Below are 144,179 nucleotides of genomic sequence, written 5' to 3'. Positions count from 1 at the left end.
GGATCACAGGTTTATGGCCAGCCTCAGCTACTTAGGCCTTCTGCAACCTGGTGAAATCCTGTTTCAAAATAAAAACTTAAACAAAAACTAAACTAAAAAATAGAGCTGGGGATGTAGGTTAGAGGTAGAATGCCCCTGGGTTCCACTCCCAGTAACACACACACACACACACACACACACACACACACACACACACACTGTTGTGAGGAATGCCATTCACCCATTAGCAGGAGTTGTCTGTGGGTGTTGTGTTGAGATGGTAAGTCATAGTCTTGCTTGTGGGTTTTTTTTATATCTATTTTCTGTATGGTACACAAGTGTTTTTTCTAGTAGAAAAGTAGTAAACTTCATTAAAAGATAGTAAATAGCACAGGAAAATAAAACATGGACCTATGTGTACAGGGAGAAGGCACTGGCTGCCCCAGGAACCCTGGGTCCAGTGAAGCTGTGAATTTGCAGAGAGGGTGTGGGCAAAGTCATTTTTACTCTTGGTTAATTTGATAAATAAAAGTAGCAACTTGGTGTTATTCAATTTGTGTGGGCATGTTGGGGGGGTGCTAGGATTTGAACTGAGGGTAATTCTACCTCTGAGCTATACTCCCAACCCTATTTTGTAATTTATTTTGAAACAAGTTCCTACTAAGTTATCAGGCTGTGGGCCTGATAAATTGCTGAGGCTAGCTGTGAACCTGTGATCCTCTTGTCTCAGCCTCCCAAGTACTGAGATTATAGGTGGGCACCACCACCAATGAACAGGTAAATAAGGTTCGCGGAGCTGGGCGTGGTGGCACACGCTTGTAATCCTAGCATTCGGGAGGCTGAGACTGGAGGATCGCGGTTTGCGGACAGCCTCAGCTACTTAGTGAGGCTCTCTGCAACTTAGTGAGACCCTGTTTAAAAATAAAGAATAAAAAATAGGGCAGGGGATGTAGCTTGGAGGTCAAATGCCCCTGGGTTCCATCCCCAGACCCACAAATAATAATAATAATAATAATAATAATAATAATAATAATAATAATAAGGTTCACGGATTTCTGTGTTCCACTAGAGAACCATCAGCCTGAGGTAGGAGCCCTAAACTCAGAGCAGTCCTACAGGCAGTAGGAGGAAGGAAGATCGTCAATTGGCCACAGTTGCCACATACCCCAGGTGCCTTCCCATCGGCCTTTCTGTTCCGTCACCCAACCAGGGCAGGCCATCTACCATCTGGCAGGGACCTGAGGGACAGGAGTGTCCGGTTTTCAGGAGCAGAATGAGCCAATGATGAGGAGTCAGGGCTGGATCAGAACGACAGGGGAGAGGTAATGAATCAAACCTCTAAGGTTTTTCTAACGCTCCATTCTACCATGCAGACCATTGACAGTCTTCCCGGGAGGTGGAGGGAAGAATCCTTTGGCCCTTCAAGATGACACTGATGCACTGGTATGAGCATCCCCCAGGAAGTCCTGCCCGTGTTTTGAGCCCCGACTTGCTGACTTTCATGCTAATGAGAGGATTACTGTTAATATCGGCTTAGGCTCATGCCAGGCAGATGAGCCATTGAGAAAATGCCCCAGAGTTTCAGAATGTTGTTATCATAATCGGCATCACCATCATCGTTGTCCTCATTACTAACTTCAAGCAAATTGACTGCAATCTCCATAGCACTTTATAGCTATCCTTTGCTGAACCAATTTTCTGCACAAAATCTTGCTAGGCTGTCTATAGGATCGGAAGAGATTTTAGCATGCGGGACAGTGAGGAAGGGCTGGCCTGGGGGGTGGGTTTGGCAGAGTGGGGGAAGTGGAAACTAGACCTACATGAGACAGCTAGGCAACCAATGATAACTATTCTTTACATGAGAATGATGGCAATATTGAGATCGATGGCAAATTTTTATCAATTTTAAAATTACCATACAGTAAAATCAATCTTTTTGTGCAGAGTACTATGAATTTTAAGATATGTGCGGATTCATGCAATAAGCACCTCAATCAGACAGAATAATTTCATCTCCCCAGAAAGCTGCTTCACGTGCTCATCTGTCGTCACACCCTCGCCTCATTTTTATCCCCAGCCGTAGATCAGTTCTTTATCACTGCAGCTTTACCTTTACAAGGATATTATGTCAATGGATCCTACGGTACATATCCTTTTTGAGGCTGACTTCTTTCATTTAGGATGCCTTGGAGATTCATCCAAATTTTTGCATGCGATGATAGTTTGCTCCATTTATTGCTGAGTAGTATTCCACTGTATGCATGTGGCACGCTTCGTACATTCACTTGAGGAATATTTGGGTTGTTTCAAGGTTTGGGCAGTTGACCGTAGAGCAGCTATAAATATTTGTGTACAGATTCTTTTATATGCACATTTCTCTTGGGTAAATACCCAAGAGTGGGGTTGCTAGGTCATACGGCAACTCTATGCTTGACTTTATATGAAAGAGCCACAACGGCTATGCTTTGTGCTCCCCTCGGCTGTGCATGAGCATGACAGCTGCTTTGCATCCTTACCAGCCATCAGTATTATCAGTAATTTTCATTTTTACCATTCTACTTGGTGTATAGTAGATTCTCATTCTGATTTTAATCTGTGTTTCCCTAATGACTAGTGAAGTTGAACGTTTTTCATGGACTTATTTTGCCATTCGTATGTTTTCTTCTGTAAAGTATCTGTTCAAATCTTTTGCCCATTTTTAATTGGTTTGTATTTTTTTAATCATTGACTTTGAGAATTCTTTTATATTCTGGATATAAGTCATTTATGGAATATTTAATTTGTCATTATTTTCTCCCAGTCTATAGCTCATCTTTTCATTCTCTTAACAGAATCTTTCATAGGCAAAAAGTGTTGGTGAAGTCTAATTTATAATTGCCATGTGTGTTGGGGGGTGCTGGAGATTGATCCTATAGGTATTCTACCTCCAAGCTACTCTTCCAGTCCTGTTTTATTATTTATTTGGAAACAAGATCTCACTAAATTGCTGAGGCTAACTTTGAACCTGTGATCCTCTCGTCTCAGCCTCCCAAGGGCTGACATGACAGGTGTGCACCACCATGCCCAGCTTGACTGCCATCTTTTATGAATCATACTTGTGCGTCATGTCTAAGAACACAATATTTTCTTTTGTTTCCTTTTAAAAGCCTTGTAGGTTTCGACTTTACATATAGATCTATGATTTATATTAGTTTTGTATAAAGTTAGGTCAGGTCAAGTGCTGAAATGCTTGGTAGCCAGCAGCAGACATTACAAAGAGATCTTAACTGTGCAGTGATGTAGCACTTAATTACAAATGCTAACCAGGAATAGTGATTAGAAAGATTCTGAGTGTGGTTTTAAGAGATTTTAATACAACAGAAGATAGTTGGCCCTGGTTAACCAGACAGGAAGGCTTCACTGGGTACTATAAAATACAAAGTTTGACCAGTTTTCTTTTTCAGTCTCCCTCCCCCTCCCTCTTTTCCTCCCTCCCTCCTTCTCCCTCTACCTCTCTTTCTCTCACTTTGTCTCTCTCTCTCTCTGTATGTCCAATAGTTTCAACATTACCTGTTGTAAAGACCATGCTTTCTCCATTAAATTGCTTTCATAGCTTTTTCAAAAATCAATTGGATATATCTGAATAGCCCTATTTCTGGACTCTACTCTGTTCCATTGATCTATTTGTCTGTATCTCTTCTCCAATACCCACATCAACTTAATTACTGCACTTTTACAATAAGTCTTAAAATCAAGTCGTATGGGTTCTCCAACTCTACTCTTTGTTCTGAAATTTTCAATAATGAGTCTTCAATGAGCTTTTGCTATGAATCCACTTACGCGAATGATCTCATTTAATCTTCCTACTAGATCTTTGAGGAGGTGTATCCGTCCAAATTCACCAGGAAGCAGATCTCCAGGTGGATCAGAAGTGCAGTGGATTTACTAGAGAAGCAGCTGTAGAGGTAAGGGGAGTGGGAGTAAGAGTTCGCGCGGGGAAAGCCTTCTCATTGGGAGGCTGGTCTGACCCCGGTGAAAGGAAGGGGGAGGAAGAAGGCCAGAGGAGCCTCAGGCTGTAGTACAGTTCTGAAAATGTCTTGGCAATGGTTATGCGGGAACTCCAGAGTAAAGGTCTCCCAGAGAGGATAGACCCCATATTAAGCAGGAATCACCAGGCTTTTGTCCCAGCCTGTGCCATCGCTAGATAGGACCAGTCTACAGAAAGAATGGTCTCCATGTGAATGCTGGGGAGGAATTGAAAGGCAGAGCTATGTGATTCTGACTCTTATTTCTACAAATGCATATCTCATCTCATTATTAATTTAATTATAAGAATATGAACATGTCAGATAATTGGAACCCTCCCATGCTCAAAACATAAACAAGCCAAGGTTGACAGAGTCACAAGTTTTATAGCAGTTTTCTGCTCTGGTGAGAACCACATGTTAGTATAGCTGAATACAGGGTGTTTGTGATTGTATGTAGATCCATGTCCCTGGACAGAGACAGGGAAACGCACTTGGAATCAAGCTCTTGCCCAGGCTCCTTGATCGTCTGTATTTCTTTCCTTGTTATTGTTCCTCCTTTCATGTCTTCCTTTCTTATCCCTCTTTCTAAATTTCATTGAAGAATAGAATGTCTATCCACTGTTGCCCTCCTGTCTAGTTAACAGAGGCCAGTGATCTTCTGCTTTGTTGAAGTACAACATTCAGAATCTCTTTCATTGATGTTCCTATTTAGCTTTTATAATAAAGTGTTCCAACATTGCACTGGTGAGGCCTCCCTGCAGTATCTGTTGCCGTCTGACGGGCATTTCACTGCCCCCTGGTACTGTCGGTGGATCCCCACGGAACATTCAGGACATCTCAGTCTGTGCAAGATGTTTGCAGTGTGTTCTAAATGTGTGTATATTGAAAAACAGCTGGCAAATCAAGAACTTCTTTGATTTTTTTTTCATTGATCTATTCTTTAAGAAACAGTGACAAATTTAAAAGGTATTCTTTTTAGTAGCAAAATCAAATTAAATATACATCAGCTTCAATGTATATAGTTCTCTTTACTTTGGAATGTGCTTCCTTCTTTTGATCCTGAAATGGGATGGGGAGGAAGTCCAGTGTCATCACCTCCGTTTTTATAGAGAGAAGCCTGGCCCCAAAAGTTACAGGGACATCCGAGTCAGTGCTGTGATGAAAGTCTGAGTTTAATGACTCAGATTGTGTGCTCTCTTCTCTGCTCATGAGAGGCTGTATATAGCATCACAATATGTAAACACAGAAGATATACAAACCTTTAAAGAGGAAGAGTTGACATTAGGTTTTGAGTGTTTGTGAACATGGAACATGCTAGGCATACGTATGTTTATGTAAGGGCCCAACCACCCACTCTGATGAGAAAGCGATACAGAGACCATTCACTCTGTTGAATGAATGAATGAATCAGTCAGTCGATGAGGATCTGCCCCAGACCCAGGCAAAGCAGCCACAGCCATTTTAGGGGCTCAGAGTTGACCCACAGGGGCTGTTCCAGAACACTTCTTCCTGTGTCATGAGGGGACATTTCCCTGCCTAAACCCCCTGCCAGAGTCTCTGCTAATAGACAGTGAAGATGCAGAGTTTTCCCCAGCCATGGGCAAAAATGCACTCTCCTACTCTAGAAGGAAATGGAAATGGCAGATTAACCTTCCAGTGAGCACATTTATTCCTATTCAATTTACCCAGAAGACTTACTGATTTCCTTCTATCTCCTCCCTGCACAGCACCTCTATCTATTGACTTACTGCACTGTCTCCATCATTTGCTGAGCAACACGATTACAGGAACACTCACTCATCTTTATAGTCTAAAGTGCCTACCACAGTCCCCAGAGTGGTTGGTGCTCATTAAGCAATTGCCCACATGAAGCAAAGGGAACTGAGCACTAGGCACTGGGGCTAAATTTTCTAGCATTCGGATGAAGAGGAAGAAGTTGGTGGTGATGATGATGTTGATGATATCATCAGGTAACACTGATCTGCAATTTACATGCCAGGCACACTGCTACATTTTCTTTTACATACTCAAAGCATATTTAATTCTCAAATCAATCCTTATGAGGTAGAATTTTCACTAGGCACATACTCATATTAGAAAATTCGAGTTTGTTGGAGTTAGCCAATCTGTTTAATTTAGTATCAGGCAGGGAGGGTGTGGTGGAATGATGGACCCCATCTGTTGGACCCCAGGGAGCATAGTCTTTACTTCTGTTTTATTCTGCAGCCCTACACTGTCCAATTCAAAAAGTCCATGCATTGTATAGACCACAGTCTTTCAAGGAGGACCAAAAAGATTCCCTGGGGAAATCTTGGAACCTAGTCACCTTGACTACAGGGGGTGGGAGGTGGAATTGAAGTAGAAGGCAGAGTTCTATGTTCCAGGAGCTCACAGCTATATTAATAAGGAGACCAGCACACACATTAATGAAAGAGGGAACATGAACTTCCTTGTCGTCTAGATATCCACTTGCTAATCTAGATAGCCATGCATCTACTACTTGTTGAATGTACTCTATGTGTCCAAACTACATGTGGTGCCTTGCTTAACCTTGGGAGGCAGCCAGGGGAGGCTTCAGGGAGCCCCAAAATGAGTGTTCTGACCACAGACCCCAATGAGTCCTCTCTGCCATGTTGCAACCCCAAGGACATGCCCCGATTGTAAGCCCAGCTGTGTTGCAATAAAAATAACAGAGTCTTTGAAGGCTCCTTCGGGACCCAGGAGATAACTAAAATACCTTGAGTTATCTTGTGAACTTGTTACCAGACTGATATCATCCTCACGTACCCTACCCATCCCTCATGAAAGGCTCCTCCAAAGAGGAGCTGTGAAGCCCAATGTGTCTGTCACACTCTGGAGATGACCTTTGTTCTTCCTTGGATGTTTATTTCTTGCTTTCCTAAATACACCTGTCTGCGACCAATCAGAGGGTATGGGATAGGGGAGGATGGAGCCTCTTTAAAACGCAGGAGGTACATAAACAAATGTATCAAAGTTAATCACCAAATAAGCATGGGATCGAGGGGGGGGAGGAAATGGGATGGGGGCTGGATGAGGGCTAATTGGATGATGTGTGCTTATATATCCTCTCAAGTCTTGTACTCCAATGTGATATATGATTACAATGCACCAATTAAAAAATTAAAAAAAATAAATACACGTGTCTGTAGCTCTAATTCTTTTCCAACCTGTGGTTCCTACCATGACACTCTGCTAAGTGATTTACAACTATTATCTTAATACTCTTTCCAATGACCTCTAAATAGCACATTCCATGCTCTTCTCAATTTGCAAATGAAGACATTGAAATTGAGGGGAAAAAACCCAACAATGAGTAATTTGCCTAAGATCACAAACCTAAGAACAAATGGCAGATTTGGGCTCCCAAGCCAGACCATGTGATTGTAGAACCTAGATCTCATACCCAGCCTTCCTGTGCCCAAAACCAGATGGCCTGGCAGAGGTCTGGCAATGATGACCTAAGAAGAGGCTGTCTCCAAAACATCCTGATCAGTGGTGACAGCTCTATGAAAACCAAGGAGCCTCTGCAAAGGTTGACAGACCTGGTTAGACTCGCATTTTCCGATTAGCCAGGAATTCAGTGAAAATCTTATGGGGATAGGACAGAGGACAGATACATATTTTATCTTCTGCCCAAAGATGGTAAGTCTGTACAAGGGCCACAGGAAGCATCCTGAGAAGATGGAGTGATGTGGCATGAAGGAGTGGGGAAACTAGCATAGAACCCCAGAAATCCAAAGAGAAACAGGTCTGTAAGGGGGTAAGAAAATAATGAAGACCAATTCCACAATTTCACCAGCCTGGCCCTGCTTAAAGGGCTGGAAGAGTTGTCTTCGATACTGATTCTTGGAGTTATTCTGCTTATTTTATTATTTTATGAGATTATCTAATAAAGTAGCAAACATTTTGAAGCGCTTAATAAATGTGCCTGGATGTATTCTAAAGTAAACTTTGCATGAATTATATATCATTAAATCCTCACTGCTATCTTGTTGTTAGTGCTCTCCCAACAAATATGGGTTAAATAAATGAATACTGTATGGATTAGTCTGTGGCTTCATTTTTATTTAACAGAACAGTATGATTGGAATTATTTTCCGGGGAGGGTATAGGGATGTGCTACATCCTTTTAAATGGTACTGTAATATTGATGTGCTATGATTTATACAACCTCTGACATATTATTCAGTAGTATTGTTGTATGTTATGTATGCTATGCTTTATATAACTATTCTCCTACTGGTGGATGTTTACAGCATTTTATTTACCTAATACAAACAAAAATCCAATGTATATCTTTGTTTGTATAACCTGTGTACAATTGCCAATATTTCTATAGGCTAGATACCAAAAACCAAGTGATATAGCTGTGTTTTTTATAAAAAAAATCTAAGCTTTCTTAATTATTGAGCTGATGAAATAACTCTAACTTCTTGCCTAAATTGGCTTTTGAAACACCATTTTTCTGTTCTATTATAAAGCTGAAAACCATCTTTTTTAAAGATAGGAGGTATAAATTATAGGGCTCTCTTTGAGATAATAGAGCAAAACGCTATGTGTAATCATAACACAGCTATAAAATTCTATTCTGTTCTTCAGCATGAGGCAAATAAAAATTTTCAAACTAATGAATATAATTTTGGGTTTTTGATGTCAACTTCAGGCTTTATGTCTTGCAGTAATGTCCTTCATTAGTCATATTTTCAATTGATTTCTTATAGATTTAGTTTTTTTAATGGTGTACCAAAATGGGGGAAATGTACCAGTGAATCCTCAGGTACTTTTTTATTATCTTACTTTGCATCTGTTCATGCATAGATTCAACTGTCCTCTAAGTACCTGGATGTGTCATTTTCAAGTTGGAATGCAACTAATGGGGAGATTCTATAAGAGCTGGAAAAAGAAAGGGCTGAATACCTTTTGACCTGCCTCTTATAGAGAAGGCTCCTAGACTCTGAAAGATGTACAGATAAACAGACCTATGGATGTATGGATAAGCAAAATGTGGCACATATATACAATGGAATAGTGTTCTTCCTTACAAAGGAAGGACATTCTGATACATGTCACAGCAGGATGCACCTTGAGAACATTATGCTGAGTGAAATTAGCCAAACATAAAGAGATAAATGCTGAGCTGGGCATGGTGACACACAACCGTGATCTCAGTACTTGGGAGGCATTGCAGGTTTAAGAATAGCTTGGAAGTAGAATGCCCCTGGGTTTACTCCCTAGTGATACACACACACACACACACACACACACACACACACACACACACACACCTTTGTGATTTAATTGATCTGAAGTTCCTATGAATAGTGTGTATGAATAGTTAAATTCATGAGGACAGAGAGTAAAAGGGTAGTTGTCAGGGTGTAAAGAGAGGAGGAAGTGGGAAGTTTGTGTCTTAATGGGTACAGAATTTCAGTTTTGCAAGATGAAAAGGTCCTAGAGATTGGTTGTATATCAGCATGTAAATACTTATTATTCCTTAACTGTGCACTTAAAAATGGTTAAATGGACAATTTTGCTATGTATATTTTACCACGATTTTTAAAAATTATAGAGAATCTAACCCAAAGAGGAGAAAGGAGATAGCTTGTCTTTGAGGAACCCACTTCTGTGTGCTCACATTTGAAACTGCATTCTCGAATTTAGTTTTACTATTAGTAGGAACAGCCTACGTTCCTGTTGCAAGTTGACCCCAAAATATAACATGGCTCAAAGACAATAGAAGATAACTTCTTTCTCATGTGACTATCCATGGTACATGATGAATAAATGTTTGTTAAAGGAATGAATGAAATGAAATAAATATGGCTCATAAAAGATAAGTATACAGGTCACAGTATCAGATATGAATTCCAGGTTACCAACTCAGATGTGAAAGAAATGTAACTTTGTTCTTCTACAATTGAACTTAACATATATTTTAAATCTGCCTTCTGTTGAGTCAGGTGGCTCAAACTGAATCTGAGACTATTCCTTGCCACATTATGGTAGGCACAATAATGGCTCCTTAGAGGAGATTTCTTTAGTTAAGTAAAGAACTGAGCACAGCGCCTGCTCTGTAGTAAACACTATACTCCACAAGTGTTTTTTTTTTTTATTTTTATGCTTTGTTCTTAGTGTTTTCTTATCCTTTACCTTGATTCGTCCATGCTGACAAAATCTACTCCTCAGTTTAATCCACACATCCATCCATGGACACGTTTCTGCTGAGTGGACCCTCTCCCCAGAACATGGGTGTCTCAGGTATGCTTGTAGTTCAGTTCATTCTGCTCTAGAATATTCCCTTCCATTCTGGAAACTTGGCACCAGTTCCCATACCGATCTGAGGCAGGAGATATTGGGACTCCACCCTGCCACCTTGGCTGGTGTGATTTCCCCGCCACCTGCGGTAGATGCTGTGGCTGGAGGCTAAGCAGAGGACTGCCTCTGGGTAGTGGAGGTCTCCTTGCCCAGAGCCCAAATGCCCTCATCCAGGGTCAGGAGCCTCTGACAGAGGCTAGAAACATTTGCTTCCTGTGTGAAAGCAGGACAGATTCTGCTGTACAATTTATGCTCCAGAACTGGAGGGATCCCGTGGAAGCCACATCCTTTCCCTCTCCTCTCCTGCTGCCTTGACTAACTCCAGTGCCTCCCAAGGGCTTCCTTTATAATCACATGCACACAAAGTTCAGTTTCTAGGAAACATGACCTCAAATGTGGCTGGAGGTCTTGGGACACTTAGTGGGGGCTGTTTAGGGTCCATGAGCAGTGGTGGCTCAGGAGTCAGGATGCTGCAGTGGATTGCAGAGGAAGGAGAGACGAGGCTGACAGAGCATGCAAGGCCTCACAGAATGGGCTGAAGCAACATCCAGCCTGTGTGCACCTAACTAAAAGCACACATTAGACCAGGGTCTGCATCCAGCCACCTTCACTTGTCCATGGGTTCTATGCACGCAGAATGTATAAAGCTATTTTCAACCCAACCTTAGTTGTCACAAAGCCCATTAAAAAAATAAAAAAGAAGAAGAAGAAAGGAAAAGCAGTAACACTTCTATCCCTTAAGGCTTCTTTATGTCCTGGATCTTAAAAGTTAAAACTTAAAAGCTCAAGTTTTTGGTGTACATAGACATTGTATAAAAACTTTCTAAGAAAAGTAAGATTATATTTGTGCTTTTTCCTGAAGAGATTAAAAAGAAAGAAAGAAAGACTAACTAAATAAAGCATTAGGTTTTGAGGCATCTCAGAAATTTATACTATTCTACTTTTGTTTCATTTTCCATTTAGGAGATAATACTGCTTATTATGTAAGCATTCACTGGCCACAGCATCTCAGTACTTGATGATTTGACTTGGTTACATTTTCTGTATTGTATGCTTAGGTTCCCTCTTGATCTCCCCACCCCGCCCCTGTCCAATACACTTCCTGCTCTCATTTATACTTTTTTCTCTCTCACATCATCTACACAAATGCTACCCTGTCCCACTCCCATATACCTTTGGGAAAAAAAACAAAAGAACTAAAGAACTGTGGACATTGAAAGCAACTCGGGAGCTGTAAGAACATTGCTTCTTAGATTCACTGAAAAATTGGACAGATTCGCTGAAAGAGACACTGACTATATGTTCCATGGGCTCCAAATAATAAATCTGAAGGACAGCGTCCTCCCTGGACATAAAAGTGTTCAGTGAAAGGAGCAGCCAACAATGAACAATCACTTGCCACTGAAGAGGACATGAAAAATGGTCGTTAGTGACTCTCCACCACCCATTTGGTTCTTTATCTCCTTTCTTTTTACCCGCCGCCTTCCTGAGTTTTCTAAACAGTTGCCAGGAACCCAACACAAACCAAACTGAATGGTGGGAACTGCCCCTGAGCTGACTCTGGGGGGAACAGGCTCCTCCAGCCCTGCTGGGGGACCAGAGACCACAGCTCTGAGGGACCGACTGCTGCAGCCGCAGCAGCTGAAAGGCCGCGGATCCTCCTTGGGGACCAGAGATGCTCACGCATCAAAGGTGGGCCAGAGCAGCTCCGGAGCTCTCAGGGGGTGCGCTCTTGCCTCTGCTGGGTTCCCAGGCCAGCACTGAGGGAGGGGATACGGAGAAGGGAGGAATGAGGAGGTCCTCCTTACCTGTCCTCTGTCGCTTTCCCACTTAGAACACACTGCCATTATGTTGACACTTTCACACTGGTGATCACGGTGTAATTCTTCAATTTTTGCCTTTTTGAGATATGAAGTTTAAACTTGGGAAGAAAAGATACTTTTGCTCTTTCTCTTCATTTCTCTTTTAGAAATGTACAATAATTTATGCATTGGGACTTTTCAGTTGCTGAGTTTTGTCTGTCATGCTTTGCTTTACCCTTTATAGGTCTAAACCAAGAATGGTAATAGACCAGAAACCAGATGCCTTGCAAATTACTTCAAGGGGAAATGCAGAATCTTGCTAGCAGACACAGCACACAGTATTTAATCATATGGAACTGTTTTTATTTCCAACAAAGCCTTATAAAATGTGTTGGTAATCTCCATTTAATTTATTAACAAAAACAGGCAAAAAATAGAATGATTTGTTCAAAACTCATCACATTCATGGTATAGGCAAAGCAAGAGACCAAGAACTCTTTGATCTGAACCCCCAAAGAGCTTGTCCAGCTTCCAATTTCATTGAGGAAAGAAGTCATGACTATCCATCTTTGAACATAAAACAAAACCAGAAATACATCTTCTAGCCCATGGATTCAGAGAATGCAGCCTCTCATTTATAGTTTAAGCATCTACTTCAACTTTTGGATGCCTCGGTTAAGGCCTTAGATTGCTATTAGCCACATTACTATACACCATATTTTCTAACAAAGCAGAAATTAAATCTTGCTATCTTCTCCCTATCCCCATCTCTAAACGTGTATTACTGTTTCCTGCTGTACAAAAAAGCAATAAAGCCTGTCAACAATGCTCACCTGCTCTGCTAGGCGCTTTTGGGACTCACCTTTTGTATATCTTCCTTGACACTACTAAAGAGATATAGAATAACTCCAACTCCAACTCTACCCTTTAAAAGAAAAATAAGCTGATGACACGGAATCATCGGTGAGACTATTAAACCAAGCACACTGAGAGATACTGAGAAGGACATTTTACCAAGGAAGATTATTTGAATACAGTAGGGAAAGATAAAATACATGGCCTTTCTTTTTCTTTCTTTTTTTTTTTTTTTTGTGGTGCTGGGGATTGAACCCAGGGGCATTCTATCTCCAAGCTACACCCCTAGCCCAATTTCTTTTATTCTTTATTTTGAAACAGGGTCTCACTAAGTTGCAGAGGGCCTCGCTAAGTAGCTGAGGCTGGCCCTGAACCCAGATCCTCCTGTTTCAGCCTCCCAAGTACTGGGGTTACAAGAGACTATGTGGCCTTTCTTAAAATGTTCAGATTTGGGTAGGATGCCTGGCTTATTTTTTATCTTAATACTTGATAAATAACACTTTTATTACCAGATAAAATATCTAGCCAATAAGAAGAGATTGCTTCTTTCCTTTCTTTCTCCTTTTATATGGTACAGGGGATTGAACCCACAGGAATTTTACATCCAAGCAATACTATCACCCCCCCCCTTTTTTTTTTGGTGGTACTGGGGTTCCTGGAAGCCCTTCTACCTCCGGGCTACACTCCCAGACCTATTTTATTTTTGGAAAAAGGGTCTCTTATGCCAGCACGGCTGGCTTTGAACCTGCGCAATCCTCCTGCCTCCGCCTTCCACGCCCAGCACTATCACCCTTTTTATAATCTTTTGTTTTGAAACAGGGTAGTGCTTAGGTAGCCGAGAGTCTTGCTAAACTGCTGAGGCTCGTCTTGAGTCTGTGATCCTCCTGCCTCAGTCTCCAAAATACTGTAATTATAGGCCTGTGCCACCAAGCTCAGCTAAGAAGGACTTTCTTCCTGTTCTGTTTTCATTCTGTGATTGGCTAAAATGGAGTTATGGCCTATTTGATTATTTTTGTATCCTGTTCTCTAAATATCTTAGAATAAGATTTAAATTCATAGTTTGTAATTCAGTTGTTGATTATCCTTTACTGTTGTTATCATTTAAAAGCAACCCACATGCCGGGCGTGGTGGTGCACGCTTGTAATCCCTGCATTTGGGAGGCGGATACAGGAGTATTGCGCAGGTTCGAAGCCAGCCGCGCGCACTGACTTAGGTGACCCTGTTTCCAAATAAAAATGTAAAAATAGGTCTGGGAGTGTAGCCCGGAGGTAGAAGGGCTTCTAGGAACCCCAGTACCACCACCAAAAAAAAAAAAAAGGGTCTGGGAGTGTAGCCCAGAGGTAGAATGGTTTTCAGGAACCCCAGTACCACCAAATAAATAAATAAATAAATAAATAAATAAATAAATAAATGCAACCCACAATACTCCACTGGTATATTTGTATATTTATTCCTTCCTATAGGTTCATTAGGGCTAAAAAATAAGTTCGACTAGGCTTAAATAAAATTAAACTTAATGCAATGGTTTTTTATTTTTTATTGGTGCACTGTATTCATACATCATAGTGGGATACAAAGAAAACTTTTGTAGACATACATGCACACATTGCCAGTCAACCCCCACCCGATCCCCATCCCATTCCCTCCCCATCCCTCCTTCCCATGCTTGGCTTAGTGGTTGACATCTAGTATTATAGCAATTTATCCAAAATTAAAAATGATAATCTCACATAACAGTTTCATTTGATACCAAGCTTTTGATAACATAAAGATACCATTTCAATATTTCTTTTTGCTTTCTTTCTTACCAGAGAATATTTTTTTCTTTTTTTTTTAGGTGAAACTATCATATATTTATATATTTATTTTTCAGAAAAAAATCTATCCTAATATGGAATATGGATTCTGGATACCCAAAACGATCTCGAAAAAGAACAAAGTTAGAAGATGTATATTTTCTGATTTCAAACCATATAAAGCTACAATAATTGAAACAGTGTAGTACTGTTCTAAAGGCAGATATATAGACTATTGGAGCTAAATAAAAGCCTAGAGCTAAATTCTTCCATATATTGTCAAGTTATATTTGACAAGGTTTCCAAGAACATTTGGTGGAGGAAATAATAATCTTTTAACTAAATATTGTTGAAAAATTAAAATTACATGAACAAGAATAAAATTGGACCCTTACCTAATCTCATATACAAATATTAACTTAAAATAGATAAAAGACCTAAATATAAATCTTAAGACTATAAACTTTTAGAAGAAAATCTGGGTCATAAACCTCACAACATTGAAATTGGGAGTGATTTCTTGGATATGATTTCAATGGCACAGGCAACAGAAGGGTAAACAAACTCCCTAAAAAATAAAAATATATTGTATATCCAAAGACAATGTGAACAGAGTTAAAAGTTACTGATAGAATGGGATAAAATATTTCCAAATGCTATATCCGAAGGTATATTAATATTCCAACTAGAAATCCTAAAAATTAACAACAATAAAAGCAAACAATACAATTTATTTTTTATTTATTTATTTTTTTGGTGGTACTGGGGTTCCTGGAAGCCCTTCTACCTCGGGGCTACACTCCCAGACCTATTTTTACATTTTTTAAATTTTTTGGAAACAGGGTCTCCTAAGCCAGCACGCGGCTGGCTTCGAACCTGTGCGATCCTCCTGTCTCCGCTTCCCAAGCGCGGGGATTACAAGTGTAATCCGGCCAAACAATACAATTTAGATAGGTAAAAGACTAACATAAATAATGAATCTCCACAGATAACTAATCTTAGTTGTCTTTTGGATGGAAAATCTTGTTTCTCTCCCTCCCCGTCCCTCCCTCCCTTGCTTGGCTTAGTGATTGACTTTGATATGTTTAAGTACTTTATGTGTTTTAGAGATTTTCCTCTTCCCCCCTCCTTTCTCCTCCTTTAGGTTGTCTTGTTTGCTCCTCTATAGGATTTCCTCTTTCAAGAGTTCCTCCTATGACCCATTTCTCCCTAACTCTCACATATTAGGGAAAGCATCTGATTTCTTATTTTTTGTGACTGACTAATCTCACTTAGCATAATGTCCTCCAGTTCCATCCATTTCCCTGAAAATGATGTAATTGAGTTTTTTTTTGATGGCTGAGTAAAATTCCATTGTGTACATATCCCACAGTTTTGTAATCCATTCATCTGTTGATGGACATCTTGGCTGGTTCCATAGTTTGGCTATGGTGAATTGTGCAGCTATGAACATAGATACACATGCATTAGTTTGGTAGTTTGGTTTCTTTTCTTTTGGGTAGATACCCAACAGTGGTATTGCTGGATCAAATGGTAGGTGTGTTCCCATTCTTCTGAGGATTCTCCATACTGTTTTCCAAAGTGGTTGCACTAATTTGCAATCCCACCAACAATGTCTTAGAGTTCCCACCTCTCCACATCCTCGCCAGGATCTGTTGTTGTTTGTGTTTTGAATGATTTCCATTCTAGTTGGAGTTAGGTGAAATCTCAGGGTAGTTTTGATTTGCATCTCTCTGATTGCCAGTGATGTTGAACATTTTTCATGCATTTATTGGCCATTTGAATTTCTTCTTTTGTGAAGTGTCTATTTAGTTCATTTGCCCATTTTGTTATTGGATGCTTTGTTTTCTTAGTGTTGAGTTTCTTGAGTTCTCTGTATATTCTAGATATTAGTCCTTTATCGGTGGTGTAGGTGGCAAAAATCTTCTCCCATTCTGTTGGCTCTCGATTGAGGTTCTTGATAGTTTCCTTTGCTGAACAGAAGCTCTTCAATTTCATGCAATCCCATGTATTGATTCTCCTTTTAATTTGTTGTGCCTTTGGGGTCTTGTTGAGGAAATGTTTGTCTGAGCCTATGTGTTGTAGTGTTGGACCTATGCCCTCTTCAAGGAGCTTCAAGGTCTCTGGTTTAATTTCCAAGTCTTTGATCCATCGTGAGTTGACTTTTGTACAGGGTGAAAAAGTGGGATTAATATCCAATTTTCTGCATATGGTTAACCAAATGCAATGTTTTACAACTTAAAAAAATCACCTGTTCTCTATCCTATTAATGACCCCTACTGTCTGCACATCAATGCTATGTGTATGACAAGGTCCAAAATAGAGACAATTGTTTTATGGGCCAGTAAAAGTTTTTATGGAGTCAGGTTTGAAACCTTTATCTGTGATACTAATTTAGACTAATCTGAGTTTATGATCTTTGGGGAGATTTGTGATACACGTGCAAATTATTATTACAGCACAGCATACTCTTTTCTTATCTGGGCCAAGGTAAAGGCAGTATACACAACTCTATGACTAGGCAGAAGAGAAACCATCTAACAAAAACAATTAAGGGTTCAAATGAAAAATATTTTCCCAGAGATATCTTAAAATGAGTAAGAGCCAGGCAAGGTGGCACACGCTTGTAATACCAGCATTGGGAGGCAGAGACAGGAGGTTCCCCTTTCGCGGACCTTTGCAACTCAGTGAGACCTTCAAAAATAAAGAATAAAAAATAGGGTTTGAATGTAGCTCAGAGGTAGACTGCCCCTAGATCCTATCCCTATTGCCACACAAAAAAATAAATAAATAAAAAATAAAAAACTCATTTGTCCTGGATGATTTAGTTTAAATTTCCTGGAGACTGAGCCATGAATTCTATGACTTTAAGAGTCTTCCTACTCCTACAATCTGGTGACAAATTTCTGGGCAATACTTTAAATTTGTGTTCTCAAAAATAGGTGATGTGGCTTTACTTCTCTCTCCTTTGACTCCAATGAGAAAAATACAGATCAGGCAGTCTTTGTTCCTACCTGAAGGGGATTAAAATACATAATTATTTTAAAACAACAAATAAAATCAGATTCCCCACTTCTTACAACACTTGAAAATCATTCTAATTGGATTAAAATTTTGTATGTCAAATGCAAAACTTTAAGACTTGTAGAACTCTATAGGTGACTATTATTCTGATCATGGACCTTTTAAACAGTACATTAAAATGTAGCCAGCCAGGTACGATGGTGCAGGCTTATAATCCCAGTACTTGGAAGGCTGAGACAGGGGGATCACAGGTTTGCAGCCAGGCTCAGCTACTTAGTGAGGTCTTCCACAACTTAGTGAGACCCTGTTTCAAAATAAAGAATAAAAAAAATAGAGATTGGAGTGTAGCTCAGAGGTAGAATGCCTCTGGGTTCAATCACCGGTACCTCAAAAAAAAAATGTGCTGGCCATAAAAGCTTAATAAATTCAACTATATTAAAGAATTGGTGCTAAACAGAAGAGACTTTTCAAAAGTGAAAAGATAAGCCATATACTGAGAGAAAATATTTGCAACACATATAATAGACAATTACATTATTAGAATATATACAGAACTCCTTCAAATTAATAAGAAAACAATGAGTAACCTAACAGAAAAAAATAGGCAAAAGAAACAAATAGGCATTTCACAGAAGAGGTAACATATATGGCCCCAAACAACAAACAAACAAAAACACTTACAGAGATGCTCAAGCATATTAAAAGGGAAATACAGCTGGGTGTGGAGGCATCTGCTTATAATCCTAATACTTGGGAGGCAGAGACTGGAGGATCAATTGCAGGTTCAAGGACGGCCTCAGCAATTCAATGAGGCTCTCAGCAATCTAGTGAGACCTTATTTCTAAATAAATCTCACAGTCTGGGGATATATCTTGGAGGTAGAATACCTCTGGGTTCAAGGTTCAATTCCTAGTAAAACACACACACACACACACACACACACACACACACACACACACACACACGGAAATGCAAAACAAGACCATAATGAGATACCATTTTATATTCTTTCAATTGGCAAAATAAGAAATTTGACAAAATCAAAAATTGGAAAGAATATGAATCAACAGGATCACTTGTACATTAAGAAAGAGTGTGAATCACCCCATCCATTTTGGAAAACAATGTGGCATTATCTTGTAAAGATGAACACCCCATCTCTCATAGCCCAGCAATTCTACCTCTGGGCATATCCTTGTGTAGCACCTAACCATTCACTCTGCTGGATACTCACACCAGCAGAACAGATAAATTAGTCTGTGGCAGAAATCATCCAAGAAAATGTGTGAACTAAAGCTGCCCATTACAACATGGGTTAATTTGAGTAACTTAATAGAGAGTGAAATAGCAAGTCTGAGATGCAACCTAAGCAAATCTGAACAACATACCATTTAAGCACAAAGAAAAGATGATCAACAAAAAACTCAGGATGGTGGTGGTTACATAGTTGGGGAAGATATTATGCAGGTAGGTTTAAATTTTGGGATACTTGTCACTCCAGAATATATGGCAGGCTCGTGGGTTTTTGTTTTGTAACTAAAAAAAAAAAAAATAAAAAAAAAAATAAATAAATAAATAAATAAATAAATGTCAAGAAAAGATAGTTTTATCTGGATCAAAGATAATAGTGCTTGTAAACGATGGATTGCTTATAGGTAACCCAAATTTGTGTATGTGATATCCTCTATGCCCCCAAAGAAAATAAAAATAAAAATGCTGAATTCACAATTGGTTTCTTTATGCTTTTATATTTCAGAGATTATAAAGAATTTTGTAAGTTTTAATTCATAGAGTCTATGCTACTTAATGTCTTCTCCTGATACACAATTTATCTGCCCTTCTTTCTTTTTGTCTTATAGTTGGAGAAAGGTAAAAAAAAATGCTTAAATGTTTTCCTCAAAAATCAGAGGTGAGTCTAGAAAACTGACTTCCTCGGCTTCTATCTCTCACAAGTGCATACTTAAACCTGCTAGCAGCAAATGACATACATAGTTTTTTGAGTTTTTCAATTTTGCCTATGGGGCTATTTGGATTTTAGCTTGTTTCCTCTAAATTCTAAGATTTGCAATACCACTGCATATCAAATAGGTCTTTGAATGCCCTTGGTAACCAAAGAGCTATTGGGACTGGAACAGGTCATTACCAAGACATAGAGAGATCAAACAAGGCAAAATGTTACCTTCTGAACCCTGGAAGTTGATCCACCCCCTCCCAGGCCTCCACCCATTGGGCAGCTGGATTGAGACTCAGTGTGGCACCAGACCAGACTCCAAATGCAGATGGTATGAAGTAGAGGATTAAGAGGTGAGTAGGAGCCAAATGTTTAGACTGTTCTACGCAGTAAAAATCAACAACAGAATTCAATCACCAACAGAAATTTATTTCTCATAATTATCAATTCTTTTGCTTCTCTCATCCATGAAGGCTTGCCAACATAGCACAGACCTTCATTATCAGCTAGGTATGCATCTTCTTCAAACATTTTGGAGCCAAAGCTATTGTATAATGAAAAGGGGAGGGGAGATTCTAGGATGGAAGCATGTTAGGGAGCAAAGACAGAAAATGTCATATGGGTTCAGGTCAGTGTTTGATCCAAATATGGTATTGTCAAAAGCCACTTTGTGACATATGCCTTCATTTTTCTTAGGAAAATAGACTCTCAGCATCCAAGAAAACAGTTAAAGGTAATTTACAATAAGCACTTATCCAACATTATTATAACATTTTCCATAGCAATGTGGAAGAGTTCCAGTGTTTTCACAGCCTCCTTAATACTTGTTATTGTCTGCCTTTTTGATTATAGCCATTCTGATGAGTATGAAGGAATATCTCATTGTGGTTTTGACTTGTATTTCTCTAATGTTTAATGAAGTTGAATCTTGTTGCCATATTCCTGGCTATTTGAGTTTGTTTGGGCTTCAATAACAAAATACCATAACGTGGGTGGCTTGTAAGTAACAGAAATTTATTTCTCACAGGTTTGGAAGCTAGGAGATCCAAGATGCAGGTGCTGTCCGATTTGGGGTCTGGTGGAGGTTCACTTCCTGGCTCACAGAACCGTCACTGTGTTCTCACATAGCAGAAGGAGCAGATGCCTTATAAAAGGGCACTAATCCCAGTTGTGAGAGCTCTGCCTTCATGACTGATTCATCTCCCAAAGACTCTACCACAAAAATACCAGCACACTGGGGAATAGGTTTCAACATACGAATTTTTCAGTAAGACTTAAACATTCACTCCCACAGATTGGGGTAAGCTTTTTGCAAAAGAAATACCTGAAAAAAGATTATTATCCAACATGTTGAAAGAACTCTGAAAACTCAACAATAAGAAAACATACAACTTGATTAAAAAATGAGCCAAGCCAGGAGTGGTGGCGCACGCTGGTAATCCCAGAATTTGGGAGGCTGAGACAGGAGGATTGTGCAGGTTTGAAGCCAGCCTCAGCTACTTAATGAGACTCTCAGTAAATAAGTGAAACCCGTTTCCAAATAAAAATATAAAATAGGTCTGAGAGTATAGCCCAGAGGTAGAAGGCCCGTGGGTTTCATTACCAGTAACACACACACACACACACACACGCATGCATGCACACACACACACACACACACACACACACGAGCAAAAGGCTTTAATTGACATCTCATCAAAGAAGAAAAAGAAATGGCAAAAAAGTATGAATGAATGATGTTTCATATTGATGTCATCAGGGAGTTGCAAATGCAAACAACAGTGAAATGTCACTACATTCCTACTAGAATGGCCAAAATCCTAGAACACTGACAATACTAAATGCTGGGGAGAATATGAAGTAACAGGAACTCTCATTTGCTGATGGTGGAAATGCAAAATGGTACAACCCCTGTGGACCTTTTCTTATCAACCTAAGTATGCTCTCAGCATATGATCTAAGAATCATGCTTGTTGGTATTACCCAAGGAGTAGAAAACCTATGTCTCTAAAAAGACCTGCACATAGACATGTGTAGCAGCTTCATTCATAATTGCCAAAACTTGAAAGCAACTAAGATGTCCTTCAGTAGATAAATGGATAAACTATAGTACATTGAGACAGTGGAATATTATTCTAACCAGCCAATAATAATACCTATCTAATGGCACTCAGAAGCCAGAAGAAAAATTAGAATACATACCCAAGAGACAGATGAAAATGTATGTTTTAAAAAAGTATAAGCACTTAAAGAGCCTAAGTGTACCTGCAAAAAGTAATGATAAATTAATATTTAAAAACAATAATGCAAATATATTTCCCAATAAAAAAAATTGAAAGGGAAATTAAAAGAGAGAACAGTGAGGCGTGTGGTGCACACTTGTAATCCCAGCATTTGGGAGGCTGAGACTGGAGGATAGCGGTTCGCAGACAGCCTCAGCTACTTAGTGAGGCCCTTTGTGAGTCTGTGAGACCCTGTATCAAAAACTAAAAAGACTAAAAAATAGGGCTGGGGGTGTAGCTTGGAGATAGAATGCCCCTCGGTTCCATCCCTAGTACAAATAAAATAAAATAAAATAAAATAAAATAAAATAAAATAAAATAAAATAAAATGAGAGAACAATGCCCTCTCTTGAGATCTGAGTTAGTTGCCTGGAAATTCATGAACAAAATATGAGGAGTTGGAAATTTTGACAGAAAAGATGAAGGGCATCTATTCAAGACATTTAACAGACAAATACCAACAGTTATTTAAAAAAATAGGGCTGGGGGTGTGGCTCGGAGGTAGAACTTGGTACTAGATCTCCAGTACCAAAACAAACAAACAAACAAGAAGACCAAATAAGTCTCTAGACTGAGAGCCATCTAATTTATAAAGAACAGTCATTTTCATGCTATGCAAGTTAGTCCAAGGTAGGAGTTTCCTCCTAGAAAGCTCCCCTATTCATTTTAGTTTTATTTTATTTTACTTTATTTAATTTTATTTATTTTATTTTGTGGTACTGGGGATGAAACCAGGAGCATTCTACCTCCGAGCTATACCACCAGCCCTATTTTTTATTCTTTATTTGAAACTAAGTCTCACTGAGTTGCAAATGGCCTCACCTAAGTAGCTGACCGCGGTCTCAGCCTTCCAAATGCTGGGATTACAAGCGTGCACCACGCCTGGCTCCTCGATTCATTTTAGATAGCCAATATAACTTTAATGCCACAACCTGATCTAGTAGAAATAAAAATAAAAAATTACAGATCAATATCCCTTTCAAATATGATTCAAAATATTCTAAACAAAAGTGATTTAGCAAAAAGACTTTAGCAAGTTCTAAAAAATGTGCTACACTAAAGTTAAGCAAGTTTTATTCAATGAACGTGGAAATGACTTGTTATCAGAAAATCCTCAGGGAATATCAACACAACCTATTACATTAACAAACTAAACAACAAAATCCATAACATTCTATCACTAAAAAGCCCCAAAAGGGCTTTGAAAAGTAAACAACCAAGTCTAATGAATATGCAAATTAAATAATGAATCTGTGTGTGTGTGTGTGAGTGTGTGTGTGTGTGTGTGTGTTACTTGGGACTGAACCGGGGGGCATTCTACCTCTGAGATACACTCCCCAACCTTTTTACTTTTTATTTTGAAACACAGCTCTCTGGGTTCTTGAGGCTGGTCTCGAACCTGTGATTCTTCTGTCTCAGTTCCCCAAATACTAGAATTATAAGTGTGCACCACCATGCCCAGCTCAAAATTTCTGATCTATTATACACTATCCTCGAATCAACCACAATTATTATAAAACACAATACACGAAACCATTTCCATTCAAACCAGGAACTAGTTATTAAAACTTATATTATTAAGTAACTGGCATAGACATTAGAAAATAGATTAAAAGCACATTTTTTGCGGATGTTATAATTTTATACCTAGAAATCCATGAGACTATTAAAATGTACTATCTTTGTTAAAGAATTTAGTAGGATGGTAGTTTATAATAAATATTAAGTGATAGGCAGTTTAAAAAGATAGACAGTTTTTCTCTACTCTAGCAGTAATTTACTCAGTGAAAACAGAATTCTCCTAACACCGACACAATATGAATAATGGGAATTTATTTAACAAGAAGCTAATAGAATCTATAGGAAAACTAAAAAATCTTTGATCAGATATTTCAAAAAGATCTGAGTGAACTATAACATTTTCTGTTTTGAAATGACTTACTATCATAAACAATATTAACTGTCCCAAAACCAATACAGAAATTCAGTTCAGTTAAAAATGGAATCCCAAATGATTTAACTGATAAAACATCCTTAGAATTTATATGAATAAAAAAATTCTCCAAAATATCTAAGAAAGGCATGAAAAACCAAAACACACACACAGAAAACCCCTCGTGTTTGTGCTTAGGAAGAACAGGAAGGTCGGCTCTGCAAATATCACAGGGTTATGCAGTTGTAGTGATGAGTAAGTTATGACATGGGACTAGAGAAAGAGAAGGGTAGATGGAATGCAGAATGGTAACTGATGGCAGTATGCACTGAAATCATGTAAGACAGATGAACAGAATCCTAATATCAATAGTAATCACATAAAGGCTCTTAACAAAGGGCACATTGCTATCCAGAAGGACAGAAAGACAAATCACAAAAGACCAATCCAAATATAACACACTCACGCAAAGATACTCTAAAGCACGGGTCGTCAGGAAAGCACGGTCGTGCAGGTAACATGAGCATAGCCCTGTCACTTCATATTTTGCAGACTGGCGGGACGAAAGCTAATGCTTATTGCTGGCTGGGATAGTGAGAAAGGAAAAGGATACTCTCAGCATTTCTGGTGGGAGTGTGAGAACTTTTTGTTGTTGTTGTAAAGCTGTCAAGCAAAATCTCCAAATTTTAAAATATTTATACCTTTCAACTCAATAATCCTACTCTTGGGAATCTAGCCCATAGAAGGAAAATAACCAGTACTTAAGGAAATAGGCAAAAGACATTTCCTGTAATACTGTTTGTGATGTATATGTGTGTGGGGGGCTCAACTGGAAACAGAAGGGATGCTCATTGTATAGAAACAGCTGGGGCAGGGATGAAATACCTGTATGATGGAGCAGGGGAACCACTGGGAAAATGAATGGAAGTTCTGTTGGTGACTTTGGTGGATTTCTACAAGATGAACAAAGTGTGTTTAATCAATCCCATCTTTTCTTTTCTTTTCATTTATTGTGTGTGTGTGTGTGTGTGTGTGTGTGTGTGTGTGTGTGTGACACTGGGAGTAGAACCCAGGTGCATTTTTACCTTTGAGCTACACCCCAAGCCTTATTTTATTTTTTATTTGGAAACAGGGTGTTGATAAGTTGGTGAAAGCCATGCCAAGACTGGCTTTGAACCTGTGAAATTCCTATCTCAGCCTCACAAATACTGGGATTATAAACATGGGCCACTACATCCAGCCAATCTTATTTTTGTGAAACAAGAAAAAACAGACAAACACTCATATGTGTGTCATGTATATATGTGTGAATCCATGTAGAGTTATATGAGTAGAGAGAAAAAAGCCCATTTATACTAGGCCATTTACATAGGTCACCTTAGGGCATTTGGTAAGTCTGAGGGGCTTAGGGGTAGGAGAGACCTGCCTTTATAACACAATATTAAAATAAAATGTGTAAATAACTGTTCATCCTTTACCACTTGCATTACTATCCACAAGAAAAAGAATGGAAAGTAGATATTTGAAGTGGGGTGTAGTGGCACACTCCTGTAATCTCAGTACTTGGGAGGCTGAGACAGGAGGATCACAGGTTCGAAGACAGCCTCAGCAAGCAGTGAGACTCTCATCAATCAAGAGACATCCTGTTTTAAAAATAATAATATAGGGATGGTGTGTGGCTCAGAGGTAGAGTACCCCTGGGTTGAATCCTCAGTACCACCACCATCAAAAAAAGAAAAAAAAAAGAAAGTAGACAAAATTTGAGTTTTGACTCCATGAAAGATTGCTTTTTTTCCTTCTCAGAAGTATTTTCTTTAATTCTATCTAAAGTCAAAGAGTTACAGTAAAGTCGGGGTGGTAGCTGAGACAAAAGGATCTTGGCATTTGGGAGGCTGATACAAAGGATCATGATTTGAGTACAACCTCAGCTATTTAGTGAGGCCTTTTGCAACTCAATGAGACCTTGTTTCAAAATAAAGACTAAAAAACAGAGCTGAGGGTGTAGCTGGGAGGTAGAATGCCCCTGGGTTCCATCTCAGGACTGGAAAAAAAAAAAAGAGTAGCAATGCGTTCCTGTAGCAGTGCACTCCTGTAATCTCAGTACTTGGGAGGCTAAGAGAGAAAGGTTATATGTTCAAGGCCTGTCTCAGCAACTTAGAAAGACCTAGTTTTAAGAAAGAAAGAAAAATGGGCTTGGGGGTACAGCTCAAAGGTAGAATGCCCCTGGGTTCAATCCCCAATACAAAAACAGAAAATATAAAGTCAACTGGTGATTTTTATAAACAATCAATTCCTTATCCTTCCATTTCAAAATTTGCACTTTAGGAATTGTATTTTTCACTGGGTTTTTATTTAGGTATAAACTTGTTAGGTGCTTTTGTTAGAAAAGATAGAATGGTATGGACTCCTGTTTCTCACACCCTACCTAAAGCTATTCAGTTGTTTATACTTTTAGCCAAACAGAACATGCTTATGAGAGCAATTTTACAATGATTCAAATGTTTTATCCTAGGTGAGAATCAGTTATCTGAAAGGTCTGTTATTCAATTGAGGAGGATCAGGGAAGATTCATATCGTAGAGAAGGTGTCCAACACATAGTTGGCATGCAGATACACTGCCAAACTGACACTTGAGGAGCAAGCAGGAATTACACAGGCAGAGGCCTGAGAGAACCGATAGGTTATTCCAGGCAGAGAAAACACCAACTGTACTGGCATTAATAACAATTGACATTTATTGAGAGAAAATATTCATAAGCACAACTGGCATTTATAACAACTGGCATTTATGGAAAGTTCACTATGTATAAAATAACTTGCTAAATACTTTCCATTATTGGCTCATAAACTCTATACATATTAACCCTAACATATCTAATCTGCAGAGGAGGAAACTGAGGCTTAGGGTTAGCTGTCTGCTCAGACATCACGGCCCCTAAGGAGACTGTAAGAGGTGGACCTGGGTCTCAACCCCCAGCCTGTCTTGCTAGAGCCTGAGGTTTAACCTCTGTGGGGCACAGCCTGCCCTAAGAGCAGGTGGATGCGCCCGCATTCAGTCTCCTTAATGTATTGGGTTACCTAACAACTCTCCAGGCATTGTCACCCTACCTGTTTCTCATTTCATTAGCTGAGAGAATGTAGCAACATTTCACACCTGGACATTTGTGCACTTTGTCTTCCAGCTCTTTTAGAAAAAAAAAAAAAAAGTTCAATGAAATGATTTCCAATGTAAGCTTGTAGGTGTTCCTAGTATGGACACAATTTCATTCAGAGAAGTATCTGGATATATTCTACTCTTAAGAGTTTTTAAGATATCTAATTCTACATGGAGAAAGCAAGGTAATTCAATAATTAAAACACCTTTTTCTTTAAAAGTTTGGTGTTTTCTCTACAAAATCTAAACAATTTTGGTAGTTGTTTGCCCTCACTTAAGTCATTCTTTACTGATACAAGACTCATAAAGCACCATGTAGCGAGATTTCCATTCTATTTGAAGTGAAGACAAGGTAGTCACAACTCTGCCTCATTTTTGTGGCCATCTTTGTCTGAGAACATTTCTTTGCCAGGAATAGAAGTCCTCTTAAACTAGATAAATAAAAATGAAAACCTTACCTTAAGGATACCAAAGTATCATGTAGATCCTAAAGGGAATAAAAAAGTGGATTCAGGTCTCAAAAGAGGCTGGAAAGAAAATGGAAAAACAAACGTTAGAGACCCATATTATTTTTGAGCCACGTGGCCTTGGTGTCTGTTTCTGTCTATTTACCTGCTTTATTGTTTCCATTGTAGATCAATCTTCCTATTCCAATGCTCTCAGACCTCTTATGGGTTTCGAGTGACACCCAGGTCAATGAACACTCAAGGTAAACTCTTGTTTAAGCTGAAGACCAAATCTGATTGGTTGCTGGCCCGCTAATCAATTGTGTCTCTGTATTCCCAGCCCTGGTCTACATAATTGTGAATAAGGAGGTCTGGGACTATTTAATATGCAGTAAGTGGGACAGGACTTCCCTACGGGGTCCTAGAAATTATGGATCTGTAAGAACAATGAATGGGGTTAGGACTAGTGGACATTAAAGTAATAATCCACTGAAAGTAATCATAAGAATAGTATTGTCCACAAATAGATAAATGGATAAATAAAATATGGTATATATACAATGGAATACAATTCAGACCTACAAAAGGAAATCTTATTGTCTGTGATGACATGGGAACCCGGAGGACCTTCTGTTAAAAATAAGCCAGATACATGGATTTTTTTTTTTTTGGTGTGTGTGTGTGTGTGTGTGTGTGTGTGTGGCACTGGGGATGGAACCCAGGGGCATTCTATCTCCAAGCCCTATTTTTTTATATTTTATTTTGAAACAGGGTCTCACTAAGTTGCAAAGGATCTTAATAAGTAGTAGCTGAGGCTGTCTGCGAACCACAATCCTCCTGTCTCAGCCTCCCAAATGTTGGGATTACAAGTGTGCCCTACCATGCCTGGCTCAAAATAAGCCAGATAAAGAAAGACAAATACCACATGATTTTGCTTACATGTAGAATCTAAAAATATTGAATTCCTAGAAGTAGAGTGTAGGCAGGGATGGGAAAAGGGATTACAGAGATGTTAGTCAAAAGATACAAATTTCTGTTAGACAAGAGGAATAAATTTAAGAGGTCTATTGTATATCATAGTGACTCTAGGTAATAATGTATTTGTGTGATTAAAAATTGCCAAGAACGTAAGTGCTCTCACCATGAAAAGAAAAATAGTGACTTTGTAAGGTAATTCATATGTTAATTAGCTTTATTTAGCCATTCCAGGATGTGTACATATTTCAAAACATCACGTTGTTTAACATAAATATATGCATTTTTGTTTTTAAAAGATACCTTTTTGTATAAAATAATTAATGATGAAATTTTCCTGTTCAACTAAATATGTACACATGCCACCCAAGTAACTTGACAGCAAGTCCGTGATACCTTCCTACATTCATATATCCAAATGCAGCTTTCAGGAAAATGTTTGATTCTAAAGAATGATGTATTCTAAAAATAATGCTTTTCCTTAAAATATACCTGATGTTGGATGAACCTGAACATGTACTTTAGCCACAGAGTTGTGATTTAAGAACAACTCTTAGTTTAAAAATGAGTAAACTTTAGCACAACTTAAGACAACTCACATGCCTGTCCGATGAATGTAGTCATAAGAATAGTACTGCTCACAAATAGACAAATGGATAAATAAAATATGGTATATATACAATGGAATACAATTCAGACCTAGAACAAGGAATTCCTGTTGTCTGTGATGACATGGGAACCTGGAGGACCTTATGTTAAGTAAAATAAACCAGATACATGGAATTTTTTTTTTTTTTTTTTGGGTAGTGGGGATGGAACTCAGGGGCATTCTTGGCAGGTGACCCATACATGCTTGTTGGCCCAATGAAGGTCCAGTTTTGCTGCCAGCCTTTTAAGAATCTGTTATGGAAACCAATGTGAGTGTTTTATCTCCTGTCAGATTCAGGGGATAATTTGTGTATTATACATTTCCTTAAATTTTCCTTCTAAAGCATGACAGAATTGTTCAACATTAGCACCTTATCAATTTAGAACCCCCAAACCGGCCAACTTCTCTGACAAAGCGTAGATGTGGGTGAATAAGGAGAGCTGTAGAATGGTTTGAGGCCAATAATAAAATGTTTTGAATTTGCCTGTAGAGTTTCATCCTGGCCTCGGCTCACTTGCTATTATTAGCAAGGGGGTAATTAATAATTGGTTGGCTGTGTTTCCTATTCCTCTCAGGTTCCTACCATCTTTCAAGTGAATTTAGTCAGGACTGATCCTACCAAATTGATTTCCAGAGCCCTGAGGACATTCCAGGCAGCAGGCAACGGGGAGTGAAAAAACAACTCAGAACAAGAGCGTGGCCATCCTTCCCTGCTCTGAATGGCCGCCCTGGGACAAGGCACCTGCTTGTCCATGGTTACAAGGTGATATCACGACGTACTAGAAAGACTCAGTCCAAGGTGTCAGGTTAGGTTAAGAATGATTTCCTCAGTAGCTTCTGTTTCTAGTTTTCCATTTATCTGGTCCTTTTTCATATCTATCTATCTATCTATCTATATCTATCTATCTATCTATCTATCTATCTATATTTTTTAACATTTCTGCATCTTAGTCTCTGTATTCTGTTCAGCTTTATATTTCCTCTGGAAACTCTTTTTTTTTCCAGTACTGAGGATGGAACCCAGGGGCATTCTACCTTCAAGCTGCAACCCCAGCCCTATTTTTTATTCTTTATTTTGAAACAGGGTCTCACTGAGTTGTAAAGGGCCTCACTAAGTAGCTGAGGCTGGCTGCGAACTGTGATCCTCCTGTCTCAGCCTCCCGGATGCTGGGATCACAAGTGTGCACCACCAGTCTGGCTCCTCCAGAAACTCGTGATGTGGGTTTTATTCTTTTAGCAACTAGTGGAGATATTTGGGAAGTAATTGGTTAGGCTATTTAACTTACTGTGGCCTTCAAAATATAGCCCCTAAACACAAGGACCTGAAGACATATAAGTAATCTTGGCTTTTAGTCAAAAGCAATACTTAGTGTATTAATGGACTCTGGAAAAATTCAACTCAATTTTAGTTTCCATTAGTGTTTTAGACATAGTCTAATTAGCAAGGCATACAAACATGCCTTCATTATTGCCAAATTTATTTATTTATTTATTTATTTATTTATTTAGAGTCTGGGGATGGAACCCAGAGGCATTCTGCCTCTGAGCTAACACCCCAGTCCTATTTTTTTATTCTTTATTTTGAAACAGAGTGTCACTAAGTTGTGGAGGGTCTCACTAAGTAGCTGAGGCTGTCTGTGAACCGCAATCCTCCGGTCTCAGCCTCCCAGATGCTGGGATTACAAGCGTGCACCACCACGCCAGGCTCGCCAAATGTAGACATGTACCTGACTAACACTAGTGGACATCCGCTGTTCCCTACCCTCACTCCACTCGGCCCAGTGACTTATTTATAGCTAGCTCTCATGTTAAGTACTTTTGTGTGTATGCACACACATGGTACTGGGAATTGAACCCAAGGGCTCTTCAACACTATAAACTCAGCCCTTTATATTTTGAAACGAGGTTTCCCTAAATTGCTGAGGCTGACCTCTAACTTGCAATCTTTTTGTCTCAGCCTCCCAAATATTGGGATTACAGGCATGTGCCACCATGCCCGGTTGTGTAAGTACTTTTTATATTGTTAGATTATTCCTCTTGCCACACATAAGGCCTTGAGTGTCTATATTTTGTATATACTTAACAGTGTAGGATACTCAAATTGATACCAATTCCTTTATTACATGGTCTCAATGCTGTATCATCTTTAAAGAATAAGTCATGGAAAGTCTCATAAATGCCAAGATGTTTGGAGTTTCTCCCCAGAGGAATTGACAGATACATCTTCATTGTCTGCTTCAGCAGGAACAGGCACCAGATTCCTCCCAGTGAGGTCCTTATCCCTTAAATAGCAATAACCTGCCAATGAATGTATTATCCCATTTTATTGGAATTCTAATTGTGTGTGTGGGGGGGTACTGGGGGTGGATCCCAGAGGCTTTCTACCTCCGGGCTATCCTCCCAGACCTTTTTTATATTTTATTTGAAAACAGGGTCTCACTAAGTTGCTGAAAGCCTCACTAGCTGAGGCTGGCTTTAAACCCGTGCGATCCTCCTGTCTCAGCCTCCCAAACGAGGGGATTACAAGCGTGCGCCACCACGCCCAGTGGAATTCTAATTTATTTGGTGAATTCTTAACTGTTGGGGACAGTGGAGGTGTGGCATTGCCTGAGGGCTGGAAAGTGAACTGGATATCTTTTGGGGCTACAGGTGCTCCTGTTAAGGCTTTTGCATTCCTTTCATTTTCCTCTGCAACCACTAGCTCCCCATCTTATGAAATTCCTCAACCCACAAAAACTCCATGTGACAAATATGGCCACAGTTCAGTCTTTCAAACACCAGGCTGGACCCACACTGGCCCAGATGCCAGTTTAATGTCTGCAGAATCCGATACATGGATGTTACAACATCCAGTCTCCTGCCCTCTTTACTGAATTCTTTCTTCTTTGCTCTTCTTCACTCTTCTATTTCTCAGTGTTAATGTCTTGCAGGGTATGGTGGCACATACCTGTAATTTCAGTACTTGGGAGGCTACGATGGGGAGGGGGTCATAGAGTCAAAGATAGCTCAGAAACTTACTGAGACCCTGTTTCAAAATATAAAACAGCCCAGCGTCGTGGCACAGGCTTGTCATCCCAACATTCGGGAGGCTGAGACAGGAGGATTGTGGTGGACAGCCTCAGCTACTCAGTGAGGCCCTTTGCATCTCAGTGAGACCCTGTTTCCAAATAAAGAATAAAAAATGGGGCTGGGGGTGTAGCTGGGAGGTAGAATGCCCCTGAGTTCCATCCCCAATACCCTCCCACACATATGAATAACTATGACTGGAGGTGTAGCTTGTGGGTAGAAAAACCCTGAGTTCAACCTCTAGTACCAAAGAGAGAGGAAAAAAAAATATATATATATATATACACACACACACATATATACATTACTGTTTTGATTGCCAGTGCCGTAGATTTGCCCAGGAGCACTTATAGGTTGGTAGTTGGCATATGAGCCCAAACTCTGAGTCATAGTTCTTCAGTTAAATTTCTTTCTTTGAGATTTATGATGGTGATAGGTTACTAAGACACTGTAATTCCCACTTAGGGTCTATCTATATTTTTTCCCTAATATTGAGCTCAGAAATTATCATGACCTTGTGTCCATATATCTGTGTTTCTTAAAAGCTCACAACTCTTGTGTGTTATGGATTGATCTTTAGAGCAAAATTATTCAAGATATATTTATTATGTGTTTTTATGTATCAGAAATGAGAATGTTGTAGTGAACAAGACAGAAAGGTCCCTGGTCTCTTGGAGTGGGCATTGCAGGCACAGAATGGCTTCATAATTCATTTCTTTCATAAGTCAGAGAGAAAAATGGTGGTAGAAACGGGAAGGGGGTAGGCGTGTGCCACGTTCTATAGCATTCAGGAGACACTGAATGGAAAGGAAAAATTACTTCATTACAAAGCATTTTAGATCAATTACCTCCACTCAGGAAATACATGCTCATTATATTCTCTGAGCTAGAAATGACTTTATCCCCCCTTTCTTTGAAATTCTCTTAAATCTGTTATTGTTCAGGGTCTCTATCCAATTTCTCATCAAATCGCCCTATTTGTAGCTTCCAAACGTTAACACCACCATGCGGAAATGGAGCCTATAAAATGCCTCAGGGGCATAAGCTGCGTGTGAGGCAGAAATGGTATTTAAGCCTTTAATGGAATTATGGGCTTTGGAACTGTTGCTTACTGGGGTTCTAGGATCCTTCCTCCACTTCCTTTGTGGGGAGGAGGTGGAGGGATCCCGGTGGGTGGGAAACACTATTTCCACGTGTTACATGTACTGTCTTTTTAAAAACATGAACATTTTACCTTGTTTAAAGGTGTCTGTAAACTTTTTCTTTTTCTTTTTTTTCCCCTTCCAAATCTCAAAGCGGGTTCTTTCTGCTGGTCTAAAGCTCACAAGCAGAAAAATTAAACGCGTCCTTTTTTTTTTTTAATTTTCCGCCGATCTTTCCTCCGAACAGTGACAGTGAAGAAAAAGAGAAAAGGGGAAAAAAAGAAAAGAGCGGAGAGGCGAGGAGGGGAAAGGGCAGAGAAGGGGAAAGCGGGAGGAGAGGGAGAAAATGAAGGCGCACTGGCTGCAGAGGCGCATTCCCAGAGCGGCCACTGCGCGGAGCCGCCGGCGCCCACTGGTGCTCGGAGCTGCCAATCGGGGTGTAATCCTGTAGGAATTTCTCCCGGCTTTATCTGGAAGCCACACCGCCGCCTCCACTCCCCCAGCCGCCCGGCGGAGCCCGGAGAAGCAGGCTCTGGAGGGAGGCGGGAGGGAGCCGGAGGAACAGAGGAGGAGGAGGAGGGCCCGGGAGGAGGCGGGAGGAGGGGCGCAGCGCCGAGCCACTAGCCCCGCTCCGACGCGCTCCTCTCCAGATACTCCGGGAGCCCCGGCCGCGCGGATCGCGCGCCCCCGCCGCTCTGCCCCCAAACTTCAGCTGCAGCTCCATTTTAAGCCATCGCGGCTACCCCTTACAGCCAGAATCGGAACCGCGACGCGGGGAGCGAGTGCGCGGAGGAGCAAAGCCACAGCCGACCCCGGAGAGCTCCAGAGAGCAGCCTCCCCGAGCCCCAACTCCGCGGCGGGGGTGCAGGAACCAACAAGTGAGAAGGCGCCGCGTTCCCGGGAGCAGAAGCGGGAGCGGCGGGCGAGCGCCCCGAGCCTAGAGCCCGAGCCCGAGGCGCGGCCGCCGCGGTCGCTCCGCTCCCGATCCCTCTGCGCGGGCTGCGCCGAGCGCGGCACCCGAGGCTTGGTTTCGTCCAGGTTGCCAACGGCGGCTGGGAGCGGCCGGTCCTGGGGGAATATGGAGCGCGCCTGGATCCTGCTCACCTTGGGCTTGGTGGCCTGCGTGTCGGCAGAGTCGGTGAGTGGGCCAGGCGGGGGGCGCGCGCTGTTCAGGGCGCCCCGGGCCACCGAGGGAGCCCGCGGGGAATCGGGGAGCGCCACCTGGGGGATCCTCCCCGCCCTCCGGGATCTGCTGGGACCCGTGCGCTCGCTCCTCGACTCCTTTCTTCCCAGACCCTTCTCTTCCCGCAGAAAAGCGCCTCTAGCTGGAGTTGCCCCACGTTCCTCGGGGATGGGGTGGGGGGGGGGGCACAAGAATTGCAGTTTTGTTTAGCCGCAGAGGCCTCTGAAGTCATTCACAACTTGCTCACCCTCGGGGGATCTTGCTGCATGGTCCAGGAAGGACGGAGGCGAGTGGGCGGCGGGCGACCCCAACCCGCGAGGGCCAGCGCGGGAGCGGGTGCACTCCGGGAAACTTCAGGGTCCCTTCCTCCGCACACCATCACCCCCCTACCACCGCCACCACCACCCACACACACTTCAGCTTTCCAACTCGACTGGATGCGAGTTCTGGGGAGACGGGGCCCAGATTCGAGGAACCTGCAAGTGGCCGGAGAGGGAAGTTTGTAAAAGTTCTTTTGTCTGATACGCCCTGTGGCTGGGGCGAGGTGCCCGCGCCGCTTAGAAACGCAGCCCGCGGTCCCGCAGGGGATGCGCAGGGTTTCGTGGAACTCGCCCCCAAATGCGGGGGCGCCAGCTGCTGGAATCCCAGCCCTGGGCGACCCCTCCTAGTTGGGGATTGGACGGAGGCCCGGGGTCTTGGAGCCTGGAGGACATTTTAATCTGGGCTGCCCTGGAGTGCGGCGAGCCAGCGAGGTGCGGTGCGTGAGGGGTGCTCCGCCGCGGCTCGGAGCTGAGGCTTCCCTCCTGCCACACTGGCCTCTAGGTCCAGGCGGCCGTTCCCAGGGCCTAGAGGAATCTCTCCTCGGGTGGGGCCCGGCTGCAGCACTCAGCATCCTTCCCCCGCCCTGGCAGTGAGAACTTCATTTCTCTTTTGGGTCCTTTCTGGGGTTAGAGCTTGTTTCCCTATGTTGCCCAATGAGCGCCCTCTAATGGGAGCTGCCTCCAGGGCTTCCCCACGTCCAGGGCTGCCCCTACCTAGGTGCCCGGAGCGCGAAGCCCAAGCACCTCCTAATTCACCCGCAACCCCAGTGCTGTAGGGGTTACGGAGTGTGGCTGTTTCTGCCCCCTTTTAGTCCCCACGTCCCCTCCTTTTGTCACCTAATAGCATGTTCGTTTCCCAGACAAATTCCGGGATATCATTAGTTGGTTACGTGCGGTCCTCCCCGCCCCCTTCTCCCTCTTTTTGGGCTGAGACAGTTTTGCATTGGGAAACTTACTTGGCACGGAGCAGCAGATGGGCATTTGTGATGAGCGTGGGAGCTTCCGTGAGTGCTCACAGTTACCCCATACCATTCTGGAGGTTGGGGCATGTAGAACTGGAAACTGCGGAATAGATGAGTATTTGGGTGCCCAACTTCAAGCCTTTTTTTTTTTTTTTTTTTTTTTTTTTAAATAGCATTCTCACTGGTAGCTGGTGGTTCAATCCCTCGGAATTCGTGATCTCCCAGCCAGTTTTGAACTTTGGCTCCTTGTACAAAGAAAGGAAGCAATTCTTTGTTTATTTCAGGAACACATTATTGCTCATCTTGTTGCAAAAGAGAAGCTTGCCTAAAAAGCCTTATGGGTTAAGAAGACCTTGCCCTCCCCTTTTTTTTCTAAGTTCTGTTCAGGGATTTGCTAGGAAATGTTACTGTTTGTGAATTCTGGAGAAAGAAAAACCCTCGGGGGTTTCTGCAGACATCTGACAGTGCCCCTTAAGGAAGTTTTTTGGCTGAACTATACCTGTTCTTACCAGTGAGAGCTTTCCCCGGAAATCAGCATTTTTGGGGTTCTACTATTTCTCAGATTGAACCAGAATTGGATGTTTTCCGAGAGAACGACTTTATTGTGGTAGACACTGTTTTCCGTCATTGGGATATTCTATAAAAGGGCGATTAGATATTTTTAAAACGTCAACATGAGACTCTGGCATAGCCTGTGTTAGGCAGTGAGCCAGTGTTTCTCAGTAGAAGTTGTCTGAGGCCCCGAATGGCTAATTGTCCACTTAAACTACTTTTCAGTCTCTATTTGTTTCATGTATAGCAGCACAAATATATATAGACTTGAAAGACTTAATTTTTAGAAACTTGGCTGTTATAAAAAATGATTTCCCAGACTTTGTGTTTTAATTTGAGAACTGCAACTGTGTCCTGAGGTTTAGAAGAAGTGATCAAATGAGCTTAAAGACTCTTTAAAAAGAAGACAGGGAGCTGGATGCTTGTAATCCTAGTACTTAGGAGGCTGAGTCGGGAGGATCCCAGGTTCAAGACCAGCCTTAGCAACTTAGTGAGGCCCTCCACAACTTAGTGAGATCCAGTTTCCAAGTAAAGGACGAAAATACCCAGCTCTCAGGAGGCTGAAACAGGAGAAACTGGGTTCATGGCCAGCCTCAGCTACTTAGTGAGGCTCTTTGCAACTTTCTGAGACCATGTTTCACAATAAAAAGAGTAAAAAAATCGGGCTGGGGGTGTAGCTTGGAGGTAGAATGCCCCTGGGTTCTATCCTAGTACCACAAAAAGAGAAAGAAAAAAAAAAAGACAAAACAACTAGGGCTGGAGGTGTAGCTAGGTGGTAGAATGCCCCTGGGTTCTATCTCCAGTATGACAAAAAAAAGGAGGAAATGGAGAATTGATCTAAGTAGAGTTTTGTACATAGATCAGGAGGGGAAAAGGTTGTAGGCAGCAGGGCTCAAAGCTACCTGTGGGAGAGAACTACTGGTCCTTTATGGATGTGGAGTCAGCCTGGAAAGCCTGTTCCTAGTGGAACCATTTATGCTTTCCACCTGCAGGTTGGAACCTTTGCTGCAGGAACGGCAGGCAAGGGAAGGACTGAGTGTGGCGGTAAAGCTATGCTGCTGTTTTTCTGCCTACTTTTTACATGACTTGTTTATCTTTAGAAGTAATATATTGCAGGCTGCTATAAACACATAATTTGAACTGGAAATATGTTTAAGAGAAGGAAGCGTTTTGAACTAGTGGAATTTTATAAACATGCTTAGATGTCTGTAAATTAAAAGAAACTGTCAAGTCATTTGGAGCTCTGCATTACCTCCCAGTGCATTATGAGAGGCAGGCTCTGGAAAGTTTGTGAAGGAAGGAAAAATAAAAAATTGAAATCATGTAACTTTTTTCAGTGCTTTTAAAAAATGTTAGCTGTTCTAGTAATGAGACAAATTACTTCTGCTAGAGAGTGTGATAGAAACAAGAGCTTTTTATCTCTTAGTTGGATATTAAAAGTAGATGTCATTTAAGACAGAAAGCTCTTATAAGAACAGGCTTGCAGAACAGGAAGGAATTTGAGCCTGCCCTTCATACTCCTGCTCCTGGGACTTGGCATAACTAGTTGTTCTTTTAATATTATTTGGCATATAGTAATTGTATATACATTATGCCCTGTGATGTTTTGATACATGCATATATTGTGTAATGTTTAAATCACAACAGTGTGTGTGTGTGTGTGTGTGTGTGTGTGAGAGAGAGAGAGAGAGAGAGAGAGAGAGAGACAGACAGACAGACAGACAGACAGACAGACCAGGGATTGAGCCCAGGGAATTCTACCTCTAAATTACATCCCTAGTCTTATTTTATTTTTATTTTGAAACAGGGTCTCGCCAGGTTGATGAGAGTCTCAGAACTTGCTGAGGCTGTCCTCGAACCTGCAATCCTCCTGTCTCATTCTCCCAAGTACTGAGATTACTACACCCGGCTTATATATGCTTGTATATCTGGTTTTGATGGTGCCTACCGCTCAAAGAGCAGCCTACCACGGGGACTGCTTAACTTGATTACTAAAATGTCATCTTGGACAGTCATTAACTTGGAGAGACTTTCAAAAGGCCAGCTAGTTTTTTCCTGAGTAGAACTAGTTTTCAAGTCCCCAGAAGCTTCAGAGATCTGACCATCCCGAGACAGCTTTGAGTTCTCCTTCTGTTGGTAGGGCCCCTGAGGCGGACCCAGCTACATAGAGCTTGACCAGCTCTGTCATTAAAGTTTATAGGAGTCTGGTCAGGCCACTCTGCTGTTGGCGTGTCTGCTGGCCATGACCCAGCAGGTCCTGGGAGGAATGCCTCTGAATTGAGAGACTCACTAGCTTGCCCTTCCACTGCCAAAAACCAAATGCAAAGATCTTGCCCATCGCTTTCTACTTCCCAAGGCAGAAAGGAGATCTACAATTCATGCCACTGTCAACAGTACATTCTGTTATCTCAACATCACTCTATTCTTTCAGGAGCTAGAAGCCAAAGTAAAGTCATAGAGAAAAGCCAGAAATAATGAAGAAGGTAGTCTTATTTAACGATCCTTTAGCCAGCAGTGCCACTATTGTCATTTTAATTTCTATCCTGTAGATTTGAGTCTTGAAGAAATCCTTGACTCCTTCATCTTGCTTCACATCCATATCCATGTGCCTGTAGACCCACCTGTGTGGTCATTCAGCTGGTGAATATTCCTGCCAGGTGCTGGGGATAAGGTAGTGAATGAAGCAGCCCTCTTCCCTGGAACTTGTGTTCTGTGATCCAGGTAGCTTTTCTTTCACCCCCACCCCCTTCATGGGGAGCTTCCAGCTCGTGCATCAATGTCAGTAGCTATATAATGGCCATCCCTGGCCCAGATATTTGCCTGCTCTCGGTTTCCCCTCTGACACATTGATCACGTTGCCTATGGTCTAGAAACGTCTGTGTATCCTCATTATCATGGTGTGGAGTCAATGTGTCTTGGCCAGATGTGTAGCTGTGCCATAATAGTGCTCCTTTCCCATTACCCTCCTTGGTCAAGCTCCATCATGTCTCCTGGCGCTGGCCCACCGGTGTCGCTGTCCTGAGAACTCCTGAAATCCTCGTAACTGAATCCAGGCCCCATAAAGTTTCTCATATCTGCTCCAGCCTCAAACCCTCTTTTTTTTGGCTTCTGTAAATAGTAAGACAGACTGGCGATCAGAATCACTAGAAGTGTATACGTATGGATTTCAGGGCCTCATGTTCGACCCATGCAATCAGAAGCTCCAAGGGGGGAATCTGACATTTTGTAAAGCATCTTAGATGATTCTAATGAGTCAGCCATACTTGGGCATCACTGGTCTAGATCACACAGGCCACCCGTTAATTATGTGCTACTCTGTATCACTTCTAGGGCTCTTAGTGGCTGGGGTCAGAGTTCAAAGAGCTGGGCGCAGAGGTGAACAGAGTCTGGATTCCAATGCTGGTATTTACTTAGTATCTCAGACAAGATACCAAAGCATTGAGCCACTTCAAAAATACTTTTGTGTGTGAAATTGGACCTGAAAATGCCTTCAGAACGTGACATGACCATCAGGAGGGTAAAATGAGGGCGTGTATGAGTGGTACTTGAGGCCCAGAAGGTCTGGTGTGCTTTTCTTCCTTCTCCTGGCCTAATTCATGTGCTGTGACACAAAGGAACCAGATAAGATGCACTTTAAGGCCTCCGTCATCCCTCCATCAGGATCTGGTTGGTGCCCCTGAGGGAAGGGGCTGGGTCACCACATCTCTGAGCTCTTTGCGGAGCTGAGCTAGGATGGGAAGCTGAGTCCACCGCTGCTGATGCTGGACTTTTAAGTGCATGTGCCCAAGGGTAGGGCAGTTGGGAGTCTTGAGGCATTCCTGCTCAACTGGATTTCTCCCTGGACCCTGATGGCTGCATGCTGTGTGGTCAGCCAAATCCACTGGCCCCTGGTGGGCCTGCTCCAGATTGCCAGTTTGTATTCTTCCTGAACTCAGCCTCATCAATACTGCAGGCTTGGTGTGAAGTGTAAGGAGACACTGATAAGAAGTCCTGGCACATCAGCAGAGCAAGTCAGGCTTCCTCCTGTTTCCTTCCAGCATTGGAAGGAGAGAGCTGGGCCTTTCTTACATGCTGATGTGCTGCTGGGCATCGAGCAGGAGGGGGCAGGGTGCCCAGTGAACCCCACCAAGATAGGGAGCATTTTTATCTTTCATGGTGAAAATAAATGAAATTTCTCCTTTTACTGTTTGAGCTTCAGGTCCTCCTGTTAAAAATCTGGATCACATTTTGACAAGTCTGTTTCTAGGGCAGCATTAGCTTTAGCAACAAGGTGAGAGGGGAGATTGCTTCTGAATAGGAAAGGACAGTGTTGAAATGGAATTGTGCATGTCTGTCTTTCTTGGGATCGCAGAGGAGCAGGAGAAGGGACAGAAGCCTTGAAGTCTTCAGAGACTTCCCATTCCAGTCTCTCCTCCGCTAATGAGCTATGTAATCAGTGCTGTGATAGCTAATTCATGGCCTGGAGTTCAAGCTGTAGGAAAAATGGTATTAAAGACAAGGCATGTTCTTCATCTCTTGGGCTGGGGATGTGGATCAGTGGGAGAATGCTTGCCTAGTGTGCTCAAGGCCCCGGGTTCTATTCCCAACATCACAACAAACAAATGAACTGTATGCAAAAGTAAGTTTCAGTTCAGTTAAACTTTTCTTTCCTCTATCATCAAATCTGTATCATGAAAAATGTCACCAAGATATAGTAAAAGTGTCCTTCATGAAGCATTCTGATGTTTATTTTCTTATTATGCAGACGTGATAAATGCAAATACTACTGATATAAAAAGAGTGTGTAATTAATAGAATTTAGTCTCATGGTAAAATGACACATTGGAACAGGAGATGTAATTATTAAGGAAAATATTTTATAAGCTCTTACCAGAAAAGGAAAAAATTAAATGTGTTTTTATAATTTATTATTAAATATAAGAGTAAAATAAAGGTACAACATTTTAAGGCAGAACAAAGATGGGGCTCTGCATACATAGCAACCTATCTTATCCCCTGTGGGAGCACCTGTGAAATAATGGTGTTGGCTAGAGGAACGTTCTGCCTTTAATATTTATTTGTTTTTATCCTTCAGGATGTGATTGGAGAAATGTTAAGATTGATCTAACCAATAAGCAATTATGAAGCTCCTTCCACATACTTTTTTCTTTTTCAAACTTATTTTTAATTAACAAATAAAAGTTACTTACATCTAATGTGTGTAATATATTTTAAAGTGACATATGCCAGATTTTATTATCAAAGCAAGAAATTGATTCATATTACAGTAAGTCATTTCCCAAAGCTGATGGTAACCATTGACTTGAACCAAGTATCTGCTGTGTTACTAAAGTTGTATCCTTTGCTCTGAATAACTTTGACCTCCTGTCTGGTATTTTCTTATGTGCTTGGCTAATGCAAGCCAGTGTAGCATCAGGACCAGTAGATGTGTTAATTCAGGACAGCATAGCTTATTGATGTTGGGGGGTGAGGGGGACAATAAAGCACAAGTCTCATAAAGTGTCACAGGCTCATTGAGCTTCTGGCTTGGACCCCCACTTCCAGAGTGGGCCCTTCTACTGTTGCCTTCATTGGTTCTCTCGTGAGTGTTGGAGCCTCGTCTGAGCACTGTAGAAAGTGTAAGCAAGAACTCACGAGCAGGCTCTAAGATAGGGTGGCTCAGAGCTAGGACTCCGGAGTTGATGCTGGCCTACCTTGGGCCAGTTTCTTAACCTATCTGTGCTCGGTTTTCTCACCTATAAAATGGAGTATCACGAAATACGTTTTTTTTTTTTTTTTTTTAGGATTAGGTGAGATAAAATAGGTAGAAGCTTGTAGCAAATGGAATATCTGTGTACTGTGTTATGTGTTAGTTTTAATTCCTGTCTTTCTGTTTTCCTGAAGAGTAGGGGCTTGCCATCCGCACTGCAATGGCTCATTGGACCTTCACCAGCCCAGGGGGTGGCTTGGACTGTGCATGAGGGAGCTGCTGTCTCATGGCTGGAGCCTTCTTCCCTGTCTTGGGGGAGACTAGCTCTATGCTGAGAAGTTGGGTCTGTGTTTATAGCCAGCTTTTCTCTAAAAGTGGGTGATGTGAAAAGATATGCCACTTGTTATATCCGGCTGATGGAAGGTTCCTTACAGAGACTGGACAAATCTGCTAGTGTTAGATGTGAAAAAATTCATCCTTTTAAGTAATTTTACTTTAAAAAGGTGTCCAGAACAAATAACTGTAGCTGGGTAAACAGTGTTTACAAATTTTGAGCCCAGGGGCATTCTAACTCCAAGCTACATTCCCACCCCTATCTTATTTTATTTGGAACTAGGGTCTTCCTAGGTTGCCGAGAGTCTTGCTATATTGCTGAGGCTGTCCTTAACCTGTGATCCTCTTGTCTCAACCTCCTAAGTACTGGGATTACAGGCATTAATCACTATACCTGCCCTTACTTATAATAGTTTAAGAAATGGAAACAAGTTGAGTGTACAGTAACAGAGTAGTGCTAAATAAAAGGTTCTGCATTACATTGAATGTCATATAACCACTAAAACTGTACTTGAAGGATGTGTGTAACTTGGAGACTTTATTATAGACAAAAAATGAGATAAAACTATGTATAGTCAAATATGGGTTATATTTAATAAGTACACAAAAATAATGTGCATATGGATATATGTATACTTATGTATATATACACACAAAACCTGTATATCTGATAGAGTTGTGTATAGCTAAATGCTTGCACACATGGGCACCTCCACATGACAACATACATGTGGACAGAGGGAAAGCTGGGGACATTGGAATATGATTGATGGATTATATTACTGTTAATCTTCTTATTGTGATATTTAATATAGGTTACCACTGGGGAAGACTAGCTGAAGTGTTCAAGAGGACTTTGAGTATTCTGTTTGTTTGTTTTAATACAGGGGATTGAACCCATGGCCCTTCTACCTCTGAGCTACACCCCCAGTACTATTTAACTTATAGTTATGAAACAGTGTCTTCCTAAGTTGCTTCATGAAGATCTCACTAAATTGTTAATGCTGGTCTGCTAACTGTCTCGGGTTCTCAAGAGCTGGGATTGCACCATGCCCAGCTAAGGACTCTTGTATTATTTCTTATAACTGGGTGTGAGTCTACAGTTACCTCCTCAAAACTTTCAATGAAAAATAGTGACACCAAGATGGTTTTACTAGTAAGTTTTGTTGACCCTTTATTTTTTATTTTTTTTTGTGGTTGTAAGGATTGAACCCAGGGGCATTCTTCCTCTGAGCTACACCCTCATCCCTATTTTAGTCTTTATTTTGAAACTGGGTCTCACTGTGTTGCTGAGAGCCTCGCTAAATTGCTTGGGGCTGGCCACGAACTTGCGATCCTCCAGTCTCAGCCAAGTGTGCACTATCACACCTGGCTCTGTGGATCCTCTAAGGAACAGGTTATTGTTGTTCCAGAGCTTAGTAAGAGTAATAGAAGACCATTCTTTTTCATTTTGTGAGGTTAGCATTACTGTACGTCAGAACCAGACAAAACACACAAAAACAAATCTGTAGGCCAATTTCTCTGGTCACATGTGCCAGAATTTTAAATAGAGTATTAGCAAATTGAATACAGCTACTTATTAAAAGAATGATGATGAGCCCAAATGGGCTTTACCCAAGGAATGCTTTGGCATTAGAAAAGCAGTGTGGTTATTAACACTTTAAGGGAGATACCAAGTAATCATTTCAACAGATGCAGAAAAGCATCTGATAAAAATATGCATAGATGTAGCTGGGCGTGGTGGTGTACCTTTGTGATCTCAGCATTTGGGAGGCTGAGACAGGAGGATTGTGCTTTGAGGAGAGCTTCAGCTACTACTTAGTGCGGGCTTTTGCAACTTAGTGCAACCCTTTTTCAAAATAAAGAATAATAAAAATGGGGCTGGGGGTGTAGCTCAGAGGTAGAATGCCCCAGGGTTCCATCCTCAGTACTGAAAAAATATATGTAATATATAATATATATCTTAATATAAAGGTCCCTAAATTCTGACTAACTGGAGGTTTACTATATGAGGGGTTAGTACATCTGCTGGTGAGTTAATTCACTTGACCTGTTTGGGAATCAAAAGACCACTGTTTAGAGAGTTGTTAGGCAACAATCTCTAGTTGCAAGGGTGACAGGTGTTTGACGGCCTTATAAAGGAAGGGTCATAACATGCATAGATTTTAATTCGTGTGGAGTTGTATTAAATGTATGGCATTTCCAGGCTTCTGTTGGATGCGATGCAAGAGATGATGATGTTTAAGACTTTGGAATCAAGTCATCTAGGATGCGGTTTCTGGTATCACCACTTAAAAGTCATGTGACCCTTTACTTATTGTTCATGAACCTACTGGTTAATTAGGGGAGAGAGCACTGAGAGACGTGGAATTTGGAAGACCCAGAGAGACCAGGGCCTGAATTCAGTTAATTTAGAAATCTTTGGATGATTGTAGAGACATGTAGGCAGAAGAGGCGATAAAAGTTTCCTGGAGATAAGAATCAGGACTCAAAGCCAAATACTCTGAATTAATACTGCATTTTTTTCCCCTGGGAGAAAAAAGGCTGCTATTGTAGGTTGAGGGATAAAGAGCATTCCTTGGATTTTTATACTAAAAATATGTCCGTGTTGTGGAGGAGGAGAATCTGGGGCCTGTGTGGCCCAGGTAGGCTTTGCTTTTTACACCTGGTTCACTTGCCAGCTCTGGGTGTAGATTTGTCCTTCCTTTGAACTGTTTTTCTATTGAATACTGCTCTTATAAAACTTAGCATAACATAAATGCATCTGCGTCAACCATTTTCAGAAAACAAGTCTGTGGGATGATATTTTTTAAGGAAGGGATTTTATTGAAAGGCAGTAACATTAAAAATTACTGCTCTGATCTCCTACTCTGTAGTTAGAACTATGATAGGCACTTTCCATTCATTATCTATAATTGTCTCACAACTGCTAGGCAGTCTTACTTGCCAAGACTGCAGTTTATGTGGCCTAACAGAAGTTAAATCTTCAGTTTTTCTAGCTTTCAGTAGTCCTGCCATGTGCTGTAATTTTTCACGAGGGCAGTGAGAACGTTTAATATGCTCTAATGGGTGACGCCCAGAATAACCAAGTGTCAGTCCAGAATAATGAACCGTCAGACCCTTCATTTGCACTGGTTGACCTAACACCCCAGGCCACTGATAACTCTGATTTCTTTACCTACATTTAACATTTCGCTTTGATGTCTTCTGTCTAGAAACTTCAGTTGAGAGCTAAGGGGTAAAATTAATGGAAATTCCTCTCTCTCTCTCTCTCTCTCCCTCCCTCTTTCCCTCCCTCCCTCCCTCCCCTCTGGTGATGGGGAAGCCAGGGGTATTCTGTTAATTTATTTATTTAGTGGTGCTGGGGATTGGACCCGTGGCCTGGTGCATGCCAGGCAAAGGGCTCTACTGCTGAGCTTTTCCCCTTCCTTGTGGAAATCTTGTTAAATCCGTCTGCCCATTTCTGGCTGTGTGACTTAGGCAGGTTGCATAATCTTTTATGCCTCAGTGTGCACATCTGTAAAAAAGAGATTAGTCATAGCTGCCAAGTCACAGAGATGCTGCGAGGGCTGCTGCGTTACCCTCCGTGTCAAGTTCTTAGAAGTGTGTCTGGAGCATCTCAGAGTTGATGATAGTTGAAATGGTCGGTACATCCCTTTGCTGATGGAAGGCAAGATTGTATTGAGGTTTTGAACCTGAGATCGGGAGGAAGAATGGTGTCACTGACCAGATAGGAAGGTCAGGGGGCAGGATGACTCTCCCCTCTTCGTTCTTTGTGGCTGTTTTGTTTTGGTGGAAGGAGGAGGCATTTGAGCCTCTCTAGCATTTATCAGGATGATTCGTGTTCTCAACCAGGGCTACACGTTAAATTTACCTGCGAAGTTTATAAAAGCTTGTCCCTCTCCACTAATCAAACTAGAATCTAGGAGGAAGGGGTTCTAGGTCCCAGTTTTGTAAAGCACCCTCAGTGAGTCTAACTTCCAGAAGGTTTGAGAACTACTGCTCGGGATGGCTTCTTGGTCTCCTTTAATTTAGGGGGCAGATTAGCTGGATAAGTTGCGTGTATGTGTGCGTGCGTGCGTGCGTGTGTTTTACTGGGGATTGAACCCCAGCGCATTGTACCTCTGAGCTACACTCCCAGCTCTATTTTGAAACAGAGTCTTGCTAGGTTGCTGAGGCTACTCTTGAACCTATAACTCTTCTATTTCAGACTCCCAAGGACTGTGATTATAGGCGTGTGCTGCCTGCCCAGCAAGGTTTGTATTTTTATCTTTTATTTTTTGGTGGTACTGGGGGTGCAATCCAGGGGCTTTAAATATATATATAATTTTACCTCCGGGCTATATTCCCAGACCTATTTTATACTTTATTTGGAAACAGGGTCTCACTAAGTTGCTGAGAGCCTAAGTAGCTGAGGCTGGCTTTGAACCGGTGTGATCCTCCTGTCTCAGCCTCCCAAGCTCTGGGATTACAAGGGTGCGCCACCACACCCAGCAATTTTGTATTTTTAAAGCCTGCTCTCTGGCTTGTGATCAACCCCATGGAACGAGCTGGCTTTGCGGGACCCCTGTGCCGCTTCTCCCTCTCATCCACCTCCTTTTCCCCTTTTAGCCCTTCCCACCAACATCTGCATCTGCTGGCTCGTACTTTTTTGATAATTAACTTGGTGGATTTTTATGATGCATTTATGTGAGTTCTGCAGACAGACAAAAGATTGTATACCTAGAAATTAAATTTACCTGAGGATGTCCTTGAACAAAAAAGAAAAGAATGAAACATTTCCCTTTCCCAAGGAAAGCTTTCCTTAGTTGGACAAAGGATATTTGTCCTCTGGGTTTGCTTGCAGAAAAGCGTGTTTGGTCAGCTTATTAGATTTGCCTGAGTTCCTGCACTGAACGGGGAAATTGTGTGTTTTACGGATCGGAAATGTATTCTAGGGCTTGTCCGATTATTTATTGACCATGTGTAAGGGCTGCACGTGTGTCTTAATGCTGTCCCTCACGGGGGCATTGCACTCGAGTTCCACTCTTGGACCTGGTTCAAGCCGCCTTCATTCCACGCAGCTCCATTGTTTCCTGTGGAAGGAGGAAGAGGGAGCCTCCGCTTCAGGCTGGCCTGGGAACAAGATGTCCAAATTATCTTTCTTTCTTGTTTAAGAAAAAAGGCAGCAGCCCATTATCTAATCTGTTCATACTTTACTTTGTTCACATATCTAATTTGGGAGCTTGTTACCTTCACTTAACTAACTCTAAACACAATCTTCCATCCGTTGAATAAAAGAGGGGGATATCTTTAATTGACTCGGGGCGGGGGGGACCCTGCTTAAGAATTCTGGGTTCCTCAAAGCTTTGAGAAATCTCTCTGCAGGATAACATTAAAATGCTGACCCTCTAGAAACTGCCACTGGACATGCATCTGTCCTATGCTAGAGTTAGGAGGAGGATTATTCTGAGCAAGCTGTTAAGAGTAAGCTGTTCGCTGAGGTGCCTAGACTTTTAAACCCAGTAAGTCTGTGATAGCTGGAATGAAATTTAGTGTTACTGTTTATTATTTTGGCAACAGTAAGGTTAAGTGTGTCATGATGAAGTATTAAGCATGCACAGACGCTGATCTTAGAAATGGGTGGGAAAATGGGAATTCCCGTCTCTCTCTCCCAGGCAGGAGTGTATCCTCCCCGATACATAAGTGTCCCAGAGCATTGATAGAATTAGTGGATAGAAGTGTTTTTCTCAGTGGATGCTGTGGTTAGTGACAACTAGTCACCCTGAGGCCATTGGCTCTCAAAAGTGTGGAAGAAGCCGAGGCATCTGCCATCACCCAGAAACTTGTGCAAAATGCAAATCCGAGGCTCACTTTTGACCAGTGAAATAAAAAAAACCCTGTGGGTGTGGGAGTCTGAGCTTTACAAAGCCCTCTAGGGTATTTCCTTGGAAACTAGGGTTTGAGAACAGAACCGGAACTGATGTTCAGTGGGCATGCCATTGACTACTAGCCCAGACTTGGCTAGTAACTTTTGGGCTGCCTCAGTGATTCTCAGGTGCAGTCAAAGTTGGAGGCCTTTGCTCTTGGACCTTGCTCCTCAAGTGTGGCCTGGCCCAACAAGCAGTGGCATCACCTGGGAGCTTATTAGAAATCAAGGATCTTGAAACCCATGAGACTGAGTTGTAGTTTGCATTTCAGCAAGATTCCTGGGTGAGTCACTGCTTTATAGAACAGTGAGTTTCCTTTATAGAAGTTAGTCCCTAGAACGCCCTTAATTTACAAGTTGTGTGAGGAAGCAGAACAGCTGCTTTGACTTCTGCTAGGCGGTGATTCAGAGAGGCAACCACTGGGGAAAAGGGAAAGCTTCATTAGCTGCTGCTTGGAAGGCCCTGGGACCCTTAGGTGCAACAACAGCACATAAGACATCATCAGGTGAGAGAAAGCAGTTACGACCTTCCAGGTGCAAGTCACAGACGTCCCAAGTCAGATTGGGCCAAACACTACAAAGAAGCTTTTTGGCTCAGATCATGCAAAAGTCCAAGAGAAACGCTGTCTTCAGGTATGGCAGCAACAGGAGGATTACATGATCTTACAAGCCTTGGGTTTTATCTGCCTCTAGCTCAACGTTTTTGTGTTAGAGTCATTCCCTGGCTTTACAGAATTAAGGTAACAGCTATTTTGTTGTTAAGAAGAGATCCTTAAACATAGTGGCTTAAGATAGGGCAGGTGGGATAGCTCTGCCATGCTCACACGTGGCTCTTACTTGTGGTTTGAAGGAGGTCAGAGGCTCCACCTCACTGTCTCCCAGCCCTCAGGAGGAGACAAAGGGAGGACATACAGTTCCCTTCACGGCCACTGCCTGGAAGTGTAACGCAGCTTTCCACTGAAACACCATTGGTCAAAAATGAGTCACATGGCCACAGGAGGCGCTGTACTGTGGGAAATGCAGTCTCCACACCGGCAGCCACATGCCCAACTAAAATCTGTGGAGGTGATGTTTCCAAAGAAGGGAAGACTTTATATACTGATGATGGGTGGTGGCCAGAGTCTGGCAACTATAGGTTAACACCTTGGCTTCTCAGCAGTTCCAGTGGGAAGAGGAGCGCTTCCCCAGCCATTCCCAATGCCAGAGTAGCAGCTGCTCCTTGATTTCTGTTCAGCCTGGCCTGGTCTGGTCACATGTGTTATCCCTGGATCTACATGTTAATCAAGCGTCACCCGAAGCCCATGGACCATGATGGGAAAGGAATGGTTCCCCAGAGATAAATGGAAGGACTTGTTACCTGCCTTGAGGATGGGCTGCTGTCTCCTCCTGCCTCCTCCCTTGCCTGTCCTGCTTTCCCAGCGTAAGGTCTCTTTCCCTTTAGATCAGGCCTGATTTCCCTGGATATGAAGGCAGTTGGCGGATAGGATGGTTGCCACACACAACCAGTGGCCTTGGGCTGACCCTCCCGGGGAGTGATTGTGCTGTGGGTTCAGGCATGACCCTTTGTGTTTGTCTGTTTGGTGATAAACCAGCAAGTGGGCGTAATACAGAGTGAGCTTAATACTCAGGTTAACTGGCAAGGAAAGGAGGTAGAGAACTTGGAAGGAGGGCTGAACATGGAGGTAGGGGTATTTACTGTCTGCCAACTTAATTGTGTGTGGAATATTTGAAGGTTATTAGTATATTAGATAAAAGATATGTGAGATAAAATTTATTTTTTAGGTTTAATAAACAGACTGTAGTGATGGATTTTTAATTTTCTGATCTCTTTATAAATTTAGTAGCCAGTAAATTTAAATAAAGGAAAAGATAAAATTTGTTTGATCTTTGATTGGCAAGTGCTTTTTTTTTTTTTGCGGGTCTGGGGATGGAACCCAGGGGCATTCGACCTCCAAGCTACACCCCCTGCTCTATTTTTTATTCTTTATTTTGAAACAGAGTCTCACTAAGTTGCCCAGGGCTTCACTAAGTAGCTGAGGTTGTCCGTGAACCGCGATCCTCCGATCTTATCCTACTGGATGCTGGGATTATAAGCATGCGCCAACATGCCCAGCTGGCAAGTGCTTTCCAAAATGTTTTAAATTACAGTACTTGGGAAGATGTGGTAGGAGGATTGCAGATTGAGGCCAGCTTTAGCAGATTATCAAGAGCCTCTGATGTGCAACTTCAAGGAAACTGTTTCAAAATAAAAAATAAAATAGGGATGGAGATGTAGCTCAGAGGTAGAATGCCCCTAGGTTCAATCTCCAGTGCCACACACATAACACAAAAAATCTAAATTAAATGATTTTAATATTTATTGTTAAAGATTATGTAACTAGAAGTCTAGTAATCAAATAATGATGGGTGTTATAAAAAACGATGATTTGAACTTGTTTATCATTCCCTTCTCAAGGGTTTGTTTCTTTTAATTTTCTTTTATAATTTACTCATTGCACAAAGGATTTGAAGTGATTCCCAAGACTGAAGGCCCTTTCCATAAAAACGATATAAATAGTTGAATTATACTCAGATGTAACTGGAGCATTTTAAGAACATACTTTGTAATGCTTTCCAAAAAGTTTTGACGTCTTAGAGGGCAGAAAAAGAACTCACAATATTCAAATAACATGCCATTTCCAAGCATTTCAATTGAATGCTTATTGTCCTTTTAATAAAAAAAAGTGGACTGTAGGCACATCTGATGTAAATGAACTAAAATTTTATTTGCCAGAACTTTGTGTATTCCGTTAATAAGATTTACCCAAAACACTATTGTTTGTTTAATAAATATTAAGAGAGCATTTGCGATATGCCTCCTGGCGTTTGCCGTTTCTCTCCTCGAGCTTTAACTACTCTTCTGAGTCTTTAGCAGGCTGCTTTTGTTGTTTTGTGCCTTGAGGTATAAATAGAGACAGAAAACCCCAGGGGATTCAAACAAATTCCATACCATGGACTATTTACAGATGTGTTTAGTATTCATCGAATGAAACATCTTGGTTTATTGAATATAAAACTATTTTCTTTTAGCACTGTATATATGCAAGGGATTTGACTTTTATGTTACTAGAAATTTAAAACAACAATGATAAAAACATCTTCTGTAAGTAGCATCATCTAACAAATACTAGAATCATACATGCATACGCGGTTTGTCTCCTTGGGCTTTACATTGGCTTGGATCATCAGGAGTGCGGGGGCACGGACTGCTAAGGAGGTTGGTTTTTTTTTTTTTTTTTTTTTTTTTTTTGGTGGTACTGGGGTTCCTGGAAGCCCTCCTTCCTCCGGGCTACACTCCCAGACCTATTTTATATTTTTGAAACAGGGTCTCTTACGCCAGCGCGGCTGGCTTCGAACCTGCGCGATCCTCCTGTTTCCGCCTCCCAAGCGCGGGCATTACAAGCGTGCGCCACCACACCCGGCTAGGAGGTTGGTTTTGATTGGGTGAAAGGCAAACGTGCTTCGAAGGCAGGCAGAGATGGGACTGGCTGCTTCCGCCTGTGCCTGGGGGTCAGCAATCTTGTGTGCTTGGCCATTTATTTGAGATATTTAGAGGAGAATCAGACCATCCTCTGGCTGGAGAGATTAGCTGACCTTCCCAGCTTTCTCTTAACTGCAGAAGAGACTGTTCCTACAATATTTTGAAATTGCATATTGAGCAACTTAAAAAATATTTTATGTACTTTCCTGATAACGTGGTCTGATGTGAGGCTAGAAATCCGTTGTCCTTTTATTGAAGGAGAATGGCACTTTAGAACCAACTTTCTGTTAAACCGATGGCGAAATTTAAATTTGCCAGATTTAGGGGCCTGTGTAACCTTGGAAATTTGATGTTGCCACAAACTTCATGTGACCCTGACTGGGCACTTAATCAGGCAGAAGAGTCAACTGCACTGTCTGATGTGAGCAGCGAGATGTGTCCCTGGGAGTTGAGGCAAACTCAAGACACTGTGAGTGGCCTTGAGGGGGAAGAGAGCCGCCAATGGGGGGAGGCCGAGGATCTTGGACCCACAGAGGGGACAGAGGAAAGGCTTTCCCATCCTGTACTGTCTCCCAAGCGTTTCTTCCTCTGTTCTTCCCACCTAGTAACCCTTCTTAGACCGGGGGGAGGGGCAGTCACACCATGCCGTCTTCACCTGTGTCCCATGGGGCATTGTGCAAAGCTCTCCTTATGAGGCTTAAGTGACCAGGTGACCAGCGCCAGGAAAACAAATGAGGGCAGCATGACTGTAGGCTACAAGCCATTTTTGCATTCTCTTCCCTAGGTAGCACTGGCTTCCATGTTGGAGGTAAGAGAATGCTGGACAGGTAGCCCAAATTTTGGGTTCACATAGGCTGGCCTTTCTCAGCCAGAAACCATCTGCAGTTGCTGGCCAATCACTCAACCTCTTCTGCTTCCATTCCTCTATTTGTAAAACCTGTTGGTCTCTGCATTCAAACAGTTTGGTGGTTCTATAACGGCTGTTTTTTTTTTTTTTTTGTTTTTTTTTTTTTTGTTTTTTTCTTAAGGAAATAATTTTTTCCCTGTGTTCTACTTACTGTCTTGGAAAATATTTTTTAAAATTCTAGGTCAGAGTTTATCACTGCACTGAATTCTCTCTTCTTCCTTACCAGCCAAACAAATTGGTTACAGTTCTCATTTAGAACGCAGTAATCTTTAATGACTAACCATTTCCTCTCACAAGGATGCCACTGTATCTTAGCTGGCCTAGCTTGGATTCCTTTCTCCCAGATAGGATGGAGGTTGCTTTTGATATGTGAAAGAGAAGTTGGAGTAGGAGATAAAGTTCTCACTGTAGAGGAAAAATGTTATCCATCTGTTAGAGACAGGAAACAACTGGGGTGTGAAGGCCAGCTGTCCATGTTCCATAGATGAAAAACCCCAGCTGAGTTTTTTTTTTTTTAATTTTGGACTCTGAATATTATCCACGGGATATATAGTTTTGTTCTCCTGGAATCTAGTAGTTCTCTTAAAAGTGGGCCAGGGGGTTGCACTCCAGAAAAAAGCACGAGGCTTTGAGTATTATATTCGGGGTGGGGGGTCCTCAAGGAGTTGATGAATCTCTTCTTTTAAATAAGAATAACATGTCCTCCAGTATGATTTATCAGAATATTTAAACTTGAGACATCTCCCAAATGCCTGTGAAATTGGCAAGAATTATTGGAGGCAGGTGGAAAATTGGTAGTCAACTGTGATCATGACACATCCACCAACATACAGGTCATCAGCTCATGGCTGCCTGGAGAACCCAGTGCTGCTCAGAAAGGGGGTGGGCGTCTCCTGGCCCCCAGTGCTGTCTTCATGCCTTTGGACTAGAATCATCTCCAGGTGGTGGGGATTTAAAAAAAAAAACAAAACAGCACATTCTCAGTTCCTACCCTAGACCTTACTTTTAAATGTGGTCTCAACATAGTGAAGTTGTGGAGTCAACTGCTTTAGGCTGAGAAACTAGAAAGTTTGGAATGACTTTCTACAGGCCTCACTTCCCTGATATCATCTGGTGTTTTAAGTTCTAGGTCTTAAGGTCCTTCGTGAAATGCAAAATTCCACACTAAGCTAAAGACAAAAGTTTATGTAGCATTCATTATCTGAAAATTATTTATCCCTTAAAAATAGTCTTAACTATGTAATATAACTGTCAAGTGATATTTTTATTCACAGTTGATATATATGTGTGTGTATACGTTGTATTTAAAAACGTTGTTGAAACATAATTCATCTACAACAAAAATTCACCCATTTAAAGTATAAAGGTAGCTGGGTGTGGTACGCACCCTTGTCATACCAGTACTCGGGAGGCTAAGACGGGAGGATCACTGGTTCACGGCCAGCCTCAGCTACTAAACGAAGCCCTCCGCAACTTGGTGAAACCCTGTCTCAAAAATAAAGAATAAAAGCCAGGCATGGTGGCGCACTCTTGTAATCCCAGCATTTGGGAGGCAGAGACTGGAGGATCACAGTTTGTGGACAGCCTCAGCCACTTAGCAACTCAGTGAGAACCAGTTTCAAAAAATAAAGAATAAAAAAATAGGGCTGGGGATGTAGCTCGGAGGTACAATGCCCCTGGATTTCATCCCCAGTATTGCAATAAATAAATAAATAAATAAATAAATAAATAAATAAATAAATAAATATAAAATAGGGCTAGGGATATAACTCAAAGGTAGAGTGCCCCAGGGTTCAACACCCAGTACCGCAAAAAACAAAACAAAAACAAAAAAATGACCCATAAATTTGAGTGGGTTTTGGTGTATTCATAGAATTGTGCAGCAGTCACCAATTATTTATTGAATTTTAGGACATTATTATCTCCCAAATCTGTACCCCTTTTAGCAGTCACTTCTCTTTCTACCCTTCCCCCACCAAATGCTAGGCAACCATTCATCCACTGACTTTATAGATATTCCTCTTCTGGACATTTAGTGTGAGTGGATTCATACAGTCTCTGACCTTTTGCGATTAATTTTTCCACTTACTATGTTTTTGAGGTTTATCTATGTTATATGTTTTCATACTTCATTTAATTCTTTACTATTTCATTTAGTACTTTTATTACTGGATAATATTTGGGATATTCAAACTTTTTTGGATAAGTATTGCTATAAGCACTTGTGTACACATTTTTTACAAACATTTGTTCATATGTGTTTCACTTTTCTTGGTAATATTCCTAGGAGTGCAATTTTAGGTCATATGGTAACTATGTTTCTAACTTTTTTTTTTCCAGTCTGGGGAGGGAACCCAGGGACATTCTACTTTTGAGCTACACCACCAGCCCTATTTTTTATTCTTTATTTTGAAATAGGGTCTCACTGAATTGCAAAGGATCTCACTAAGTAGCTGAGGCTGTCCGCGAACCTGCGATCCTCCTGTCTCAGCCTCCTGAATGCTGGGATTACAGGCGTGTACCACCACGCCCAGCTTCAAAATGTTTAACATTTTGAGGAATTGCTATGCTGTTTTCCAAAGCAACTGTACCATTTTACATTCCCACCAGCAGTGCACAAGCGTTCCAGTTTCTTCATGCCCTCATCAACACTGGGTGTTGTCTGTCATCTGGATTATAACCATTCTACTGGGTATAAAGTGCTATCTCATGGTTTTGATATTTATCTACTGACTAATGATGAACAAGACATCTTTTATTCTTACTAGCTTTTGTATTTTTCTTTGAATAAATATCTATTCACATTCTTTGCCCATTTAAAAATTGAACTTTTTTCTTATTATTACGCTTTAAGAATTCTTTATTCAAAATACAGGTTCTTTATCAGATAAACAATTTGTAAATACCTTTTCTCATTCAATGCCTTGTCTTTTCATTCTTTTGCTAATGTCCTTTGAAACACAAAATTTTTTAAATTTTTATGAAGTCTAGTTTATATTTTTTTATTTTACTTGGTTTGTAAAGGTCTATTTCTGTGCTTTTCTTTTTCTCTTTTCCTTTCTTCTTTCTTCTTTCCTTTTTTCCTTCTTTATTCCTTCCTTTTTTTCTTCAGTATAGGGGATAGTACCCAGGGGGAATTCTACTTCTGAGCTATACCCCTAGCTCTATTTGATTTTTTGTCTGGAAACTGGGTCTCACTAAGTTGTAGACGGGCTCACAAGCTAATGAGGCTGTCTTCAAACCCGCGATTTTCCGGACTCGGCCTCCCAAGTACTAAGATTACAAGTGTGCGCCACCATACCCGGCTTAATTTTATGTTTTCTTTGAAGAGTTGCATGACTTCAGTTCTTTAGTTCTGTAATCCATTTTGAGTCAAGTCTTGCCTATGTTGTAAGGCAGGAGTTGAACTTCATTTTTTATTTTACTCTTCGCATGTGGGTTCAGTTCTAATGTTTTGGTAAAAAGACTGTTCTTCACTCATTGTATTATCTTGGGACTCATGTTGCAAATCAGTGGACGATAATGTGTTATTTTTGAAATCTCACTTCTATTTATCTAAGTGACTTAAATCCAATACTGCATGCACATATTTGTCTCTCCGTGTCCATGTGTGTTACATGAATCTTAAAAACAAATTCAATTGTGACTGGGGGCCCTCCCCCTTGGTCTTGAGTTAGGTGGCTGGGAAATGAGACAAGATGAGAGGTAGGAATAGAAGACATTGACCACCCGAGGAAACATGGCCGTGAGATGAGTCTCTCCTACCCACTTGTCAGGGAGACACAGAACACTTTAAGTAACAGAGTGGTTGATTTGCTCTTCGTTTTTATTCTTTTTCTCTTCTTCCCTGACATAGAAGCGCTGTGGGCTCTTTGGAGTGGGGCACGTTTTAGATCTCTCTGGTCCCCGACTGTTCCTGTCAGCACGCACTTGGGTAAATAATGAGTCCTGAGTGTCTTCTATCTTAGTGGCCAACTCACTAAGTTAGTTTCATGGCATAAAAAAGCCTAGTTGTGTAATCTTCATAATGCTTCTTGGTTATTTTACTAATGATAAAATGCCCAACATGGGAGAAAAAAAAAAAAACTAGCAAAACAACAAAACACCCAAGACTTTGTTGTGATGCTACTTGCTTTTGCTTTGTGGAAATAATTGGAGAGACTGCCCTTAACGATGCAGAAATTTGCAGTCCTTACAAAAATGTCTTAATTTTATTCTTGGGTCCATGGGAATTTAGAAATACGCTCTAGGCTTTTAATTGTTCACAGCTGGAGCATGAATACAGTGGTAATAATAATTAGGAGTAATATGGTTCACCTCTTAAGCTGTTACTTTTAATCCACTAAATGTTTCTGATCCGAAATCTGGCCCAGTTTTCAAGTGGAACCATTTGGAGAAGGCCCATCCCAGTTTTCAATGTTGGAAGCATGCAGTCTGTCTTGTCCTGCTTATTTGTTAGAATGATTTTTTTTTTTAATGTTTTTCACCTAAAAACACAAAACCAATTTATAGGCAACAAAAGCCATCTTAAACATTCTCTCTGTAGGGCTCTTGAGTGGAAGCTACGAGCACCATGAACCTGTATCCAGAGTGTAGGGGGAGTGGGATGGCCCCTTCATGGAGGAGCCTGGTTAAGAGCATGAATGATTCCTTTTACAGCTGCCATGGACAAAGGCAGAACCTGTGTTGTGTTCACCACTTCTTGGGATAAAAAGAACTCTTCCAGTTCCTGACATAGTAGTCTGGAAAACCATAAAGCAGCTTTACAAAGACCTCAAATTTCAAAGTATTAATATGGTGTTTTGGTAGAGATTACTTTCTGTGGCTTCTTAATGCTCCATAATAGAGAAACTTAAACAACAAAATAGATGTCTTATGAGAACATGTCGTTCTATCAAATTATTAAAAGATACCCCTTTTTGTTGGGTAATTTGGGGAGAAAAAACATCCCTAAATTTATGCTTAAGAGGGGAAAATAAAAAAAAAATCACTGAATTTAATTTAATTTACTGCTTCTCAAAGGTAACATAAATTAGCCCAGTGTTGTGGTTCATGCCTGTAATCCCAGAACTTGGGAGGCAGAGACAAGAGGGAACACTGGTTTGAGGCCAGCCTCAGCAACTTAGTGAGACCACTAGCAATTTAGCAAGACACCATTTAAATAAATAAATATACATACATACATGCATACATACATACATACATACATACATACTAGAGGGTGTAGTTCAGGGGTAGAATGCATCTGGGTTCAGTCCCTAGTACCAAAAATAAATAAATAAATAACATAAACTATATGAGCAAGTTGATGGCCTCCTACAATTTGGTCTGGCCATATACCTGACTAATTTAGTCAACGGTTGTTATTTGGAACTAAACAATTCTCACGGCATCTTTGCTTCAGTCACCTGAAATCCTGGTACAGGATTACTTTAGCCTAGCTACAGGTGATAGAAGGAGCCAGCCAGGAAAACTGTGTAATGACAACCTTTTTACTTTTAAAAGTACACATTGTAAAACACTCCCTTGAATCTCTAAATAGAAGGCATTACACTAAAGCTAAGCTGCTCGTCACATTATATTTCTAAGAAGACAAAACAATCATTTTTACTTTCGACGGTCATGGTCTTGAAGTCGAGAGAGGTGGTGACTACAGGGAACACCAGATCCGAGTGGGGAATTTGTGTGAGCTCTGTACATTTAGCAATTTTTAAATGAGTGACTTTTGCCGGGCGTGGTGGCGCACGCTTGTAATCCCCGCGCTTGGGAGGCGGAGACAGGAGGATCGCGCAGGTTCGAAGCCAGCTGCGCTGGTTTAAAGAGACCCTGTTTCCAAATTTAAAAAAGTATAAAAATAGGTCTGGGAGCATAGCCCAGAGGTAGAAGGGCTTTCAGGAACCCCAGTACCACCAAAAAAATAAAATAAATAAAATAAATGAGTGATTTTGGCTCTTCTCCTTAGTCCTAAGGTCTTATAAAGTCTTGCCTGTCAGTGAACCCAGAAGCAGTAACAGTTCCATCAGCACAGATCTCACATGGCTGCCTCTTAAAGTACCTTTTTTCATTCCCATCTCTGTACCATGTCTGTGTGTGGACACTGTGTGCTTCTGCTTGAAGTATTTGCATCTGGAGAGCCAGCTTGAAAAAGCAAAACAGAGAAATCCATTGGCATTTTGAGAGTTGAATCCACAGAAGATGTTGTTGTAGTATGCTGAAAACATAAGGTCCCAACAGCCGGAACAGGCTCAGTGCCAGGCAATTTCACTTCCAGAGAAGGAGGAGGGCCACGCAGGCCTCTGAGGATCAACCCGACTCAGCAGCTGCTGTCTGAGTTTGATTATGCACATCCTGCTCCAGGAGACCCGCATTAACCCTCCGCCCTTGGGGAACCTCAGTGCTGTCTTTTCAACAAAAGATTCTTCACTGGGACACCCAAGGGCAAAAGCCAAAACAGTGTGGAGGTTAGAAGAAGGCAGAGCCCTTGAAAACGGGATTTGGGAGGACAGATCCTTCCTAGGAAGGAAGAAAAGGTAATGCAGAATATGGAACCCCAAGTGTCTTTTAAGACCCTTAATTTCTCAGCAGAGGAAGCGGAGGTGCAGAGAAGTGAAGCGATTTGCCGGAAGAGAACCAGTCAGGACCCACACCTCATTTCTAGGTTAGAGCTGATCTATAGCTCCCCTGAAATTCTACACCTAGTACCACGTCCCTGAAGATATGATTCCCACATCAGTACTTTTGTATTTTTTTTGTAATAATGGGGATTGAACCAGGGGTGTTCTTACCTCTGAGCTATATCCCCGCCCTTTCCTGTTTTGAGACAGGGTCTCACTGAGTTGCTGAGGCTGACCTTGAACCTTCTGCCTCAGCCTCCCAAGTACTGGGATTATAGGCATGTGCCAACATACTCAGCTATTTTTGAAAATTGAGCTGAGAGAAAGGACGAATTCCTTTTTAAAATTAGGGGTTAATCACATTTTGTGGATTGTCCAGACATATTCAGATTTTCCTTTCAAGTAGTATTTTATTTGTGTAACTCTTTCCTCTCTCGTGCTCTCTCTCTCTCTCTCTCTCTCTCTCTCTCTCTCTCTTTCTCTTTTTCTCTCTCTCCTTTCTGTATGTGGTATTGGGGATTGAATTTAGGGGAGCTCTAATTCTGAGTTATACCCTCAGCTCCTTTCATTTATTTTATTTTATTTTTGTGGTACTGAGGGTGGAACCCTGGGGCTTTTTTTTCTACCTCCGGGCTTATACTCCCAGACCTATTTTATACTTTATTTGGAAACAGGGTCTCACTAAGTTGTTGAGAGCCTCACTAAGTAGCTGAGGCTGGCTTCGAACCTGTGAGACCTCATCCTCCTGTCTCAGCCTCCTAAACACTGAGATTACAAGTGTGCGCCACCACGCTCAGCTTCATTTATTTATTTTTTATTGAAACAGAGCCCCTGCGATCCTCCTTTTTCAGCCTCCCTAGTACTAAGATTATAGGCGTGCACCATCGTGCCTGGCTTATCTGTGCATAAATCTTAATAAGCAACCAGCAAATGGATCCTTCCACTGAATTCTATGTATGGTTATTCAAGGCAGAACAGGCACCCTGGGAAGGTGTTGGAGGGCAAGTCTGAATGGAGAGAGGCTGTTCTGAGAGCTGGGAAGGGTGGCTAAGGGAATGGGCTCTTTGTTCTGCTGCCTGGTATGAGGATTTATGGCCTCCAGCCTGAGGAAGGTAGGTGGGCTCACATTTTCTCTGTTGTTGAGCATGTGTGGGGTCTCTGAGCCTGAGGCTGTCCAGGTAACAAAGGCTTTGTCAAAGGAGATGGTTATCTAGAGTTCTTTGAGAGTAGTATGTTGCTGTTTATTTCACATCTGTGTTGAGTATTGAGCATTTTCCCTGCTTTGTGTTGTAACAAGATCCATGGCTTTCTTCCTTTTAAAGGTCGGGGGAGCTAATTTCTCATAGGAAATAACACATTAAATCCAAGGATATCATGAAAATATGCACACTTTCTCCTGCCTGATGAAAAGATTGAGCCATTAGGGTTTTATTTGATATAGTGGAATTTATCAAACATGGTTGACTTAGAGAGTTTGGACTAAGCAAGAGAGAAAAAATTAGGATATTATTATCCACTACAATTTCAAGAGGTTTTGGAATCTAATACTTTTTAAAAAGTAAGATAACTTTTCTTTCTCTCTCTCTCTCTCTCTCTCTCTCTCTCTGTGTGTGTGTGTGTGTGTGTGTGTGTGTGTGTGTGTGTGTGTTACTGGTCTAAAACCCCAGGGACATTATACTTCTAAGTCCTTTTGAGTTTGAAATGGGATTTTCCAAAGTTGTTGAGGCTGGACTGGAACTTGTGTCCCTCCCAAGTACTGAGATTACAGATTTGCACCACCACAGCTGGCTAAATATTAGCATTTCCAATTGTTTATTCATTTTGTAAAAGTTGAATAAGTTGGATGTGGGTGTGTTGGTGTATACTTGGGAGTAATCATGCTTCTTGGGAGGGCTGAGATAGGAGGATCATGGGTTCGGGGCCAGCCTCAGCATCTTAGCAAGGCTCTCAGCAACTTAATGAGACCCTGTTTTCAAATTTAAAAAAATAGGGCTAGAGGTATAGCCCCCTGAGTTCAACCCCCAAACCACACCCCCCCCAACACACTTGAATGAGCCTAGTGTGCATCTTTTTCTGTATTCCCACCATCTTCTTTTTTTTTTTTTTTTTGCAAAACTGGAAAAAATTGTTTCAGTTAGGATGTGACATTGCAATGTAACATAATAGCTTTCTTTGCATTTACTATTTTCCTAATATTTTGGCATCCCAAATAGGAAAAAGGGGATCTTCTGGTAGAGCCGTGATTTGGGAAGTGATTTTCTTTGGTGGCATCCTCAGAACTTGCCAGTATCTGTTGATTGATTGACTGAGCTTTTGAAGTACTTGTTGCCCGAAAGTGAATTTTTAAAGTGATGACCTGATTTCCCCCTCTCTGGCTGGAGAAAGGGAATGCTTTGTCTTATTTTGTTGTCATTCCCTAAAGACATGCTTTAGGGTACTTTGGGAAAAGAAGGTATCAAAAGGTCCTAATCCCTTCCTCCTTTGTTTCCTTAATTGGTAGCAGTGTCTCTCCACCCCATGGAGAAGCACTTTCTTAATGCTATTATTATGCTCTTAATGATATCAGAGGTGGCTACTAACAGGACCTTCTCAGGGCAATTATTTTAGTTCATGCATGTTCGTTCCAACTTTTGGGAAAACCCTTGTTTAGATACTAAAGTAAGGGAAATGCCCTAAGGACCCATCTGGAAATGCCCTAAGTGTCCACATCTGGAATAGTTACTAAGCTATCTAATTGGATTTTAGAGAGAAAGACAAGCAGTTTTCAGATGTAAGGTGCCAGCTAAGTCCTGTCCACAAACTGCTTCCAAATTGTGCCCTGGGCCTGAGATACTTACTGTTTCTCAGGTGGTGGTGGTTCCATCTAGGATGGTGGGGGGTGTCTGTTTCTGGGTTAGTTTTACACAAATGAAAGGTTCCCCTCCTGCTGTTTTTGCCTGCGGTTGGAATTCTTTCTTGTGTGTCATTTGGACTTTGGGTGGGAATGTGTCCTCCCTTTCAGAGCCAGCAGATTCCGTGTGATTCGTCAAGTAAGATTTCTCCAAGAAGTTATTAGTCCACATCCTCCATAGCAAATGTCTCGCACCACAGTGACAAAGCCCTGACTTTGAAATTTCTTAAAAAAAAAATATTTTCCAGTTAGGCGTGGTGGCGCACATTTGTAATCCCAGCATTTGGGAGGCTGAGACAGGAGGATCGCTGTTTGCGAACAGCCTCAGCTACCACTTAGTGAGGCTCTTTGCAACTCAGTGAGGATCTGTTTCAAAATAAGGACTAAAAAATAGGACTGTGGGTGTAGCTCGGAGGTAGAATGACCCTGGGTTCCATCCCTAGTCCTGCAAAAAAAAAAAAAAAAAAAAAAAAAAAAAATATATATATATATATATATTTATATATATTATATATAGCATATATATAGTTTTTCTTCCAAAAAAACATATAGAATGGATTACCAAGCAGCTGAAATCCCTATTTGGCACTGTCCTGTTTTAGAAGATTCAGTGTATTTCTGTTTAAGCTAAGCCACCTAATACAAAGGTGAGACTTTTCAAATATGAAAGTAGTTTGGAAGTGACAACAGAGGGCCAGAGGACCCTTTACTTTTTTTTTTTTTTTTTCAGCACTGGGGATTGAACCCAAGAACACACCTATTCCTATTTAATTTTTTTTTTTTTTTAAATAGGGTCCCACTAAGTTGCTGAGGCTGGCCTCAAGCCTGCGATCTTCTGTCTCAGCCTCCCTAGTACTGGTATTACAAGCATGTGCTCCCATGCCTGGCTTACATTGTACATGTTGTACATTCACAAACACATCAAAGATCAAAGCCAATCACAAAGCCAAACATGAGGAGGAGGGAGGAGGATAGGGTGGGAACTGGGGAAGGGCTAAATGAGTGATGTGTACATATATACTTCTACTGTCTTGTAGTCTGTTAAAATATAGGACTAGCCGGGCGTGGTGGCGCACGCTTGTAATCCCCGCGCTTGGGAGGCGGAGACAGGAGGATCGCGCAGGTTCAAAGTCAGCCTCGCAGGCTTAAGAGACCCTGTTTCCAAATAAAAATAAAAAATAGGTCTGGGAGTATAGCCCGGAGATAGAAGGGCTTCCAGGAACCCCAGTACCACCAAAAAAAAAAAAAAAAAAAAAAGATATATGACTACAATGCACTGATAAAAAATGAAATAAAAAAGAGAACAGAGATGAATGTACAGTGACTATACCTGAATGCTACCTATTTAAAAGTGTTAGTTATAAAGTTTGGCTGAGGAGTCCTAGCTTCCTACCTTCTCTTTGGCATCCTGGGAGAGATTTACTTCTGTAAGCCGGATAAAAATCTGTGGAAAGGTGATTAGTTTAATTGGTTCGCTATTATAATTATTCAGTGGGAGGTGACCAGGTCTGCTATTAGAACTCCAAATGCCTCGTAGGAAGGGGAGGACAGCCTCATTGAGAAGCAGCAACATTAGAAAACGTTGGTTTTAACGCGTGTTTGCTGACAAATTACCCTGACATTTCAAGGACAGGTTCTTAACTACTTAAACAAAAATCCATCCCCCAAAAAGAGGTAGACTTATTTTTCAAGGATAATTGTGGGAAATTCTGCTAAGGACTTCTTTTCCCTTCTCAGACTAGCCAGGGGACAGGACTTGGGAATGGGTAAACTCAGTGTGTTGGCAAAGTTGTGTTCCAAAGTATTCCTATGCAAAGTGTTTTCCAAAGTTGTTCCTATGCTCAGGCTGGCCACAAAGCTGGTGCTGTTTTGGCATCTTTCAGAAGAGAAACCCAGTCCTGGTGTAAAGTTGAATATTTTTCTTTCAACATCAAAGGGTAGGGAATGTTCTACAGACAGTGAGCTAAGGAGTAGGGAGCAGGCATTGGGCCCTCCCTTGGGAAACTATGTGTGGAATGTCATAGCTTATGGACCAGAGACCCCAAGTGAATCCAGGTGCCTGCCCCTGGTTCTGTTTTCCTGCCGTGAAATGACTGTAGGCAGAAATTGCAGCCAGATGAACCCCAAATCCAATTGATGGCTTTATTGGACGTTCTTTGCATGAGATTTAACTTTCTAATGTGTACATATATCACTCTGGGTGTCATTTTAAATGGCTGACCTTTGTTTGGGGGAACTGCCGCCGCCGGCCTGCGCGTCTTCACTCAGGCTCCGCTTTGATTCCCACCCACATCTGTTGAGCATGTGATATGTCTTTCCTCTCCAAAGCACACTGGCGGCTGACTAAAAGAGATTTTATGAAAACCAGTCAGAACTCATTTCAGTGAGATATTCCAGTTTAGGATACCAGCTTTTCTAGTTTCAGATTTAGGAGTCATGGCTTCCTAAAAATCCTGTTTGCGGGCGGCATTAGAAAGTCTCCTCGCGCTGGGCAGCGGGTCTCTTTTGTCTTCGCTCCTTGCCACTCCTGGCCGGGGTTAATGATTGCAGTGTGGCTGAGAATAATGAACCAGAGCTGCAAAGCTTGTTATTGACAAACTCCGCCTAATATTTAAAAACAGCTCCCCCTCCCTCTTTCCGGTTCCAATGGGAGTCGAGCACCGCTGTGATTACACCTGATAAATACTGCAGGCTTCATCAGGCTACTTAATGGAACCCGATGTTGGGTCGTTTGTGCACTTCTGTGGGTGGTGGTTCTTATGTTTGTGCGGTTTCTTATGTTTGCTGCGTCTTGGAAAGAAGTGTGATGTGAGGACTCCCTGGTTACAGACTTTTAGAGAGTTGGAGACAGCGAGATAAGACTTTGACCCTTATTTAAGGTGACCTGGGTTTCCATATGAGCCTTGAGGCTATGGGAGGAATTGGGTTGCACTATTATAAAATTGTATTCTGCCCCTCAGCTCACTCCTGAGAGGTGATTAGAACTCCTGCTCTCCCTCCCATCAGTGTGTGAATCCCAATCCGATTTCAGCCTCTTCCCAAGTGTTCCATATTGTTCACAGCTCTCGATTCGCCCTCTCCGTGGGATCCTCTGCCTTCCCTTTTGCTTGTCTGGAGGAAGAAGTGGTAAGGTTTCTGGTCGATATGTGATGTCACTTAGGTCAGGAGTTGATACTGTGCCAATCCTGCTCACCCTGAGACGCATCCTCCGCTCGCCTCGGAAACCACGCCTCTGGCTGGAGCTCTCTTTTTACTCCAGCAGCCAGCCCCTCTGGCCTGTTTAGTTACACTTGTGCCTTGCTTCCTAGAGCACCGTGGCGGTATGCGCAGGTCCCTGGCCCAGGTCTTTATCAGAGCCCTTGCAGGGAGGCCTACCCCATCCTGTCCTCCCCTCCCTCTTCTAGCTGCCATTGGCGAGTTATTTAGGGAGTAGGGAGAAGGTTCTTGCCCTGGGGTCCATAAATCAGGCTTAGTTTTCCCCATGTTTACCTTCTCCTAGAAAGCTCTCTGCTGACACACTGGTCTTCAAGCCGGTCGCCCTCTAGGAGGGTTAAGGAAAAGGTAGACTGATAAAAAAAAAAGCTAGTGCTTGCAAGGGTTAGTGGACTTGTTTGAGTGAATACTTCACCAGTAAACAGGATTCCCGACTTGGTTGGTTTCTGAGGGCTTTCCCCTTTATTTGTCGGGTTCCCCCCACCCCTGGAAGAAGCATTACCTGGGTCTAAGTTTGTCCACATGTAAAATTAAAATAAGGGATAGTGTTAGGAAGAAGAGGAGGAGAGCCTTCAGAAGAAAGCGTCTAAGAGGACATTTCCAGAGACCTTTCCTCATATTGTGAGGACCAATCCTCCCCGTAGCCCGTGGGGTAGGCATCATGGACCTCGTTTCACAGACAAGGGAACTAAGTCCTATAGAGGTTGGAGGGAGGCTTAGCAAGACTGAGTGTCTGGACAGAGCTTGTTAAGCATCAGATGACATAGATAGTCATGGGTCTTAGACATGCCCGCTAGGCAGTGGTGGGCGCGTTTCCTTTTTCCTTAAAGTTCTTTCCCAACATTTTGGTTCTGTAGGTCCTCAAAGTTGCTTTGACTACCTATTTTTTTTTATTAGTTAATGAAAGTTAAAATTCTGTAGATATTTGCTATTTGTGATGCTAGCTTTAAATTGTAGGCATCTTTAAAGTAATCTGGCTGTGCGTGGTGGCACACACTTGTAATCCCAGCGCTTGGGAGGCTGAGACAGGAGGATCGCACAGGTTCGAAGCCAGCCTCAGCTACTTAGTGAGGCTCTCAGCAACCTAGTGAGACCCTGTTTCCAAATCAGGTATAAAATAGGTCTGGGAGTATATCCTGGAGGTAGAAAAGCCCCGGGGTTCCACCCTAGTACCACACACACAGAAAAAGATAATGTGAACTTCATTTTTTTAGATAATGAAGCATCACAAGTCATTTTAGAGCTAGGCACAGTTATCTGGGGAGGCAGAGACTGGAGCGTTGCTCATTATCTGATTTTGCTATGTCTAATGATCCTTTTGTCAGCAACATAGTGAGGATCCCCCCCTCCCCCTCTCTCTCTCTGCGGTACTGGGGATGGAACCCAGGGACGTTCTACCTCTGAGCTACACCCCTGGCCCTATTTTTTAGTCTTTTTATTTTTTGAAAGAGGTTCTCACTGAGTTGTGAAGGGACTTGCTAAGTAGCTGAGGCTATCTGCTCCCCCCAAATGCTGGGATTACAAGAGTGAGCCACCATGCCCAGCCAGTGAAGACCTACTTAAAAAATAACATCAACAACAACAAAATGAAACAAACAAAAACCCCAAAGACTGTCTGGGTATGTAGCTCAGAGGTAGAATACCCCTGTGTTCAGTACCAAACAAACAAAAGTCAAGTTGTTTGTTCCTTAGTATGTATGGGGAAATCGGTTCTAGGATCCCCATAGATACCACAGTCCTCAGATATTCCAGTTCTTTATAGAAATGGGACAGCATTTGTATGTAACCTGTATACATCCTAACTTATATTTTAGATAATCTCTAGATTATTTATAATGCCTTATACCAGATAAATGTTATATAAATAGTTGTTATACTATGTTATTTAGGGAATAACTAGACAAAAAGTCTGTATATGTTCAGTTTAGATGCAAATTATTTTTAATATTTTCAGTCTGCAGTTGTTGCAATGGAGGGCCACTTGTATACATAGGCACATAGGCAGAAGAAAAACATTAGAAACTTACATGTTTGCTAAACAGAACTAATCTCAAAGCAGTTGCAAAACCGCTCAGTTATTGTATAACAATATTTGTCTCTTGTTATGCAAGTGTGTTATCAGGAAATGGCATGAACAAATATGTTATAGTCAGAGAAGCTTCTCTCCCTTCCTTGAAGTTTAAATGGGTGGATCAGATGTCTTTTGACTGTTTTCAACAAGATAGGGGAGATAGATGATTTTAAATTCCAGGAGTGTCAACATAGATATGCAGTGGAAACCCCTGTTGGAGGGGAGGGAGATTAAGAATTAAAGAGTGAAAGTGGAAAGAGGTCTTTCCTGTATCCTTTTTGAGAAGTTTTAAAGGCCTTCATAAGTACTTGGTATAGTAGCTGGGCATGGTGGCACACGCTTTTAATCCCAGCATTTGGGAGGCTGAGACAGGAAGATTGTGGTTGGTGGTGAGCCTCAGGTACTTAGTGAGGCCATCTGCAACTTAGTGAGACCCTGTTTCAAAATAAAGAATAATTTTAAAAAGCCTGGGGGTATAGCTCAGTTGTAGAATGTCCCTGAGTTCTATCCCCAGTAATGCAAAACAAACAAACAAACAAACAAACAAATAAACTACTTGGTATACTTTACAGAAACCAAGCACTTGAAGGGTCAAGATGGGAAGATGGGGAATCAAACCGGGCGTGGCAGCACATACTTGTAATCCCAGTACTTGGGTGGTTTAGACAGGAGGATCACAGGCTTATGGCCAATCTCAGCTACTTAGTGAGGCCTCCACAAGTTAGTGAGACCCTATTTCAAAATAAAAAAATAAGCCAGGCGTGGTTTAGGAGGCTGAGACTGGAGGATCGTGGTTCGCGGACAGCCTCAGCTACTTAGGGAGGCCCTTCACAACTCAGTGATACCCTGTTTCAAAGATTAAAAACTAAAAAATAGGGCTACAGGTGTGGCTCAGAGGTTGAATGCCCCTGGGTTTTATCCCTAGCACCAACAAAGGAAAAGAAAAAGTAGGGAGAGAGGTAGGGAGAGAGGAACGAAGGAATGAGGGAGGAAGGGAGGGAGGGAGGGAAGGAAGGAAAGAATGAAGGAAGGAAGGAAGGAAGGAAGGAAGGAAGGAAGGAAGGATAAAATAGAGAATAAAATGTTGGTCCATTTCCATGTTGGTCTGCTCATGTATCTATGCCAGGTCTCTGATTTTGCCATGTCTTACAATTCTTTTGTCACACAAGGTGAGTGATCTGGTACCTGGTTCAGGAGAAGCTCAGACCTGTGGGGAGTGAGTGGGCCTGGACATTGGCCTAGAAGGGAGAAGCAAGTGCTCTCTGGAGAGGTGGTGGGTGGCTCCATACGGCAGTCTGACTTTGCTCCATATATGGCCTTTCTGGAGTGCCAGTGCTAGTACAGAGGATCCCAACCTGCATGCACAGGTCTTTGTTTAGAATGCAAACCTGGATGCCCAGAGCAAAGAACTGTCAAGATATACATAGAAATTCTAAGATTCCGTGCTGATGGTGTGCCTATGCAAGCCCACACTTGGGGTCTATGTAAGCTTTACTTCTTGGGTTCTTAGCTGGCAGTCCGAGAACCCTACCACGTTCACTGTCTCCCTTGGGCTTGCGCACAAGCCCCAGTTAAGCCTCCTTTGGATGGTTTCGTTTACTTCTTTATGATTTCTGTTTCCAGTTGAGCAGAAGAACCCTTGGGTAAGCTGATAACACTAAGAGCTCTGAATTAGTAACACTAAAAGCTGATAAACAGAATGAGTTGGTAACATCAAAAAGAGCTGTGCTTTGCCTCTTTGTTATTTCTATCCTGAAGTGGGTAAAAGAACCCTGTGCTGACTGGTAACAGGGAGAGAGATCAGGCTCGGGGACGGGTTCATGAGCTTCATTACTTCTGACTCTATAATCTTTAAACACACCCTCTGTCACAAGTAGGGGCAGCGCTTCACCGTGTTGCCACTTGAATCATTCTTTCTTCTCCATCGACAGGGTCTAGTCACTGCTCTTGTGTAAGAGCTACTGCAGGAGACGCTGACTGTTCTCCCTGCCTCTGGGGGTGCCTGACGCTATCTAGCAGTTTCCCAGCTGGGATGCATTGGCATGGCTGTGCTAGCATTCTGATGCCCCTCAGCCCTCTTAACAGCTGGCCTGACCCCACAGTGGAGGCCCCAGGCCAGTCACCTCCAACCAAGAACAACTGTTTCTCCCAGTAAGCTGTGAAACTGCTACACAAATCACATTCAGTGCATAATACATACATGCCGCAGGTTGTTTGACTTTTAAAGAGGTGAGAGCTAGTTGGAAGAGGAGAGCATTGCAGATATAACCAACCATGCGTCTTTTCTACTCAGTTAGTAACATGTTAAGAAAAAGGAATGGAAGAAAACACATCAGAATGATGTCAGTAATTATCTCTGGTAACTGGCTTCAGGGTAAATTTTAATCTTTTGTTTTTGTTTTTTAACTTGTAATCTTCTGTAACTCTAAAATTCTTGGTTTGGGTGGAGGAAGACTTAGGTTCGCTGATAGGAACATTCCCATAGACTATGTGTACACATGTGTATGTACAGCAGCGTCACTCTGGGCACTCTGTATTGGGAGGGAGGGAAATGGGGGCAGCAAGAGCATGTGCGTGTGCGTGTGCGTCAGTGCAACGTGACTTACGTTATGACGTGAGACTATAATGCACCAATAAAAGCACACACGAAAAAATAAAATGTCCCGTGTTAAGAACGTATTAAGTTTTAAACCAGAAAAGAAGCATTGAAAACAAATAAGTTCCCATTTGTAATCATTCTTACGTTCTCAAATTCCATGAGTACAACTGACCCTTGTGGCTGTCAGGGTTAAGAATCTTAACACAAATAAAACCCTAAACAGAAGCTGTTTCTCCGTATGTAAACACCCTGGGGCCTGTCCATCCCAGGGTTTGCTTCTTGGTGATTATTTCCACGGCGGGTTTAAGGTATGAGGAGGACCCTGGGAGCGCAAGGCCCGTCTGTAGAGGTCGGCCTTTCCCTCAGGGTGATTAAGGAAGTAAGGAGAGGTATGGAGTATAGAGATAAAAAAGAGCAGGGAGTGACAAATGTAGTATGATTTCGAGTAGGGGTTAGGGCATAAGATTCTCCCAAAGGACCTAGGATGATGAAAGGTTGTCTAGCAAGAGGACCTTCTCAGGTTAGTAGCTCAAGGAAAAACACTGAGTAGAAAATGTTAGTCATAGTGACAAGAGTCACCCTGGGAACTCAGGGCACAAGTCTTCTTCCTCCCATTTGGTTTCCTAAATGTTTTCATCTCACTTCCCTTCTTTCTGATTCCTGGATTTGCTAACGAATTCTTTTCTTTCTTTGTTCTTCTCAGTCCCTTGTGCGCATGTGCGTAGACGTCCCTTGTGCCCACTTAGCTAAGTGATGGAGATTCTGTGTTTGACTTGTCCCTTGTATGCCGGCCTGTCTAGTTCTTTAGTCATTAGTTTCCCGATTATTGACATCTTTCTGGGAACAAGATGCCTAGAATTTTCTAACCTATTAGTTTAAACCAGATATTGTTCAAGTGGACTTTTTTCCTGTCCTGTGTGGGTTTTGCTTTACTTTGAGATAAACGCTGTACACATTAAATTTGTTTACACCCTAATGTTTCTGACCTTTGAAAAGTCATTTTTGCTGACTCCTAACATTTCACTTCTCTCAACTGTGACTGTTTTGTCTGAATAATGGAGGTGAAGACATGTGGGGAATTAGGTGAAGGGCCACTATACCTCTGCAGCAAAATTTTAGAATAATTAATAGCTAGGTCACCATGTCCCAATTACTTATAAATATCAGAACATACCATTTAGTTTATTAAAACTTTGCAAAATATAGGTTACTTTCTTTTATTTATATGGCATTTTAGGATCTTACAGTATATCTTAGCATTTTGAGTATAAGCAATAAAATGATAGGTAATGAAGATTTCTAGTTGGTTAGAGTATTTGTAAACTGCAGTGTAACTATTTAATTTTTAGAATAATGTTGACTTCTTCTGGGATGTCATTGCAATTTGAGCTGCTATAACAAAATTTTGAGTGCATACTACTTAAATAGCACTGTACTGTGCATTGTAGATAGTAGAACTATACAGTAGCTGGCCATGGGAACTATCTCAGGAAAACTCATCATGGAGTGAAGAAGTCAGAGTAGGTCTTTTTTTGGGGGGGGTACTGGGGTTCCTGGAAGCCCTTCTACCTCCGGGCTATACTCCCAGACCTATTTTTATATTTTTAATTGGAAACAGGGTCTCTTAAGCCAGCGAGACTGGCTTTGAACCTGTGCGATCCTCCTGTCTCCGCCTCCCAAGCACGGGGGATTACAAGCGTGCGCCACCACAGCCGGCCAGAGTAAGTCAGTTAATCCAGTGCCTCCTAACCATTCTTAGCGCGCACACACATCACAATGGCTTGTACAGTTCACTGTGGTTAGCTGGAGGTGATGGATCTGGGGCTTCCAGGTGGGACTCTTTCCAGCTGCCCAAGGGTTGAGAAATATCCGAATCTTTGCCCAGCTGGCTAGGGCATTCCAGTTGGGAATCTGACTTAGTCCACTTCTTCTACTTTACTGATAAGACGGCACATCTGTATGCATGCATCAAGATCCAGAGAGCTCAAGTAGCTTGTTCAGGGTCACACAATGAATTACTGACTTAAAATAAACAGAACTCGAGCAATTTAGGAACTAGAGTCTGATATCACTTCTCTTTTACATAAAATGCCTCGTTTTGTTCTTCTGGAATGGTAAGGCCCATAAAACCCTTTTTTATAGGGTGTGTTTTCCCAAAAGGTTTATTTCTTTGTCACATTTTATATGGAAAAATTAATAAATAATAGTTATCTACTTTAAACAACCCAAAGATTAAGACATTGTTCTAAAGAATTCAGCTTAATTCGGTCATTGTAGCACATACCTGTAATTCCTGTACTCAGGAAGCTGAGATAGGAGGATCACAGGTTTGAGGCCGGCCTCAGCAATTTTGTGAGACCCTGTTTTAAAATAAAAAGATAAAAAGGGTGAGAATTATAGTTTAAAGATAGAATGCCCCTGAGTTCAATCCCCAGTACCAAAAAAAAAAAAAAAAATCAGATTAAAAACTAATGTCATGGCCAGCATGGTGGTACACGCTTGTAATCCCAGCATTCGGGAAGCGGAAACAGGAGGATCACAGTTTGCAGACAGCCTCAGCTATTTAGCGAGGTCCTTCGCAACTCAGTGAGACTCTGTTTCAGAAAAACGAAGACTAAAAAATCGGGCTGGGGGTGTAGCTCAGAGGTAGAATGCTGCTGGGTTACATCCCCAGTACCACACACACACACACACACACACACACACACACACACACCAACTAATGTCATGAAACTGATAGTAGTCTAGTGTATGTAAACACTACCAAACTCCTTTAATTTTTTTTTTATTTTTACAAACTAAGAATGCACTCAGTGTATAAAACCTGTCTTGCAGTCAGTTGCCTCACCTTTAAAAATTCAAGAGAGCCAGGCATGGTGGCGCACGCTTGTAATCCCCGCATTTGGGAGGCTGAGACAGGAGGATCACACAGGTTTGAAGCCAGCCTCAGCTACTTAGTGAGGCTCTCAGCAGCTTAGTGAGACCCTGTTTCCAAATAAAATATAAAGTAGATCTGGGAGTGTAGCCCGGAGGTAGAAGTTCCTTGGGTTCCATCACTAGTACCACAGAAAGAAAAAAAAAAATCAAGAGATAAAAAAAGATGGAAAAGGAGATAAATCTTTAATTATCATAATGAACCATCACCACCCTCATTCTTAGATTTATTAGCCCTTGACTATTTGAGTCCTTTAAGGATATCAGGAAACTGTGCTTACCTGGCATACTTGTATAATTCAGTTCGGATAACTCATAAATCTTCTTCAAGTCCCTGATGTGATTCACTGGTTCTAGTGTAATTGTGGCGTGGTTCACTCTTGCATGGGGACATATGTGCACCAAACAAGATGCTCCTAGGAACACAGGGGCTCATGGTTGTTCCTTGCCTGGACTACAAACTCTCCATCAGTTCAGGACAATTTAGAGTATAGTAGTGTTATGATATCAGATTGACTTGTCTCATCAGTACCTGAGCTTGGTGTGTGGAATTCACCTGTTATCCTAGTACTTAGGAGGCTAAGACAGGAGAATCACAGGTGGAGGCCAGCATGTGGTAACTTAGTGAGACTCAGTTTAAAAAGGGGGGGGGGCTGGGGTATAGCTCAATAGTAGTGTGCCCCTGGGTTCAACCCTTCCCCCCCCCAAAAAAAATGGCAGATCTACCATTGACATCCAATACAATTGCCTGCCATTGACATCTGTACGCCTGGGAGAAGTTTCTTACTCTCTCTTTGCCTCCATTTTTTCTCATCTGGAAAGTGAAAGATGTTAATACCTACCTGATTAGGGATGTTGTGCAGATCAAGTAAATTAAGTGTAGAGTCTTAAGAATAACATCTGGCATGAGAAATCAGTATAGCAGATGTGCGCCATTCTCATGATCATTGTTATGGCCACCATGGAGTGCACTGAGGGAGGAGCAATCAGGGGACCTCCAGGAGGAGCTGAGAACTACCCCACTTGGCCAGTCTTGGACTTACACCTTGCATAGCAGTAGTCATCTGAGTTCTTGGGGCACCAGGGACTATTAGCAGACAGGAGGATCGCAGTTTGAGGACAGCCTCAGTTACTTAGTGAGACCCTGTTTCAAAATAAAGGATAAAAAATTGGGCTGGGGGTATAGCTTGGAGCTAGAATACCCCTGAGTTCCATCCCCAGTACCACCTCCCCTAACAAAAGAAGTTCCCAGGTGCTTCCTAAAGCCCTCGTTTTGAATGACTTGAAAAGAAAATGCATTCGGGTTACTAGGAGATTCTAACAACCTAGAGGGATTTCTGTGATTTCAGGGCATAGGATTTATATTTTATTTTATTTTTAATTTTAATTTAATTTTATTATATTTTATATTTATATTTATATTTGTGAAATCAGGTGGGAAATGTAAGGTGTGTATTCTAGGTGGCATGTTGGCCCTGGAATTAGAGGAAAGTTAACAGTATTATATTCACATGCCATTCCACCTCAATTCAAAGCTTGGAAAGAATCTTGTCTTCCTTACATAATTCACAATCCTAATGACCTAGCTTTACTGAACACAGCTCAAAATCTGCCTTGGAGGATGTTTGGAATGAGTTTGGGGCTGCAGACTGGAGATGCAATATAAAATGATGGTCATACCAGTTAAGGATTACATCAGGCAGTTTTATGAAACGTAGAAATGGCTTTTTCATGCAGCTCAAAGGCACGATAGTGAAGGGGGGAGGAAAGGCAGGCGAAGAGGAATGATTTGTGTTTGTCAACCCACTAGTAGTTACGGAAATGTCCATGAGGAATCCCGAAGCAATCAGATGACACGGACCTGCCCCTCGAGGAATTTAATGTATGGGTGAGGAATTTGAAAATAGAATGGTTTATAATGGTTTATCCCAGTTTTTCTTTTTCTTCCTTCTGTTTTTCCTTTTAATTCCCCTCTCCTCCTGAGGGACAGAAATAAGTCTACCGCAGTTATGGGCAGGATTATTGATTGAAGGTTGGTAAGGACATGGCTACTCCCAGGTGGAGGCTTCATGGGTGGTTTGGTGACATTTCCTGAGAACCTTCTAGATGTGGTCATCATCACACTTGAGAGAGAGACAGAGAGAGAAATAGAGAGAGTGCGTGCATTCGTGTGCCCACATCAGGCAAGGTTTTAGGTGCTAGGGATGCGGTAGTAAACAGGACAGGTATAGTCCTGGCTCTCTGGAACTTGCACGGTGTCCTTGTGGATTATTTGAGAAATATAAAGCTAGGCCAGAGAGAAGGGAATTCTGCCTCTGGGAGCTGACTGAGTGTTGATTACCCATGCTCTTTCCCTCAGTGTCAATTAGATACAGTCTGCTGCTGGCTAGAACAGCGGGTGCAGGCAGGTCTGTGTACTGCTGTTTGGAAAGCCCATCAGGCCTCAGGTCTCACGTTGAGGAGTTTTTCTATTAGAATCTTCAGTGGCCAGTGAAACTGGCAATGACAAGACTTAGAAAAATAGCTAGTCAATCAGTCTGTTCTCTCTATGAAAGTATGAAGGCACACTCTGGCTCATGTCTCCTTATTTTGGTGCATTATAAGTATCTTTGTCTATGTGTGTAAATGGTACAGAAAAAAAATGAGGCCAGTGGCTTTGGCACAGGTTTTTCTTTTTTTGGGGGGGGGGGGTTAAGGGAGGGGGTGTAAAATTCCCTGATTCTAAAGCTGCTTAAAATTTGAACTCCAGCCTCTATCCTAAGGGCGTCTTGAGTCATTTTGGGTTCTTGAGCTTGAAGTTTACAGAATCTGAGTTTCTAGATATCTGAGAGCAGTCATAAAGTTCTCAGAAAATTCTGGAAACAATATTCTTAAAATGAAATACATGCAATGGAGTGTTCCTTAGGGTTAGCAGGGTTCACTGTGGGCGGGGAAATGGCTAATAGGCAGTAGCCATTTATACTGTCAAAAGGACTGCTTAGAAGGCAGGCGCTTTAGATGTTCAGAGCTGTGAAAAGAAATTAATAGCTTTCCTTCTGAAAGATTTACTTTGGGAGATTTTAGGTATATTTTATTGGTTTCAAATGCTATTTTAATGAGCCTTGTATTTTTGTTTAGGTATAATTGATTTTAAGGATAACTTAGAGAAGAAAAAAAAAAAGAAAGAGAGATCATTTCCCATTCCTTAAGGGCTAATGCACTTAGAAATATCTGTCAGCCTTGTCTTTACAATCTTTTTATTTACAAGTGACCCCTGACTTCAGGACTAATTGGTTCCTGTGCATTTGGTCTTGAGGCATGGCCATAGCACAAATGCATATTTCCTGAGGGCTGTGCTATATATAAAGCTTGTGTTATGTTGAGCTTCCATTTCTAAGAGACCTTTTAATAACATATAGTCACAAACATGCAAGTGTATCAGAAATTTATATGCACTTCTAAAAAACCAAATATTTATTTATTGAGCATTTGAAACCAAAGATACTAAAGATTAATATAAAGTTTTACTGTAAATGTTACTTTTGGGGATTTTTTTTCTGTTTAAGTTGAATTGACTGAAGCTTATGAGTTCAATATTAAATTGCCATAAATCAAATAAAGGCATTTTTTTCCCTTGTTTTAAGGACCTTCAAATTGTGTTAAAAATAGGTTTATCTGTCTGGAATTCTGTGGTGTCAGGAAATGGTAGATGATTGAGTTTTCTAATTGCTAGAACTTGAAGGAGCGGCAGTTTCTGTGTCAGCTACCTATGCGCTTATATTTCAGAAGGATCTTCATTGCTGAGCTGTGAATGAAATAAGAATTTAATCAAATCTTTGGGACTTGAAGAGGGGTTGCTAAAGAAGCTGGTTTGCCCTAAGCACAGTTAGAGCAGACAGGTAGCTGGGCCTATACTGTCCCCAGGTGGGTCAGCCCTGCCAGGCCACAGAGGGAGGCGTGAGGCCAGAGAAGGCCTTAGAGTTTCTTCCACCCTGTGAAGACATTGTGAGAGGCAGGCACAAGGTGAGCTTTTTTGGTTGGGTTTGATGTCTGAACACCATTAGGATGGGTTCCTTTAACTTGTGTCTGCTTGGAACTGATTTGTGTGTTTTAAGAAAGTAAGCAAAACATAAATTTTGGTAAAAAGACCAAATTTATGCTGTAATCATTTCCTGGTTTTCCTTTTACATAGAAAGGAACAAAGGTGGTCCTGGCATTTTCTTGGAATAGTCAGTACTGAGCATATAATTGTATGTGTCTGTGCTACATGAACCATTGGAGTTTCTGAAGAAATGACACACAAGGAAGATCTTTTATCTTCCATGTTTTCAAAGATGAAACACATCTAAGTGTGGATGAGATGATATAAAAGTATTTCTTCAAACACTTTTGAGGGCTTATTTTTTTTCTCTTACTGATCTTCTCAACTAGGTTTTATGCTTTTGTAGGGTTGTACACATGGTGGAATATTTAAGTACTGGTGGATTCGTGATGTAGCAACTTTTATTATCTGGTTGAATTTGTGCTCTTAAAAATTGCTAAATTAGGATAAGGAAATAGAGTAATAACAGTCTTGCATTACTACTAATACTCAAGAAAGTGACCCATAAATTAGCATGTATTAAGTATACTGTATTTGCTTTCAGTATAACACAGGCAGCCCAGGAAATGTAAGAAATGGCCTCTACTTAAATTGCCTGGTCTGATTTCCCCTCCACTTATTAGTGGTTTAAAATCAATATCACATGAGTTCAATTGGGTTTTCACTATAATGTTGCATCCTCATATTTTATCATTGATTGTTTTCTTGTGATAGGCTAACACTCCTAGTATTTTTAGTCTTTGGTCATTTCTATACCCAGGCTTTTTAGTTTTCTAAGGTGTCGTTTCTAGAACAAGGTATAATTTAACTCTGTTCTATCTGTCAGACACCATGTGATAGAAATGAAAGAAGCAGTCTCACCAACTAACTTGGATGGGACATATAGAGCCATATTGAAAGAAGAAATATTCTTCAAACAGGTCATTAGATTTGGCCTTGTTGGAATAACTAGATCAAGCCTTCAAGAAGTTCCACGGAATAGGAAGAAGAGCGCAGTGTTCATTATGGAACTCATTTGTGATTATGCCTTTTTGATGTCTGTTCAGAATCTCAAGATGGGGGAAGAAAGGAAGAAGGAAGCCCTTGCAGGGACAGCTTTGAACCCGGTCAAAAGTGTGTTGGTGGTAGCTTTCAGCTGAGGCCTTCCTATGTTCACCTGCCCATCTGGAAATGTCACTCTTGTGGAGACGGTGGCTGACAGAGCCACCACCCTGTCCCCATACACATTTCTTTATCAAATATCTGTGCCTCATAGAAGGCAGGACCTAAAAGCCAGGCATGGTGGCTCATTTCTGTAATGGTGGCTCGTTTCTGTAATCCCAGTACTTGGGAGGATGAGGCAGGAGAATCGCAGGTTCGAGGACAGCTTCAGTAAAGAGTGAAACTCTCATCAATCTAGTGAGACCCTGTTTCCAAATAAGAAAAAATATTGGGCTGGGGATGTAACTCAAGACTAGAATTAGAATGCCTCTGAGTTCAATCCTCAGTACCATCACCCAGAGAGAGAGGGGGGGGGATTTAAGCAGTGTTTTATTCTTTCTGTAGTGGCTTTCTCTTTCCAAAAGAAGAAGGCGAGGTCATTTGTCCTCTTGGCTTTAATGAAATAGAGTTTACTTCAGCACCGAAATGGGAACATTCAAGTATAAGCTGGTAAAAGCTTTCTGACAGTTAACCACAGAGTGTCAGTTCACACAGGCCAATATGGTGTTGGAGTCCTGCCTTTTTGTGGCAGGAAGTAGGAGAGAGCCTTGGGAAAAATTTTTTCTTAACTTTTTTTTTTTTTTCGGTACTGAGGATGGAACCCAGGGGCATTCTACCTCCGAGATACATCCCAGCCATATTTTTTATTCTATATTTTGAAACAGGGTCTCACTGACTTGCAAAGGGCCTCACTAAGTAACTGAGGCTGTCCGCGAACTGTGATCTTCATGTTTAAGCCTCCTGAATTCTGGGATTACAAGCGTGCGCCACCACGCCCGGTTCACCTTTTTTTTTTTTTTTTTAATTGCCAGTTCATCTCTGTTTTTCTGAGAAATTTCCAGTATTCCAGTTCCAGACAGAGACTTGAAATTCTCTTCTATTGAGGGAGACTACATTTCAGTATATTACGCCATTGATTCAAAAGGTATTTATTGCAGATTTAAAACATGTGGTATATGCAGAGAATGGAACATCATTCAACCTTAAAAGAAGGAAATCGTGCCACACGTGTTGGCGCATGCCTGAAATTTCAGTACTTGGGAGCCTGAGACAAGAGAAACGCAGGCTTGAGGCCTGCCTCAGTAACTTATCAAGACCTTGTTTCAACATAAAAAGGGCCTGGCTGTAGCTTGGAGGTAGAATGCTCCTCGGTTCAACCTCCAGTACCAGAAGAAAAAAAAAAAAAAGAGGAGGAAAGGGAAATCCTAATATATGCTACAACTAGGATGCTACTACTCTGTAGACTTAAAAATGGTTAAGGTGATAAATTCTTTGTTATGTGCACTTTACCACAATTTTTACAAAAAAGATGTTTATTAGCTGGCATGGTGGCACGTGCCTATTATCCCAGTACTTGAGAGGCTGAGACAGGAGGATTGCAGGTTTGAGGACAGCCTTGGCAATTTAGTGAGACCCTGTTTCAAAATAAAAAATAAAATAAGGCTGAAGGTGTGGCTCTGAAATAGAATGCCCCTAAGTTCATTCTCCAGTGCCACAAAGATACATGCATACATACATACGTACATACACACATACGCACACATACAATGCTTAAGGATCCTCATTTTTTGGTTCCAGTTGTACCTCAGTAATTGGCACAAGTGCCCCCAGGCCTGAGGGAGCTCACCAGTCAGTGAGTGACCCTTGGTGAGAGTGCTTTGCTGCTGGAATGGGAAACACGGGGTCCAGTCATGGTTAAGGATGCTTTGGTCCTTGGTGCATTGAGACCTGACTCTAGCTGGTCCAGTCATGGTTAAGGATGCTTTGGTCCTTGGTGCATTGAGACCTGACTCTAGCTGGTCCAGTCATGGTTAAGGATGCTTTGGTCCTTGGTGCAGTTAGACCTAACTCTAGCTGCAAAAAGGGACCAGAAATAATTGCTTCTTTTTGTTATTCCCACTTTTGCCCAGCGTCGCCTCACAGTGTGCAGTGTGTGGAACCTCACTGCTGGGGCCAGTGTCTTGGGGCGGTTGAACCAGCTTCCCCTTTAACTGGTTTGCCTTCTGCCCTTTCCCCAGGTTTAGCTTTATCTTTCCTTCTTGGCCAGTGCTTTTAAATCCTGTATTTGATGTGAGTGTTGCTCTCGTTTCCTAGCCCACATCATTTTCCATCTTGGGCTCAACTCCACAGAGGATGCAGGCTCTGAACTTTGACCTTGGCAGCACCTAGCACAGTAAACTGTACTAATGAATGTTTTGGATGAAGACGAGGCTCTGAAGTTGGAAGCTGACATGGCTAATGCCTATTTAATTGACGGTTATTAATGCCTCTTTAGCGGTGAAGGATGGATAGTCTACTGTTTACAGCAGAGCACGAATGAGCCCTCCAGCTTTTTCTTGTGGTCCTTAAGAGTTCTCCATCAGTCAGGCATCGTCCCAGTACGTACTGTGCTGGACTTGGCATTCCAGAGAGGGAAGCAGCTGGGGTAGTGTGGAAACTTCCATTGTAGGAATAAGGGTTTTATCTTCCTAATCATTGTTCCCAGGTGTGAATTCAGGGATGGAATAGTAAATGAGTTTAATAGGAGCCTTCCAGCCTGCCTGCCTCACTCCCTTTTCTACTGGGGATAGTAGAATGAGGGGGATTCTACCTCTGAGCGACACCGCCAGCCATTTCTAGTTTTTTAAATTTTGAAACAAGGTCTCAGTATGTTGCTGAGGCTGACCTCAAACCTGTGATACCCCCCACCTGCCCCGACCCAGCCTCTCACTTCTCTTCCTCAGTGACTTTTCTTTCTGTCAGCAGAGTAGGTGTGTGTGGAGTCATCATGCATCCCCGTCTTTCATACATGTTTACCTAGCTTGATATTAATAGCTCCCTCTTTGATTCTAAGAAGTACTTGGCTTTGGATGGTAAAGTTGGCTGCTACCCTAGTTATAAGGGGGAACATAAAGAATCAGTTTAAGGGGAGGTGGGGAGAAAGAAGAAGGGAAATTTAGACTGCCATATTCAGGAGGGGAGGAATTTGGGAAATAGTAGTTGTGTAGTCTGGCATGATAGATATTGGGATGGAAAGACTATTGGCATTTAAATTGTAAGCATGCTTAATTAATTAATTGATTGTAAGCATGCTAGTAATATGATAAGGGTTTGAAGTCTTGAGGGACACATGGAATCAAAGGAAGGTTCATCTTAATCATAGGATCTTTTAGTGGAAGTAAACAGGTTAATATGTTTATTTAGAGCTTCAGATATTTTTTATGGCTAATGGCAAGAGTTCACTGGGGGACACAGGTGTGTATATATATCTGCATTATTTCTTTAACTATGAAAATAAGCTCAATCTGTTAAAGTCCTGCTTTGTATGTATACCTATGTAACTTAGATAATTGTATAGTGAATACATGAAGTCAGTTTAATTAAGTGGAAAGACTAGATGCAGGGTCCTTTCAGGGCTGATCTACCCAGCAGTCCCTCAACACAGTCTTGTCTTTTTCTCTCTTGGCTTTGGGCCCGTGGCATCTGCTTTAGCATGGATCTAGTGCTCTCCTTCCTGTGGAAAGCCATTGTATTTTGAGGGCTTTTGGGTTATTTGTTTGTTTGATCATGGTTGTATTACCTGTGTACTGGAAAGTAAATGTTAAAAATATTTTCAAAACTGATTGCTTTCCATCCTGGAGCTGTACAATTTTAGAAAAGACTGTCTGTCTTGTTGGGTCAGCAAACACTTTTTCAAGGTGAGGAAATTACCATTTGGATGCCGCTGGCGAGGAAACAGAAGCGAAGTGACTTACTCAAGGGGCGATGGCCACCAGGAGGAACTTGGACTCGCACGCAGGTCTCCTGGCTTTACGTCCACTGCTCCGCCTCTGAGGTCGCTCCTTAAACAACTGCCTGTCCAGTTTATTTCAGACAGAATATTTTTTCCAATATCTTCACCACTTTGGCTTAATTTAAGCTTGTGCCATATGGTTCTTCGTTGGGTGATCGCACATAGTTCACCATCTGCAAACTGTAGCTCCTGATGCAGAATTACTCCCATCCCTAAGATGTGCCCAGAAGATGCGAGGTCTCCCAGACCACATGTCCTTCTACCAGGTCTACCTCTCTTCCTGTGTGTGTAGGCGAGGGATTTTTCGGTAGTACGGTGTTCCTTAGCTCTTTCAGTTCCTCTTGCCGACTGCCTTCTCTATCCTATCCTCCACTTAAAAGTCTCAGGCTCACCCCTCAGGAACACGCTGAAGTGCTGGCACCTCGGTGATGTTTTCTCTATTTGTTCTAGTAATTGCTCTTTCTCTGCCGCATTTCTGTAGAACTTCCAATTTCTCTTACGGCCCTTATCGCACACCGCCTTACAACCCTAGTGATTTGTCTTTATTATACTCCTCCCCACAACACTGTGGTGAGCTCCGTAAGGGCACTGGCCATTTCTCATTCATCTTGGTGTGCCCACAGCACTAAGCACGGTGCCGCATCCCTAGGAAATTTCATGGTTCCTTTTTCTTCTTTCCTTTTTGGGAAATGAATGGGTTTAGACAGTGATGCCTGCTTATAAGAGAGGAGGCAGTTGTAGATTTTGAAGGCACGTGCATATTACAGGGAACCTTATATCGGTATAATCACCTGGTTTGTGCATAATTAAGAAACATAATTGCATATTTTTAATGCAGTAGGTTATCATGCACTGTTTTAAGGCTGCCCTACTTTTATGGGCCTGTCATTTCATGACAGTGCGCAGGCACTTGTGGGGGATTCCACTGCGAAGGATTGCAGAGATGAGGTTCCTGCTGGAGGCTGGGTGAGCGGACTCCTCTGTTGTTAGAATATCCTGCTGGGCTAAGTTGGGGCACAATCCCCATTTGAGAAGCTTTGTTCTTGTGGCTTTTGCATTGCATTAGTTGAGAGAAGCAGTTTGTAGATTTTATTTTATTTATTTATTTAATTTATTTATTTTTGGTGGTACTGGGGTTCCTGGAAGCCCTTCTACCCCCGGGCTACACTCCCAGACCTATTTTATACTTTTTTATATTTGGAAACAGGGTCTCTTAAGCCAGTGCGGCTGGCTTCGAACCTGCGCGATCCTCCTGTCTCCACCTCCCAAGCGTGGGGATTACAAGCGTGCACCACCACGCCCAGCCCCAGTTTGTAGATTTTAAACTCTTCTCTGCCCAGCATGGAGTACTGGAAGTACTTTAGAGTATTTAGTAGAAATTTTGGAAATAGATGAGACTTCAATGGCTTTTAAGAATTCTATTTTATATAAACTTTTTTTTTTTTTTTTTTTTAGTAGTTGACCTGTTTACCTTTCCACTCTATGTTCTTCTAAATTCTGTAGATCTTGAACTGGCCTTAGGAACTGGCCAGTTCACCTTAGGAACTGGTCAGTTCTGCTTCCTCCAACAAAGTAATTCTGTTGTCAAGGGTCAGTGAAAAATTAACCAGGAGAGATAGGAACTTTCTGGTTAACATTTTCACTGCGATAATCCAAAACAATTAACCACAAAACTTAGAGTAAGGAAAATTTATTTGCTAAGATTTTTTTTTTTTTTTGCAGGAGAGGATATTCTGAGGTTGATTCCATATGAGGCCAGGGTCTGCAGAACTCAGGGTACAGCAGTAGGAAGCAGAAAGAGAGAGAAAGTGAGAGAGAGAGAGAGAGAGAGAGAGAGAGAGAGAGAGAGAGAGAGCACTCAGCTCACATCATGGAATCCAGAAGCAAGAGACAACCCACAAGCAACAGAATTCAAAGACAAAAGCACAGTCTCTAAGGCCACACCTCCAGGGATCCACCTCTCCAGCCACCCCCTGCCTGCCCAGGTGACCACTCAGTAAATCCATTACAATGAATTGATCTCCTGATCAGATTACAGTCCTCATGACTCAATTATATCAACTCTGAACACGAACACATGAGCTCTTCAGGGACATCCTGTATCTATCCATAACAATCCGAGTAGATGAGTATTGGGAAATGAGAGACTTTGATATAGACCTTTCAGGTGCACGAGATGTAGGTCGGTGGAGAGGAGACTTTTGTTGCAGAGGTAAGAAATTGGACAAAGTCATGTGAGAGTGAGCATGTAGTAAGTTTTAGGTAAGAGGGCAGACAACAAGAGTCTCACCAGGTTTCAATGGAAGATTGTTTAGAACAGTGTTTTTAAGCTGCGAGTGCATCAAATGTCCCCACTGAGCTTGTCAACCATCCACATTCCTGGGTTTCACTCTGCCCTGAAATTCTGTCAATTTGGGGTGTTCTTTTGGGTTAGCATGTGGCCTGAGCATCTGTATTGCCAACAGGCATCCAGCTGAATCTGGGACAACAAAGAAAATTTGGGTATGTTGATGAGGTGGGGGGCCTATATTTTGGGGTGCCCTCACAGTTTGGGGGAGATCTTTGGATTTAAGGTGGAGACACTAGAGCTGTAGCTGGGAGATGAGTTTCAGGGCTATTGAGTAACCCTGAGAGGTGACCCATGCAGCGAGGAGATGGCAGTTAGGAATTAAAGGATGGGTAGCCGAAATAAAGAGCTTACCCTTCTACAAACTGCCGAGAAACTGAAGAGAATCTTCTCCTTTGTAATCTGTTGAAATATTTTAGAGAGGTAAACTTTAAAAATCTCATTTTCAAATGACTGACAGTGGCCCCTCATAGACATCCAAAAAAATCTAAGATCAGAAATTGTGGTCTAAATTAAGGAATTTTCTTTTCTTTTTTTTTTAAAGTACTGGAGGTTGAAGCCAGAGGTTTCCTACCCACAGCCCTATTTTGTTTTAAAAACAGGATTTTGCTAACTTCCCGAGGGTCTTGCTAAGTTACTGAGGATTGAATCTTCAGTCCTCCTGTCTCAGTCACCCTGCGATGGGCCACTATGCCTGGCTTATTAAAGGATTTAATTTAGTGCCCATGAACTCAGAGTGGACATGGGGGCTAGTGAACCAACTCCCTGAAACTGTAGGGTTTTGTGTGGACATGTGTCTTATGGAGAGAGTCTACATTCTTGATTGTATCTTTAAAGATGTTCTTATTGGGATTTAGGGTAAGAAGATTTAGTACTTGGCTAATGGCTAGCTTGCTTTCTCTCTCTTTTTAAAATCCAGAGCAAATTCCTACTAGTGAAAAAAAAAAAGTAGCCAAAAGAACAAAGACCCCAGTCCATAAGGTGGAGTCATGAAGGAGCCAAGACTTTTCTGTAAAAGACCCCTGGTTTGTTTCTGTGTGGGTGTGGGCGTCATCATTACATCTTGGGAAAAGGGGAAGCGGAAGTTTTTTGTTGGGTGTGTGATGAATTTTTCTGTTCCTCCTGGAGTCATTTCAGTGATCTCAGCTGAAATAGAAAGACAGGGCTATTTTAACAGCAAGGAGGTGAATTGTTTCAAGTTTGGAGGTGAGGAAAAAATGCTGGTATGTGAAACAGGACCATGTGTGAATGAATTTCTCCAGTGTTTCATTAAAGATTTTTCAGAATGGTTAGCCCTTTAACCATGCTACAGTCTTTGGCTTCTGATTCCTTTGTGGAATTAAAAAATGCTTCTAGGAAGAAGAGCTAAACAAGCCCTTTGTTTGGATTCCCATATATTGATTAATGGACCCAGCAGAGCATCCTGCTGTGAATTCCCTATGCTGATGGTAACCCGTACAATGAGCAGAGCTTTTTCTGAACTGGCACTTTCTACGCAGCGTACAGGCTGCTATATTGGGTGTGACAATTTTTAAAAAGCCACAGTGCTAGAATGAAACCGGGCCGTTTCTAAATGGCGTATTGATTTGCTCAACTGTTTTTATGTCCAATTGAATGGTGTCCCATATCTGGGTTAAGGAAAAAGGTGCAGGCTGTATTCAATTTGTTATTGTGTCTTAAAGGTTTAAGTTGACCACACTTTTTCTGTGGGGATGCCTGGCTCCTGTCAAAAGGTCTGCTTGCATCCCATTTCTTGGTTATACATGGAAAGCTCAGGTTCGTTAGCTTACGCTATCAAAGACTTCTGCGGCTCTACTTACAGTGTGAGTCACAGGCAGTGTGTATGAATCTAGAAGGCCTAATTATGACTCAAGCTCATCCATAAACTTGGGGACCACCTCCCCACCAACGCTCTCCACTTGGCTATTTATGGAAGAAGTCACCAGGAATTGTTAGGAGGTTCTGTGTGCCAGGCCAACAGGGCCTGTGTTCACTCATCTCATTAGTCTTCAATCTTGAAGCTACTTTGAGCTCTCAAGAGTTACAGATGGTAATAAGCCATCTCCAGCTCTACCTGAACAACATATGTTTTTGCCTGCAGATACAGGATATCAGAGTGGTTTTTACACAAAAATGTGGAGGTCTCTGTTTAAAGGAGGTTTTCCTTGTCTTTAATATATGGGCTGGCTTGGTATGGGTCCTGGACTGATTTATTTTAACCCTTTGAGGCAGCCTTTGTATATATGTATTACTTCCAAAAATAATATTGATGGCATATAATAAAAACAGTTGAAATATCTCCTATTTGTCAAGTATCTCCTTGAACACCAAAGTGACAAGGAGAAAGAAAGTTCTAAGAATCACAAGTGCTTTGTGCTGCAGATATAAGATATTATTTATCTTGACAGAGGGGTTCTTCTCATCTTCAGACAATCTTCAGACTGGAGTGAGCAGGTGCTGCTTTTTAAACTTGTTTTTAACCTGCATTTTACCTCATCACTGGAGTGCCTCCTTTTTCTCTTTTTGAAGTGGCATGAATCTCAGTAAAATGTCAGAAGGCTCTGGAAATATCTGTGACTGGAAATAGCCCAATGGAAATTCCTGGTCTGAGCCTGTTGGTTCCACTCTGAATTTTAACATTGAGAATCCGCTTTGCACTGAATATGAAACAAGGAATTTGCAGGGTTGAGAGTTATGTGCTTTGCCAACTTGATGTCAGTTTTGACGATTAATGGGACCACAGCAATAAAGAAATGCTTTGACCCCAATTCTGTACATGAAACAGAACTTCCTAGCACATCCTCGCCAGCAGCATACACATGGCTGAGACACCGAGTGCCATGTTTAATGGGCTAGTGCAGCACGATTTTGTGTTGTGTAAAGTTCCCTTTCCAGGGTGTTCAGCAAATGGAACTCAGATGTACCCGTGCACCTTTTATCTCTTGTATAGCAAATTACATTTGTCAGAAACATTTCTTGAGTAGTCTGAATCTACTTTCTAAAACCCAAGTGTTCAACAGAGCCTTTTTGTACTAAAATTGAGACACCGTATTTCCTAAGAAAACATAGGAAAGCGTGTTATTTAAAGAAAAATTTTGACTCTTTTCAAACTTTCCCCTATTTTTTCTCCCTCCTTCTCATTCTTTCCCCAACCACAGGTCTTGACTTAGAAAAAAAAAAAAGTAAATCTTTCATTCCTTCGTTTCCTGCTCTTTATCCCCACCCCCACCCCCCGTCAGCAGGCTGGTGGTTCTGGACTTTCCTACAAGGTCTTGGATGAGCTAGGGGGGAATAGCAAAACCTTGGCATGTAGATAACCCTGAATATGGAGCTGAAGCTTTTATCTTTGAGACTTGTGCAGGGATGGCTGTCAACAGAGAATCTTTCTTAGAATTAAGTGGTGTCTGAGCTATTGGGAAAGAGGAAAGTTTATTCCTAACAAAAACAACACTGTGAAGCAATAATACAGCTGGAAGATAGAACAGGGTTAGTTGGAGCCAGTAATTTGGGGACATGTGTTAATTGGCCCTTTGTTTCTCTTTGTTTAGAGTAACTGCATCAGGCTGTTATCATGGTACCTCCCATCAGTCAGAAAATGTGGTTCTGAAGTCTTCATATCGGCCTCTCTTCTGCAGGAGGAGTAATAACTCAAATGTTTAGGGACCTGATGAGTACTATTGAATTGTATTATTTTTAATTTAATGAATGTATTTATGACAAAAACCACTTCCTTATTTTGAACCAGAGCCTGGAAACTGTTGTAGTGTAGTGATGTATGTGTTCCTCTGTTAGCTGGCAGACTACGGTTAGAAAAGTCTTTGTAATTCCTCAGGTTTGAGGGCTGAGACAGAAGTCTAGCTCACCTTTGGGACTGCTTGCTGTTCTAGGTGCAAAATTTTAAACTTGGCATTTTGGGTTTCCCTGCTACTAGGTAGCCCTTCTGAATAGGTAGACAACATAATCGGAATGGGTAGACGGCCACAGATAGCTCTGCTTGTTTCAAGATGAAAATTTTGCTTGTCTGGAAATGGAAATTCAAAGTTTTGTCAAAGATCTCATATTTACAAGTAAGCATGATACAAAATGTCAAAATAAAAATAAAAAGAGGTGGTATTTTGGGAAAACAGTTATAATCCAAGCACTTGACAGAGAATGCTAAAATTCTATAGGAAAGTTTAATGGTGAGCATTTTTTTTAATCATTGTTGACTCAACACTTGTCAAAGGCGCTGTTGAAATAGGGGTTTTGATATTCTCCAGGAGATATGTAGCTCATGTCCATTGACTTGTCCTGCTCTGTTGGTTGGACTTCCCATCTAAACACAGACCTCCTAGAACCTTGGGGAAATAATAAGACAGCCCCAAACAAAACCCAGTGTCTGTTCTTTAGGCATATTGTATTAGCAAAGAAAAATGTTCTGTGTGAAGTATATTGTGGTGATTCTTAAAAAAGGGGCACCCTTTGGTGGTCCATGGCCTTTGTGAGGGGTGATTGCTCCCCATCAGTCTCTGGAGCCCCCAGGAGCCTTTTGTGTAGGTGTCACCCATGAGGTGACAAGAGTCAAATTGCTCCCTCCTGCAGACTCCAGGCTCAGTAGTTTCGGCTCTCTGCTCCTTCTCACAGGCCCTGTGATCATCTGTCTGGTCATGGTGTGGTCTGCAGGTGTCTACAGCTCACAAGTGAGGGCTTGGAACTGGTCCCCTGCTCAGCCAGCGATCAGCGCGTTCCCGCAAGCCTCTCGCCGAGGAGCAGGGCTGCCAGGAGAGTAGGTGGCTCTCCCTGCGGGACTCCTCTGGGCTTGAGCACCATGGCCTTGGGTAAGATTTCCCTGGCCCTGGCAGGTAGCTGAGGTACACAGATAGCTGCCATCAACTTTCAATGGGGTCGAATCACCTCGCCTTCCTCCACAAGCCCCAAGAAGTTCTTTTCTCACCCACTTTCACCTCCACTCAGTGGGCTTGGGAAAAATCTGCTGTGCTGGAAATTTTTCTAGTCAAACCCACCTCTTCTTCAATAGGACAAGAGAAAACAAGCCACTTTCCCAAGAAATAATGACTAGGAACTAACACTGTTGTACTGCGTGTTCACTGTGTGCCAAGTACCTCTTAGCATTCTGTGTATCTTAAGTATTGGATCTTCCTGGTAAGCTCACGATGCAGGTGTACTATTATTAGCCACAGTTTACAGGCGAGGAAACCAGAGACACAGCAGTTCAGTAACTTGCCCGGGTCACCTGGCTGGTGGAACCAGAAATAACCCATCAAGCTGCAAGACTGTGCTCTTAACCAGTCAGACCTCTCCTCGCCTTTCTGGCTGGTCATTTTGGGTTTTGATGGATTTTTCAGGTGATTGGGTTTAATCTTTTATGAAAGACAGCAGTTTCTCAGAATTTGTAGAGGAGATACACACCAAGCAGGTCTCATTAGCATAGGGTATTGGGGGTATTGGGCAGGCTTCAGCACTCTGGGACTTCTTCCTCTTCTTTTCTAACCCTCTGGGACTTGGGTGCCAAATTCTCTTGTGTTCATTTCATTTTCTTGGAATAGAGTTTCACAGATATCTCCATCTTCCCATCTTCTCTTCCTCCTTCCTTTTTTTTTTTTTTAAACAAGATCAGCCTGTTTCCTCCTGGGGGCTGGGTGTGCATCCCCAGGAGTCAGGGGCTTGATTGGCAGGGGGAGGTGCTAATTCCTGCTGCTTCCCTGGAGGGCTTGAGAGATTTGGATTTGGACAGAACAACACATCTGCAACAGAAGCAGAGGCACATTGGTGTGTACTTGGCTGGCCTCTGATTTGCTCTTGCTCTCCTCTTGCTAGGCTTGGCCAGAACTCCTGCTTTACTCAAATCTTGTTCAAGTCAGCATTTCAGCCTCTAGGTGAAATAGGAATGAAATACGGATTCTAGTATCTACTATAAAACCATAACTTGTTTTTACTCTGAGCTCTGTCTTGGGACCGTATTCTATCCAGAGGCCCTGAGAAACTTCATTCCCTCCTTGGTTTTGATATATTAAAGTTCTTGAATTATATCCCATGTTATTGATCTTGGCAAATGCGAGTTTCAAAATGGAGAGAAAAGTAAATTGGTGCTTTGTTGTTACTGTGCATTTGGATGAGTTCTGTCCAACCCGTAAAAGAAAGGAATTCTATCAAACTGCAGTCTTTTACCGTAAAATCAGTTTACACCTCATCTTTTAAAAGAACGATCAGTCCATTTGGTGTGTGCGGTATGTAAGAGTTCATTCTGATTCAGTATCATGGTAAAGTCCGAAATTTCAATTCAACAAAAAATTGTAATAGTCCCATTTACAGACTATCTTCCCTTGCATTCAAAACAGAAGGAGACAAAGGAGTCTACAGGTTTCTGTCACTGACGTATAGCATAGAATTAATAGTTTTATAACATTTTGAAGACAGTTTTGTTTCTTGGTTACAATATTCTTCAGAAGGGGTGCAGTCCTTAAAGGTACTTAGTTAACTTTTCATCGGGAGGGGTGTTCCCTCCCCCCACCTTAGTTAGAACCTGATGAAATTCCTCTGGTGTCCTGAACCATCTTGTTAAGAGAGTAATGTTTCTCCAATTCATTAAGCTTCTAAGAGTTTTCTGGTATTGAATGAAAAAGAATTGTAGGTATTTCAGGAATTCCTGAATAGCTGTTTTATAATCAGAACCAAAGAAAAGAAAGCCCTTAAGGCATGGAGTTATATGTAATGCAAGTTTCAAATTTTAAAAAATGATGTAAAAATCTGACACCCTTATTTTACAGACTGTCCCTTTACACTGAGGGAGAAATTGCTGAAAGGCATAAAAAATGTTTTGTTTAATAACTTGAAAGAGAGCTGTGTTTGTGAAGCATAACTTAAAATAGACTAGACCCCATGAACCAATATTTCTGTTGGTACTAATTTCAGAAACTTTTCATTACAGCCATTCAATTTTGATAGCTGAGCTATAAATATACATACTATTCATGTAGGACATTAATGAGAATGCATTTTTATAGGATTTTAATACTGTGTTTTTAAAGTAATTTTTGAAGATACCTACAGCACATTATAACAATAAGTGACCTAAGTTATACTTAAAACAATTAAAAAATGTTTTGGCTTAATATTATATTATTCTTATCAAGTTTAATTGCTTCAGTATTTTCCTCTTAGGAAGAGATAAGAATAAACAGGAAGTTATAGAGATAGGCTCATTTTATACAAAGATCTCTTTCAGAGCAATTTGCTCTTCCTTTCCTCCTTGCTTGCTGTTTTTGGGTGACAAGAACCACACACACCAAAAACAAAGTAGATAATGCAGCTGTTTATCTATCTTAAAAAAAAAAAAAAACCACAAGCATTACTCTTTTCCTAATGCTTTATTACTTGACATCAGCATATTGCCTCAGACCTCGAGAGCCACTCACACCTCAACTTATTTAGACTTAATTTTATGCAAAGAGCCTTAATCTGTCTGGTTCGGCTCTAAGTTCTCTATATAGTAAAGTAATTGATGAATGACATTCAACTCTAGAGTTACGCCAGGATTTTATTTTTCCTAAGGAAGTTTACATGATGATTCCCTAAAATAGATTCAGGTATATTGAAATATATGAGTGAGTGAGTGTGTGTGTGTGTGTGTGTGTGTGTGTGTGTGTGTGTAACTTTACAGCCAATGAAAATAAAGTTATAATGCAGGTTAACTTCTGAATTTTAGTAAAGCCTTGAGTTTTGTATCATTCCTTTCAGTGAACCTTGAGTATAATACTATTGGGGTATAAAACTATTACATCTGTAATTCACTTTTGGTACCTACGGGAAAAAAAGTAAGTTTTAAACAGGTCATAACATATTTTTGCATTTAGTTAAAAATCCATAATCATAGGTTTTTTATCTTTATCTTGGACACTTTATCTTTACAAAGCACCTTTACATCCTTGATCTCATCCATTCCTCTCACATCCCACTCTGATCTTGCATCTCGCATCAACACTGATGGGACAGAGGGCCAGTCTGATCATTGTCTGATCTGGGACCCAGTTCACATTCTTCTAGGGCAGAGAAAGCTCTTGGTTTTGTTCTTCATCTTTTTACGTTAGCAGGGCCGCAGACTTCCCTGGCTGCTGCCTCCTTCCCAGTCCTCTCTCTGCCCTGCCCTGCCTTCAGCGGCACAGGCTGCATTAGTTTTCCCCTTGTGTCCAGCTCTTTATCTCTAGGAGCATTTGCATAAGCTACTGTTTCTGCACAGAACTTTCCCCTCCTCTTGCTGCTCCTCCTTGGCTCCTCACTGTCCCCTCTAGGATGGTCCTCTCCACTTCCTGCAGGCACTATTATCCTGCAGCTTATTTTTGTGTCACTTAATTGTTTCTCTCATTAAACCAAGCCCTGCCCAGTTTTTCCACCCACTGCATTCTTGGCCCTTAGCAGGATACTTGACACATGAACCTCATATTTGGGCAGATGGATTCACACAGGATGCAGGGACTCATCAGCTGTGCAGACACTGTTTTTGCCTCCTTTTTTAGACCATTACAGTCATGGGAGCCCATGGCATTCAGTGAGCACCCATTAAAAGTAGCTGGTAAGGCACTTGGCTATATTTGGACAAATTGGGCATCTTTTGTTTAGATTAGTTCCAACTCCAATCAATTAACCATTATTTATTGAGTGAGATGCAGGCCATGAAGTACTGAGCTCTGTTGTCTTCTTTATTTCTCCGAGCATTTGATCATGTCTATAGAGCAAAGAGAATGATTCTAGTAGCTGCTGGAAACCACCAGGTAGGAGTGTGCAGAAAATAAATACCAGTACAAGGGGAACTAGACAAGCATTTAAATGCAAACTGTAGCCTAATGAGCGAGGCCGGATTCAAACTTAGTTTGTTCAGTGTATAATAATACTTCATGACTTTTAAAGTTTTCAGAAAAATGGGGCCACTTCTCAGTGACTCCAGATAAAGCTTACTCTTCAAATGTAATCACATTTTCTGCTCCAGTGTCTCTTCTTCATTCATCTTTCAAACCCTCTTTATTGACGCTGCAAGTTAAAGCTTGTGTACACATCCACATATCTTATTCTGAGAACAGTCTATTTCCTGCCTGGGTTATAATACATTGTTAAACTTACTGAAAGCTATAGCTTTCGACTTCTTCTTAAACTCGATGCTAAAATATAGTTCGTTTGGAGTAAATTCTCCGTAGAGTATCACACGTACACACATATTTAAATGTGATCCAGTGACATACTTAAAGTCAGGCTCGACTAGCAAGCTTGTGGTTTGGATTATATTTGTATGTCTGTTAAATGTTTTCCACCCTCATTGGGCCTGATAACTTGAGAAGTTATATCTACATATGAGCTTGAGTAAGAGATTTATTATGTTTAAAGGATAATATTTAAACATAATAAAATGTTATCATTTAAACACATTTTATAATGTGTTCAATTCTTTTAGAAATCGCCCAGTTTTTTTTAGAATATGCAGAATTTTTAAGAATATGCACAATTTTTTTTAGAAACCATTTTAGAATATCAGTGCTTAAGTAGTTGCCTATGTCCAGGATCTTAGTGTCTTCGTTTAAGAATGGTGCCATTTCTTGCACGGCAATATCTTTATGTTTTTGTTGGCTTGTCTTAACTCCATGAACACATTAGCTCTCCGAGCAGTAGGAAAGGCCTAGAATGCCAAGCTGGGATTGTTATTTTAGGGGAGTACATAAGTACAGAAGGAACTCAAGTACATTGAACCCATCCTGAGGACAGATGTTAGGTTGTGCCAAAACCATGTCTCCATTCAGTGTACTTTGTAAAGAAAGCCTATAATTGGTATGCATGAGTAGTTAGAGCAGTTCTAATTGCATGAACCTGTTTGAGAGAAGGATCCATTCTGTTCTTGGTGGTTGAGAAGATTATAAGTGTGGGGCAGAGCCGTGTGTCATTTAGACATGGCTTGCTAGGGTTCTGAAATGGCTCTTTTTTTAGTGGGTGGAGATGGGGTGATGGGAAAGAAGCTGAGTTTGCCTTGGTTCATGGGAGAAAAGAGGATTTGTGATTTTTGCCTGAAATTTGGGCATGAGGGTCAGGATCAATGCTTAAACAGAAGAGGTGGCGCGTGGTGGTTTTGTGGTAAGTGACTGGCAGGCCTTTATTGATGAGTATGTCGCTTACGTAGGTGTATGGATTAGTCGTTGTCCTCAGTTAACACCTTTGACATGTGTGGAGGGAATTCTTGCAGGGTTAAGATAACAGTGAAGAATCTCTGAATTTTAACTCTTGAAATTGGCTTGAGGTCCTCTAACTAAGTTCCTGGCATCTAGTAAGAGCTCAGAAACAACTTTATTGATTAAATGAATGAATGAATGGAACGGATGGATGAGAGTCTCCACTCTCTTGGAGATGGAGCTGAGTGTGGACAGGTGAGTGGGAGGACCCACCTTGCTGAGGTGTTCTGTTGTAAGAGACGGGAAGTGAGTTGAGGTAATGGAGCCAGGCAAAGAAATTGGGACTTTAAGCCATAGGAAGCCACTGAAGAGATGTAAAAGGAGAAGTAGAGGATGAAACCATGATTTTTTTTTTTTTTTTTTGGTGGTACTGGGGTTCCTGGAAGCCCTTCTACCTCGGGGCTACACTCCCAGACCTATTTTTACATTTTCATTTTGGAAACAGGGTCTCCTAAACCAGCGCACGGCTGGCTTCGAACCTGCACGATCCTCCTGTCTCCGCCTCCCAAGCGCGGGGATTACAAGTGTGCGCCACCACGCCCGGCGAAACCATGATTTAAAGAAGCATGACTTGCTGTTTTCACGAGTACTTCTCATTATAGTAGTCTAGCTTGCTGTTTATATAGCCATACACCAGGTATTACCTCCAGTAGATTTTGCCTCCCTACCTCTGTAGCCTAAAGGAAATGACCAATAATGATTTAGGGACTAAATCTTAAGTTTTTAGCTTTTGTCTTGATTTTTAATGTACCTCTCTGAGTTAGAGAGACAAATATTGTAATCCAAATTCTAGACAGAGAGATAGATGAAACCCAGGAGTTCTTCAGCAGAATTCTAACCTGGTTGGAATCTATCCAGGAACAGCAAGTTAGCTTTTCTCTTCTAGGTATTACTGGACATTCTGGTGAAATTAATTGAGTATTTGGAGAAACAAAAAACCTAGGCCAACAGTTAGTTTCAAAGTTGGTATTCACTTATTCTTTTGATACTTTCAACAAAATATCAAAAATTTATTTTCTTCTCAGTTTTCAGTTGATTGTTTAATAGTTTTATGGGGATATAATTTGAACACCATATCATTCATCAGTTTAAAAAGTGTACAGTTCAGAACTGGGTGTGGTGGCTTATGCCTGTAATCCCAGTACTTGGGAGGCTGAGACGGAAAAAATGCAAGTTTGAGGCCAGCCTCAATAATTTAACAAGACCCAGTTTCAGAATTAAGAAAATAAAAAGGGTTAGGAGTGTAGCTCAGAAGTAGAATGCCCTTGAGTTCAATCCCAATACAAAAACAGCACCAAAAACCAAAACCTGAATCCATGGGCTGTCACCCCTCTGCCCTGTAGCTCCTACTTTCTCCGATTCACCCCATCTTTCCCTGTAATCTAATGTCTGCCTCTCTCATCCAATTGGTATCTTTTAAAAAGAGTATTTTAGGGAATGTTTCTGTGGCATCAAAAAAACCAGCCTAGTAGAACTATGACCTTGAGAAAATTTTTAACTCATAAAGCTCTTTCTGTTTTTGAAAATTTAGATAGTTGTATTTATTTCTCAGCTTGTTGTGAATATTGGAGGATATTTATGTAAGTGTTTTGTTAAATACTGTATGAGTTAATTGTTCTACAGAAGGCATGTAACTGAATTCTTTTATTAAACAGTCTCATATTTAATCTTTTATAATAGTTACTGGAGCTTAATAAAATGAATAATAGATGTTTAGTCAGGAAGGGACAGATTTTATGTTTTTAAGGCAATGGTTTTATTATTTATATGTTTTTAGAGTTTAACTTTATAAGGAAGGAGTTTTTGTGGATTTCCCTGTAGAATTTAAAATAGTATTACTTATGCAAATTTTAGACCATAAACCCTTTTGGGAATCTGAGAGAAGGTATGTACATGCAGTTGATTTTACAAAAAAAAATTAGAAGGTTCCCTTAAAAATGTATGTATAGTCTGTACATGCCAGGTAAGAGCCCCTGGGTCTAAAGAAAGACAAATAGCTTTTCAAAGCCGAGCCAAGCAGTCCCACACTTGGGCAGGAAAACTCAGCCAGGCAGCCTGAGCTGTGTTTACTTACCCCCAGTTTCAGTGTCTTCTTGTAAAAGTCTGACCAGTATGTGCTTGCTCAAATATGGGGATTTTTTTTTCTAGGTAAGAAATTATGTATACATCTTGGTTATGTAGACAAGACTTGCCAACTAGGACCCCTGAAAGATAAGAGTTGGTGAGAGGAAAGCGGGCAACCAGAGTACTTTTATATTGTAGCAATCCCCCGTGGGCCTGCACATTTTAGAACCATTGCATAAATGAGCACTGCATTCCCAGAGGGCACAGGAGAAGGGAGAATCTATTGAAGGCTCACTGCACAGGGCATGTGGGTGGCCTGGGCTGAGTTTATTCTACAGGTAGCTGTTACTCACAGGCCACGTGATACCATTGCTATTTATTTCATAGTTCTTAGATGATCCTATGGTGTAACAGCCCTTGATAGATTTAACAAGGTGACCTAACCATGTCTAAAAAGCAAATTTCTCTACCAAACCTGTTTCCCCAGTTACTTCCATCAACTTGAGGTGTGTTAGTGTGAGAAATCTTTGAGTCCCTATAGAGAAAGAATCCAAAGAAGAACAAGGCTCAGGAGGTTGGGAAAGGGAAAAAAGATGAAGTAAAGGTCAGATAAATACTACTTAACAATATAGTTAACCACATTGATAAGAGGACTGCCTTTTGGATAACAGTCTTTGAAGACAGATGTCTTTTGTGAATATTTCCTCTTGATCTGGCATGTTTTGTCATTGTCTTGACAGTATCTTTTGCAGAGAAGTTTTTAATTTTAATGAAGTCTAGCTTATCAATTATTTCTTACACGAATCACACTCTCAGTGTTGTATTTCAAAAATCACCATCATACCCAAGGTCATTTAGATTTTCTCCTGTGTTAATCTGCTAGGAGTTTTCTAGTTTTGCCTTTTATGTGCGGGTCTGTGATCCATTTTGAGATTCTAGCATCTAGATTCTTTTTTCCTTTTTCATATGTAGATGGCCACTTATTTTAGCATGATGTGTTGAAAAGGCTGTTTTTTCCTCCATTGCATTGACTTTGTTTCTTTGTCAAAGATCAGTTGACTATACTTACATAGGTCTATTTCTGTGCATAATCTTTTAATGGCTTAAAGATGGGAAGAGGTGACCTTCACTGGGCCTGGCTTCCTTGCTTGCCTTGGGTTTCTGAGGACGACAGCCAGCCTGGGAGTCAGGGTAGCAGGGGGTTGCCATGGAGGTGCTGCTGCTGCTGGGTGGTGGTGTCTGTAGCAGTGCAGGTGAGATGCTCAGCATTAGTGGGATAACAGTACTTTTGCGTTTTTCTTGTTCATTTTTTTTATTGCAGTACTGGGAATGGAACCCAGGGAAATTTGACCTCCAAGATACATCTGCAGCCCTATTTTCTATTCTTTTATTTTGAGATAGAGTCTCACTGAGTCGCAAAGGGCCTAAGTACCTGAGGCTGTCAGTGAACCGTGATCCTCCCGTCTCAGCCTCCCAAATGCTGGATTACAAGCGTGCGCCACCATGCCTGGCTTAGGCTCCTCATTCTTAACACACTCACTCTAACCAATAAGATAATGAGAGCAAAATTTGGCCTTAACTATTTGAACCAGAAATTTCATTGAAACAATTATAACTGGTAGTCCTTACCTTCAATCTTTCCAACAGAATCTAAAATAAAATTAGAGCTGTTTTGAAACAGAGCTTTTATGCCTAAATGGTCATATTTCTTTCTCTGCATCTACAGGCTAGCCTAAATTCCAGATTTCCCATTTGGGGACTTGGATGGTTCTCCCAAGAGGCCAAACTTAATTTAGTGAAACCACTGGTGACTGTAGAAGAGGGGACCTGTTTTCCCTTGACAGTTCTCTACCGGCAATATCACCAAATTATCTGGTTACTTCAAATTTATCATTTTTCTACACCAGACTCTAAATCTGTATGTTTGTTTTTGGCTGTTGGTTCTTTTTCACCAGTTTTTGTCCCTGTTGTTGTTACACCTGATAGATATTTTTTCTTGACTCCCTGTAGCTACCCAACATCAACTGTTCCCCCAGTTTACCTTCTCTGTATGTGTGGATGCCTGCTCTATGCCAGTGGACAGGCTCTTTGTCCAAGAAGATGCTACGGAATTGAGGGTTATGCTTCTGTGTCCTCTCTGCATGTTGGGTGAGGACATTTGCCATATTTAGTCATGAGCCACTCACTGGTGGCTGCCCTCTGTCATTACAGGCTAGCCAGCCCTCCAGCCAGTTAACTGCCAATTACCAAGCTCCAGGCCTGGGTTGTGGAGAAAGTTTTGCTAGGCTGTGCCAGCATCTCCCTTGTTCTTCCTCTTTCCAAACCCAGGAATGGGCTTCTAGCTTGGTGGCTGATTATACCCTTGGAAAGACATAGATGTCCCCAGTTGCATCGGTGAGAAGGTTTTACATTTTAGTCATGTTGTTAAATAATAGAGATCATTTCTGTGTCTTGTTCAAAATGGATGTGTCTGAGCCAGGTTTAATCCTAGTACGTGGGAGGCTGAGACCGGAGGATCGCAGATTGGAACAGCTGAGTGAGGCCCTAAGCAAATTAGTGAGACTGTTTCAAATCATAAAACAAGGCTGGAGGTACAGATCAGAGGTAGAATGCCCCTGCATTCAATCTCCAGTGTCTGTCTCACACACACACACACACACACACACACACACACACACACACACGTGTGCAACACCTGTACCACCAATGGTAGGCAGGAGTGGGTCAGAAAGGTTAACACCTTTCTTTCAATAGGTGCATAAGCTTTAGGACTAGGAAGAAGCCATCAGAGGCATTTTAGTCCATTTAACTTGAAAGGGGGATATCAGAAAGTGATTGCAATGTCAATAGGCCATTTGAAACTTTCTAGAAGGTGATCAGTACCTACAAGATTTTTCTTTTATCCTTAATGTTGCATCTACTCTGAAGTACAGCCTCCCCTGAGCTCAGAACCCAGCTAGTTTCATATGGCACAGCCTCACAGAGAGAGGAAAAGGACCTCTAATTTAATTTAAGTGAAAGTATAAAGAGATTTTGTTTGGTAAATATATCTAAGATGATTCTCTTATACATCTCTGGACTTTCACAAGGAAATGCTTTGAGATTCCAGGTACTTTCCTGTGGGTCACTCTCTGAGTTTTATCCCCTTCATAGGGAAGTGCGGGTGTCTGACTAGCTGGTGCTTTGGCAAAACATCCTGCCTGCTGTTTGGGGACTTTAGGCTCATTTAGGAAACCGAATTATCTGCTGTTGCATTTTAATCAATCTCTGCACCTTCTTTACTTTGCCTCATTAACTTCGAGAAGTTAGCAATGGGATATCCCTTTCTGTCAGGAATATTTTTCTTTAAAAATTGCACACTAAGGAAAAGAAGGTAGTTTGGGAAACAATTACAGTATTTTTAGCATGTGCATTAAAAGCATGAAACATATCAAGTATTTTAGTTATATTTTATAATCCTAACATGAGGATGAAACGTATGCAAAGCTCTTATTTGCCAATATGGTTTTAGAAATAGGATTTCTGTTTAGTTTTAGTCTGATTAGAAAAGGCTATATTTGCCATTTATCGATCAATTTTTTTTAAACATTTAAGTGTCTCGATTTTTTCTAGAGGTGGAAGTTTTATTACGGGGGGGGGGCAAATCTCATAAGTGACCAGTCACACCTATCCCTGAAACCATCCTGAACCCGACTTCAGCTTCCATTCAGAAGATTTCTAAGGGTCTTAGAGGACCATGGTACTGAAAAGAATCTTTATTGATTCTCTTTGCTGTGGGAATGAATTCTGGTTGTTGTGGCTTAATAGGGCTTTGAATAAATAGCATGTAACATCTATAAATCCCAATACTATATGCGTGCATGGTTTTGTACTGGGGTAAGAGGAGTGAAGCAGGGTGTGAAGGGATGGGGAACTGAAAGTCAGGAAATTAGCAGGGCTTGCCTGCTGTGCTGAGAGGGTCGCTTTTGTGTGTACATCTAGGTTTTCCCTGACATCCGTTATGTTATGTATATGTCACACATGGGCTGAGAAACACTGCATTTCCTCTGCAAGCTCTAGGAATGGCTGAATGGAGAGCTGCAATGAAGACTCGAATATGCCTTGGAGGGAATGCCGTTTCTCCCTGGGGATGGGGACAGTGATCAGGCCCGGGCAGTGATCAGTGACCAGGAAGCTGAGGAGGTGGAACTGATAACTAGTTGACAGGGCCCAGTTGTTACCCCATAGAGTACTGTGAGAAAAAAGTACAGTGGGCGTGCAGGGTACTCACCTGTCTTCTCCCTGTGCCACTTTCTAGCTTGGGTAACGTTGACCCTGGGCAGATCTGAGGCTCTCAGGCCTTTCTCATCTGTAAAATCTTTGACAGTGGCCACTACCTGGTCTACCTCACCTGGGCACAGAGAACATTAACTGGGAACATGGGAAAGAACGTCGTCGATGAAAAGCAGCAAACTGAAATATCCTGTGGTTTTATCATGATTAATATGCTTGTTAGCTGATTTTTTTCCCCCCAGACTTCTTAGTTGCTTTTCTTTAAAAATGGGAAATTGTAATTTAAAAAGTGCATTTCATGTTAAGAACATTGGATCTGACTTTGGTAAATTTATGAACTTAAATACTTAAACCCTCTTACTGCTTCTAAATATTCCTTGATTATTTAAGAGCATTTAATTCATCCTAATGCTGTGGAGTTACAAAACCATTAACAGTATTATAGCTCTGGAAGCAAACACTGTAACTAATTCATTAGAGTGATAAAGAATATTGTGCAAGGGTTTTCAAACATCCTACTCACAACCTATCTGGGGAGAAAATGAAATGTGAACCATTACAGGTTTTAATTGGGCATATTTTACATATCTAAAGAAGCTCTTTATAACTATCACGCTTATTAATTTAATGTACAATATAACTGGCAAGCATATATATCCTTATATATGCATACACACACACACACACACACACACACACACGTATGTATGTATAGGTAAACGTTTACACATACACATACACCAAAAATATTTTTGCTAAGGTTGGTGGTCTTTTTTTTTAAAAATCATCCTGACCTTGTGATTTGAGAAGCACACGCTCTATTTTAATACTTTAATTTCATTTTAAGTTTCATTTTAACTTTAATAGTTAGGGAGGGATATGTTTGTGTATGTATGTTCAGGTATATTTTTATTCTCTAAATTTGACATGTAACAAGCTCTCATGGCTTACTAGTAAATACTAGTTATAATAAATACAGTAGTTTCTATTGAAATACAATCAAAGCCCGATTTCAAGAATTTTGGTAGCAAAAAAGTGAAGAATTCTCATTTTTCAGCTGCAGCTTGAAAAGAAAATGGTATCTTACTATAAAAGTTTTAAATATTGGCTTGTTCTGCCATCTTTAATCTGATGAGGAATTCATAAGAATGATTAAGTTGTCATAGGTAATTTTTTGAACTTATTTTTTACCATTAAAGCCTCATTACCCATATTCTGAGATGTGGAATAGAAGTAACATCTAGAAGAACACATTTGTGTGCCAGGCACTGTTAGCCACACCTGCAAGTTTGTATTTTGCTTCATAGTGTCCTTAAAAGGCTTAATTACCGGCTCTTTACCTAGTATATGACAGTAAAGTCTATTCGTCTGTTTCAGTGTCAGTAAACTTAAAAAAGAATTGCTTCAATTTTTGTTGCTTTGTGTTAAAAAGTTGTATGAGATCTGAGCCAGGTAAACCCTCTGTCTCCAGCAAAGCCTGCCGGTCTTTCCTCTCTCCTTCAGAAGTTCCTAATTACCCTTGGCACATCTGGTGGTGAAAGAATACATCTTACGGGGGTGGAAAATGAAATGTGAACTGTAATGAATAAAATTATCCACCAACCCCAAGAGTGGCTTTGAACAAAAAGGGGGGAACAGTCTGAATGAATTTGTTTTTGTAATGTACCTTTAAGACATAACCTGTCAGAGATACTAAACAACTGTCCAGTTGTTTAAATGGTCGTATTAGTGCCTGGTGATGGAGCCCCAAAGTTCTGTCAGTGTTAAGGCAGGGTGGTTGGAGGGATGATACATATGTGGGTCAAAGAGGCACAGTTACCAGCCTAAGGGAAAATCTGGAGGTGGAATGTTTGCTTGAAGTGCTTAGTTCATAGGTAGAAATAAATGCCACAAAGACAGAATTAGTGCCATCCTTTCTTGTATCTGCAAGTCTGTAACATGTGAACCGATTAGATAATATAAATGGAGCATGGGTCAGCTGAGCCCAGTAGCTGGTTAGTACACTCAGGTCTTAGACCATCGCTCAAGCCTCCATTTTGGAAATATGAATCTTTACTTCTAAGAGAAACTAGAGGAAAAGTGAATTCATTCAATAAGCTTTTTGTTTGTTGTTTGTTTTTCTTGAATTTTTAATTTTTTTTTATACTGGAGATGGAACCCAGGGGCTTTCTACCTCCAAGCTACAACCCCAGCTCTTTTTTTAAAATTCTTTATTTTGAAACAGGATCTCACTGAGTTGCAAAAAGCCTCACTAAGTAGCTGAGACTGTCTGCAAATTGCAGTCCTCCCGTTTTTTTTTTTTGTTGTTTGTTTTTTGCTTTGTAGTAGAAAAGCAGGTAATTGGAGAATTTTCCAATCTCTTTGGGGTAGACAGACATAAGTCAGACTACTGCAAGCAAGAGGTCTGAGTATTTGGGTGTCATGAAATAGTGAGAAGTTTCTAATGCCTGGTTAAGAATGGTAGGCTGTGGGACAGACCTTAGTGGTAGAGCATCTGCCTAGCATGCATGAGGCCCTGGGTTCAATCCCTAGGACCACTAAAAAACCAAAAAATGAAAACTGTATATATTGGGTGCTAGGAAGGTAGTTCAGTAGTAGAGTGCCTACCTAGCATGCATGAGGTTTTGGGTTCAATCCCCAGCACTATTAAAAAAAAAAAAAAAGGAAGAATGGAATTTTCTTTGGAGTTTAACTCTCCCCGTCTCTCTTTTTATACTTTCAGTCTAGATATGCTTTCTTCCATGAAATGCCTCCTTTGCCCCCACCTAGCTGGGGATCCTTGAGTATAGCAGACGCTGGAGAGAATAAAGGAAAAAGAATGAAAATAGAAAGGAGACCATTATGATAGAAGAAAGAGACCCTGGGGAGGGAGGAGAGAAGGGCAAAGGGGCAAACTGGGGAGTGAAACTGACCAAATAATGGTATATGCACGTCTGATTATGCCACAGTGAAACCCACTATTCTCTGTAATTAATATATAGTCATAAATGTTTAAAATTACATATGTGCCTCTAATTGTACTTTTCGTAGATTGTGCTGGGATAGAGAGTAATGAGTAAGATGGCCAAGAGAGGCATCTTTTTCAGGGGATCAAGTTTATATCCTGTGTAGTGAGAAGGAACTTATACACCAGAGCCCGAAGGAAAGAGTTTCAGCTAGACAAGGGGCTGGGTCAAGTCCTGGAGTGGGATCGATTTTGTATGTTTGGGCCAGTGGGATAAAATAAGGATGGAAGGGGCAGGACCCCGGGTAGGGATTTGTATACCACAACTCTGCATTAAATTTGCAAATAGAAATAAAGCAATCAGAATGTTGAACTTAAAAGTGCTGACATGTCTGACCTATAAAATGGCAAGTTCATATGATTTGCCCTAAGACTGTGCTTGTGGGTTTGGAATTTGATTGATTGTCTCCCCGGAAATATTGCATGGTTTACTAGCAAAGAGCACACTTGTTTTCTAATTATTCATTCATCGGTGGGCGCCTCCGAGGACAGCACCCCATCCTTTGGGCATGCATAGCACAGTGCTTGACAACAGATCTGCGTTGGAATGGAAGAAGGCCTTGTTGTCACAAACTAAAACCATCACAAATAATAAAAGTCCTGAAGGCTGTACCTTAAACATTTTCAATTTCATAAAGCTCCGTCTTTGTCAGCTGGTAGCTTTTGGAACCCAGAGGGAGAGATAATAGTATCATTAGCACCTTTGGATCTTGACTTTTGTCAGGTCACTGGAGCGGCTATTATTATGGCACCGGTAGACTTTTCCTTCTGGAAAGGTCTTGGCTCAGGACAAGTAAATTGAAGGGTTGGCTGTCTCGGTAGGGAGGGTAAATTGGGGTTTGTTTATCTTTCTATTAAAGGCGATCAGTGCTAGCTCAGGCAGCCTTCTCATGGTGGAGGCCACCTTGTACTGTTTCTGCGTCCACCTTGGTGGCCTCATTGTGTGTTATTATTGCTTTTCTTGGGACAATAAAAAGTAACCCCTTAGGAGGTGCTGCAGAATAAATTTTTTTACTTACTGGTTTTTGACTCCAGAGCCCCTGGTGGAAAATGCTAGTTCATACTAAAGGGGAAGACAGCAAATACCTAAATCTTTTATTTCATAAAAATGTTTTTTGGGTCTTGAAATATCTCTGGCCATCGACTAGCATTCATGGAGTCTAGCCGGTGATGCTTCCTGCCCGGTGCACTGGTCTTCTGTGGGGATATTCTGTGTCACATTCGACCCCCTTATCAAAGGAGTCTAGTGGTATCTCAGGTTCCAGGAAGTGGAGAGAGGTGACTGTGACCTCCCCAGGTCGTCTTCAGTGTTCAGATTGGCTGGATCCTCTGCTCTCCTGGGATGACTAGATATTTCCTCATAGCCTAGGTGCTAATTTGCTAAGAACAACAAAGATTTGTTCTGCCCCGTGTTATATAATTATTGATATCTGAACTACAGCTTAGAAATCCATGCCAAGCAACTATCCTGCAATTTTTAGATTTCTCAACTCTGCACATGCTGTGATCCATTTTTGTAGGACTGATGTTTTGTCATCTGTGTTTACTGCTAAACGGTCAACACTCTAAAGAGCCATTAACCACGTCAATTGAACATTTTTTAACCTTGAGGAACTCCTTATCTCAGTAGGTGTATTTGAAGGTGGGGTTGGGTTTGGGCTCAGCGACAGAATCTTTCTTCATTTGCTTGGAGTGTTGATCAGTTTCGTGTGTGTTTCACTTCGTTCACATCAGGATTAGCTGGATTCGTTGTGACTCCCCGGCTTAGTTATGGAAAACCGAAAAAGCTGTGTGGCTTCCCCCAGGTGGCTTGGGTTCAAAGAACACTTTTTTTTTTTTTTAACTGCTTAAGAACAAATGCATCTACACAAATAGAAATGATTGCATGTAGTTCTTTTTTGCAGTTTTACATTAACTGTCACACAAATAATCTCTATCCTTTACAGGAAATCGAGGAGATTGCCATAATTATATTCTTATTTTACAAATAGAAAATTTTCAGTCCAGGTGAATTGACTTCAGATTGGATTGTCTTCACCACACCTCCCAACTACAATGTTGTCTAACCTTTGGCAAAAAGCCAGAGGACCACAAGGATCCCAGTTATTTGGCACAATTGGAGAAATGGTCCTCTGTCAAGTAACATTTTTTGTTATTGTTGTTTTTTACTTATTCCTGCTGGCATATTCCAGGAAGAGTAAGATCCCTGAACATTGCCCTGTGGTTCTCTGGATTCAGATGTTTGTCATAGCAGCTGGACCATCAGGAATTTATCCAGAGATGCATTTGGCTACTCAGAATTTAAAATGAAATTGCTGCCTAAAGATTCTCTGCAAGAGCAATCATCTTCCCTCCACGCAACAGCCAGGCAAAAGTGGGTTATCTGTAGTAACCAGATGCAAAATCTCCATTAGCCGAAGAGTAAGCCAGGCCTGCTGTCCATCCAGACAGTAGGACCTTACCCTGTTGTGACAGAATCTCACCTGCTCATAGTCACCTGAAAACTTTCTCCTGAAGGTTTTGAGGCTCCAGTCTAGTCTTACTGTTCTGTGAGAGAGACATTTAACACCTCCCATTCTTATTTTGTGTTTTGCTTCTTGGGAAGCTTCACCACACTGCAGACCAATCCTCTAGCACATGAACTGATGTCCAGGCCATAGCATCCTGTTTTCTATCTTCAAAGAAACTCTTTTGCTTTAGGACTCCGAGTTCTCAGCCACCTTTTATTCTAGATTCTGTTTCTTCAGGCTTTGAATGTGTGTGTGTGTGTGTGTGTGTGTGTGTGTGTGTGAGAGAGAGAGAGAGAGAGAGAGAGAGAGAGATAAAATTACAAATTGTTCTTGTTTTGTGTCAGAGACATGCTTGCCAGTGCAAGTGTACCAGCAGTTTGTTCTCTGTATATTTCTGCTAAGAAAGTTCTTCACCTTGATTGGATTTGTTTTCTCTCCTTACAAAGATGACTCTTACCCTTATGTATCCCCCTGTAGTTGTAGTAGTCTGTTTTAGCATGACAAAATACCTGAAGCAGGCTGACCTGACCGTATAAAGAAAAGAAGTTTATTTAACAGAATTCTGGAGGTTCAGAGGCAGTTTGGCTCTGGTGAGGACCACATATGGATGGAGTGTGTTGGGGGTGAGGAGATCACATTACCAAACAGGAAACTAGAGAGTGGTTCAAGGGTTGGACTCCGTCTTATAACATCTTGATTTCTCAAGAGCTCGGGGGTTCCAGGAGAGCTACCTCGAGTCCTTTTGAAGGCAGCCCCCCACTGACCTCAGGACCTCCCAGCAGCCTCATCTCTTAAAGGTCCCTTTACCGTTCACCACACTGCAGACCAATCCTCTAGCACATGAACTCATGTCCAGGCCATAGCATCCTGTTTTCTATCTTCAAAGAAACTCTTTTGCTTTAGGACTCCAAGTTCTCAGCCACCTTTTATTCTAGAAGATTATCTGGTGACCGTTCCCTTCCCCCCTTCACAGACACCATGCAGTCTTTGATGTACCCAATTTGTTCAAGCCAACTAACCACAGGCTAGAGTAATGTTTAGTGAAGTTCAGGTTGCTCCTCTCCCTGGTACGGAAATAGTGCTTTCTGGTCCCATTAGTGATGAACTTTTTGCCTTATGTGCCATCTGAAGTGTTTTTTAACTGGCAGTTCTGTACCCTCTGCTTTTTAATAATGATTTGTCAAATATATATAGAAAAATTGAAAGAGTAGGACAATATCCTGCACCTAAATTTAATAATTGGTAGTAGTTTACCATATTTGTTTTATTTTCTTTATATACAGGTTTGTTGTTGTTGGGGCTCTTCTTTTTAACAGTAAATCTTGAGCCAGGCATGGTGGTGTACATTTATGCACATCTATAATCCTAGCTACTTGGGAGACTGAATTTGGAAGGTCATGAGTTCAGTCTAGCCTGGGCATCTATATGAGATCCTGTCTCTATAAATAATAATAACAATAATAATAATAATAATAATAACAATAACAATACTGATATTATTGGTCAGTGAAGATCCTTCACTCTGAAGACTTCAGCATACACCCCTCATGAGGAAGGATAAACACGGACTCACCTAAGAAACTTAGTAATTCCATAATACTTTCTAATATCTCACCCAGATTCAGATTTCCCAGTTGTTCCAAGAATATCTTTTCTAGATCATTTTGTTTTTAAATAGGACTTAATAGAGCTTGTATTGCCTGTGTTTTCCTGATACATAAGAGAATGTCTTAGCAATAGTCGTGGCCAGGTGACCTAGAACAGTGCACAACTCGTTCCTTGAGACGTGCAGACACATGAACCTTTTTCCTAGAGCACGCTGTACCACCCGGTCTGTTGCTGGCAGTTTCTTTCCTTGCTTGATGTAGGCAAGAATGAATGAGTGGAATGAAGGCACAGTGCCCCTCACAACTGTCATGTAACAGGCTGCAGAAGGAGTTATGGAAGTCTGGGAATGTGTCATTTATTTGCTGATGCTAATTGAGTGTAAATGCCATCAAGGAGGGGCAGCTGGGTACACACATTGTTAGCACCCAGGAACCATCTCTTCTGTATTGATGTGCTAGAAATCTTATCGCTACTATAGAGAGAACCCTTGCTCAAGGTAGAGTATGTGGGTAGGCCTAAGGAGTTCTCCAGGGATTTGGCTTTGTGATAACTAAACAAACTTTATTTTATTTTGGTTCAGTTTTAGATTTACAGAATATTTGGGCAGGTTCTCTATATGTTCTCTATAATCCCCTCCCTATTTTCTCTTTAATTCATACTAATATATTCTGTGTTAGTGTGGTACATTTGTTGCAGTTAATAAACCAATATTGATAAATGTTAACTATATAGTTTACATTAAGGTTCACAGTGTATTGGACAGTTTAATGGTTTTTATGTTGTTGTTGTTGGCACTAAGGATTGAACTCAGGGGAATTCTACCTCTGAGCTACACCCCCAGCCCCCTTTTTTGATTTTGAAACAGGGTCTCTTGAAGTTGCTGAGGGTCTCGATAAGTTGCTGGGGCTGGCCCCAAACCTACGATCTTCCTGTCTCAGTCTCCCAAGTACTGGGATCATGGGTGTCTCACTGTGCCCAATGAGCTTTATGGATTTTTACAAATTCACAATGCCATGTTTCCACCATCATAGTATCATAAAGAATAGTTTCAGTGCCCTAAAATCTTCCTGTACTCTACCAATTTATCCTTCCCTCCTTTCTCCTGAACCCCCAGCCACTACTGACCTTTTTATGTCTCTATAAGTTTGCCTCTTGTGCAGTGTTCTCAACTAGGTACGTATGTATCCTTTTCCAGATTGGCTTTGTTCGCTTAGCAAGATGCATGCCGTTCTTCCTCTGTGTCTCTCGGTGGCTCATTTCTTTTTATCACTGAGCAATATTCCATTATTTGCCTGTACCACAGTTTTCGTATCAATTCACCAAACTCACTGTCTTATTTTTAAACAAATGATAGAACATTTCAGCCCTGGCAGTTGTTGACTCAACAGTCATTAAATGACCTAGTTAGATAAACTCCTTAATTTTTCTGCCAGGTCTATTGTGCCAAGGGAGAGTTGTGATGGAAACGGTAATTGGGTTGTTAGGCACTGACTTTTGCTAAGGTGCAGGTACCGTTGAAGCAGAGAGGATCCAACCAGGAGAAGCTTAGCCCAGCGGGATGTGTCCAGGTTTGACGTGTCCGGGTTTGTAACAGTGTGTAAGAAATCTCTCCAGAGATGAATTGTCCAGTAATGGTAGACACTAGCCACATGAGGTTATTTGGACATAAATTGATTAAGTAAATAAAATTAAAAACCTCAAGGGCCTCAGTGGCACCCTCTGTGGATAACGGCTACCGTTTTTTGGACCACGCCGATGGTGAACATGACCTTCATTGCAGAAAATCCTATTGAACAGCCCTGGCTCAAATAAAAGCATTCCAACAGAAGGATGGAGTTGAAATTAGTTGACCAGGCTGATTCTGGTTTCTCTTTAATGCTTTAGCTCTTTTGTGCCACAGCAATTTTACAATAGAAGAGATGAAGCCCAGAGATTTGTTTGGTGGGCGGAGGGGAGAGTTGCTTAAAATGACTTGCTGAGGATAAAAAGGCTGCCCAGGCCAGTGAAGCTGTGAAATTCCCCCTGTGTGACAACCCCAGGAGGTAAGGCTTGACCGTGGCTTAGGCCCTTGATCAGCCAGTGCTAAGGAGTTTAACAGAACTCTCAGCTCTTGTTAATTTAGTTTGGTTAGAAGAAAAAAAAAAAAAAGGCAAATGCTTTCAGTAATTTGAGGGAATGAGGTAGGTGTGGAGAGAGTTAAACTCCTCAACTAAGAAATTTGCAAATGTCCACCCATCCTTCTTTAAGCTGCTGTGGCTGCTGCACGCCAGGAATGTGAGACCTGAATGAATAGCAGATATTTGCCCACAGAAATTGTAGCCCACTCCCTTGAAATTGAAATGACCGGGAGCAAAGTAAATGGCAGTTAAGTTTTGTTGTTGTTGTTTTTGATGTTGTTTTTAACCAAATCTTTGAATTTGGTCAGATCTCATTTCAGTCACTGACACACAGTACCAGCTGTCAGTTTCCTTGGATTTCGGTCCTGTGTTCATTTTATGACTAGCATTTCTAAGAAAGTCTCTTTATTTGTTTCTTCTTGTAAACAGAAGTACTGATAACAAATGTGACATTAGATGGTGTTTTTTTCCTTAGTGCCTAATCTGGCAATTGACTGTTGACATTGGTGAAGGCTTCTAAGACGATTTTTAAATGGAAATGCCAAATTGAACTGCCTGTACATGGTAACTTTAAATGTTGACTCTTCCCCTTTGGAAATACTTGCGTCTCTAAGACCTTAGTATGAAAAGGCGAACTTGACAGAATAATGTATCTACCATAATTCCTGTGAAAAGACTTTGCATATTCTGGTATTTGGAATCCAGGCAGGATGTGACCACTTGGAGTCATAAATGTCTATAAACACAGGCTTAGAATTGATAGTTTTCTTTAAGAATAGGCACAGAGAAAATAGTTTATTATCTTGCAAATTAAGAATTTGAAATGCCAGATCTCAAATGAAGACAGATTTCCCTTCACTCTTTAAACCAATGTCACCTGCTAAACAACTCTTACAAGCATTGCTGAGGTTTAATCAGCATTTAATAATTATTGAATTTGTTGAACCCATTTAAAAATAAAAACAAAAACATTTTGTCCCTTGAGTGAACGACAGGGTAACAGATGGGTTTCTTATGTCTGCTGAGGTTTTTCTGTAATCCTAAAAAACAACAACAAAAAACCACACACACACACACACACACACACACACACACACACAATTTTACCTTACATAATGTTTCATGTTAGCAGAGTCTAGAAAAATTGATTACTGTTTCTTACCATGGGATTGTTTCCTTAAAAGCTCTGAAAGGAAAAAGAATCAATATGAGGGCTTTCCGAATGGCAGCTTTTTACAGAGCCCCCAGCACGATTGATTACAGCTGCTTTTGTAAAGGGTTTAAAAAGAACAATCTGTATTAAAAACATCATTCTTTGGTATGAGCTTGAGCAGTTCCAATGGGTTTCCATGGGGGCTGCCCTGCAATGTGACCACTGGAAGGGATTGTGGCCGTCACCGGTGGGCCAGGACAGCGAGGCAGAGGAAAGGCACTTAGGTGAGGATTTGCTAGCACGCATGCCACAGAGGTTGCCCCGGCAGCTGCAGTCAGTTGGCTGCATTCTTCAGCCTCCGAAACATTTTGTCCCTTGGAAGGGCGAGAAGCAAGTCATTTTTCTACATGTGGTGCGCAAGGTCAAGCCACAGGAAGAGATAATCAGATGGATGTCGTTGTTCCAGAGCTTTGGCCAGAGCCAGGTATGTTCAGTCCACGTTAGGGCAGCGGCAGATCGCTCCCTAGCTTCCATGTTCAACTGTTGCCTCGAGGCCAGCGGGAAGTGGACGTGTCTTCATTTGGTACCTCGCTTATGAGCGCCGTGACCTCCTCATTTGCAGGCTGCATGCTGATCTGTACCGATTAAATAATAAACTCCACTGGGGCAGAGGCACTGTCTGAGGCCAATGCGCCTTCAGCAGTTAAATCTATTAGAGACCAGGCCCATCGTCACAAGGTATGTGGCACAGACCTTTAACATGGATGGGCTCCTAGAGCTTAATGCCATAAGTCTCTGTGCTATTTGTGAAATTAAGATATAGGCCAGGCGTGGTGGCACATGCTTGTAATCCCAGTATTCAAGAGACTGAGACTGGAGGATTCCAGTTTGCGAACAGCCTCAGCTACTTAGGCCCTTCGCAACTCAATGAGACCCTGTTTCAAAAATGAAAAGACTAAAAAATAGGGCTGGGAGTGTAGCTCAGAGGTAGAATGCCCCCTGGGTTCCATTCCCAGTATGGACCAGGTACTCTCATTCCTAGGTTGTGTGTGTTGGGGCGGGGAGGAGGGCTTTTTGTTTTATAGACCTGGCCATTGGTTGCTTGAAAGAAGGCATGTGCAGGAATGGGGTGGCTCATTGGGTTGAGAAGGCTAAAGATCCTGGAAAGATGGGAATTGATAGAGAATAGGGTTGAGTTTTGCATCAGCCCTTTGCTGTAGCTTGCTACCACACTAGTAGAATCATTTCTTTTGTTATTGGATTTATTTGGAAAAACTCAAATTCCTTGAGATTATCTATTTTTAACTCAACAATTTGATTTTTTAAAAAAAAATCTCCCACATTTTTAGAAAACGAAATGTCATCTCTGTTGTGAAATGGTGCTTATGAATGTGTGTTTCAACTGAGACTTTTAAGTATTAGTAGTGAATTACCATAAGTCAGCCTCCTTTGAGGGCAAATAATAATGAAATATGCTCTCCTTTTTTTCAAATATTTTTCTCCAGACTGTTTTAACTGTTTTTTTTTTTTTTTTTTTTTTTTTGTGGTACTGGGGTTCCTGGAAGCCCTTCTACCTCCGAGCTATACTCCCAGACCTATTTTTACATTTTTATTTGGAAACAGGGTCTCCTAAGCCAGCGCGCGCGGCTGGCTTCAAACCTGCGGGATCCCCCTGTCTCTGCCTCCCAAGCGCGGGGATTACAAGCGTGCACCACCACGCCCAGCAACTGTTTTCTTTTTAATTGATCATAATTAAGAATTTTTATCATCTTGCAATTCTCACCCCCCCATCCCCACAACTCTTTTATCATAAGGCCGAGAATATTTGGTTGTGTCAGAGGAATTTCTTCATATATAGATTCTGATAGAGGTAGACCAGAAAGACTCAAGGGAGCCCTGGTATGGATTAGGTTATCTTCTTGGGTTTTGCCCACATATCAGTGCTCACTGTTGATAGGAAAAAAATCTTACCATCCACAGTTCTTCTGTCCTCCTTATTGACAAGACTATAAATGTTATCTTCAGATAATGCAGTCACATATAACACTGTAGAACAGAAACTGGGTGCTTTCTAAAACCGTGTTTGCTCTGAGATGGCCCCGCTGGTGTGGCTATCGATGCCCTCTGAAGCAGGTCCACTTGGCCGGGAACTCAGCCTCCTGCCCATGCAGCCTGGGGATGCTCCTTGTCCTGGGGCATTTCATGTAGGTCTACGATAGATTTCCTTAATAGACTCTAATAACTTTAAATCTCTTTGTGGTTCCTCTGTCAACTTAACTACTGGTCCCTCCTCTTTTGTTTGGCTTCATTAAATTGTTTGGTCAAGAACAGCTCCTTTATAAACAAAAATAAATACAGGGCCTGGGGCTTGTGAGTCTTGGACAGAAAACAGGGTGTTTTTCCAGCGGCTTATCAGGAATGTGAATAATTCTTTGGGCACAGAGTGCAGCCTCCACGGGGACTTGGCGTAAGGTATTAGCAGCTCACCATTCAGAACAGAATTTTTTTTTTAACTCTGACTGAAATAAGTAGGCTCATCACCTTTGGATTTGTTCCTCTGTTTTAGCTTTCCTGCTTTGTTTAGGTTTTTAAATTTATTTGTTCAGATTTTTTTTGAAAGTGTTAACATTTTTAGTCTTCTAGCTTAAGGAGAAACCAGCTGCAAATGTTCTTACTCATCTCAATATGCCTGGATCTGGTAGTCAGAGAGTCACCTCAAAAGCTTTCTTGGGCTGGGTGTGGTGGCGCACGCTTGTAATCCCCACGCTTGCGAGGCGGAGACAGGAGGATGGCACAGGTTCGAAGCCAGCCTCGCTGGTTTAAGAGACCCTGTTTCCAAATAAAAATATAAAAATAGGTCTGGGAGCGTAGCCTGGAGGTAGAAGGATTTCCAGGAACCTCAGTACCACCAAAAAAAGAAAACCAAAAAGCTTTCTTGGAGCGGCACACATATGTGCAATAGAGCGGATACTAAAAGCAATCTCATTATGATGTATAATTACATTTATTTCATCAATAAAAGTATAAAAACATATTAATAACTGCATTTCCTTGAGTTTGAAAACAATTTTGCAAATGTCATGGGTGATTTAAATAAATGAATATTGGGCCTAAATGAAAAAAATCTATTTTATCAGATCTCTGGCACTAGTGACCTTAGATGAAATGGGTCGGGAATGGTCTAAGCAGTATATTGTGTTACTGTGGCACTTTTCTGAAGTGTGAATTCTTTTTAGTACTTACCACTTATACATCCATATACTTCCACAGTGCTTTCTTTAATTACACACACACACACACACACACACACACACACACACACTGCCTTCATTCAGATGTATTAACTGTTGAGTAAGTAATAAATTTGTATTCAGAAGTTCCTTTGTAGTGTAGTCTAGAAGTTGGTTTTTGACCATTTGTGACTGACTCATTGATCTTGTGCTTACATGCCTGTGTGCACGAGAGTATGTGTATGTATGAAATACATTTCATAGATGTATACATATTTTCATAGATAGAGCAAAAATGCAGCAATAATACGGAAGACATCATCGCAAACCTACCACCTTAACCACTGCCTTTGTTCATTTTTCATTCCCCCTTCAATACTTGGCTACCTGTGTATGAAATTTTAATAGAGTTTTGATATTAAAATATTTTTATAACATGCTTTTTAAATTTAATGTTTTATAAACACTTTCCTTATTGTACATGATTTTAATGGCCATGTTGAGAAAACCAATGTGTCATGCATAATAAGGCATGATACATAGCCACCCCAACTCTATACTAACTATAGCACTCTATACTAACTATAGTACTTAGGTTTTCCAAGTGATTTTGTTTCAGTGCCATAGTAAGCACCCCAGGTTTTCTTCTTTTTTCATAACACCTTAGGGATAATTCCTGGAAGAGGAACCACCTGCTCTGATGATGTAAGAGCTTTCCTAGCTGCTTAAAACATGTCTCCAGTGTGCTTTCCAGAGGGCCTGTGGCCCTTCCTGTGAGTTGGCATCTTTCAGAAACAGTTAAAGCTCCTCCTGTAGAGCGTCCCACATTCCTGCTGACCTTGACTCAGGTCTGGTGCTGTGCTCTGAGACTCAGCTCAGCTGGCAATTCATCCATCATCAGCAGGACAAGCCTCAGCCCCCTGCATCTTTCCCCAGCAGGAATCCAGCCTGGAAAGGTGCGGTCTGCCCTTTGGAGCAAGGTCATTCCCATTTTCCCGTCCCCTTGGCTTCCTATGGCACTATGTCAGCCCCCGGAACAGGGTGGAGAATGTATGTGGGGCCTAGAATTGGAGCAGTTGAAAACTCTGGGAGTGAATTATTAAATCTAAACCAGAGCCGGCTGGCTTCCTGTGCTTGCCTTGGAGTCTATTCTATGATGGTAATTTTTACAAAACACTTCTGAATAAGAAATAAACTCCAAATATCTTTTTTCCCTTCCTTTCCTGCCAAAGTCTACCAGGAAACAACATCTCATTACTTCAGTTAGAATTTATTAATACTGACCCTCTCTGGCACTTGGAACTTTTCAGGTTGGGCTCCCAAAGCTTCTATTTTTACCCTAGTCTAAACTGTGGTCATATGGATAGCAAAATAAATACTGGAATATTCTAGTTTGGGAGGGGCAGAGATGGCAGTGCTTCTAATAACATAGCTACAAACTCTTGCTTCCCTGTTTGATATTCCAAAAAAGGAAGAAAGCAGAACCTGGAGCACATCTGTAAGTCATGAACATTTTCCTTTTGAGCGCCATGCATATTTAACATAATCCCACTAAAGGCTTGGGCCCTGTCATAGACGTTACCTCGTAGATCTCGGTTGCTGTTGCCAACAAATTTAATTCTGCCCAAAGGTTGTCTCCCTCTCTTCTTTGCATCAGGAATCTGAACCCACTACCACAAGCAGAAGTACCAACCATCAGTGTGTTCTGCATGTCCCCCCCCGCCCATGGTCTGCTTCTCCTCTTGCTACCTAGAGACTTTTGTTGTTGTGAGTTCTAAACCAATTAATTTCAGAAAGGTTATTTTTTAAAAATATATTAATAGAAGTTTTTACTGCCGTGTTTTCGAAGTTTAGAAGTTTACAGAAGACATACAGTGAATTTTCTTCATAGGTGGAACATTTTGCTTTTAATTAGTCATCTCTAATTATTCTAGGTTGCAAAGTAGGAGATAGGTCAAGAATTTGGGCACAGAGGTTTAGATTTCTTTCTGCTTGGTTTATTCAGTCAAGGGCTCTTTGTCATGAGATGGTGACTTATAAAAACAGAGGGATTTGGATCACCAGGTTTGGAGGATGATGGGCCAGTGATAGGACTGTGGACAGATGGAGCATATTCTCCATGCATGTTGGGGTCAAGGCTGCTCGTTATTACCAAGTCCTAGATGAAGAAATGAGACTGGGGCACAGGAACCCTGATATATGTGTTGCAATGTGTGGGTGGGGGAAGGGCGGATTATTCAGTTAAAGAAGCCTATATAAAAATCTTTCTGGATCATCCAATCTATGATGCTCTATTAAGTTTACTCAGTAGTCTGCTTATTGAGCCAGGTACTGTTCTGTAGAATCCATACACTGTATGAAGAAAAATAGTCTTGTAGCACCAGCATATATACAAAGAGGCACCTTTTCTACAAATGATATTGGTTATGTTAAATCATAAATAGTACTTTAGGTGAGCCAGATAATCCTCTGGCAAGATTTTCTTGTGGGGGGTTGTCTGTGGGATGGGGGCTAATGTGTTGATTATTGCACTGAGAATTTTATTAAAGAAAGATTTTATTTGAACTTTGTTAGCTTAGGAAATCTAACTTCTTCAAACCAGAAAATAGTTGGTTTTTTAAATGAAGAGGACATGTCCACAGTTAAGTACTGTACACTCTTTCATTGCTACTTTTTAGAACAGTGTTCAGGGATTTGCATGTTCTTCCAAGACTAATGCTGTGTGCTGCGCCTGGCTCCTTGGAGGCATTCTTAATGAGCTGGAAGTTTCTCCCAAGGTCACACTGTCTTTCTTGGCAGTCCTCTGCAGGGTATAAGGCTGGCTTCCAGCTTGCCCTTTTGTAAAGGAACCAGGTAAGAGAATAGGAATCTGTTTTTCCCACATGTGGGGCAACCAGTCAACTTCTTTAAGATGCATGGCTATTTCCTCCATTTGGTGGCTTAAATCTTGAATTAGCCCATCATAAAAGTCCAACATGAGATTTTTTTTTGAGCTTCGCCCACATGCTGGATCCAAAAGCATGTTGATGGGCGAGGGAGGGGATGGAGGGGACATCAGAGCTGGTCCTGCTTCTTGGGCCTCTTCAAGGAACACTCAGTCTCAGTGGTGAGAGAAAACTCCCAATCTGTGTGAAGTGTCCAACAGAAAAATCCAACCTTGGTGTGAAGTTCCAAGTGAATACTTCAGATTTGGAAGGACTATAAATAAATACAGTAGGAATTCTGTCATCTCCCAGTCTTTGATTTGTTTTACAAGGTTCATGGAAATGGTGGCATTTCTCCAAAATTGCCTATAATCTGACATTTTTATGACCATTCCTATACCTCAACCTTTACACCCAAATAGGACTCTGCCTTTATAAGCTGATGTATATGGGTTTTTTTTCCCCACAATTAAATTTATTTTCCTAATATGCTTGTATAAATACTTTAAAGTCATTCTCCATTTTAATTAATACAGGACCATGAGATATTTGAAGCCATTCTGAACTGAAGAACTTTCTAAGAATTTCTTAAGTAGGCATTTAAGAATTTTCTGTCAAATGTGACCTCACCTTTGACCTTGGTTTCTTTCCACAGTGGTTTGAATGTAGTATATACAGGGTAGTAAAATAAGCCTGGGAAACTGATAGGAATCAGACAGTTCTCTTTAAACAAATTCTTAAATTAAGTACTTGTAAATACAGCCTCCTGCTTAAACCTCAGCCATTTTGAACATTGAGTTCAAGGGCAATAAGAATTCAAGCAAAGAGTTCTGGCTTTCTATTATATTTTAAGTTTGGTTGGGGCATTTGTTTGTTGGAGATGAAGGCGTTATTAAAAACGAATGGATGGCAATTGGTGCCCATGGTCCAGGCAGACGCTGGGTGGGGAATTTGCACAATGTTAAGCAGAGAAGAAACTGTTTAGCTGGAACTCTACACTCTTAACATTCTTTTCCCCCATCTATGATGCCAAGAATACTAGTTCTGAAATATGTTAAATAGATATTTGGAGACGGGGGAGAATTCCCAGAGCCACAGTTCAACAGGGCCCACTATGGCAATTCTTCTCTGAGCTTTTGTCATGATTATGTGCGAATCACTAGAACAGAGATGGAGGAGGTAGAGGCCACATGTTAACACTCTTCAGCAACACACACTCCGAGGGTGACTCTCCACTCCTGTGCTGTATGACTTGAGGCAAGCTCAGCTCCTGGGTTCTGCATTAGGTGCTGTTGAGAGCATTCAATGAGCCAATGCTTATAAAACACTTAGCACAAATGGCCAGCACATAATAAACACTTAACAGTTAACTGCAACTAATCCTTTTGATCCTAAGGCTGACTGGTCTCATGTCATCTATGCTGTGGGATATAACCTTGTGATAGGAAGAGCTCAGAATTAGCCTTGGGTTCCAGTTTGGCTACCAGATGGATCAGATGATTTTGGTACCTATAAGTCCAGTCAAACTCTAAAAATTATATGTTCATTTGGGATATACTTAAGCCAGAATTGCCAAGTTCAGCTTCGGGACAGATATGTCATCTCTAAATGACTGTGTGGGAGGGAGAAAATTTTAGCTAATTATTATTTCCTTTACAATGTGTGCGAGCCAGTAATAAAAGTTTAGTTAAGTCACCCTTGGAAAGATAAGCCAAAGGGACAGACTATTTGGCACTTTGTAATCACCATAAAAGGTAATATACATCTGAGTGTAAATCAGGGCTAGACATTTCTTTCATCCTAAAATTAAAAGGCAACCTCTAGGTATTTAAGCCACATGAATATTTTGTTTTTAATATATGAAGGCTAATTTTCTGATGGTTGAGTCTAGGGTATCACACTCTCAATAGTTAGGTTTTCTATCTTCTGGTTTTGTTGTTAATCCATATTTAAATCATGAAGTAAATTTAATACCTGTGGCTTTGAGTGTTAATTTATCTTGACCCACCTGAAGGGTTGTACTTGTTTAAAGCATTTGGAGAACATTTACTTAGTCGGTACGGCAGTGTGTCTTTCAAAGAAGGGCACGGATTTCTAAATAACAGATTTCCACACTGGTGGTTTGAAACATGATATTTATTCAACATAGACTATGCCAAAATGAAAAAAGAAAGTAGATTTGTTCTATTGCTATCCCACCCATTGTTTGTACTGAGAAAATGGACAGGTTTGTGATGTTTCTTACTACAACCAAGACAGATACATCTAATCATTTGTGCATCAGATCATCAATTCCTCTCTTTACTTTTTTTGCAGACACCATTTTGGGCTCAATCATTGTATTAAAATTTAGTTTTTAGTTGGGTATGGTGGTGGTTGAGACAGGAGGATCACTGATTCAAGATCAGCCTCAGCCGTGTAGTAAATGAGACCCTCTTTCAGAATAAAAAGGGCTGGAGGTAACTTGGAGGTAGAATGCTTCTGAGATCAATCCCCAGTACCAAAAATAAATAAATAAATGAATAACTAACTAACTAAATAAATAAATCTAGTTTTTATCATCAAGGATAGAAGACCTAGCTCACCATTGCTTTCCTCAGTTTTCCACCCATAAAGGAGTCGATTTATTTCCTCGTGGGGATTTATATAAAGGAAATGCATGTCACCAGGCTTCCCCATGGTGCTTGTTATCTTGGAGTCCAGCATTTAGGTTGAGGAGGTAGCTGTATCCAGCACTGGAAATGCAGGTGAGGCCATGCGACAAGTGATGCATAAAATACCTTCCAGGCCAAGGAGTTTTGATGCCATCTTAGCATCAATAAAGGATGTTTAGCAGGGGAGTGATGTGATTATGTTTAGGAATGGCTCCTCTATATAGAATAGCTACAAAAGCAAAGACTTGTGCAGTGGCCGAGTCAGGAGGCCTTAATGGTGGTACAGGTCCAGTAGGATGAGGTTGCTGAAGTTGCAGGGCCAGGGAAAGAAGGATGGAACTTAAAGACAGCTCTCTCCCTTAATTCCTTCTAGTCATCATTGGGAGTACAAAAACTCCATATGTGCATCTCCTCTGGGATTTAGTCTGTGGGAGCATTGTAGTGCTTGTTTTCTTGCTGAACATGGGATAATATGGAACCCTCTGTCTCCATCCCCAGTAGAGTTTCCTCTTCGCGGTACCCCATTGCTTTCTACGGCTTACCTTTCCTCTCCTGTCTTCATACTGTGGATCAGTCACGGAGGGAAGGTCTGAAAGACTGGCTTTGTTTGTCTTTCAACTTTTACTCCGAACCCTATTAGCCAACAGTATTGGCATCACCTCACCCTGGCCAGTCCCAAACTAAACAACCTTGTCGTGAAATCCTGCAGTCGGGCTCAGCCTGTGCCTTTGTGTTTCCTTCTGCTTTTGTCCACTGGTCGCTCACTCCATCCCATTGAGTGAGCTCATATAGAATATATGCCGGTCCAGGGCTTTCTGTGCAGTGAGGCTGGCTACATTTACCCTAGAAGTAAAATCAGTAGTACGTAGTCACCCTCTTTTATGACCTTTAAGAAATGCATCCTCAAGGGAAGGTTGGTGCAGAGTTTATTTCCCTAATGAAGCAGTGTTAACTGCAACACTGACCAGCATGGAATGAGGAGTCTTCATAAAAGAAATTTGGCCTGTTTAGAAAAGTTTTTCTTTTTTTTCCCATAAGGAGAAAAATAGTATTCTTTGTGCATTATATACTATCAAGTAGAAAGGGCTCTGTTTACTATTAAATTGGATTCTATAGAAGGATATTGGTAATCACTCTTATTTTCTTTTGGTTTGTTGTTGTATGTCAAAATTATTCTCACTACACTGGATAATGGAGAAAGCAAATACTTTTGGCTGCCCTCAAACATATAAACATCCCTTGAGCCCTGGGACCACCTTGGACCCCTGCATGCCCCAAAAGATGGAGGACAGCCTGCTTTTCCAGGCACTCTCTTGCCCTCGCCCCAAGTCTTGTCATCACACCGACATCTGTGGAGGTCACCTCCTGAGAAGCCGGTTGGCTCGTCAGGATGCAGGTGAAGTGTGAGGTGGCTTGGATTGTCTGGGAGATGTGTTTGGCTCATCTGCCTATTAGTGTGACAGATGTGTCAGTCCAGACAACTGAGTCATCTGATGAATAGAAATTCAATTTGCACATGGGGATTAAGTATCTCAATGTCAACCTTTGCCACATCAAATTTCTTTGACAGAGCCAAGAGGAAAATGAGAACCATTCACTATTAAGGGAAGAGAAAACAGATTTTTTTTTAAGAATGTAAAGGGAATCCTTTTCTTATTTTTAAGTCTCTGGGTTAGTTAAGTAGATGGCAGTACAAGGTATAGGGAGTTTGAGGTCAAATGATCGTTCGGGCTTAAAATCTAGAGATTTGAACTACAGGAATACTGGAGGTCTTGGGACATGGTGTTATCTCTGAAACCTGAGTCAAAGGTTACTTAAGCCAATTTGGTTTAAGTAATCTCAGTTGACAAATATTTGTTGAGTACTCATATATTTTGAGAGGGACAGAGAGCAAGCTCAGACAGGGTATTCTGGCCTGCATAAACAACTTGTTCTCAAGGAGGGGCAAGACAAATACTTATAAAACAATTAGAAACAACAGTGGGAATGTGGGTCTTCAACTGTTAATGTGCTATAAAATCTGGAACAGCACAGTTTATAAGCAGAGGCCAGATAAGAACTGGAGAAGTCAGAGCCTGTTTGGAAAAGTAGATAGGGTTTGGCAAATAATAAAAGAGGGTCCTCCATGTGAATTTAACAGAACAAGGTTTAAAACGGTTAGGACTGAAAGTGGATTTTAGTTGGGAACACAGACTGTGTTTACTGAGCACCTACTGTGTGCCAAGCACTCTGACTTGAGGAGGGCCCGGGGTAGGAGGTTAAAAAAAAAAATGAGATACCATCATACCTCAATCTTCATTAAAGATTGGTTCTAGGACCCACTTGGAGACCGAAATCTATAAGTCCCTTCTATAAGACGGCATAGTAGTTTAATATAAACTATACAATACTCTTTAAATACTTTAAATTATCTCTTGATTGCTTATTAAAACCTAGTATAATGTAAATGCTCTACAGATACTTGTTATACCATATTGTTTAGGAATTAGCGACAAGGGAGAAAATGAAAACATCTGTATATGCCCAGTACAGACTTAATCCTGTGTGTGTGTGTGTGTGTGTGTGTGTGTGTGTGTGTGTGTTACTAGCAAACGAACCCCAGGGGTGTTCTACCTCTGATTTACATCCTCAGCCCTATTTTAATTTTTATTTTGAAACAGAGTCTTAAGTTACTGAGGCCGACCTCGAGCCTATGATTCTTCTGTCTTAGCCTCCCAAGTACTGGGATTACAAGTATGTGCCACCACGCCTGTCTCAGACTTAATGTTTAAAAAAATATTTTCAATCCACAGTTGGTTGAATCCGTTGATGTGGAATGCACAGATATGGAGGGCTGGCTCTGCAGCCTTTTCCCTCAAGGGAGCCAAGAGTACAGTAGGGGTCAGTTAGGTTGTTTATAGAGTCATGGAACGCAGGGCTCCTGATTTGCCTCTCAAGCTTTGGGAATTACTGTCTGGGAATGGTGATGGCTGTGGAAACCATGTCGTGCAGAACAGCCTCCAATAGCAAAGTTAAGCTCTGACCGTCCTGGTATATAAAAGTTCCAGCACACCCTTGACTCAGAGTGGTCACTCAAAGCCTGCAGGCCCGGCCCCTGGAAGAGAAACGGTTTCAGTCCTCAGAATCTGCTGGTGTGATAGCTCAAACAAAATGATTCCCATACTTTTCTGTCAGTTGGCACAGAGGCCTGTGGAGAATGTGGGCTCAGATTTAAAACAATGGCCTCTCTAGTCAGCCGCTGAAACATGAGAGAATAAAGCGGTGCTGTTCGAGAGCAGTGCCTGTCCATCCTCCCAGGAAGGTTCAGTTAGTGGCTGCTGAAATTGAGTTTTATTTTAGAAGAAAATAAAATAATGAAAGCCAACATAATAAGGAAAAATTTTTGTCCCAATTCCTTTTAGAAACAGACATCCAATTCCATCTTTAAAAATAGGATAATAATGAGTGTTGGTCGTTTCCAAATACAAACTTTATTTAAAAGTTGCCAGTCTGAGATACTGGTGGTAAAATATCAATTTACTAAAACCATTTAGATGAGAAATTCTACCTCTGCTCCCTCTCCAGTTCATGCAAGCAACTCCTCTGGCAGGATTAGGTTGAATTTTAATACTAAACTCCTAGTGAAGAGCTAAGAAACTGTGGAACCGGGTATGCTTAGTGACTGAGCCCTCTCCGTATCAGACCTGTGATTTGCTATTATCAAGTGCCGGTAATGCAACACAAAACGTGCTCCTGTGGATTTATCCGTGTTTGTCATTAAGGCTCTGCTAAGCCGGTAAGCCCCAGAATTGGGCTCTTGCCTTGGGCAGATGAGCCCCCCCCAGGCCCTGCTCTACACTGGGCGCCCTGCCTGCCGTCAGTGTAACAGAAAGCTCTGGATTGCCGGGGCAGCTGGGGAGCTCTCATCTTATAGTGATAAAACTTAGCCTGGGCAGGCCTGCAAGCCCTTGGTGCGCCTTGATGGATCCCTCGGTGCTTATTCAGCCTAAGCACCGTAATACCTTTGTGGACAACCCAAGAATGTCTTAGGTGGCTAGGGCTGTTTTTGCAGTAAAGGAACTTTGTCTGTGACAAAATGAATGCCTGGGATAGCTTGTAACTAGCATTGAGACGCCTGAAATTCAGACAAGTAGTGTGGAATGGAATGAGCCTGTGATGGGTGTGTGGGTTGTAGGTCTCTAGGCTGTCTTTATTCTATGCGATTAGGTTGTACTACTGGCTTGCCTGGAGGCATGAGTCTGCGGTCAGCCCTTGATTTAATACAAATTGCCAGGGTGTCCTGAGTCAGGGGATGGCTAGACGTGCATTCAGAGGAACTGGGATGGGGAGACGACTAGTCACCATGGTGTGCACCTGAACCGTAAGATAAATAAGCACATTTCTTCATCTCCTGCCATCCTGAATCCATTGTCTTTTCCTCCTCAGAGAGCAGAGCTGACATCTGATAAAGACATGTATCTTGACAACAGCTCCATCGAAGAAGCTTCGGGAGTGTATCCCATTGACGATGACGACTATGCCTCTGCATCTGGCTCGGGTAAGCCTGGTTGCTGGCCGCCATTCTCTGTGCGTCAATATGCCTGCACGCACACGCACACAAACACATACACACATATGTACTTGCTTCAGGGAGGCAGGCAGTTTTCTTAGTGGTTAAGAGCATGCCAAAGTGTCTGTCTGAGAATTCTAGCTCTCCGCTGCTTGGGCTGCAAGAGCTTTGGGATTTATTTAGCTTTGCTGAGCCTCAGTTTCCTCGTTTATAAAATGGAAAGTAGTAATGGTCTCTACAGTAGAGAGCCATTGTGGAGATTGAAGGAGTTGACACATTAACTTGGAATTTTGTTATTAAGACTTTTATTTATTTATTTTTTAATTTTTTTTTTTTTTTTTGGTGGTACTGGGGTTCCTGGAAGCCCTTCTACCTCTGGGCTACACTCCCAGACCTATTTTTACATTTTTATTTGGAAACAGGGTCTCCTAAGCCAGCGCGCGTGGCTAGCTTCGAACCTGCGCAATCCTCCTGTCTCTGCCTCCCAAGCGCGGGGATTACAAGAGTACGCCACCACGCCCGGCAATTATTAAGACTTTTAGAGTGATGTCATGGTAACCAACCTTAAAGAAGTCCCTCAACACTAGTTTTATAAAACTGCCTGCCCTGTATTAAAGATTATAGATGAGACCAAGAAGTTATATACATTTTTATTCCTAATGTATTCCTCAAAAGTACGAGGTAAAATGGAGCAGCCAAGTAAAACAAATGTTGAGTGATATCCTCACCTTCCTGATGTATTAGTTATCTATTATGTAATGCTCCATAACAGATATCTGTAATGCTACATAACAAATCACCCCAGCATTCAGTGGCTCAGAGCAGCTCAAGGCTGGCAATGTATGGCTGCTTGCTCACGTGTCAGTGGTCAGTTACAGGCTGAACCTGAGGCTTGGCTGACCTTGACTGGGCTGCATCAGATCTCTGGGGCAGTTGAGCAGACTTGACTGGCCCATGTAGTCTCTCATCCTCCAAGCAACAGGCAGGAGGCAGAGATCTCCAGGTAGCACATAGAATTGTGCCAAGTCTCTTGCAGCCTGGGCTTAGAACATGGCCCAGTATCACTTCTACTGTGTTTTATTGGACAAAGCAAGTCAGAAGGCTAGTCCAGAGTATACCTTTCTGTATGTGTGTGTTGGGGGGGTACTGATGGTCAAACCCAGAGTCTGATGCATGCTGGGTGAGTACTCTCCCACTAAACTATACTCCAGTCCTAAACTCTACCTCTTGATGGAAGGAACCTGTGGGTCTAAGGATGAATAGAGGAACCAGGACACCTTTTTGATTCACCTTACCTGGTCAGTGTTTCAGCTGTGTCAGGAATGCCCCCCAAGGAAGATGAGGAGGAAGAGCTTGTGCATATATTTAATGGACAAGTCAGAAATTTGTGCAAGTCAGCAGCTAGCAAGGAAAGGCCTATCCAGACCTTTCTTGCTTAGGCTTTTTTTTTTTTTTATTTGTAGATTCTATAGATGGTAAAAGTTAGGCTGGGTGTAGATGTGTAACAGTCAGATTGGTTTAGGCTTCGTAATGGCCCAGAACAAATTAAAATCAATTGTGACTTTGGTAGAGATCTAGCCATATAATAGTGAGTGTTTTAAGTTGGAAAATGGCAAGTCTGAGAAAGAGAGGTGGTGGCTGACCTAGTAACAATGAGCTTACAATGCAATCCTAATGTAAAAATAGCCCTAGTTATTCTTGGGAGAGTGATATATCACACACGCAGAATGAGTGTGAAAGACTTGTTCTCTAGAGCCCACAACTCTATTAATATATTTCACTCATGGCACCTCTTTTTTTTTTATAGTGCTTCCAAAGTGCTTTGTAACTGTCATTTTCCAAATGTCGCAGGAAATAATATATGTGGACTCATTTTGCCCCCATTTCACAGATCGTAGGCTCCAAGAGTTGCTAGGGATCTGTAGAGGTTACCCAAGTCATTTTGCTACTCCTGCCAAGATTGTCCTTAAGTTTAAAGAAAACAGATTCACAGCCCTGCTCATCTGCTTGCCCCCTTTGTCCAGGTGAAAGGTGTTCATAGTGGGTCATTTGATATCCAGAATCCACTGATCAAATAGATGGAAAGGAGACTTGAGTGCGGCCCAAATTGCTTCAGCTGCAACTCTAGCTTTAGGCAGATCATAACTTTGAAAAAATTGAAGCATCATTCTTGATGTTGGAGACTACCCTGTATAAGTTGTGGATATTGTTTTTCAGCTTAAAGGTAGTAGTAGTTATAAGCTGAGACAAGAGGATCGCAGGTTTGAGGCCAGCTTCAGCACCTTAAGACACTGTCTCAAAATAAAAAGGGCTAGAAAGGTAGGTCAGAGATAGAATGTTTCTGGGTTCAAACCTGAAAACCAAAAATTAGAAATATACATAAATAAAATTAGAAATATACATAAATGAATTTGTGATACATGTACTTTGTTTCGACCACTGCCAATTCTTGTGCCGTCCCTGTGACGATAGATTCTCTTATCAGTTCCATGTTTTACATGAGAAAGCCTGAGGTATGGAGACATTAAGGAACTTTCCTCTGGCCATGCTGTCAGAAGGATATGGAGATAGATTGGAGACCAGGGAATGGGAATTGATATTTTGCTCTCCTTCAGTCCTTTGTGGCACTGTCTCCTCATGTCATAAAATTCCATTCTAGAATTAAGAGGTTTTGCCTCACTAATGCCCAGTCCCCGCTGGAAATATTGGGATCCCCAGAGTTTTAGCTAATGTACTGTCTGGCCTAACTTCTGTCAGATAATCCAGTAAAAGCAAATGGCCTGGAAGAGAATGTCTCAAGGCCCATAAGGTACGTCCCAGGCAAGGAGATGGGACCATGTTAATACCTACAGACTCACAAAGGACTCTAACAAATACACATGAGATTCTTCACAGGAATTTACTCTGTGCTACACACAATGCCATGTTCTTGGAACACAGATGGGAAAGGCTGCCAACAAAAAAAGCTATCCAACAAAAATTTAAGAAGTAAATAATAGACTTTTGGTTAAAGACAGCAGATTGAGCACAAGTACCCTCCTGGACCTAACTGAATGGATAATAAAGGAATTGAGCATATACTCACAAGGACAAATAAGACACTAAAGGAAACAAAAGCCATGAAGTTTTGAAAGCTGGGAACCAGATGGGCTGATAGTAACCATCTTGGCAGACATGGAAAGGCTGAGTTAGCTAACAGTGAGGACAGCCAAGATGCAGCCATCAACACGGCAGAATCCCTTGGGGGCCCAAGAAGTCAGTGGCACTAAATGGAAATTGAGAGTGGTACTAAACTCAGGATTATATTTTGTAAGTCCTTAAAAGCAAATAATTCTCCTAATTTCTTCCCTATACCATGCAGCAAGGAGACGCCTGCTCCCCAACTTTAGAGGATAATTATCTGGAATAAAACATAGGGTCTTTGGACTGGGGATTCTTTATCTAAAACAAGGAAATATGTTGTTATTTTAAGAGGTATTTAATTCTGAGATATCCCTAGTTGTCTTCTCCCAGTTGGTTCCCAGAACACTGGCTGGCTATCTTTTTCTTTCTGGATAGAAAGTTGGGAGGCTTCCTTTGGGGAATTAAACCAGCTCAAAGAAGACAGCATTGGGAACTCCAGTAAAACACACAGCTCTATCTTAACTGGTGATTCCCTCATTTGACAAATCTCTCTTATATATTTGGAACTTCGTGTCAGCTTTTTCATGTTTAAATATGAAAAGACAAGTAAGGCTCCCCAGTAATTTATGAAAAATTTGTAGTGTGAAAGGTAGAGCCTCTCCCCAGGCCCAAATTAGGACAGAAATTTATAGAAAGAAGCAAACTTAGACAAACTTATCAAATTCAAGAGATAAGAAGATACTTTAAACATGAAGCAAGAACAGGACACTATAGTATAGGAACATTCTGATACTACAAAAGAATTGAATTCTTACATTCAAAAAAATGAAAAAACTCATTAGAAAATGAGCTACACAAGCCATTCATTCATTCAAAAGCATTCGTTAACCACTACAACATGGCGGAACAGGTACCATTCTGGGGCACTTATAAATAAAATATAACAATGCTTCCTCTGGTGGGATGGTTAATTTTCACATATATCTGTGTTTTCAAAATCATCTGTGAAAACAAATTCTTAGCAAACAAATGTATTTCCTTTTATAAGTTGTCCTAGTCCATCTGGACATCTGAAACAAAATACTTTAGACTGGGTGATTTCAAAACAGCATAAATATATTGGTCACAGTTATAAGATCTGGAAAATAAAGATCAAAGCAGATTTGGTGTATGAGAAGGCTTAATTTCTTTCCTGGGTGAAGCCATCTTGCTATGTTGCCTTCGTGCTAGCTTTTCACATGGCAGAAGGGGCAAACAAGTTCACCAGGCCCCTTCATAAGGTAAGAATCCCATTCATGAGGGCAAAGAGTCTTCATGGCCTCATTATATTCTAAAAGCTCTACCTCTTAATACTATTGCACTGGAAATTAGGTTTTAACGTGAATTGGGGGGGGGCATAAACATTCAGACCATAGAAGAAAAATTTTTTTTAAAGAAGAGGAGGAGATAGAGTAAGCAGTGGGATCCTAGAGACAGGAGCATCGCCATAATGGAGAGATCACTGGTGGATTCTGAATGAGATAGTATATGCAGGAGTCTCCCAGGTGGAAATGGGCTCTTGGGGTGGTATACTTAAGACTGAGAGAATAGCAAGAGCTAAAAACCAAGGAGGGAATCAGGGAACACTCTGGCTTCTAGTTTGAGCAAGAAAGTTGGTCTTTTCATTAAAGATGAGCGAGGTTATTTCTCATCTGTGTCCAACTGCAGAAGCACTAGCTTAAGGGGATTTTCTCATTTACAGATCTCTTTGCTCACAAAGCTTCTTCCCTACTCCTACTTTGGTGACTCATATTTGGAGTTCTTGTGAAAATAAAGGGGTCTTGAAAGCCCTTTAATTGATATTTTTCATTTCTCATTGAAATTCAGTTCGTTGTAAGAAAATGACTCATTGTAGTAACGAATCATGAATATTATATATAAAAGTTGGATGGATTATCAGGTAGGTTGAAAAAAGTGTATTTCTGTAATATTATTAGTAACTAATTCCTACATGACATTTGATATGTATAGAATACTTCCCAGCATGTCTCACATGTGTGATCAATGCACAGTCTTGTAACTCATAATAACATGTTGACCCAACGGTGGTGTTTCAAAAAATTAGAAGGAGCTGAAAAATTACTGTCACCCAGTGATGTCATAGTGTCATGATGTCATGTGCGACATATTACTCATGTGTTTTTGGTGATGCCAGTATCAGCAGACCTACTGCACTGCAAGTTGTATAAAAGTATAGCACATATAATTATGTACAGTACATAATACTTCACAACAATAATGAACAACTAACTTACTGGCTTATGTATTTACTATACTGTACTTTTCATTATTATTCTAGAGAGTACTCCTACTTATAAAAATGTGTGCTGTAAAACAGCGTGCCCTCACGCTGGTGGCAGCCCTTACTCAGTCCCTTGATCACATTGTTTTCTCTCGTGCTTGATTTAACCTTATGCTGTAGCACTGAGAGCCATCCATGAATTTTATATATTCACACCACATAGCCTGAGTGTGTGGTAGGTGATTGCATCTAGGTTTATGTAAGTGCACTCCATGATGGTGCTTGATGAGGAAATTGCTTAAGGATGTCTCCCTAGAACCCCGTTGTTAAGTGACATATGATTGTATGTGCACCTCTGAGAGTCAGTTGTTATTATCCCCATTTTATAGGTAAGGAAATTAAGGTGCTCACATTACTTGCCCAGGATTATAGAGCTAATAAGTTCTAGAATGAGAAGTGTAGGTTGGTTTTATTTTAATGCTAAACCTGTATTTATTCTAATATACCCTGCAATTTCTTCTTTATAATAATGAGTATATATGTTCTGAAGTTAAAGGAGGCAATTGATCTAGTTAGAAGTGAACCATTTTTATCTTTTGCTTTCAGAGCAGCTTAGTATGTGGAGATGACTCTGTGGAAAAAACTAAATTCTTTAGTTTGAGAATTTTGAGGTATTTATCACTCATCTTGTTTGAGGATGCCAGTTAGAGTTTGAGTTATTACTTCTTTGACTGACGATTAACTTAAAAACAATACTGTATTAGGATGTTAGAAATTCTTAAATGATTTTCTGGTGAAAAAATATATATTGCCCAGGTGGAAAGTTAGTGGTTAACTATTTAATGAACACGTATCAGATCAGACCCTGTAATGCCCGCCCCAGACACTATGTGAGACTTTTGGGGAGTAAAACAGATGCAATCCATTGGCTTTATGGAGTTTTCGGTCTAGTGAGGGAAATGTTAATCAATAGTTACACAATTTAAAAAATTATAGATGTTTCATAAATGTAGCTAGGGTAAGGAAGAAGGCACTAAAAGCTATTTAGTGAAGAACTCTGACCTAATATGAAAGGAATGGCCTCTCCAAGGTTCGGGGGTGAATTAGGGATGAACTAGTGAGGGCTTCTGGCAGAAAGGTCAAGGCATCATGGCCAGTGCACAGGAGACAGACAGCAGGACAGTGATGCTGGGCCACATACCCCCAGCTGGGTGGGGGCATTTGATATTCAACAGCAGCAGTGGGGTGCTGTTGTAAGGGAAACAATGAGGTCACAGCCAACTGGTGAGCAGTAGACTTTCTGTCAACTGAAAGTGGACCTGTTAGGAAGAAGGCAGATATGGGGGTTTGTGGTAAGATCAAAGTGGCTTGGATTAAGGTAGTGTCCTGGAGTGGAGAGTGGAGAGACACTACGACGGTAAAATCAATAGGATTAGGTGATGCATTGCATATGGAGGTTAAGGAAAAGGAAGTCAGAGTTATAGTATGTAGAGACAGAGGGGTCCAGTCACTGTGGAGCAGCACTAGGAGAAGACTGGAGATATGGTAAGAGAAAGAGAGATTGTACGTTCCATTTTGGACAGTTTGGTGGTGTGTATGTAGTATCTTTGAGTCATTCAAGTGAAAATATCTAATGGGACATTGGATGTATGAGTCTGAATTTGAGAGGGGTGGTAAAAGCTAGTGATGTAATTGTAGGTATCATCTACACTTAAATTGTTAATTGGAGTGAAAGACATGGGTAGGAGAGAAAGTATAGAATAAGAAGAGGCCTAGGATTAAACCATAAGGAACTCTTAATACTTGGTATTCTGGTAGAGAAAGATAGACCTGCAAAGAAGATTTAGAATAGCCAGAGAAATAGGGAAGCCAGTAAGTTGTAGAAGCCTCAAAAGACCAGTTATCACCAAGAGAAGGCAATTCACAGTTCCTAGCAGTGCTAGGATTGTGTTAGTCAGCTTTCCACTGCTATAACAAAATATCTGAGGTAATTGACTTATAAAAAGGAAAGGTTTACTTTGGCTCACACTTTAGAGGTTTCAGCCCATGGTTGGTTGCCTTGTTGCTTTGGAACCTGTGGTGAGCCAGTATATCATACTGTGAGCATATAGTACAGGAAGCCATTCATCTCATGGTGGCCAGGAAGTGAGAGACAGAGAAGGGGTAGGGTTTCAATATCTCTTTGTAAGGCACACCCCCAATGACAGAACTTCTTCTAGGCCCCACCTCTTAAAGGTTCCACTGCCTCTTAATAGTGCCAGTAGCTGGGGAGACTAAGACTGGAACACATGGAACACTTTCCAAACCGTTGCAGAGAGATATGATTAGATGAGGGACCACTTGGAAAAATAGTATTGGATATGGCAATATGGAAGACATTGATGACCTTAACACAAAATATCAGCAGTGTGATAACAGGGAAAATCCAACTGGAAAAAGCAGAGCACAGACTTGAGTGATGGCAAGGAAAGAGTTAGTGAGGGTCCGACTGCCATTGGGAAAGTCAGCTATAAAAAGGGAGAAGGGACAGGAGCTCACAGTAGACTGTGAGATAGCTGTGGGAGAGTTTTCTGTTTTTGTAATTTGTTTTGTTGTGTTTTTAAAAATAGAATAAAAGGATTATGTTTCAACATAGACCAGAATAAATCTCACTGAGCAAGAGAGATTGAACATGCAAGTGAAAGGACTACTTGAAAGCATTCATGATAATAATGTTGTAGACGCGATTGCCAGACTACCCACAGATCCCCTTTGAAATCACTTCACTGCAGTGAAGACAGCAGGGAGCTTTGTGCTCAGCTCTTAAGGACTGTGTTTTGAAAGAAGGTGGCTCTGTCAGTGTCCATGTTAGGTGCCTGATAGTGTACAAGCCGGTCTCGTGATTCACATGCTCAGCTCACCTTTCCTTATTTTCTAGGAGCGGATGAGGACATAGAGAGTCCAGAGCTGACAACATCTCGACCATTCCCAAAGATACCGTTCACTAGTGCCGCTCCCAAGGTGGAAACCACGACACTGAAAACACAGAACAAGATGCCTGCTCAGACCAAGGTGTGTGTGGTTTTTTGCATTATGTTCCCCCATTATGGTAAATGCTCTTCTTTTTTGACTGCACTGAATGGTCCTTTTAAGAGGCCCCACCTAAAACTATGTAGGGACAAATGGTCTTTTCATTACATTGTTGGAAATGGCTCTTCCTTGCTCTTTGGGATTGTTTTGGCATTTACCCACTTACTACTTTTATCACCCAGGCTTGGCTTACATATGAATGTTTTTTACATGGCACTGCATTTTAAGGAACTTCTTAAGACCATTTAAGAAGCAAAATCTTACTTGGCTTACACAAAGAAATTTCTTTCTACTTCATAGAGAATATTCTGTGTTATACATTGTGAACTTTACATGTGCTAAAAACAGGTTATAGAATGAGACTCCAGGGCACTCATGTCTTGAGATGGTCTGAGTCTCAGTGAATCGTTTCTCAAAGTCTCCTTACACCCATCAGTTGTATGTAAACTTGGAACTCTTTTAGTGATAGTGATGAACATAGCCACGTCTCTATCCATCTTGAGAGTTGACTTAAAAAGAATGAGATTGTTGACCTTGGAACAAAGTTACTAGCTAATGAAAACTGTGAACTCAGGATTTTCGCCTTATTAGCATTATATAGTAGTTAGTTGACCATCTATTAATAGGTGAGATATTTTACTTGGAAAAATGCATATTAAAGCCTGGGGAAGGCCTAGGTTTCAAATCCTCGATCCAGTCGAGTGTTTTTTGGCCATTAAGAAGATTAAATGTGAATGGATGTAGCATGCACTTGAAATCTAGTAAGCATTCTGCAAATGTTAATTAATTGAATTTGGAGTGGAAGAGACCAAGCCATTCCACCAAATGAGCTTGTGTGATAACTGCAGTGGAACTTTACAGACATGTTAGGGGTAGCATGTTGCTTCTAAAAATTTAGAAACACAAGCATCCCTTTATGACGTTCACCCATCTGTCTATTAGAAATAAGATGCTGTCAAGCTTTTATAGCAGACAAGACACAGAAGACTGTTTCACGAAAGCACTGGCATCCCTTCTCTGGAGTAAGAAAAGTGCCCCACTGCAGATGGGAACCCAGCTGGGCTTTTCCTACCCTTACCAGGGTATCTTTGTGCTTTTTCCTTTCTCGGTCCTCCCAGTGCATAGGATGGGGGATGGCAGAGCTGGATGGGTTTTTGCAGATGTGGAGCATCCAGGAGGTCAGCCATGTTCAGATTAGTATGCTGACAGTAGGTTAGGAAGGATGAGTTACTACTACTGGAACACTAGATTTATACACTAGGCAATAAGAAGACAAGGAGATGCTTCCTGAGGACTAAGGCACATATAGCCATAGCCAGCCTGTTCTAGTTTGTGTGTGATGGAAGCTTCCCAATCAGAGTCTCAGCTGAATGGAGAAAGGAAGAGAGAAGAGGACATGGTTGTAGGAACTTGGGTATGAGATGTTGAAGACCTGAAAAAAGCCGTGGAATCCAAAGGGGGGTGGGGGGGCTTAAGTTGAGAGACCAGTGGGAGGTAAACCAACAGGACCATACTGTAGGAAAACACAATGTGAAGTAGTTGTCAAACCCCCCGGCCCAAATACCTGGTGCTCTTGATGGTGGAATGGCTGAACATATACATCAATATATGGTGACACAGTTATCCGGTATGGCTATAGAAAAGAGGTATTTGGCCTTTACCACATTTTTATTTGAGCTCTTTTCAAGACTGAATCTGTTGAAGTCAGCAACCATTAGGACTCACTGGCTTAAAGCAAGGAACTCTCCTGGGTTATTTTTGGCTTTTATTGATAAAGAGTTGTATCCAGTAACCTAATTTGACATAGATTTCTGGTCTATTGACAGCAATGGGTTGAAAATTGATTTAAGCTTCTAAAAATTGGCTTAAAAGATTTATATCAAGATGAAGAACAAAAACATTTGGCAGATGTGTTTAGAATTGAAGATCCCAGAGCATTTTAATATACTTATGTTCCTACTATTTCTTATATTCAATGTACTAATAAAAATGTGTTCATTCATGGGAGATATATTCATTATGTGTCAAACACAGTTCTAGGCACCAAAAAGGATAATATTGACCTTGAATAACAATAATAATGGTGATTTAATTTTCCATTTTGTGGTTACATGTACAGCTGAACTAAACATTGCCTCTAGCATGCCATTAGTGAGGATTTTACTTTCCAATTGGTCTCACAGTGGCATTAATGTCACTGTTATAGATATCCTATCTAGTTGGCTGTAAATTTATGTGACTAAAAAATAAAAAGGGCAGTTACTTGCATATGCAGAACATTACTTGTACTCCCTCACTCCATTCCATTCCTGTGGCATCCAAACTGCTAGCTGTAGAGATGAGAATGATCTTTAATTGGCTTCATTCAAAAATCAGTGCTGCCTTTTTATAATTGCATTTTGCATACATATGCACATACACACATGAATTAAGGTTATTTCACATTAGTTTTATGCTGTGGAATGGTGTCTTCTTAGTCAAGCCTATATTTCTATACAATAGAACTTTTTTTGTTCGGAATATTTTCAGCTTGCACACCGATAGACCATTCCTGTAAGTGCAAGTAGGTAGCTCCAAGTCTTCAGAGACGTTCTGTCTCCACACTCTTAGATCCCTGGAATGTGTACTGCTTTTTCCTCCTCCTATTGGAACAGAAGCTGAGTCAAAGGGAACTGGACAAGTCAACTTTCCATGCTATAATGTGAAGTCATTGTCCAACCTCTTCCCGCCCCCCTTAGTATGCATTAGTTGCATTAGGAGCCATTAGTTGCAATAGAAAAGAAGGCTGGTCTGGTTCAGTGGTAAATTAATTTTTGGAGTTGACAGGTAGAGTTCAAGGTAGTACAGTCAAGATACAGTGTTCTGGAAGCTACTGGTCAGGAATAATGGTGGCTAGAAATGAGGCAGTTAAAGTTAGTGCCACAGACATTCTTTAGCACGGTAGAGAACTGAAAGTGTCCTTCATTAGAAGAGGAAGCTTGAGGTCTAGAAAAGTGGTATGACTTGGTCAGAGCCTCACAGTAACCACTTGGAGAATCCAGGTTCTCTCACATTCTAATCTAGGGTTCATTGAAGGTACAAGACTTAAGCAAGTAGAAGGAAGGATTATAGAGTTAGGCTCCTCCTCACAGTGTGGGAGCAGGGAGAGCCCAGTCGTATGGGAAGGAATACCTCAAAGGAGCTGTCTTCACAGTGCCCTGGGTAGCAAAGAGGCGAAGGGGTAAGGAGAATTAGGGCAGTGTTACTGAGTTAGAACAGCCAAAGGGAAAAAGTAGCCTGAAGTTAGAAAACTTGTTAAAAATTGAGGTAATGATGTCAAATAAAAGCATTATGTTATTAGCATTATTATGAACCAAGTACCCATTTTGCTTGTTCATGTAATGGGTATTATACAAAACCATGAACTTCATGGGCCCACCATGGGCCTCACCCACTGGTATAAACACTATACAAAATGAGCATTCCACTTATTTCCTAAAATCACTGATTTGTTTTGTTGGTTTTTTACTGTTATTTTTTGTAGTACTAGAAATTTAACCCAAGGGTACTCTACTTTCAAACTACTCTCTCTTCTCCCAGTTTTTATTTATTTATTTATTTATTTATTTATTTATTTACCTATTTACTTATTTTGGTACTGGGGATGGAACCCAAGGGCATTCTACCTCCAAGCTACACCCCCAGCCCTATTTTTTTTATTCCTTATTTTGAAACAGGGTCTCACTAAGTTGCAAAGGGCCTCACTAAGTAACTAAGGCTGTCTGGTTACTGCAGTCCTCCTGTCTCAGCCTCCTAAATGCTGGGAATACAAACATGTGCCACCATGCCCAGCTCCTTTTTTTGTTGTTGTTTTTGAACAGGGTCTTCCTAGGTTATGGAAAGTCTTACTAAGTTTGCTACTCAAATTTGCTATTCTCCTATCTCAGCCTCCCAAATACTGGTATTACAGTTGTGTGCCACAAGACTGGGTTTTAAACTCACTATTTAAGCAGGGAGGCTGAGACAGGTAGGTCTGGGAATATAGCCCAGAGGTAGATGGCCCCTGAGTTCTATCCCCAGTACTACAATAAATAAATAAATAAATAAATAAATAAATAAATTTATTTATTTATTTATTTATTTATTTATTTTTTGCGGGTTTGGGGATGGAACCCAGGGGCATTCAACCTCCAAGCTACACCCCCTGTCCTATTTTTTATTCTTTATTTTGAAACCGGGTCTCACTGAGTTGTAGAGGGCCTCACTAAGTAGCTGAGGCTGTCAGCTGTCCGCGAACCGTGATCCTCCAGTCTCAGCCTCCTGAATGCTGGGATTACAAGCGTGCACCACCACACCCGGCTAACTCACTATTTTAAAAAAGAAACTTTGGAATATGCTCATTGATTATTTCTTTTTCCATCACATTTAATAAATCATTTTAATTAATTGTTTGCAATGTTGGGGATCAAGCCCGGACTTCATGCACGCTAAGTAATGAGGACTACACAGAGCTACACCCCTAGACCCCTAGCCCCTAGCACTTTTCTTTAAAAACATTGCTTAATGTTTTCATTTTTCCCATACCAGTCACCTGAAGAAACTGATAAGAAAGAGGTTCACGTCTCTGACTCAGAAAAGAAAATGGACCCAGCTGAAGAAGATACAAATGTGTATACTGAGAAACACTCAGACAATCTGTTCAAACGGACGGAAGTCCTAGCAGGTGAGGAGTGGGGTCAGGTGGGAGGGGGCTTACATAGGCCTTGTATTGGTCAGCATTTCCACAGCTAAATCCAAAGACCTGACCACATGCCTTAGAGGAAGGAAGACCTACTTACTCACCGTCTCAGACCGTGTGAGCCCAGGGACTGTGGATCCAGGGCACGGCAGAGGGGAAGCAGAGAGGCAGAGCACAAGACTTGCTCCTGCATTGTGGAGGCCAGAAGCAAGAGACAGAGTGAGGGGAAGAGGAACCATAAATAATCCCCAAGGATTATAGACAAGCCTCAGGGACCCATCTTCTCCAGCCACTCTCTACCTATGTGGGGCCACCACCCATTGATGGGTAAATCCAGATTTAGCTAGGATTACAACCAAGCCCACTTCCAACATTGCCACCCCACTTTTATGAGGGCTGGGGACACCCCATATCTAAACCATTACAGCCCTCTTTTGTCAAAGAGTGTTCAGAGGTATAACAAAGCTTGCTGCTTGACCCTACCTTTCCACTGGAAGCTGTCTTGAGAGCCCTTCGTTACAGATGAGAGGCATAGGCACACTGTTTGGTTTTCTACCAGGTCTGCAGCCTAGTCCTTAGCCAGCCACTGGATAGAGGCCAAGGTGGGAAGATTGCCTGGGAAGATTTAAGTGGGGCCTGGATAGCTGGACATAGGGGGTGCTGGGATGTGAGGTTCCGTCAGTCTTGCTCCAAGTCATCCCTGATTCCAAAACAAAATTAAGAAAAGGAAAAGATCTTTGGAGAGTGTTAAGAGCGTTTTCCAAGTGTAACTTCTCTGATAGAACTAAGAATCCGAAATGCAAAACTTTTTGAATGCCAGTGTGATCAAGTGGAAAATTCTGATCCTGACCTCAGATGATGAGGTGCAGTTAAAATGAACTTTGTGCCAGGCATGGTGGCTCATGCTTGTAATCCCAATGCTTGGGAGGCTGAGACAGCAGAATCGCACAGGTTCGAAGCCAGCCTCAGCTACTTAGTGTGGCTCTCAGCAACTTAGTGAGACCATTTCCAAATAAAGTATAAGATAGGTCTGGGAGTATAGCTCGGAGATAGAAAAACTCCTGGGTTCCACCCCCAGTAACACACACAAAAAATGAACTTTGTTTCATGAACAAAATTATTTGAAATATTATGTAAAATTTCCTTCAGACTATGTGTATAAAGAGTCAATAAAACATAAATGAATTTTATGTTTAGACTTGGGTCCCGTGCCTAAGATATGTTATATGTATACAAATATTGCCAAATCCCAGAGTCCATACTCCAAAATACTTTTGGTCCCAAGAATTTTAGATAAGGGATACTCAATCTGTACCAACATTTGTTGTTCTTTGTGGCAGTCCCGGGGAATTGAACCCAGGAGTGCCTCTACCATTGAACTGTGTCCCCAGCCCTCTTAATTGTTTTATTTTATTTTATTTTATTTTATTTTATTTTATTTTATTTTATTTTTGTTTTGAGACAGGATTTTTTAAGCTTTTCAGATGATCTGAAACTTGGCAGTCATCCTGCCTATTGTGCCTTAGCGTCCTGAATAGCTAGAATTATTATTATAGGCATATGCCACCACAGTCAGCTTACTGTTTGTTTATTTACTTATTTTTTGTTACTGAGTGTTGAACCCAGTGGCAATCTATCTCTGAGCCACATTTCCATCTCCTTTTATTTTTTTTATTTTTTAGATAAGGTCTTGCTAAGTTGCTGGGGCTGGCCTCAAACCTGTGATCCTCTGTCTCAGCCTCCCATGTACTGGGGTTCCAGGCTTATCTCATCACACCTGGGATAACGTGTTTTAAAGAGAAAGATTTGCAAGAATTAAAAATAAAAAAAGAGCTAATCCTTGAAAGAATAGTCTCAAATTTAATACTAAAAAGAAATTTGCGTGCTTTTTATATTTACTCTTAAAAATGTTGCCAATTATATCATGTTTTGTGTTTTCATTGACAAAAAAAACAATTAAAAGATTAGAATATGGAATGTGAATACTGAAAAGACCAAAGCATTTGAAAGTATGGAATTAGTTGAGGTCATAGCCAGATTTTTTTTTAATTGAGGTTTTTGGGTAATACTAATACTATTCAAAGAAAGTATTATTGTACCTTCCTGAGGAATGTCAGATTTGCATAATTACCTTTATGAATGCAGGGTTTTTGTTTTGTTTTGTTTAATTGTGTCTTCGAATTAAGCCTTTTATAAAAGCGTAAATAGACTGGGCTTGCCAAAGCTAATTTCTACAACTCTGGAATCTCATCTCAACATGATCTTCCTTTTGGTGTATTTCAGCTGTCATTGCTGGCGGAGTTATTGGCTTTCTCTTTGCAATTTTCCTTATTCTGCTGTTGGTCTACCGCATGAGAAAGAAGGACGAGGGGAGCTATGATCTTGGGGAGCGCAAACCATCCAGTGCTGCTTACCAGAAGGCACCTACTAAGGAGTTTTATGCATAAAACTCCCTCTTAGTGTCTCGATTTATGAGATCACTGAACTTTTCAAAATAAAGCTTTTGCATAGAATAATGAAGATCTTTGTTTTTTTTTGTTTTGTTTTCATTAAAGAGCCATTCTGGCACTTTAATGATAAAAATCCCATTGTATTTAAAACTTTTCATGTATTTCTTTAGAATGACATAAAATGAAAACTTAACATCTGCAGTGTTCTGTGAATAGCAGTGGCAAAATATTATGTTATGAAAACCCTTGATGTTCATGGAATTGGTCTAAATTTTTATGCGCAATGGTTGTTTTTATCCAACGGTTCGAAGATGAAAGCTAATGTCGTTTGTGTCTGCATGTCTCAGATGGACCTTACCAAGTTGGTCCTAACTTTTGTTAATTTATCTGTTGTCCCTCTTCTCAGCCCTCCCCTTTTGTCCCCTTAAAAACCAAACCAAACCCTCTGCCTTTTGTAGCTGTCATGGTGCAATTTGTCTTTGAATGATTCAGATAATGGTAATTTAGTGTATATGTGACTTTCAAATAATGTAAACTTTAACCTCCGCTTTGTGTAAATTTTTAAATGTCAGACTATCCATTTTACACTTGCTTTATTTTTCATTACCTGTAGCTTCAGGCAGATTTGCAACAGCAAATTAATGTGTAAAATCGGATTATTATTACAAAACTGCTTCATCCTATCTTCAGATCTTCTTTGGGGAAGATTTGATGTGAGTTACTGACAAGCCTCAGCAAACCCAAAGATGCTAACAGTATTTTGAGAAGTTGCTGCAAATTCCTTTGGCCACTGTATTTGTTAATTTCTTGCAATTTGAAGGTACGAAGAGGGGTTTAAAGGAAAAAATTCAGTTTTTGTTCTTAAAAATGCATTTAAGTTGTAAACATCTTTTTAAGCCTTTGAAGTGCCTATGATTCTATGTAACTTGTCGCAGCCTGGTGTTAATGAGTATATATAACAGTTTAAAAAAAAGTTGGTATTTTATAAGCACAGACAATTCTAATGGTAACTTTTGTAGTCTTACGAATAGACATAAATTGTAATTTGGGAACATAAAAACTACTGAATAAATCATGTGGCCTAATATTGAAAATGTCACTGTTATAAATTTTGTACATTTTCGGTCAAATGTACATCTCCCCTTTGCTGACGACCATCCGCTCTCAAGGATGGCATGGGTTTGATTTCCGAGTGTTCCACAGTGTCTATAAATCAAGACCAAAGAGCCTGTCAATGAGCTATTTATTACCAGATTCACTTCTGAATTGGCCAGAGGAAATCTGAGCGTATCATCCTGTGTGCGTTGGGGTACAGAATCTGGCAGACTGCCGGGGAATTTCAAAGTTTGCAACCTTTAGAGGAGAGCTGGTGGCAATATTGAGACAGATGTCTGCTTTTGCAAATAACTTTTAAGACTATAAATTCCAAAGAACTGAAGGGGGCTTCCAGAAGTAGGCGTGTCAGGCTCTGTCCTATAGATTGATTTACCTTCGAGGCTCCACAGAGGAGTTAGTGTATGGGACAGCACAGCTCCCTTTTACATGAAGGAGGGAAGGGCAGGGAGGCTCAGTGTTACAATGAAGCCTTGCTGCTTAGGACAGAAGTTGGCAGGAGTGATGATGCCTGAGGAGATTAAGATGTGAGGTACCCTGGATAGGTACTTAGAATGCCGAACATTTCCCTTTTCCGTTTTATCACTGATTTTGTTTTAAACTGTGAGCCAAGGAAGTAGGAAGGAGGCAGCCAAACCAGCAACTTTTCCAACATAGAATTTATTTTTAATAAAGTTCGAATGCTTCATTTAGAGAGAACACTCCCTGGAATTGCCACAGGATTTACTTTTTTTTAAAAAAAAAAAAAAAGACAACTTTTTTTTTGTTTTAAAGCAACACTTGGAACAGTGTTTGCCTAAATCCTGAATAGTAGCCTTAATTCTTGAATTCTTGCCCCATCACTTACACAGACTTGGTTCACTTTATTTGGAATGATTCAAAGGAAACGGTAGGCCTTCTAAAGCCACACAATGTCCCCCAATTACCGAGTCTAAGGATGTGGCGGGTATACCTCTTACCAACTGTGCAAGGCAGAGTGAAATTCTATTCATAGAATAACTTGCTTGGAGTATCCGTGCCAGGAAAAGAAATTTTCTGGCAAATATTTTGTCACTGCTGTAAAGCAAAATATTTGTTAAAGTGCCAAAATAAAGTCTGTCATGGCGAAAGTAAATCATTGTATAGACTGACATCCAGTTTTCTTCAATGGTATGTTTTCCGCTTAGCTTTTTTTTTTTTAAATTTTCAGATGCAGTACATAATACTATAAAAAACATTAGTGATCACTGCTGAGTTCAGGAAAATTTTGGTAAAATATAAATATTACAACCAATGTGAAAGGTTCCTGTTTCCTTAACCACATGTAAATGATTTTTCTTGTGTGAATATGGCTTTGTGGTTGGAGAGACTTGCAGTATTCAAACTGTCCCACTTTTAGCACATGGTGGTGGGGTGGGAGAATGGGATAAGCTCATGTTTTTCTTTTTTTTTCTCCAAAATTTTGGCTGCAGATGTGTACTACCTGCATTTCAAGGTTAAGACCTGATTTAAAAAATTGAATTTAGGTAGAACAAGATTATAAAAATTGTCATGAAATTTGATACTTTCACATAAAATGTTTAGTGAATTGGCATTTTGGTAATGTATTTGCTTTGCAAATTAGGTGAAATGCTCTTACTTTTGGAAGGTGTAGCCTATTTAATAGAAGGTCTAGGAGAGGAAGCTAAATGAGTGGAACATAATAAGCTCATTCAAATGCCCTGAAGAAACTATTATGTCCTACCAAGAGTACTACAAGAACAGGCATAATAATCCCATAATTTGTGGAAACTTACTTTTTTAATATCTTAGACATTTTCAATTGAGGAACAAAAATGTAAAACCTAAAAATATTGCAGGGTTAATTTTACTAACAGAGTCTTAATAGTCTTATTATAATTATAAAATTGGGTTGTAGAAAAATATATTTAAAAACACATGGTTTAAAAAAAAAAAGTGTCTAAGCTGGCCGTGGTTGCACACGCTTGTTGTGATCCCAGCATTAGGGAAGCTGAGACTGGAGGATCCCGGTTCACGAACAGCCTCAGCTACTTAGTGAGGCCCTTTGCAACTCAGTGAGACCCTGTTTCAAAGTAAAGAGTAAAAAAAAAATAGGGCTGGGGGTGTAGCTCGGAGGTAGAATACCCCTGCATTCCAGCCACAGTACCGCAAAAATAAATAAATAAATAAATAAATAAACAAACAAATAAATAAATGACTTAACCAGGGCTGGGCACATGCCTGTATTCCCAGTAGTTGAGCGGCTGAGGCAGGAGGATAGCAGGTTCAAGGACAGCTTCAGCAAATAACAAGACTCTCAGCAACCTAGGAAGACCCTGATTCAAAAAAATGAAAATGGGGGGTTAGCTCAGAGGTGGACTCCCCTGGGTTCGATCCCCATAACACACACCAACACAAAGGAAATGACTTTTTTTTTTTTTTTGTGGTACTGGGGTTCCTGGAAGCCCTTCTACCTCCAGGCTACACTCCCAGACCTATTTTTACATTTTTATTTGGAAACAGGGTCTCCTAAGCCAGCGCGCGCGGCTGGCTTCGAACCTGCGCGATCCTCCTGTCTCTGCCTCCCATGCGCGGGAGGAAATGACTTTTTAAGTCATTTAAGCACAGTCTCTCAAGTGAGGTTCTAAGCTTAACAGGCAA

The 144,179-nt window shown here is 41.2% G+C and overlaps 1 protein-coding gene across 1 annotated transcript; it reads left to right on the top strand.

The window, feature by feature from the left end:
* Window positions 1-34,476: 34,476 nt before the first annotated feature.
* Window positions 34,477-140,423, top strand: SDC2 (syndecan 2; the record flags this gene model as incomplete). Its single annotated transcript, XM_080693746.1, has 5 exons — window positions 34,477-34,536; window positions 124,663-124,774; window positions 133,108-133,241; window positions 137,826-137,961; window positions 140,260-140,423. 5 exons carry the CDS (start codon window positions 34,477-34,479, stop codon window positions 140,421-140,423), a joined length of 606 nt encoding a protein of 201 aa, XP_080549872.1.
* Window positions 140,424-144,179: the final 3,756 nt, after the last annotated feature.

This window comes from Muscardinus avellanarius (assembly GCF_963383645.1).
Source record: "Muscardinus avellanarius genome assembly, chromosome: 4".
NCBI lineage: Eukaryota > Metazoa > Chordata > Mammalia > Rodentia > Gliridae > Muscardinus > Muscardinus avellanarius.
Note: the sequence above shows the minus strand (reverse complement) of the source record. Positions and strands in the feature narration are given on the sequence as shown.